The following is a 110,590-nucleotide window of genomic DNA, read 5'->3' on the forward strand; positions in this document are numbered from 1 at the left end:
AGCAACGACGAATTGCTGGGGAAGAGCCTAGACTTGGTTGACGAACGAAGAGAACGAGCAATGGTCCAGCTAGCCTGTTACCAACAAAAACTCAAGCAAAGATACGACGCCAATGTGAAGCTCAGACCACTAGCATTGGGGGACTTGGTGCTGAGGAAAGTCGTAGGGGCTGTCAAAACCCTTCTTGGGGGAAGCTGGGACCAAACTGGAAAGGGCCCTACCGAATTGCCTCAATAGCAGGGATAAGCGCATACTATTTAGAAGATTTGGATGAAAAACCTGTACCTCACCCATGGAATGTAAATAATCTGAAAAGATATTATTATTATTAATGAAAAGTTTCTTTTGATCCAGATTTTAAGCTTCTCCTGATTATGTAGCTCCCATTTCGATGGCCATTCTAAGTGAAACTAACTACTGCAAAAAAGATCCTATGTGTTAGACAGAGTCAAGGCCTTGCATGGTCCTCGGACTCAAGTCTATGGGGAAACTAGCCACTGCAAAAAAGATCCTAAGTGTTAGACAGAACCAAGGCCTTGCATGGTCCTCGGACTCAAGCCTATGGGGAAACTAACCACTGTAAAAAAGATCCTAAGTGTTAGACAAAACCAAGGCCTTGCATGGTCTTCGGACTCAAGCCTATGGGGAAACTAACTACTGCAAAAAGGGTCTTAAGTGTTAGACAGAACCATAAGTGTTAGACAGAACCGAGGCCTTGCTTGGTCCTCGGACTCAAGCCTATGGGGAAACTAACTACTTCAAAAAGATTCTAAGTGTCAGACATAATCGAGGCCTTGATTGAGCCTCAAACTCAAGCTTACGGAAAAATAACTACCCCACAGGGGACCTATGTTAGGAAGGACCAAAACCCTACCTAGACCTTGGGACATAAAGGGTCTGCCCAAGCATACACGCCCCCCCGTTATTATAATTACTGCCGTGATTGGCCGAGACACAATTAGAGTTAAAATTATGCAAGTAAAAAAAAAAAAAGAGCGGATAGCATGCAAGCGAATAAACAGCCAGAACAGATAAAAAGGGAAATTAAACTCGCATTGCAATAAGTCCTTAAAAGTTGCATGACAAGAGTTGCATTACATTGTAAAAAAAAAAAAGACAAAGCAAATGGCAAAGGCAGAGTAGACTGGGACGACAAGGGATCTATTCCTTCTGCTCAATCTCACCCCCAGTGGATGGCTAGTTAGCGACAGCCTCAGGGTCTTCTAAGCTCTGGCCTAAAGGGATAGCCTGCAGAGGCACGGCAAGTATGGTTGCCTCCTCGGTGGTGGGGACCTAGGCGTCAGAAGGGACATTCATCACCTCTTGGGGCGCCTTCTCGTTGGGGCCTTCCCCTGATTCAGCAACCGAAGCCCCCTCACCCGGGGTAGCCCCTACCTCCTCAACAACCTCCTTAGCCTTGGTGCCATCAAGAGTGGCCTCGCGGATGGCAGAGGAGGTAGTATACGCTCTCCGGCTTCCACAGGCCGGACGAGGCCTCCACCCTGACTTGTTTGAGGGCCTTAGCCCAGACCTGGGAACAATAGCGCCGGCATACCCCAGGAACTTAAGTTTTGTAGGCGGCTTCTATCTTAGCTACCCCCTCAGCATAAACTGTCGCCTCGGCATCCTCCTTAGCAGCCAGGGCCTCTTCCCTACCAAAATCCGCCTCGACCTTAGCCCTTAGGGCCTCACCTTTGGTCCACTCCGCCGCCTTTTGGGCTCCCTCGGCAGCAGCCTCCTTCACTTTTAGATCCTCGATCAGCTCCTTTGCGATCTTCAGCTGCTCCTCCGCCTCGCCCAGACGCCTTGTCTGCTCTCTGGCCTGGTTCTCGGCACCAGCGAGAGCTGACACCGCGCTGTCTCGAGCCCTGGTCATCGCCTTCAACTCCTCCCTGGCTGTGGCGAGGTCAGCCTCGGAGGTTTTGAGGGTCCGGGTGGCCTGTAAGCGCTTCTCACGCTCCATGTCCAGGGCCTTCTCCTGGTCGTTGGCCGCTGCCTCCAACCTAAAGGTAGCCTGGACAGCCTGCCAGAATAACCAATGCATAATAAGCCAAACTAAAAAAAAAAAAGTTGAAATCAGGAAAATCATAAGTCCTGGGGTTCTTACCATTCCCAGGTACCGCTTAAGGCTGAGGAAGACCTGCTTGCTCCTCAAGGAATCCAACTTAGCCATATCCGCAAGGAGCAGCAGGCATCTCTTTAGCGCATCGGCCACATGCGCACCCTCGCCCTCCTTAAAGTCCCTGAGGGTGGTGTCATCCCTCAGAGGCTCCCCATGGAGCATTGGGGTGGGGAGCCAGGCTGAGCCTCGGGTGGGGTGATGACCTGCCTATCCTGGCTCTTGCTGCCTATCCTTATCTGCTTGGAGGGCCGCAGAGTATTGTCCTCATCCTGCAAGGACATTGACTTATCCCCTATAAGCCTTTTGCCCTTGCCCTTCTTCTTCTTGGGATAGGCACGCACGGACCCAGAGGGTAGACTCGTCTGAGGCGGAGGAGGAGGAAGCCTAGACTGGGCAGAAACCGACCTGGTCTGGGTAGGTTGAGTCTTGGAAGGAGGAGGGGGAAGCTTTTGCTAGGACTTCCCCGGTTGGCCTTCGATCAAATCTAAAAGACTGGTGTGGGGTTTCCTCTTGTAACCCATCGTTAGCCGAGGAGAGGTTTCTGACGCTAAAAGGTCCGCTTCGATCAGACGAGGATCGCCCAAGTCCTTATGAGGATCCTCGGACTGATCTACTTGATCAAAAATATCAAACTCTTTCTTGGCGGGGCCAAAATCAGCTTCTTCCTCTTCCCTCTCTAGATCCTCCTCTGTGGCCTAGGCGAATCTATGGGAGGAAGAAGGGCTGGCCAATATGATGACTTCTGGGACGGAGGGCTCCTCGAGGAACAGAAACTCGTCCTCGGTTACAGTGATTTTCTACAGCCGAGGGTCGTTTACTCTGATCACGTGCTTCGGAGCCACGAATGATTTTTGAACAGGAGTGTACCCCAAGATTTTGTAGGCGGCCTTAACTTAATGGTCGTCTTCATTCACAAAAACTGCCGCCTTTAGCACTTTCTGCAAATCCTCCCTGTTGACCAGGTTGAAGTGGCGCTCGAAGGTGTGCGGGTCTGCAGGAAGAAGACACATTCATGTTAGTAACCAAACAGAGCAAATTACACTAACAAAAAAAAAAAGAAAAAAAAAAAAGAGAACTTCAACCCCCTCCTATTCCCACTGCCCCACCTGGTATCCCCTCCGTCGTTGGGCAGTGAAGGCCATCGTGCCACTCTCCGGATACAATGAGGAAATCCTCGTTCAACCCCTTGCTAGACTCAGGGAGGCACTAGATAAGTCGTATCCTATCATCTCTTGTCTTCATGTAATATGACTTGCCCTTTAGGAGCTGAAGGTTGTAACACCAGTTTACGTCGTAGTGGGTCAACCTCAGCCCCATCTTCTCATTCATGGCGTCCACACAGCCTAAAATCCTGAAAACATTGATTGCGCACTAGGTGGGGGCTAGCCGGAAGTGTGTAAGGTAGCCCCTCATCACCGGTCCCATGGGGATTCTTATACCCCCTTCGAGGAAGGCGATAATGGGAATCACCACCTCACCCTTCTCCCTTCGAAGGAGCCACTCTCCATCCTTACAATACCTCAAGCCTACGTTGCTAGGTATCCCATAGTCGGCGACGAATTTATCCATCGCTTCCTCAGTGTAGACATACTTCTTAAATCTACCCATCCCAAGTAATGCCTAAAAGAACTAAGGAAGAGCAAATGAAAGAAAAGGAGTAGAGAGGAAGAGAGCTCAGAGAGAGATAGAGCGACTTACAGGAATGAGGAGAAGCTCCTCGGACAGGCTTTTTATGCTGGAGATGTAAGTGAGAGTTTGGCTGGACTCAGGATAGACGCGCGAGAACTCTTGATTGCAAATGAAAAAGAGGAAAAAACAATTTGAATGGGTATTTATACCCCAAATCGAGGAACCGTACAGGTTTTTCCGCCCATAAATGCGAGACGAACCTCCACCATTAGATTGGCATTGCCTCGTTGAACGTAGGGAGTACAGAGCTGCCTGAATTTAATGAAGGACACGTTACGCACACCGAAGCGTCAGCAACGCGCCTTGTGCAGATGAAAAGAGCCCAGTACTGACGGGGGACAAGACTCGACTGGACACGAAGCAGGCCCGAGTATGTCAAAATCCTTCTTCCTGCCCGAGGATACAGGCGGCAAGATTTTGAGGGGCTATTGTGGGGCCAGAAAGTCAGGCAGCCTCGGCCCACTTCAAACTAGGTCCAAAAGCCTATGCCGAGGATACATGTAGTGTCCGAGGATAAAAGTAAGAAGTCCAGTCCCCAAGGAACTGGTCTGAGGACGACTCCGTCCTCGGACATCCGAGACCATTGAAGTACATAAGCACCACACCATCAAGGGGGGTCTTCTTGAATATCCGAGGAGGAAAGAGCAAGTGTCACGCGTCAACAATAGGAGCACGGCGGAGGAGCAAGTCCAAGACGAGCTGTCACATCCACATTAAATGCCCATAACTAACGTCCTGGCCGCATTAATGAGGAGGGAATTACAGAACAATGTTGCCTTGGTTGCCGCAACCCACAGAAAGCATGGGGAGGAGGCTGATGGGATATGTACTCAAGTAGTGGCCTGGTTGCTCAACAAATATAGGGCTGGGACCAATGGGGAAAAAAGTATATAATGTAAGGGACTCTTCTTGGAAGAGGGGAGGAAGGAGAAAAAAAGGAGGGGAGCAACTATAACCAATCAGGAAGGAAGTCATAAGAACTGCAAGTTCCCAAGAGAAAGGCCGAAGAGCATCATTGTTCGCGTTCATCTGAGAACTATCACGCATGGTCGTTGCACCCATACTAGGGCTTAGTTCTTGACCTCGCTCTCTACAAATTAATTGCAGGGTAGCTGGGCTTGGGTCCACTCCCATAACGCATTAGGAGGCCCGAACCTGGTCCCTACAATAGTCTTTCTATATATATATATAGAAACAAAAATAAGAATAGATAACGATTATAATTTAAATTTTATTATGGTTTTGTTCATCTTCAAATTACGATGTAACATTAAAAAGAATTAAGAAAATATCTTTAATATATAATTTATGAGAATATAAATTCAATGTTTCAATGTTAAAATTAAGCTAGTGTGCTTCCATGCCATACAACAATTTTTTTTTTTTTTTTTATTTTATTTTATAAGAAACAAAACTTTTGTTAGTTATGTGGACTGTGTAGGCCTATAGGGTACACCCCGGCTCAGGTTTTATTTTATTTTATTTTTTATAGGTAGAGTAAGTACAGTTTTTTTCATGAAAAAAGAAAAGAAAAGAAAAGAAAAAGCAAGTGCATCTTGATTTGTTATATTTTATATATGATATTTTTGGTAAATATTATATTTTTCCATCTTTTATTGATTGAGTAAGTGCAGTTTTTTTTTTCTTCATAAAAATGGAAAAAAAAAAAAAAAAAAAAAAAAGCAAGTGCAGTTCAATTTGTTATATTTTTTATCCGATACTTTGGTTAAACTTCTATCAAAGACAATATTCCTCTTCCGTATAATAATATATAGGGTATGTTTAGTATGCTGTAATAGCTCCTGTAATAGAATAGTTATTCATGTGTAATAGCAATTCAGTCATTTGGTTACATCTTTATTACATAGATTAGTTATTACATTGGAATAACTATTCTTTAAATTAAAGAATGTCTATTTCTCTTTAAAATAGATGTAATAGTTATTCTTTTGTGCATATAATAGGTTTTAAAATTAATATATTTTCAAAAATATAAAATTTCCTCATACATCATTTTTTACAAGCTTTCCATATGTAACAACTAAACTTATGAATAGTAATAATTATTCTATTACAATGTCTTCTATTCTTAGTAATAAAAATTATTATTCTCAATATAATCTACATTTAGTGTACCAAAGTACTCATAGATTTCGTTTTATTTCTCGTCTTTTACCGTTCCGAAACCTATAACATTTTAGTAATTTACTTTTTTTACTATTCTCTACATGTCTCTTTTCTTCTCGCTCTCTCGCAGCTTTGTATGCAAATAGTTTCTATTTCTGGAATACAAAGTTGGGCTAATAATTTGGTTTGAACTTTGAAGTAAAGGGTCTGATAAGCTATTATCTGGGAAAATGACGAGGAGGAGAATTCAGATTAAGAAGATTGACAACTCGACGGCTAGGCAGGTGACATTCTCGAAGAGGAGGAGAGGACTTTTTAAGAAAGCTTTTGAGCTCTCTACTCTCTGCGATGCTGAAATTGGTCTCATGGTCTTTTCTGCTACAGGAAAGCTCTTTGAATACGCCAGCTCAAGGTTTCAACCTCTCTTTCTCTTGCACTTCTTTCTACTTATAGAAAAACCCTTTTTATTTTCTCATTTTTTTTTTACTAGAGAAAAACCCTTTTTCTATCTATAGAAAAATATGTCATTATTCGTTCCTTGATCGTTTTGTTCATGCATTCACTATGATTTTATGATTTCTAAAGTGTTTGTGAGAGAGAGTGAGGACCCAACTGCTCAAAATAAAGATCCTTTACTGAACAAACCAAATAAGTGATTTAAAAAATATTACTATGTAACATTAAATAAAGAGAAAATAATTTAAATAAGTGCTATGTAGCATCAAATCAAGAAATGAAAAAGTACTGCAAAATCTTATGGTTTCTGTTTAAAGAAAAAAAAAAACAGTTTTTTTTTTTTTTTTTTGGGGTCAACCAAATAAACAGTTTTCAATTCTTACCTTGAAGGGTTTAACGAATATATGTAGCTGCTACTTGTTTTGAAGTTCTATAAGCGAGATATTTTGTCTTTGAATGTTGCTAATTATTGCCTATTAATTAGCTTATAATCTAATTTTTTTATTTTCCCTGAATTTTAGAGTTGCACTTGCTTATTGTATAGCTTCAATTAGCTGCTTCAACTCTGCCTTTAATTTTTTTTCCTCCAAAAAAAAAAAAAACTCTTCCTTTAAGAAGAGTATGAAAACTCTTAAATAATTGTATTTCTCTTTATTCACACTTTTTCTAAATTGACGGATGCATGAGGTATATATACTCCATGTCCAACCATAACTTTCCTTATGTTTATTATATAACTCCAAAATAAACTCTCTATACATTCATTATGTAAACTTGCCTCATTATTTTATGTATCTCTAACTATTCAACTAACTCATTTCATAAATAAAATAGATTTTCATAACATAAATCAAGTTTAACTTTCAACACCTCCTTTTAAACTTAATTTTGAACACCACAAATTAGGCTTGCATCTTGTAGAAGGTGTCATAGTTTAGTGGTTTGGTGAAGATATCTACACCCTAATCATGTGACTTCACAAACTCAAGTAGAATTTCCTTTCTAGCAATACATCCTCAAATAAAACGATACTAGATATCAATGTGCTTGCTTTGGTCATGAAAGACTATGTTCTTTACAAGAGCCAGTGTTTACTTATTGTCCACACATATCTTCATATCTTTTTCTTGCAACATTTGCAACTCTTTCAACAAATTTCTAAGTCACATTGCATGACAAACACTAGAGGTAATAGCAACATACAGTCACAATTGGTTGCTTTTTGGATGTCCATGCGAATGCAATATCATCCATATAGAATACAAACCCATTATCACTCTTTCTATCACCGGTGTCCCTGGCCCAATCACTATCACTATAGCCAACAAGTTTAAACTCTTTAGAGGGTAAATATTGTTGAGTTACACGTGTGAGTGGATTCTCACATTAAATAAAGATAAGAAGAATGAGTGGTTAATATAACATAATTGAACACATACCCATTGGGCTTAGGTTTTTTAGGTTAAAATGTGTCTCTATATGTTATATTAATTACTCAAGAAAACTCCCCAAGGTGTTTATCTCCCCAACAAGTGGCATCAAAGCCCATGGTGGTGTTGGGCAAAGATGGCAAGGTTATAGAGGTTCCTTTCGCAATTGGAGCAGGAACGGGGTGTGTGTACTTAAAGCCCTTTCGCAAATGGAGCATGGCAGGTCCCTTTCGCAGTTAGAGCGGGGACGGTATATTACACCAAGTAAGCCCATAAAGCCCACACAAACGATCTTGGCAAAGGCCCAACAAAGGAGTATTATTGCCAATGGTGGTAGACAATGATGAGGTGCAAGGTTCCCATGGACATGAACATACGGGGTTTCCATAGATGTGCGTGCAGGGTTGACATGTGGTTTCCATGGATGGCGTATGAGAGACCCATAAATGATGCACTGATGAAGTGAAAAGCCCATTAGGCAAGGGGGAGCGAGTAGGACTAATTCATGACCCACAGAGAAGTCTTGAAGCCCACAGAGTGGCAAAGACTCACATGTGAGAGGGAGATTGTTGGGTTACACGTGTGAGTAAAGTCTCACATTGAATAAAGATAAGAAGAATGAGTGGTTAATATAACATAATTGAGCACATACCTATTGGGCTTAGGTCTTTTGGGTTAAAATGTGTCTCTATATGTTATATTAATTACTAAAGGAAGCTCCCCAAGGTGTTTATCTCCCCAACAAATAAAATAATCCAAAATCAAGCGTACCTTTTATATGGCGAAGAATTCTTTTGGCCGTTATCAAATGAGTCATGGTTGGTACTTCTATGTTGCGACTAAGAAGTCCAATGCCAAAGAGAATGTTCGGTCTTGTGCATGTTAGGTACCCCAGACTTCCAACCAAACTTATGAAGAATGTTTGCTTTACCCTCTCTCTATTGCCATTCTTTGACAACTTCACTCCACATTTCACAGAGTACTAACTAGTTTGTAATTTGACATCTAAAATTTCTTGCGGATCTCCTGTTAAGAATCTCATATTTGTTCTAAAATCCTAATACTTCTTATAGATCCATCCCTTCAATTAGTATTTAGTCCCAAGATAGGATTGAGTTAGTTAGTTAGTTAGTTACACATGTTAAGATTAGAATAGAGTTAGTTAGATCTCTTGGCATATGAAACAGTACAATCATATGGGTTAATTAGTGAGAGCACATGCTATATTAATAAGCCATGTGTGGCCAACAAGATAAGAGCTTGGGTTTTATAAATACTTGCATGTAACCTTAATTTGTAACATTTTCAAGAATAAACCAATTTCTTGCTTAGTGCATTTTATTTCTCTCTTAGTATTTCTTTATGAAGGGAGACTACCTCGAATTAACTAAACTTGCCAACATTTCGTATCCATTTCCATACACTTCCCACTCATCCCCCTTAAGAACCATTGGGTCCCTAACAAATGGTATTAGAGCTGTTATCTTGAAATGAATGAATTTGTTGCTACTCATCAAGCTTTCATTGATTTTACATTCAAAGGTGGAGATCCTTTTTGGCAGCTTCTCAAGCTCTATGAATTCTTTGCTCTAGAAAATACGGTACCACATCTCATGTTTTTCATTGCCTCTTATTACATGTAAGGAGAGGCGTGGGAATATTTTCAAGATGTACAGGCATCGGGATTATGCACAAATTGGATGGATTTCATATGCACTACAAGACTGGTTTTGAACACCAATCCTTCGTGTATAAATGGAGATTATTGCCCAAGAATCCAAGATGCAAAATCCTGTGAATTTCATGCCGGAGGACTAAGAACCAATTCTTAATGCACCAATAGAGGTTGCCACTCAAGAGTTCACCATTCAAGAACCGAAAATCCAAGTGTCAATGATTCAAGAATCAAAGATGCAAAAGCCAACAATTCCAATGGTTCAAGAATCAAATGAGGGCTCGAGGATCCAAGAAGATTCCAAGGTCCAAAGACCCAATAAGATCTTGAAGATCGAAGAACCATTGAAGACTCAAGAATTTAAGCGGATTTTGAAAGTACACGAGACCACTAGTCAAAGAGAAGTGTATGAATATGGTGATAAAGATGTCACTAAGATACTAGTCCTTTGGAAAATTTCCTTTGATGATGATGCCAACCATAACAACACCTTGTGGGCTGTTTTGAAAGGGAGGGGAATGTTAGGAATCTCATATTTGATGTAATATCTTAATATTTCTTGAAGTTCCATCCATTCAATTAAAAGTTAGTCCCAAGATAGTATAGAGTTAGTTAGTTACACATGTTGGGAATAGGATAGAGTTAGTTAGAACTATTAGCACATGCAACACTATTATCACATAGTTGGTGAGAGCCCATGCTTAATTAGTAAGCAAAAGGATAATGTCATGGCTTATGATAAAGCCATGTATGAAAATGGATGTGAATTGTAAGCACTTAACTCTACCTTATTGCATTTCCTTTCTCTCTTAATATTTCTCCATGCCTTTAAGTCAATTCACCTACAATTCACATCCATTTTCAAACACTTCCCACCCATCCCCTTTAGGAACCAACAAGTTCCTAACATCTCCTTAGCATATCCTTCTTAGGAAATGAATATCTCATCTTCCATTTGCTTCATCCCAATGCCTAGATAACAAGCCATAAGCCAAATATTTGTCATTTTGAACTCCTTAATCATTGCTTTCTTGAAGTCCTCCAACTTACTTGGATTGTTTTTTATAAAAATCAAATCATTTACATGCAAATAAACAATCAAGATACCTCCCTTTTTTATACACCTTACAATATAGTGCATGTTCATGTGTGCATTTAATGAATCTTTCTCTTGAGAATATTTGTCAATTAGGTTGTTCCAAGCTCTAGGTGCCTATTTCAAGCTATATAGAGATTTCGTAAACTACAAAGTTTTGTTTTCCTACCCTTTGACAACATAGCCTATAAACTGCTCAATATAAACTTATTCTTCAATATAAACATTCAAAAAAGAAGTTTTTACATCTATTTGATAAATTCTCCATTTATTTTGAGATGCTAAAGAAATTAGCAAACGTATAGTTTCCAAATTAGCAACTGGGGCGAATACTTCATCATAATCAATACCTTCTTAGCTATAGCCTTTCACCACCAGTCTTGCTTTGTATCTCTCCACCTCTCATTTTTGCATTATTCTTCCTCTTTTACATCCATTTTACGCCAATTGCCTTCTTTCCACATGGAAGAGTTGCTAGCTCTCATGTATCATTCTTCTTTATTACCTTGATCTCTTCATCGATAGAATTTATCCATTTCTTATCTTGCATAACTTCTTTAATTCTTGTAGTTTCACAATCAACAAACAGATAAATGAGCGTTAGATAATCTATATTCTTCATTGAATCATAGAGATCATGTAGACTTCTTATTCTTCTTGGTCACTTCTTTGTAGTGACGATTTCGAGGATGGACTTTCATAAATGGGAGATTTTGGTGATGGAGGTGGAGCGTCAGGCTCTTCTTGAACTTTATTCAAATGCTCTTCCTCCTCAAGCAAAGGACATAAATTATGCTTCTCTTCTTCTTGGGTGCTCCCATTTCTCATACTTGTTCATCAAATTCCACATCTTGACTCATAGTTAATTTTCCAGTGCTTGGATTTTTAAGCTTATAACCTTTAGAGCATGGATCATAACCAATGAAGAAATAATTTTTGCTCTTGTTATCTAGCTTGGACCTCTCCTAATCTAGTACATGTGGATATGCTATGCTCCCAAACACACGAAGTTGAGAAACGATAGGACAAATAGATTGCATAATCAATAGCTTCAGTCTAACATTCTTTAGGCATTCTCTTGCTCTTCAATATGTTTTTAGTCATCAATTCTTGGAATATGACTAGATAATTTGATAATAATTTGGTTCATGGTGTGGCTATTAACACACATCTATCAAGTGCCATCCACCTTTGGCATGAGTAAGGTCGGTACTACACAAAGAGTCATGTTTTCTATAATATATCCCTTCTTCAAAATCTCCACAGGGACCATAACTTGCTTATTCAATTCTTCATGCTCCCTTAGATTTATTAGATAGTGCACTTTGTTAGGTAGGCTATAGAGTACACTAAGAAGCTTCCTTTGTTTCTTTAGCCACCAACATGTACACCACTCTAGTACTTTATCTTATATTACAATTGGAAAAAATAAGAAAATTACTACCCTACTGTTTGAAAGATTTAGGAGTTCTTTCCTTCTTAATTGGCAAAAGGACAAATTCAAATTTTCTAATTTTAAAGGTATATGTATTTCTATGGCCATCTTGGATAGCATGCCCATTATATTGCCAAGGCTACACCAAAGGAGGTAGTGACTAACATCCTTGGAAACAATATCACACCAAATTTCATCTTTACAATTATTTCCCATTTCAAAAGAAACAAGATATCTTTTAGTTACCTTTACCTCTTTACCTTTCTTAAACCATACTATTCGTTAAGGCTTTACATGGGGTTCAATCTTCAACTTAATCTTGTCCACCATTTCTTGTGAAACGATGTTCTCAAAAACTTTTCCATCAATGTTAATGGAATATACCCTTACATTGGACTTGCATTTGCACTTGAAGATGCTATAACTAGGTCAACCCTCGTTTGAGCCATTTTTTGGAATGACAAGTATTCGATGGATCACTCACCTTCTTCAATTCAATCTCCCAACTTTGCATAACCTCAATATCATTATATACGGGTTAACCAACATTACAACAAACTCTTTGCCATTATCTTCGTCCCTAAGTGACATACACATCTACCCTTTTCTATGGACGTTAGTTAGCTAGATGACCAATTTGGCCATACATAAAAACAAAAAGATTGTCGGCCATGCTTATTAATAATTACCATAATTGTCAAATTTTTATATTATAGAAAAAAATAAAAGAAAGGAAAAAAAAAACATATTTTGTTAAAGTTTTTTAAAAATCTATTATATATATAAAACCAAAGTTTGACTTTTAATTGACTTTGTAATATCATGCCATAAGTTTTTGAGGCCGTACTATTTTACATGTTATTATTTTAATATATATTTTTAATTAAATTTAAATTATATTTTGTAATCATATTCTCTTTAAGACAAAGTTTGGCTGCAAATTTAGTTGCAACCTTAGGCTTTAACTTCTTCTAAGAAGCTAACATGCATGTGTGCAATGCACATGACAAGTATTGGTTGGGTTAATTGTGGTTAAGTGAGTCATGCGCAAACAAAAATGTTAGTATCTTAGAGGAAGTTGAAGCATAAGGATGCAACTAAGTTTGTAACCAAATTTTGTCATTCTTTTTAAATGATAGAATATTTAGTTCCAATACGATTATAATTATAATAAATATCTAATGCTAGAATATAGTTCTATACACAAACAAAATCATAATAATTGCCTGTTAATAACAATCATAATTTTCAAATTTCATATTTACACTATAAATAGAAAATAAAAGAGAGGAAAAAATATCATATTTTGATGTGCATTTTAGAAGAATTTAACTTTTGGTTGACCTCATAAAATTTTATCAATAAGTTTTTGAGTCCTTACAATTTTGATGTCATTATTGTAATTTATATTTTTAATTGATTTTAAATTCTATTCTACATTAAAATCCTTCATTAGAATCTTGCCACATTATATTTTCTTTAAATGATAGAATAAATTGTTCCATATACAAACATGATCATAACAAATTCCTATTAATAATTATCTAGGTTATTAAATTTCATATTTGGAAAAAAAAAATTAAAAAAGATTATATTTTTTTAAAAGATGGTAAGGGAAGATTTGCATTTATTACCTAAAACACGTACTAAAATCCAAAGTCACTAAACGTTGTTTACTGGTATATGGGCAACCCAAAAATTTTCCTCTCAAAAAGAAAAAAAGAAAAAAAGTTACCTACAATTTTAAGAGCCTATAACAATAGCATTAGATATGCCTAAACATCATACTTGAAAGGATGTCCTAATGAAAGTATCTCTATTTTTTTAAATTCATTTTAATTTTATTTAGGCTTTAATTATTATTTTTGAGAGTCTTTTAGGGTTTAATGATAAAATAAAATAACTATTTTTAGCTTGAAATCAAATCAAATTTTTTGTGCCACATAAATTTCAAGTCATCTTATATGAAATCATACAGGTGTGCTCCATCACGCTCTAATGTGTGCATTAGCTGTTGTGAAACGTGCAACATTAGGGTGTAAAAAACTTTAGTTTGTTAGGTTCTCAAAAAAAAAAAAAAAAAAACAAAAAAACAAAAAACAAAAAACAAAAAATAATTTGTTAGTTTTGCTCATTCAAATTGGGGGAAATAGAATTTCCATTGCTTAATACCCATAAAGAAGGAAAATATAATACATTTAGAAAATATCAAGAAATGTGAGAAGAGATCAATAGATTTTGATTTTAGGGGGGAAAAGAAGGAAGAGAGAATATAAAAAATTATATGGAATAGAAAATTAGAAAATTTGGTTCAGGGACAAAGGCAAGCTTTGATGTGGGGGCAATCCCCCCCCCCCCAAAAAAAATATATATATATATATATATTAGTATATACTCGGGTATTAATTTTAGTAACTTTGTTCTATAAAATTACACTTTGCCCCTCTTTAATAATATCATTAATTCTTTTAAAAGTAATGCTATAGCTACAAATTTTTCTACAACATTTTACAAATTGTTGAGGTAGAAAATTCTTATTGGCTCGCACCTAGCCCATTGCTTACACCACTTTTTGACTTATTAATAACCACTCACTACATCAGCAATTTGTAAACAAGTTTGTAGCTCTAGCATTCCTTAGAAAAAGTCAATAGATCTAAAATCTAAATCAAAATATACAAGCCCAAAAAATTAGCACAATAAAAAAAATTGTCAATAGTAAATCTAAAACAAAATAAGCCCAATTAACCAATTTTATCCAACACAAAAAACCCGGCCTTTTAAAAAATTTTAAATAAAATTATTTTGTCCTTACCTAGTAGCAACATCAAAGTCACACACCAAGAAAAAAAAATCCATCAAACGGCTAAGTAATAGTAGAGCCAAAGGTCAAAGCCGCCGCACATAGCCAATAATAGGCCCGCCCCCCTAACTCTAAGTCCTGGTTCCATCCTGATTTGGTTCACAATCTTAAAGTTTCCCCTTCATTCATTAAATCTTATGAAAAATTTGGATATTTCTTTGAATGTTTATTGAAACAATAGTTTTGGGTATGGATTGTTCATATAGAGAAATTTCATCACTGATGCAATTTTTTTGGTAAACAATGAGCAGGAAGGACTTTGTTTATCCTGTGTTGTTCGGTATTTTCAGATAAGTTGTCTACAAAAATTTTCTTAGGTAGAAGGTTTGCTGCAAAGAGATATAAGAAAAGCCAAAAGCCAATTTTCAATTCAAAATAATACTCTCTTTTAATTTCATACATGATCTAGGACTTAAACAGGATTTACTTGGAAAAACTATCCATGCATAATAAATTACTTACATTTCAAGGAAAAATATACAAAGTAAAGGTTTGACCAAATATTTTAAAAAACAGTTAGCAAGACCTATTCACTAGACTTTATATGGTTTGTATATATTTTTGCTAAAACATTGAAGCACTTTGAAAGGACTATCAACTCTAGGCAAAGGTTCCCAAGATATCCAATTAGAAAGCATTCTTCTAAAGATGAATCTACACCAAATCACCTTTCTTAAAAGTTGCTGGTTTTCTATCTTTGTTGGCTTACTTTTTTGGTACTTTTGAATTTTTTTGAGAAATCAGTCTTGAACATTTTCATGCAACTTCTTTATATATTTTACTCTGTCCTCAATGTCTCCACCAAAATTATGAGTAGCAATTTTATATACTTAACTCCTTCCTCAATATCTCCACTACAATGATTAGTAGTAAGCAATAATATCATGTCAATAGCATTAATAGGATTCTTGTTTCGAAGGGTAATAGGATTTTGATTATACACAACTTTAAATGGACTATAATTGGCAGTTAGGCTGGCAAACCGATTGTAAGCAATTCAACTTGAGTTAGATGGATAACTCTCAGAAAATCACTTAAACTTTGATTAGCAACCTATGCTTGATCAATTTGAGGATGACAAGTTGAACTATGTTGAAGGTTAGTTGCGAACATTAACTAAAGGTTGTGCCCAATGGATTTTGAACTTATATTTCTTGATCTAATGACATAGTCTTTAAAATACAATGAAGTCTTACAATCTCATAGGGTAAAAATCAGTCACATGATAAGCATCTAGACTCTTGTTTATCCTTTTCGTCTTTGGAAAACCCACAACAATATTCATAGAGACATCTTCCCAGAGTGCCTTAGGAATTGGAAATGACATGTACAACCCAGTATTTTGGCAATTGCTCTTGGGAAAGAGAGAAGTCACCTTCTTTTCAATGAGTTCCAACTCTTTTCAATTTCAATTGTCCATGCCTGAACCTTAGTTTAATCCCCATTAAAATGATGCCATTCTTCTGTGTCACCTTTAATATTTTTCATGTTATTGCAAGCTTGTTAGGAATAACCTTTTCCTCCTTGGAGGATAGTGTGGTTAAAGCTCTCTCTCCCCCAAGGTTAAATCCTTCATAATCTAACCATGCCAAACCCTCCCTCAAAGATTGCAATTTGAGACTTCAAAAAGAAATTTCTAGGATAGGGATGAAGCATGCATTTATAAGGAGAGTACATAACCAAATTCTTTCAAATGAGGCTGCACAAGCAGTGGACAAGTCAGGATCTCATAGAAAATATATGATCACGAGCATGGTATTTCTGCTTGAAATCTCAATGGGGTACTGTATTTGTGTATGTTCAAAACCAGACCTATGTAGGACATCATAGAGAAAGATATAGAGTACTCTAGTTTAACCTGTTCAGATATAGTACTTCAATTGAACTGAAATTACCATTCAGTGATACAAAACCACAAACTGGAAAATTGGAGATCTACCCCCTAGTATCACATCAAAGGTGACACAGAATTCTACCATTCTAACAGGCATTACAGATAGGAAAATGGTAACATGAAGAGAGGACAAAAGTGTTCTCTCTTTTATTTTAAAAAAGAAAAAAGAAATACATTTACATGTTCCTAAATATAAGTGACCTTACCATCTAAGCAAGGCTAGTTACACAATTCTTAATGATGGATTACAGACAGACAGGATAACCACTTACGCTTCAATTGATGATAATTCCATGACTGGAATGATAAAATTGATCAAATGTTGGAATAACCTAGCTCTGAAAATATTTGATGGGCAAGACTAGCAATAGCGAGCCAACAAGTAGAAAGAATAAGATTAGGAAGACATACTCTTGCGAAATGATGTAATGAGTGACTTGACATTGAATAAGAATCTCTAATTACTAATTAAACCACAGTGAAAATAAGTAGCATAACTTAGTCAAGTTACTAGATTTCTTTCAAATTTAATAAGTACTATGTTAGTTTCAGTATTGATCTTATGGTCACATTAATCAGGGTCATGATAATAACATGGTCTTTTCCATCATAATTGTGCTCTTTACAGTGCATTAGTGGGACTTATCCACTTGTCTTTGATTGTGGTTGTTAAGAATTGCAATTAACCAGATGAAGCATTTTCAAAAGGAATTTCAATGTAGTTAATGATAAAATTTTCAGCAACATTAATTTAAATAACAAGAAGTGCATACCTAGATGTCTAGGATTTTGTAGGGCTTCGTGATGAACTGTCATGGAAAACTAATATGACGAGTTTTGTGAAGTCTTACTTTGAATTTTAGAGTATCTTTTCAATCTTTAAAATTTCCAAAACTAAAATAGTATTTACTCTATGATATTTATCCTGCAAGCAGTAATTATGTAACATTTTAATGCAATAGCTTGAACCAAATCCAAAAGTCTAAGTCATTTAATTTGATGCCTGCAAAAATTAGAAATTTACTAAATATGTAAGAATTTTATATGACGTAGAACACAGTAGGAAAATAAGAATAAGAGAATAAACAAGACAAATACTAGACTTCACCACCTAGAATTTTCCTGTAAGCCCTAGACATCACCATTCACCACCAAACAAAGAGAAAGCAATCATTCTCAAATTTTCTAATTATTCTTATTCAAATTGCATTACCTTTCACGATTACAAATGTACTAGTTTAATAGGGTTTAGGTATTACACCAATATGAAAAATGCCTAATCAAATCCGATAAATCCCTCCACATTTAAACCAAATTCAAAATTTAAAGTCAAAGACAAAATTATTTTCACATTCAAAAATAATTTTGGTGCCTCAACGTGCATCTCCTTTGCATAACCAAATTTTGGTGCCTCAACGTTACCATCTCTCATGTGTAAAGCTTTACCCTCAAGCTTGTTGGGTAGTTTTTGAGTGGATGCCATTGTTTTGTCTTGTTAGGCATTAATCTTAGTGATTACTTGCTCCCCCAATTTTTACAAAACAGGTGAAACTTTTTGAATTTCCTTTCTTGCAGTAGCTAAAAGTGGGCTGAGAAGATTCAAGGAAATTTCTTTATATATGTCCAGAGACATAATTGTTTCCATGGTTGAAAATACAACAAGTGAATGGATGGACCCAATTATTTTAAAGAAAATTTGAAACATCTCAACAATTAATGCATCACATTCAAGGTCCAGCATCACCAAGCATGACCGAACCTTTGCAACAGAGTCAAGAATTGAAACCTCCTTCGTATAGTAACAATTGGGCACATGAGACAAATAGAAAAATCTTCAAATGTTGCTACAATCAGCTGAAATATTTCCTTCATTTGCTCATCATCATATAGGGCATTCGTTGTTGTTATCCTTGTAATCTCAATAATGCAAGATGCAACTGAAAAATTCATTACTGACTAATGCCTTTGTGGAGGAACGAATCTCTCCCTTAAAAGGTATTGTCCACTTTGGGAATGGGCCAAGGAGGCCAATGCCACCTGCACGGATTTGCTCAACCCACATCGAGGAGAGACACCTCCCACCTGCAACTTATAAGCATGAGCTCACAAGTGGGGTGTACCCATCAAGTAGTACTACTTGATGGGTAAGGCCTAGCATCTGCACTTGCTAGTGCTGCTTGATGACACTCCTTTATTTATGCCCAGAGCTTAAGGATGAAGGGGGAAGGTGGGGGTTTCCACTTAAACCCCAAAAGGCGCCTTTTTATGGAGGAATAAATCTCTCCCTTAGAAGGTATTGTCCGCTTTAGGAATGGGTCAAGGAGGCCGATGCCTCCCGCACGGATTTGCTCAATCTCACATCAGGAAGAGATGCCTCACACCCGTAGCTTATAAGCATGAGTTCACAAATTTGATATGCAAGATCCACATTTACTAACAAATTTTTGACTGTATCAATAAGTGTGAGGAGGTTATCAATCGAGGAATAAGAGTTAAGGAGGCTTTTCCCAATTCCCATCCTCCTTAAGCTGCTCCTCAAAGTCTCTATCAAAGGAAGTCATTGTTAGCCACAAAATACGAAGACTAAAACTCTAGTTGTTGCTAAGAACTTGAAATGCATGGGTTGTATTTTGGCTTTAATGGCCTAATCTCACATCTTCTTTTGAAAATTGGGCTAATGGGTGTAGTTTTTTTTTTTTTTTTTTTTAACCACGCTAGCCTGAATACCTCAAGCAACCCCCCCCCCCCCCGGATCACTTCTCACCTGGTTAGGAGTGTTATTGTTTGAGGACACCCTGCCCTCGGCTGCCCAGTAATGCCTTTGAGAACATCACCGCCGAGCGAGCTTTCGAAGGTGGAAATGAGTTCCAATGCCACTCCCACCTTTCCCGATAGAGCATCCACTTTGAAGTGATGGAATTGGACCTCCATTCGCACTAGTGAGGGGAAGTAATCATGGCACCTCCACTTATCCAAGCCTACAAATAGGGGAAGAGAATGAGGAATAGAGGGTTGGCAATTCTAGAGAGAATAGGGAGAGAAGAGGGCAACTAGTCTAAGAAAGATAGTGATCCTGTGAGGTAAAGAAAGGGATTTGTGGAAACAGGAGTGTCCCTGGGCTTCCGAGCATAGGGCCACCCACAATAGGAAACCCAAAAGCTCACAAAACAAATAGATTATGAACCCAAGTAGAGGCTAAGCCCGATAGCTAGGTATCGATGTGCTTGCATCGGTTATGAAAGACTAGGTTCTTTACAAGAGCCAGTGCTAACTTATTGTGCACAAATATTTTCGTAGCTCTTTCTTGTAACATTTGGAACTATTTCAACAAATTTCTGAGCCACATTGCATGACAAACACTAGAGGTAATAGCAACATTCAGTCACAATTGGTTGCATCTTGGATGTCCATGCGAAAGCAATATGACACATATAGAATACAAACCCACTATCACTCTTTCTATCATCGGTGTCCCCAGCCCAATCACTATCGCTATAGCCAATAAGTTTAAACTCTTTTGAGGGTGAATACAGTAGTCCAAAATCTAGTGTACCTTTTATATGGCAAAGAATTCTCTTGGCTGTTATCAAATGAATCACATGTTGCGACTAAGAAGTCCAACGCCAAAGAGAATGTTTGGTCTTGTGCATATTAGGTACCCTAGGCTTCCAGCCAAACTCTTGAAGAATGTTTGATTTACCCTCTCTCTATCGTCATATGCTTTGACAACTTCACTCCATATTCCACAGAGTACTAACTAGTTTGTAATTTGACACCTAAAATTTCTTGAGGATCTCCTGTTAGGAATCTCATATTTGTTCTTATATCATAATACTTCTTATAGATCCATCCTTTCAATTAGTATTTAGTCCTAAGATAGGATTGAGTTAGTTAGTTAGTTACGCATGTTAAGATTAAAATAGAGTTAGTTAGATATATCTTGGCATATGTAACACTATAATAATATGGGTTAATTAGTGAGAGCACGTGCTATATTAATAAGCCATGTGTGGCCAACAAGATAAACCATCGGGTTCCTAACAAATGGTATTAGAGCCGTTGATCTTGAAATGAACGAATCTGTTGCAACTCATCAAGCTTTCATGGATTTTACATTCAAAGGTGGAGATCATTTCTGGCGACTTCTCAAGCTCTCTGAATTCTTTGCTCTTGAAAACACGCCACCACATCTCATGTTTTTCATTGCCTCTTATTACATGTAAGGAGAGGCATGGGAGTATTTTCAAGATGTATAGGCATCGGATAATGCACAAATTGGGTGGATTTCATATGCAGTACAAGACCAGTTTTGAACACCAATCCTTGATGTATCAATGGAGATTATCACCCAAGATTCCAAGATGCAAAATCCTGTGAATTTCATGCCGGAGGACTAAGAACCAATTCTTAATGCACCAATAGAGGTTGCCACTCAAGAGTTCACCATTCAAGAACTGAAAATCCAAGTGTTAGTGATTCAAGAATCAAATATGCAAAAGCCAACAATTCCAATGGTTCAAGAATCAAATGAGGGCTCGAGGATCCAAGAACATTCCAAGGTCCAAAGAACCAATAAGATCTTGAAGATCAAAGAACCATTGAAGGCTCAAGAACTTAAGCGGATTTTGAAAGTACATGAGATCACTAGTCAAAGAGAGGTGTATGAATATGGTGATCAAGATGTCACTAAGATACTGGTCCTTAAGAAAATTTCCTTTGATGATGATGCCAACCATAACAACACCTTGTGGGCTGTTTTGAAAGGGAGGGGAATGTTAGGAATCTCAAATCTGTTGTAATATCCTAATATTTCTTGAAGTTCCATACGTTCAATTAAAAGTTAGTCCCAAGATAGTATTGAGTAAGTTAGTTACTTTGTTACACATATTGGGATTAGGATAGAGTTAGTTAGAGCTATTGGCACATGTAACGCTATAATCACACAGTTGGTGAGAGCACATGCTTAATTAGTAAGCAAAAGGATAAAGCCATGGGTTATGATAAAGCCATGTATGAAAATGGATGTGAATTGTAAGCACTTAACTCTTCCTTATTGCATTTTCTTTCTTTCTTAATATTTCTCTATGCCTTTAAGTCAATTCACCTACAATTCACATCCATTTTCAAACACGTCCCACCCATCCCCTTTAGGAACCAACAATTTTCTAACATTTCCTTAGAATATCCTACTTGGGAAATGAATATCTCGTCTTCCATTTGCTTCATCCCAATGCCTAGATAATAGGACATAAGCCAAATATTTGTGATTTCGAACTCCTTAGTCATTGCTTTCTCGAAGCCCTCAAACTTAATTGGATTGTTTCGTATATAAATCAAATCATTTACATACAAACAAACAATCAAGATACCTCCATTTTTTATGCACCTTACAATATACTGCATGTTCATGTGTGCATTTAGAGTCTTTCTCCTGAGAATATTTGTCAATTAGGCTGTTCCAAGCTCTAGGTGCCTGTTTCAAGCTATATAGAGATTTCTTAAACTACAAAGTTTTGTTTTCCTACCCTTTGACAACATAGCCTATAGGTTGCTCAATATAAACTTATTCTTCAATATAAACATTCAAAAAAGAAGATTTTACATTCATTTGATAAATTCTCCATTTATTTGAGCTGCTAAAGAAATTAGCAAACGTATAGTTTCCAAATGAGCAACGGTTCAATACCTTCTTAGTTATAGCCTTTCACCACCAGTCTTGCTTTGTATTTCTACACCTCTCATTTTTGCATTATTCTTCATCTTTTACATCCATTTTACACCAATTGCCTTCTTTCCATGCGGAAGAGTTGCTAGCTCTCATGCATCATTCTTCTTTATTACCTTGATCTCTTCATCCATAGAATTTATCCATTTCTTATCTTGCATAACTTCTTTAATTCTTGTAGGTTTAAAATCAGTAAACAGATAAAAGAGCATTAGATCATCTATATACTCCATTGAATCATAGAGATCATGTAGACTTCTCATTCTTCTTGGTCACTTCTTTCTAGTGATGATTACGAGGCTGGACTTTCATAAATGGGAGATTTTGGTGATGGAGGTGGAGTGTTAGACTCTTCTTGAACTTTATTAAAATGCTCTTCCTCCTCAAGTAAAGGAAAGAAATCATACTTCTCTTCTTCTTGGGTGCTCCCATTTCTCATACCTTCTTCATCAAATTCCGCATCTTGACTAATAGTTAATTTTCCAGTGCTCGGATTTTTAAGCTTAAACCTTTAGAGCTTAGATCATAGCCAATGAAGACATAATTTTCGCTCTTGTTATCTAGCTTGGACCTCTCCTAATCTAGTACATGTGGATATGCTATGCTCCTAAACACAAGAAGTTGAGAAATGATTGGACAAATAGACTACAAAATCAATAGCTTCAGTCTAACGTTCTTTAGGCATTCTCTTGCTCTTCAATATGTTTTTATTCATCAATTCTTGGAATATGACTAGATAATTTGATAATAATTTGGTTCATGGTGTGGCTATTAACACACATCTATCAAGTGCCATCCTCCTTTGGCATGAGTAAGGTCGGTACTACACAAGGAGTCATGTTTTCTCTAATATAACCCTTTTTCAAAATCTCCATGAGGACCATAACCTGCCTATTCAATTCTTCATGCTCCTTTAGAGTTATTAGATAGTGCACTTTGTTAGGTAGGCTATAGAGTACACTAAGAAGCTTCCTTTGTTTCTTTAGCCACCAACATGTACACCACTCTAGTACTTTACGATCAGTTGAGTAACCTTAGATGTAAAACTCTTGGAGACTTTAGGTGGTACGAAGATGTGTTTACTACCAAAGTCATGCACAGAAGTGATTGTAACTCTCCATTTTGGAAAGAGAAGTTCATCAATGGTTTACCCACCCTTTTTGGAGAAAAGGTTAAAGAAACCCTGTGCAACCCCTTAGGTGTCATAGATTATGATAACCTAACTTATGGAGACATCTCTAGCACCATTTGAAGTGAAGGAATGAAGATGTGCAGAGATCTCAAAATCCAAAGCAAAGCCAACAAAGGCAAAGCCAAGTACAAAGTAGGAAACTTTTGTACACAGTATGGCTTACCTTCCATCCTTCCCAAAAGAAAATCCAAATACAGAGGCAAGGAATCCTCTGAACATTTTCACAGGAAGAAAACCAAGTCCAAGTATTATAGAAAGCAGAAGTACAATAAAGATGATTTCTATAAGAAAGGAAAATCCAAATCCACAGGAAAATTCATACCCAAAGCATCAGGAAAATGCTTTAACTGTGGAAAGAAAGGTCATTTTAGAAAAGAGTGTAAAGCTAAGGCCAAAACCCTTATCAATACCCTCGTTAGTGACCAAGCAGGAAAAGATGAAATCTTTAAGCTCCTAGAACTCAACCACTCAGATAGTGAGATTTCTAGCAGTGAAATCCATCAGATCTACCAGTCATCCTCTGAACCTTCTAGAGTTTCTTCTAGCACCTCTAGTAGCTCAGATGAACCCATACCTTGCATGGATAGTTGTTGCAGGAACAAAACTATCAATGTTCTTTCTAAGCAAGAAGAACTCCTATTAGATCTCATAGAACAGATCGAAGACCCAGTTACCAAAGCTCACAAACTTACAGAATTCAAAAGAACCTTAGTTAAGGAAACTAGTAAACCTGAAACTAAGCTTCAAGAACCCAAAGTTGATTTGGAACAAATCTACAAAAGATTTACCAAATCCAAGAAGGAAGTTACTGTCAACGACCTTCAAAGAGAAATCAAGGAAACTAAGTCTGAGGTGAGAACCCTCAAGCAAGAACTAACTATCCTCAGAGTTGACCACAATTTCCTTGACCAAAGATTGAAAAATCTGGAAGTCACTTCTCATCATGGCAATGAGGAAGGAACCTCATACCAGAACCTTTCTGACGAAGAAGTTGACGAAATAGTTAACCCAACTGCAGAAATGGTTCAAAATCAAGATCCTGTCCCACCTAATGACAAGTTCTTGGTAACCATCAGTCGGATTAATTTCCAAAAGTGGCACTCCAAAGTAAGGATTGTCATAAGCGAAGATTTTGAATTTGAGGTTATGGCCTTGATGGATTCAGGTACTGATCTCAACTGCATTCAGGAAGGAATCATTCCCTCAAAATACTTCAGGAAAACTAAAGAAAGGTTAACTTCTGCAAGTGGAGGTAAAATGCAGATTGAATTCAAAATACCAAAAGCCCATGTGTGTCAGGACAACACATGTTTCAAAACCACATTTGTCCTAGTGAAGAACATGACAGACAGAGTGATATTAGGAAATCCCTTTATGTGTCTGTTGTACCCTTTCACCACGGATAGTGAAGGAATCACTACCCATCCTTTTGGCCAACCAGTTAAGTTTAAGTTTCTTAGAAGCCCTGAACCTAGAGATATTAGTACTCTCCAGGAAGTTGCTGTATCTAAGACCCTTAACCTTATTAACTCCAAAACATCTCTTTCTCATAAAGCCAATGAAATTGGTCCATCCAAATCTATCAATTCATTCATTATTAATAAATCTTTACAAAAAAGCATTTGCTCCATAACATTGCATGCAAATATTTTCAAAACCATGCAAATTCATGTTATTCTTCCTTGGCAAGAAAAAGAGCAAAAATCTTATTCCACTACAATGTGGCATAAGTTGACTTCTTCAACAGAGAAGAGGAACAAGGGGAAAGCACCGGCGTCGGGCTATCCTCAAGACAAAAGGACTCCCGCAGTGGGAACTTCTCCTTTTGTAATGCATGAAGGTGCATCCTCTAAGGGAAACAGCAGAGGATCAACATCTCTTCAGGATTATATCCCAGCAGAGGTGACATACTCCAGTGGTAACCTTGCTATTACTTTACAGGAAGTTGTATCAGAAGGCCTGCAATGGAAAAAGGGAGCATTCCAGGCCCTACCACCTTCCACCAAATGCATCCTTGACAATCTTCAGTATGCATGGAGCCTAAACAAATACAGTCGGTTCCAAACAGCTCTTCAAGCCCTGGAAATCCATCTAGTTAATCTTGAAATTGGAAACGAGATCTTAACTAGTTAACTCTTTGGCAAAGAGGATATCCATTCAATGGAGAAAATGACTATTATGGGCACTGATTATGCAAAGTTTAGCCTTAAGGCTCAAGCTAGCCTAAGAAGTGCTGTTGCTGAATTACCCCCAGAAATACAAAATCAAATTCTGGGTTGCCCAATCATGTTCGGATCATTTGACCAATGGTGTGAACACTTCAGAATCCTGGTCACCACCCGCTTCCCGATGGTTGGTGAATCTGACGATGATCCTGAAGCCGCAGTTGACCGAGCATTGACACAATCTGCTTGGGAAGAATATTTTGGGAGCAGCCAGAGGGTTTATGAAAACACACACCCTTTTCCTGGTCTCATAATCAATTATGAAGATGGATACGATGATGATGAAGTGGACAGAAACTCCAGCTGGCTCTCACGAATGTTTGAGTATGGTTTTATTAGATTGCTTAAACTAACTCACCAAGGTCAGATTATTCAGCTGCCACAAATCATTCAACAAGTTGTCACCAAAGTCAGGAGTCCCTTTGCTTCAATCCGATGCTGGAGCACTCTCCCACAATGGAACGGTAGCAACTGGATGGATGTCATGCCATCAAAACACTTGGTGCTTATTAATGGTTATACCCACCAAGGACCTTGGTATGAGGGAAACACTTATCTTGATTCTTGACTACAGTAACCCCCATAGCCTTGCTGAATGTTGGAGGACCCATTTCAGCAATGTAATCCCCATTGTTGCTGAAGAATTGTGGAAGAATTACCATTTTGTTGGAAGTACAGGAAGGATTTCTGTCTTCACCACCAGGACCTACTCCACTGCAGCCATGGGTCTCCGCTAGATTAACTACAATTTTAATCCCAGCGATTTCGTTACCCGACCATCAGAACATGAAGATCTAAATTGGTGTGGAGTTTGTAATAAATTCGCCACCTTCCATGAGCATGATGATCATGATAGCCCTCCTTCATGGTACGGCTATGATACTGATTAATGAAAAAGGATTGCAGGACCAAAGGATGATAGGATTCCCTCCTTCGGCCCAGTTGCTTATTCTTAGAATTTAGATTCTCCAAATAGCACCAGTCACTATTTGGAACAGTTCCAAAACCGGTTACTATGCAAGATTCTGCACAGCTATAGTACCCGGACAAACTACTATTCATCAAACAGTAAAGGTGAACAGTAATCCTGAAAAGCAAGGGGACAAAGTACTGTTCATGTACAGTGACTGTTACTGTTCACGCTATAGTACCCCGACAGAAATTCACGGTTTCACTGTTCACTTTCGGCTGAAATGATTTTTCACCTGAGTTAAAGTAATTTACCCTCCGGATTTTCAGCAGTCTTCAGCAGTATCCGATGCTCCCTTCCTCTATATAAGGCAGCCTCCTCTCCAGTTTGAAGCAGGTCCGAAAAGAGGTCCAAATTTGAAAGTTCAATTTTAGGTCCAAACACTTCATCCTCCCCTCTCATTACAACCCCTAAGCTTGTAATCAGATGGCAGTTTTATGTTGTAATCCAATCTCCTAATTTCACGGTTTCACTGTTGTAATCAGATGGCAAGAACCCATCTCTTGTAACTTCCCCCCTTATGGTATCAGAGCCAAGTTTTGGCCGATCGTGTTGTAAGTTACAGTTTATTTTGAATTAATCAAGTTGGCCGGTTATACCGCTATAGTTATCCATTATTTTGTCCATTTATTATCATTATTTTGAATTATATATATGTTATCTCCTAACTGTTTTACATTTTACATCTATCTTCTGATAACTCTTCAGTTACTATTCATCATCTCTTCCAGATCTATTGTTACTGTTACCCTTTTTGTTGGAAGGCTAAGCCTCCTATCTATCTGCTTTTATTCATTGATTACTTGTTCATGTTGATCAATTATTTCCCAGTTATCTGCTTCTTCTTGTTTCTGTTTTTATCCATCCAATTTGTTGCAGATGTGTACTGTTGAGACTTGTAAGACCGTGATCTGTGCCGTTGTCAACCCAGTAAGTCCAGTAAATCCCAGGCTGAGTGTGTGTCCCGCATCAAACAATAAGTCCCGACGGGTAGGGCGTGAGCGAAAGGGAGTTATCTCAGAGTAAGGATCGTGGCAGTAAGAGGTTGAGTTGCACGTGATTAGGCTACTGTCTTTGTGTTCACCCTGTTTCAGATCTAAGGATAGATCCAGAAGTTTGAGGTTAAAGGTAATTAGGTTGTGATTGTTTAACCAGGCTTTTAATCATGAGTATGAGAAGATTGTTTAGAAGTAACTCTTCTGCCAGCATTAGGTCACCCAGTACATCCCTCCCAGAGATTCCCCAGTCAGATGGTGTAATCAATTCTGAAAATTATGAGTTGTCAGATCTATATGGATATAATTTTATCCACATAGGTTTAGTCCAGGTCGGAGTTAAACCTTTAATCAGAGAAGGATTGAATGCTTCCATCCTTATGGCCCTTAGAGATACTCGTCATATAAGGTTTAATGATAGCCTCTTAGGAACCATTGAAACCAGTCTTAGTAATGGCCCCGTCCATTTTGACTGCTTTCCAAATTTCTCAATGGCTCTTGAAGACCCACATGTTATGAAAACCCTTACCCTCAATATCAAGACCCATGGTACCCTGGTGTTACCCGGAGTCAGACAGTTGGCCTTGATATACAGAGTGTATTATAAGTGCATGTTAACGAACTTCAATGTTCAAGCACTTGACAAAAGAGTAGAAGGAGAAACTACCCTGATCCAGACCACAGACACCAGATCTAACATTCAGGTACCCAAAACCCTGAAATGGTCACAGGTTACTTTCCCTACAGATTGGATGATTGAAAATGAGAACTTCACTCATCAGATTCAACATCCTGCACGGAACCCTGATCTAGACTTTGTCCAGCAACTAGCCGATGGCTCAATTAGATTAAGTTTCGATCGATCTAGATTCAGACCCCCAGTAGGTTCACCTTCATACTCCCTTTCAGGATATGATGAACTTAGGTTTAGATCACCAGCAGATCTACACCAAAGCCTCCCGCAGTTCCCTATCGCTCTTAGAGATAGACCTGCATCCCAGTGTAGTACATCTAGACCTCTAGCACCCTTCCCTAAGTCTAGAAGAGACTTAGATCTAGAGCTCCAAGGTGTCCAGACCAAATCTCAGGTTAGCACACACTGCTACACAGCCCGACAAGACTCAGTTGTTGATGAGGAAGAAAAGAAGAGTCAAAAACCCCCATCACCAACAGGTAGTGATATGGTAAATCCCTACCAACAGGAACCCCAAGATCCTTTCCAGCAAGAACCTGGAATTGATTATCAGCTTATGGTTATCAGGAAAGAATTCACTCTTGATATGGATGCCCTAGGCAAGGAGTTTGAGTCAGAAGAAAACAGACTCAAAAGAGAAGCCTATAGAGCCAACCATACCCTTGAACAAAAGAAAGAAATTCTCCAAAATTGGACAACATTCATGAAAGAGATATCTAGTAATGTCCCTTTCTTTGAATACTTTGAGAACCATTTTGAGTGGCACAAAAAGTCTTGTGTTCTCTCCAAAACCAATTGGACAAAAACCCCTAGCAAAGATGCTAGTGGTAACACCAAACCCCTAGAAGTTGTTAAATCTCACCATCCACCACAGGAAGCCATAGTCTTCAACCACCGTGGAACAGATCTAGTTGCCTCTCCCTTCAAAACCCCTACCACTCAAGAAGAAACGGTAGTGAAGAAGGTCATAGAGCAAAATAACTACACCAACCAGTGTTTAGGTGTTATAGGAAAACAGCTTGATAGGATAGAAGACAAGGTAGACAGCAAGGTTATCCCCCAGCCAGGACAAGTCTCTCTTGTTTAGGAATACCATCAGATAATTCCTTCAAGATTGTCCAGACCGATGCCTCTAACATTGGTTATGGTGGTATTCTCCTTCAGCGTACTAGTCCCACTTCCTCTGAACAGATTGTTTGTTTCCATTTAGGAATTTGGACTCCCACACAGCTTAATTATAGTACTATTAAAAAAGAAATTCTATCTATAGTACTATGCATTTCAAAATTTCAAAGTGATCTTTTGAATCAAAAGTTTTTAATAAGAATTGATTGCAAATCTGCAAAACATGTTTTAGAAAAAGATGTCCAAAACATTGCATCAAAACATCGTGCTCGGAAGATCTCATTCCGCTGATCATCGTATTCCACCCTTGGTGTGAGCAACAACCTCTAAATCACCAATGATCGCCCTAATGGCATGCCTTCCTCATCCTCTTGGACCTCATTAGGATCATAGGCATAAGAATCTGCATCATTATATACCTCTTCACCCTCTTGTTCACCTTCTATCTCGCTCTCTTCTACCACCACCAAATTCACTACGGCTCGCTTAGGGCAAGTACTAGATTGATGTCCTGGTTCTCCACACATATAGCACTTATTCCCAGTTGGCCTAGCATAGGGGTTGGCATTCACTATCGGCTGGGCTGCGAAACCTGCTACTGCCACTGTGGATTAGTTGACACCACTATTCTCCCTAACCACGGGTTGTGATCGCGGTGCCAACATGGGCTGTTTACCTTTGTTGGCAGTGGAACTAGAGGACTTCGAACTGCGGTTGGAAAACTTCAAACCTGCCCTAAGTTGTTGATATCCTATTTTCTTGGATAAGGTTACAACCTCATTCAAAGTATATAGGGTTTGTAAGGATACCTGATCTCGGATGGAAACTCGTACCCGTGTACAAATCTGGATATTTGTTGATCTTTAGTTTCCTCCAAATCATTGTAATTCGTCAACCTATCAAACTCCTCCATGTAGTCATTAACTGTCTGAGTACCCTGCCTGTAATCCTGGTACTGTCTGAACAACTCCTCCTGGTAATCTGGTGTAAGAACCTATCTGCCATTAATCTTTTTATTCTCCTTCATGATCGTATTGGAAGCTTTCGTTCACATGTACAGTTTAATTGAACACGATTCCACTAGGCAGATGCTTCTCCCTTCAATTTGTAGGCCATCAAACACACCTGTTTGTCATCTGCTGTACCCATATAATTGAAAAACTTTTCCACCTCATTGACCCAATCCAGATACACTTCAATGGAGACATTACCATTAAAGGATGGTAACTCTACTTTCATTCGATAGTCCCTCTGCTCCTGATAATATCGGCCATTATCCCTTACTGGAACATGATGATTTTCAGGGACTCTCTCTGCATACTCCTCGTCTTCAATGTCTTCTTCGTTGTAGTCTTGCTACCTGTTCTGGTTTGGACCACGATGGGGAGGGCCACGCATTTGGTTATCATGTCGCTCTCCATCGTCATGATTAGGGTTTCAGTTAAGCAAGGTGGCAAGCACTTCTTGAATCTGGTCTAGAGTCTACTAGGTTGAATCACGAAATTGTTGATTTTCATCACAAAAATCAAGGAACTCAGCCCTAGTGAGGACTGGGTTGTTGACATTGCCACCACCGTCATTGTTATGGTGGTCACCGTCTCGCCGGTTAGCCATCTGATCAAGATAAGTTAAGGCTCTGATACCAACTGATGTCACGAAAGCCTGAAGAAAAGCACACACGATGCTCTCTTGATGGAATAGAAGTTAAACTGTTAGTTCCTGGTAGTAAACCTCAAATCGACGAGGGGTTTTCCCTGAATCCACAAGGAGATAAAACTGGAATCCACCAAAAACGTTTGTGTTTATTGATAATTGTCTCCTTTGCCGTTGACGGTTACAAAACCTATAAATATTGAGAAAAAAAATGTTTAAAACCCTAATTCGCACTAATTAAGCGATTAGGTGCAAAATTACCGAATTTTACCAAAAATGGCAAAATTGAGTTAAATGCAGAATCATAAACTACTGACCTTAAGAGTCGTCCTAAAACAGACGGGACCTTATTCTGACTTTTAAATTAAAAGATATTAATGAAAAACAAATATTACTATAAATAGCAAAAACACTGTTTTCGGGGTCTTAATGAAGGAATTTGCCTAAATTTTGGCGACAATCATGACATGAATTTGGATCAGAACGCTGTTTCCCTTCAACCTGCCAAATTTCATGCAATTCCGACACTGTTACCCTTGATGGCCCCTACTAGCACCTTCCTTTGATCTTGCGTTGCAACTTCCTGTACCCCTGTTGCTCCAAGAAGGCATGTGCTGTCTTTTCTACATCAATAGGCAACCCACAAATTTTCCTCTCAAAAAGAAAAAAAGAAGAAAAAGTTACCTACAATTTTAAGAGCCTATAACAATAGCATTAGATATGCCTAAACATCATACTTGAAAGGATGTCCTAATGAAAGTATCTCTATTTTTTTAATTTCATTTTAATTTTATTTAGGCTTTAATTATTATTTTTGAGAGTCTTTTAGGGTTTAATGATAAAATAAAATAACTATTTTTAGCTTGAAATCATTTCAAATTTTTTGTGCCACATAAATTTCAAGTCATCTTATATGAAATCATACAGGGGTGCTCCATCACGGTCTAATGTGTGCATTAGCTGTTATGAAACGTGCAACATTAGGGAGTAAAAAACTTTAGTTTGTTAGGTTCTCAAAAAACAAAAAATAATTTGTTAGTATTACTCATTCAAATTGGGGGAAATAGAATTAACTTTATACTCCACTTTAGAATTTCCATTGCTTAATACCCATAAAGAAGGAAGAAAATAATACATTTAGAAAATATCAAGAAATGTAAGAGATCAATAGATTTTGATTTTAGGGGGGAAAAGAAGGAAGAAAGAATATAAAAAAAATTTATATGGAATAGAAAATTAGAAGATTTGGTTCAAGGACAGAGGCAAGCTTTGATGTGGGAGCAACTGCCCCCACCCCCCCCCCCCCAAATTTTTTTTAAAAAATATTAGTAAGGGTACTAATTTTAGTAATTTTGTTCTATAAAATTACACTTTGCCCCTCTATAATAATATTATTAATTCTTTTAGGAGTAATGTTATAGCTACAAACTTTTCTACAACATTTTTACAAACTGTTGAAGTAAAAAATTCTTATTGATTCGCACTTAGCCCACGGCTTACACTACTTTTTGACTTATCAATAACCACTCACTACATCAGCAATTTGTAAACAAGTTTGTAGCTCTAGCATTCCTCCTCGTAAAAAGTTAATAGATCTAAAATCTAAATCTAAATATACAAGCCCCAAAAATTAGCACAATAACAAAAATTATCAATAGTAAATCTAAAACAAAATAAGCCCAATTAACCAATTTTACCCAACACAAAAAACCCGGCCTTTTAAGAAATTTTAAATAAAATTATTTTGTCATTACCTAGTAGCAACATCAAAGTCACACACACCCCCAAAAAAAAAAAAAAAAAAATCCATCAAATGGCTAAGTAATAGTAGAGCTAGAGGTCGAAGCCGCTGCACATAGCCAACAATAGGCCCGCCCCCCCTAACTCTTAAGTCCTGGTTCCATCCTGATTTGGTTCACAATCTTAAAGTTTCCCCTTCATTCATTAAATCTTTTGAAAATTTTGGATATTTCTTTGAATGTTTACTGAAACAATAGTTTTGGGTATTGATTAGAAAGGTCATTTTAGAAAAGAGTGTAAAGCTAAGGCCAAAACCCTTATCAATACCCTCGTTAGTGACCAAGCAGGAAAAGATGATATCTTTAAGCTCCTAGAACTCAACCACTCGGATAGTGAGATTTCTAGCAGTGAAATTCATCAGATCTACCAGTCATCCTCTGAACCTTCTAGAGTTTCTTCTAGCACCTCTAGTAGCTCAGCTGAACCCATACCTTGCATGGATAGTTGTTGCAGGAACAAAACTATTAATGTTCTTTCTAAGCAAGAAGAGCTCCTCTTAGATCTCATAGAACAGATCGAAGACCCAGTTACCAAAGCTCACAAGCTTACAGAATTCAAAAGAACCTTAGTTAAGGAAACCAGTAAACCTGAAACTAAGCTTCAAGAACCCAAAGTTGATTTGGAACAAATCTACAAAAGATTTACCAAATCCAAGAAGGAAGTTACTGTCAACGACCTTCAAAGAGAAATCAAGGAAACTAAGTCTGAGGTTAGAACCCTCAAGCAAGAACTAACCATCCTCAGAATTGACCACAATTTCCTTGACCAAAGATTGAAAAATCTGGAAGTCACTTCTCATCATGGCAATGAGGAAGGAACCTCATAAAATTTTCTTAGGTAGAATGTTTGCTGCGAAGGGATATAAGAAAAGCCAAAGGCCAATTTTCAATTCAAAATAATACTCTCTTTTAATTTCATACATGATCTAGGACTTAAACAGGATTTACTTGGAAAAACTCTCCATGCATAAGAAATTACTTACATTTCAAGGAAAAATATACAAAGTAAAGGTTTGACCAAATATTTTAAAAAACAACTAACAAGACCTATTCGCTAGACTTTATATGGTTTGTATATATTTTTGCTTAAACATTGAAGTACTTTGAAAGGACTATCAAGTCTAGGCAAAAGTTCCCAAGATATCCAACTAGAAAGCATTCTTCTAAAGATGAATCTACACCAAATCACCTTCCTTAAAAGTTGCTGGTTTTCTATCTTTGTTGGCTTACTTTTTTGGTACTTTTGAATTTGTTTGAGAAATCAGTTTTGAACATTTTCATGCAACTTCTTTATATATTTCACTTTGTCCTCAATGTCTCCACTAAAATTATGAGTAGCAATTTTCTATACTTAACTCTTTCCTCAATATCTCCACTGCAATGATTAGTAGTAAGCAATAATATCATGTCAATAGCATTAATAGGATTTTGACTATACACAACTTTAAATGGACTATAATTGGTAGTTTGGCTGGCAAACCGATTGTAAGCAATTCAGCTTGAGTTAGATGGATAACTCTCAGAAAATCACTTAAACTTTGATTAGCAACCTATGCTTGATCAATTTGAGGATGACAAGTTGAACTATGTTGAAGGTTAGTTGCGAACATTAACTAAAGGTTGTGCCCAATGGATTTTGAACTTATATTTCTTGATCTAATGACATAGTCATTAAAATACAATGAAGTTTTACAATCTCTCAAGGGTAAAAATCAGTCACATGATAAGCGTCTAGACTCTTGTTATAATCCTTTTTGTCTTTGGAAAACCCACAATAATATTCATAGAGACATCTTCTCAGAGTGCCTTAGGAATTGGAAATGACATTACAACCCAGTAATTTGGCAATTGCTCTTGGGAAAGAGAGAAGTCCCTTACTTTTCAATGAGTTCCAACTCTTCTCAATTTCAAATGTCCATGCCTTAACCTTTGTTTAATCCCCATTAAAATGATGCCATTCTTCTGTGTCACCTTTAATATTTTTCATGCTATTGCAAGCTTGTTAGGAATAACCTTTTCCTCCTTGGAGGATAGTGTGGTTAAAGCTCTCTCCCCTCCAATGTTGAGCCCTTCATAAGCTAACCATGCCAAACCCTCCCTCAAAGATTGCAATTTGAGACTTCAAAAAGAAATTTCTAGGATATGGATGAAGCATGTATTTATAAGGAGAGTACATAACCAAATTCTTTGAAATGAGGCTGCACAAGTAGTGGACAAGTCAGGGTCTCATAGAAAATATATGATCACAAGCATGGTATTTCTACTTGAAATCTCAATGGGGTACTGTTGTTGTGTATGTTCAAAACTAGACCTATGTATGACATCATAGAGAAAGATATAGAGTACTCTAGTTTAACCTGTTCAAATACGGTACTTAAAATGAACTGAAATTACCATTCAGTGATACAAAACCACAAACTGGCAAATTGGAGATCTAACCCCTAGTATTACATCAAAGATGACAAAGAATTCTACCATTCTAATAGGCATTGCAGATAGGAAAATGGTAACATGAAGACAGGACATAAGTGTTCTCTCTTTTATTTTAAAAGAGAAAAAAAGAATTACATTTACATGTTCCTAAATATAAGAGACTTTACCATCTAAGCAAGGCTAGTTACACAATTCTTAATGAAGGATTACAGACAGACAGGATAACCACTTACGCTTCAATTGATGATAATTCCATGACTGGAATGATGAAATTGATCAAATGTTGGAATAACCTAGCTGTGAAGATATCTGATGGGAAGACTAGCAATAGCATGCCAACAAGAAGAAAGAATAAGATTAGGAAGACATACTCTTCCAAAATGATGTCAAGAGTGACTTGACTTTGAATAAGAATCTCTAATTACTAATTAAACCACAGTGAAAATAAGTAGCATAACTTAGTCAAGTAACTAGATTTCTTTCAAATTTGATAAGTACTATGTTAGTTTCAGTATTGATCTTATAGTCACATTAATCAAGATCATGATAATAACATGGTCTTTTCCATCATAATTGTGCTCTTTGCAGTGCATTAGTGGGACTTATCCACTTGTCTTTGATTGTTGTTGTTAAGAATTGCAATTAACCAGATAAAGCATTTTCAAAAGGAATTTCAATGTAGTTAATGATAAAATTTTCAGCAACATTAATTTAAATAACAATAAGTGCGTACCTAGATGTCTAGGATTTCGTAGGGCTTCATGATGAACTGTCATGGAAAACTAATATGACAAGTTTTGTGAAGTCTTACTTTGAATTTTAGAGTATCTTTTCAATCTTTAAAGTTTCCAAAACTAAAACAGTATTTACTCTATGATATTTATCCTGCAAGCAGTAATTATGTAACATTTTAATGCAATAGCTTGAACCAAATCCAAAAGTCTAAGTCATTTAATTTGATGCCTGCAAAAATTAGAAATTTACTAAATATGTAAGAATTTTATATGATGTAGAACACAGTAGGAAAATAAGAATAAGAGAATAAACAAGACAAATACTAGACTTCACCACCTAGAATTTTCCTATAAGCCCTAGACATCACCATTCACCACCAAACAAAGAGAAAGCAATCATTCTCAAATTTTCAAATTATTCTTATTCAAATTGTACTACCTTCCACGATTACAAATGTACTAGTTTAATAGGGTTTAGGTATTACACCAATATGAAAAATGCCTAATCAAATTCCTTAAAACCCTAAACAATTAAACCAAATTCAAAATTTAAAGTCAAAGACAAAATTATTTTCGCATTCAAAAATAATTTTGATGCCTCAACGTGTATCTCCTTTGTATAACCAAATTTTGGTGCCTCAACGTTACTATCTCTCGTGTAAAGCTTTACCCTCAAGCTTGTTGGGTAGTTTTTGAGTGGTTGCCATTGTTTTGTCTTGTTAGGCATTAATCTTAGTGATTACTTGCTCCCCTAATTTTTACAAAACAGGTGAAACTTTTTGAATTTCCTTTCTTACACTAGCTAAAAGTGGGCTGAGAAGTTTCAAGGAAATTTCTTTATATATATGTCCAAAGACATAATTGCTTCGATGGCCGAAAATACAACAAGTGAATAGATGGACCCAATTATTTTAAAGAAAATTTGAAACATCTCAACAACCAATGCATCACACTCAAGGTCCAGCATCACCAAGCATGACTGGACCTTTGCAACAAAGTCAAGAATTGAAACCTCCTTCATATAGTAACAATTGGGCACATGAAACAAATAGACAAATCTTCAAATGTTGCTACAATCAGCTGAAATATTTCCTTCATTTGCTCATCATCATATAAGGCATCTGGTGTTGTTATTCTCATAATCTCAATAATGCAAGATGCAACTGAAAAGTTCAATAGTGACCAATGCCTTCATTGAGGGTTAAAGTGCATCTTGCATCGATTTGATGGTGCAAGATCCACATTTGCCAACAAATTTTTGACTTTATCAATAAGTGTGAGGAGGTTATCAATGGAGGAATAAGAGTTAAGGAGGCTTTTCCCAATTCCCGTTCTCCTTAAGTTGCTCCTCAAAGTCTCTATAAAAGGAAGTCATTTTTAGCCACAAAATACAAAGACTAAAACTTTAGTCGTTGCTAAGAACTTGATATGCATGGGTTAGCTTTTGGGTTTAATGGGCTAATCTCACATTTTCTTCCTTTGAAAATTGGGCTAATGGGTGTAGGGTTTTCTCTCTCTCTCTCTCTCTCTCTCTTCTTTTTGGACTGATTTGAATTGGTTGGGGGGGATCAAACATTCTTACACCAAGTTGATGTAGAATAAAATAGGAAAAAAAATGATAAAAGGAGAATAAAAGGTTATACAGGACAAATATTAGCCTCCACCTTCTAAAATTTGCTTGCAAGCCCTAGGCATCACCACCTAAGGGTATTTGGCATCAATACCAAACAAACAGAAAGTCATCACTATCAAATCATCAAATTATTCTAATTCAAATTTTATTGCCTTTCACAATTACGAGAGCACTAGTTTAATGGGGTTTATTATCTCAAAAAAATAAAAAGTTTAATAGGGTTTAGGGATTACACCAATATAGAAAAATGCCTAGTCAAATCACTTAAAACCCTCAACGTTAAAACTCATTTTAAAATTTAAAGTCAAAAACAGAATAAATTTTACATTCAAAAATAAAATCTTAGATAATCTCCCTACATCATAATGTAACCCTTGTGTCAATCAATATAAATAATTTAGGGGTTCATATAGATGTTCACCTTATATAGTTTGACCAAATTAGGGGTTTGCACATAGTTTGTTTCAATCAATATAAATATCACTTGTGCTTCACATTTTAATTGGGAACACAATTGGCTTGCAAATAATGGCAAATATGCAACATGCCAGTATGAGATAAATAATTAATTCTTCAGTCACCAGCTCAAGTTTTATTTCCTCAGATAAGAGTCAAAAATACATACTAGTAGTTTATAAGTTCAGCCGCACTTTCAATTATTAAAATGAGAGAGAGACAAAAGAATTGAATGTGTTATCCTTTTGTTGTCTGAAGTATTCAGCAAGTAAATGAAGGCATAATCTACCTCCAGAGAATCTTGGCAAAATGGACCAACTGTCTCTTGAGCTACAGGTTTGATGTTTTAAAGTTTTATAGTTAGGTAAATAAGTGAGGTGGAAAGTCATTAGAAACAGATTACGTCTACTTTGAGATAATAATTCTTGAATCCATAAGAGGTTCCTTTAATTCACAAGGAGAAATTTGAAGTCCCCCAAAAGGAATGGAGAAAAAACTTTTAGAAATTTATATTAATGAAATTTTGAATTACCTTGGAGGCTACTATGCATATAAATAAGAAAAGAAATCATAGAGAGGCTAGTAGACCATAAAACACCCTAATTTGTGTTACTAAAGGCATTCTATTCCTCTTTCTGTGAGTAGTCCTTAGCCACTAACTGTGCTTTGAATTTTTCACCTTCATTTTGGATAATGCTTCTTTCTTGAGGTATACCCACTTGAAACCAATAGCCTTCTTTCCCTTGGAAAATTTCACTAATTCCCATGTCTTATTCTTCAGTAGTGACCCATCTCTTCTTCATCCCTATAAGACATTGGATCTCCACTGATGGTTATGAGAGCAAAGTTAACCATATCTTCAAAGCCATATTTCTGTGGTGCTTTGTGAACCTCTTCTCTCTACCTTTAGCAATTGAATGAGACTCTTACTGTTGTTGTTGTGGATCAATATCATTATCATTACCCCTATCATCGGGTGAACTATTCTCGTCAAACTCCACCTCAACAGTTAATTCCTCCTGTGAACTGTCATCACTTGTCTTTGCTTCATTCTGTCTCAACATAAAGGCTTTATCAAATATGACATCTCTGCTGATCACCATTTTCTTTAAGATTGGACCCCAAAGGCTATAGCCTTTAACACCTTTTTCAAGAGCAAGAAATATTCATTTTCTCGACTTCGAATCTAATTTAGAACGCTCTCCACTCTGCACATGCACATAAGTTGGACAACTAAAGATTTCTAGACTCGAATAATCAACTGGTCAACCTGACCAAACCTCTTTTGGAATCTTGATCAATGGCTGATGATGGAGATCTATTAAAAAATGAAGTTTACTGTGTTAACTGTCTCTGCTAAGAACACCTTTGGCAACCGTATTCAATCTCATGCATTGATGTAGGACACAATCAAGAATTAAAATTTTATAATTATTTAATTTTAGTATTGTTAAGTAATTTTTATTATTTTAGGTTTAGGTTATTTATTTCCTTGTTTTAGGTATTTTTAATGTTGTTTAGTCAAATTAGGGTTTTATATACTTTCGTAGCCGCCTTAGGGTTTCTTTTTACTATTTAAACGCATTGTAGCCTCCAAAGGCAAGGCAGTTTTCAGATTTACAAAAATACAGACTTTTTGTCAAATTCTTTCTCTGGTGGATTACAGTTTATCACTTTGTAAATTCAAGGAACCCCTCGTAGATTCGAGATTTACTACCCAGAAGGTAGCAATTTAGTTTCCAAGAAGAGAGCATCGTGTGTGCTTTCTTTAGGCTTCTGGGACATCAAGCATCTGGCTCTTTCTACTAAAGTTCTGTTCCTTTAACTGTGAAGTGACAAGTAATACCTTCTAATTCACAAAATCTTTTGAATTCTTTATCTCTATACTCTAGTCCATTATCTATTCTAAAGTATTTTCTTTTCTTGCCAATTTGATTTTCAACTTATGCTTTCCACTTTTTAAATATGCCAAACACATCAAACTTATGCTTCATAAAATAAATTCATACTCTTCTAGAGTAGTCATCAATGAAATTGACAAAGTACTAAGCATCGCTATGAGAAGAAACTAAAACTGGACTCCAAACATCTAAATGAACATAGTCAAGAACACCTTTACTTGTATGAGAGCGTGTTTTGAAACTGACTCTATGCTGCTTTCATACACACAATACTCGCAGAAGTCTAGCTTGCATGTCTTCACCCCGATTACTAAAATTTCTCATGTGCAGCTCTAACATGCCACATTCACCAATATGGCCAAGTCGCATATGCCATGATTTTGTGTCGTTAGTGTTGGACTATATCGAAGTGGTGACTGCAACTCTTCATAAAACTGTGTTCCTAATCAATCTGTAAAGCGTGCTTACTTTCTATCCCTTCATCACTATCAAAGCACCTTTGGTAATTTTTATGATTCCACCCTTTGATGAGTATAAATACCCCAAATCATGCAATACTCCTAAAGAAATCAAATTCTTCCTAAGATCTGGAAAATGTCTGACAATACTAAGAACTCTTACAACTCCATCAAATATCTTGATCTTCATGGTACCAATCCCAATAATCAGGCATGTAGCATCATTACCCATTTGGACCATACCACCATTGTAAGGCTTATACATGTCAAACCAATCTTTCTTTGGAGTCATATGATATGAGCATGCTGAGTTTAAAACCCAAGATTCCCATAGAAGATTATTACTTGCATGAGACGGAAAGTAAATCTGCACCAACCTCACTTTTATCTGATGTTTCTTCAACAACACTAGCTGATTCTAGAGGCTTCTTTCCATTCATCTTCTCCTCTAAATGCTCTTTCAACTCTTAACATTGATTCTTGTTGTGCCCTTTCTTGTGACAATAAAAACACTCTACATCTTTCTTTGTACGTGATCTAGATTAAGATCTGTTCCCATTGGATTTTGACTCACTTCTACACCAATAACTCGACTCTAACCTTACAATAAGTCCATTAGCCTGAGAACCATCGTCATCTTGCTTCATCTTTACATGTGACAAGAGAGCACTAGTCACCTCATCAAGTACTACAGTTTCTTTCCCATACATCAACATAGTCACTAGATGAGTGATGCTAATAAGAGTAACGCTTTATCTTCATCCTTATAATGCACCCCAAAACTTAACAATTGGGTGTTGAACATGTTAAATGTGTTGAAATACTTCAACAAATCTGAACCTTCCTTCATATGCAAACTGTAAAGTTGCTTCTTCACGTACAACTTGTTCGTCAGATTCTTTCTCATGTAAAGACCTTTTTCACGGTAACACATCACATTTCAAAAATCTTCATGAACGGCAGTTGTTTATATTAGCTTGAGAATGGTACCTCCTACGCCATGTTGAGCAAGGAAATTGAGGAGAAGACACATGACTGAGGTATTATAGCTACATCACTATCATCTTGTTACTGTAGAAGCATGTACATATCACAATAAATTAATGTTGAGAAATGTTCACACCTAACACAGGAAGATTAGGGGAGAAGAACTCCCTGGGATGGATATAGAAGAATTACAGAAACTAGAGGAAGAGCTTGAAGTAGGCCCGAGCCGTGTTATAGAAACAAAGGCTTGTCTCTCTTTTTTATCTCTGTTTGCCGGCATTATAATGGAGTGTTGAAATTTATGCACTTTCTCTTAATATAAGAAACTTTTGTCTTGCAGGGTGAAAGTTTTCTGGAAGAGATCACTGCCCTTCAGCAAAAGGTCATGTTCCAAACTTTAAATCTTTGCAGGACATTTCATACAATTATTATAATGTTTGCAAGACATTTCCGGAACAGATCAGTGCCCTTGAGCTAAAGTTCATATGGCTTCAATGTATAACAGTTTCTTACTTTAGTGATGATCCGCTCCATAATAATATCATGGTAAAATATTGAAATATTAGGTGGAAAGAAGAAACTAAGAGAAGTTGAAAGAACACAAGGTATTAAGGTGGTTTTGTCTTAGATGCCTATGTGAACAGTAGAAAATTTTAAACAACTACATATTTATTATTGAATTTTGTGTATAATAGTGTACTTTTTTAAGGGATTATGTAGTAGACTAACTTTGTGTTAACCCTAGGATTGCAGTAATATAGTTTAATACCGTGTACAATTAGGACTACTATAATGTAATAAGCTTAAACCCTAAATCCATATCTTCAGCAAATGTCAGCTGTAAAACTTTGTCATAATGTGAATGCAAGTTGGTGCAAGTTCATAAAAATAGTGGTTTTTGCTTGCACTGGCTAGCTCAATGGGTAGAGAAAGGAAAAGTTCACATGGCTAACAACAAGTAACAAGCACCATTGAATATTTAGTTGAAACCATTGTTAACATAAATTCAAAACTGAATGTTATATTGTTTATCCCATCACCTGACCTATACCAATTCATAACGCATCTATTTATTATATAAGAAGTTAAGTAAATATACCATATTAATTAAATCATATTTTGTATTTAAGGCTAAGAAGTCTTAGTAATGGGTCTCTGTTCATCTTATTCTTTTAATGCAGGGAGCCCAACTGATGGAAGAAATCCAACGATTAAAACAGGTAATAGGTCTTTTTTTTTTTTAAGAAAAAATTCTTCCTGCTCTCTTCCTATCTCAGTTACAAAAAATGTCTCTTCAATAGATGGAGAATCTGTTTAGCACTCAAAAACATGTACTTAAACAAGGTTAGTTATCTGAGTTAATTACCAATATTTGCAGCTCATTTGATCCTCAAGACAATACAGTTCATACATATCTCTCAAGTTGGGGTAAGTTTGTGAAATTCTTAAAATTTCGAGTTTTCTGGATGAAGTATGAAATAATATTCAAGATTCAATCAAAGGATATTTACAGCGAACCTCAATATTTTTGGGCCTTATAGCATATAGTTGTAGTTTCAATAGAGGAACTTGACCAAATAGATAAATTTGTCCTGAGGTTTAGTTATTTCTCTGGATTTAGCATTACAATATGTACTATATTCTAATTTTCAGTTCTATATGGGCTTATTTAGTACTGAAAGATAAATTTGTTGGTGAAATTAATGGTTGCAACCACAGGTTGATGTCACTTTCAACTCATCAATGAGCAATTTTTCTGGTTGTGTAGCAACTTAACTATCATCATTGACTGCATGCCTAGAAATGCATGCTGCTATTACAGAGAAACTCTTTGCGTTAGTGCATCTTTCTCTGTCTTGCAGGCTACCTTTTCCTAAATAAATTTGAAGTATAGTGAAGATCAAGAAGCATACATGGATTCTCTTTTCTCTAATACAAAAGAAAAAAGACCATGATTAAGTAAATACAAATCCTAGCTCAGAGCTGTAATTAACTTTCTGTAAGACCAATTTGTGTTCACCAGCTGATTCTAAGAGAGTCTGCTTGTGTATATGGTAGATTTTGGATGCTTAGTCATTTTAATGGATGAATCAAGGGTCAATTTGTTACAATGGTAAATGAAGTAGAGGGTGTAGGAAAAGGTTGAATGTAGGGTTGAGACTGATGGCAAGTCATACTATTGATAAATTGTTTCACAATTTTGCAATAGGTTTTGTTTATCTTTGCGTGATTACTAGTATTACATATTTTCTGCAACATTTCTTTATAAAAAATGGTGCTTTTGAGTACACTTTGGTTTAAGCCTTCAGGTCTAAAAATGTTTTCAAGTCAATCTTGCTTGCAATAAGGCTTCTATTAGCTTCCTATGATTTTGCATTCCACATTCTTGCACCAACTTGAGAAGAGTGATACCATAATTCATAATATTAGTTTGCACCCACTATTTTCATTTTTGTTTTTTTTTTTTTTTTTCCTCTTCTTCATTTTTTGTTTTGAATTTTGAATTTTTCTAGGTTGGATTGTTCTATCTCCTAGTCTTCCTTGGCAACTCAAGATTAGCACTTCACAGGTTTTATCCATATTTAATTAGATCTTGTCATGGTTCTCTCTCTCTCTCTCTTCATATTATATATATATATATATATATAAAATTAAAAAAAAAAAAAAAACGTTTAACATGTTAGGGCTAGTGCGAAAAAAAAATTAAAATGTCATTCTTCTCTTTCTTTTTCTTTTTTTCTCGTTTTGTTTTAGGGGTGCTAATGTGAATATCTCGAAGTAGAACTCCTCAAGTAATTGATTATCTACCTGATGTGTGTATTACTCTTCAAGTAGTAGGCTAATAAATTGTGATTGACTCTTTTTAGTCATTTTTCTCACTTTACCCAAAATAATAGCCAAAATGTGAATCATGAATAGTACATGAGGTCACTTATAACACTAGTAGGTTTACACTTGGAAATCTCACCAAACATATTTATTTTTGGTATAACAAGAAAACATGAACATGTTAAACATTTTAAAACTAATAATTACACTTACCGCTTCTATCTTTGTATAATTTGATTTATTAATCATATATAGTACATGCGGTCACATCCTTTGATTTATTTATTTTTTCAATCCCAATTCTCGAATTGTTAAATTGATATATATATATATATATATATATCTAAATCAAGTATTCTATTATATTACAATTTGAAATAATTAAACTCATGAATCAAAAAACAAATAAAACTACTTCAAACATCTAGTATCTTAGGTCGAGAGATATGTAATGTGGTATCCTATTTACTGTTACCAAACAAAAATAATCTTAACTTCAAATTAGTTGAGTGTGACCTTTTATTCTAAATGTTAACAATTATTGGAACTTGATGTAGACCACACTTGAATAAAATAAAAAATTTCCCAAGTTGATAGGTACCGTAAATAGCTTTTTGTGCTTCACAACATCTTTTTGTTTTTGTTTTGGCAGCTTTATGTCCTTTTTTTGCAACTTTATAGGCTGTGAAGCCAATTTCATAGAGAGAAAAAAAATATTAAAATAGATTGTGGAACTAGCTTTATATATATATTTTTTCTTTCAGTTATCCAATTTTTTATTAAATAGGATTTACATTAGCTTAACCTTAACAAGCACTACATAATTTGTGGAGCCAGCTTTATAGAGTGGAAAAAAGTATTAAAATAGATTGTGGGGCTAGTTTTATATTTTTTTTTCCTTCAGTTATCCAATTTTTTATTAAATGGGATTTACATTACTCTAACCTTAACAAGAACTACGTGGTGCTTGTTAACATATGCCTTTATAAAATCATCTAGTAGAACTCATGAATCAAAAAATAGATAAAACTACATCAATCATCTAGTCTCTTAGCATGAGTGATATGTATAGTGGTTTACCGATACCAAAATAAAAAAAAATAAAAATCTTAACTTCAAATTAGTTAAGTGTGATCCTTTATACTAATGGTTAATAATTATTGGAACTTGATGTAGACCACACTTGAATAAAATAAAAAAATTTCTAATATAAATGGCTTGTGTTGTTAACAAGTGGCGTACGGCATTTTATACTTTACAACATCTTTTTGTCCTTTTTATTCAGCTTTATGTCATTTTTATTTTTGCAGCTTTATAGGTTGTGGAGCTAGCTTCATAGAGAGAAAAAATGTTAAAATAGATTGTGGAGTCAGTTTTATGGTTTTTTTTTTTTTTTTTCCTTTCAATAAATTCAATTTTTTTATTAAATAGGATCTGCATTAGTCTAACTTTAACAAACAGTGCACGTGGTTATTAATATTTACCAATATAAAATCATCTACTAGAACAAGTGACAAGAGTGCTTAGCCAGTTTATCCCAGGCATATGGAACAATATATGTCGAGCATATCACTTGAGCTAAGACTAGACCATTTTGGTTCCTTCTTCTCAATTAAATTATCTTATTCAGGAAAAATAAAATAAAATAAAAAATCCATTTTTGTATCTAAAACATTTTTGTATTTAAGTCATGGGCCCGCTTCTGCAAAAAATTAAAAAAAGAGTCGTGGCCTCAAAAATCTTGTCCCTTTTTTGCTTGTTGAAAAAGTTTAGATGTTGACCTCTCCATTGGTCCCTATTTTTTATTGCTGGAAGTCTGCAATTAAATCTGGTAGGATTTTAAAGCTTGTTTGGCAGTGTTTGAGTATTATTTTTTAAAATGATATAAAATTGTGATTTAAAAAATGTTGTCAAAATATGTATTTAAAGTACTCACTAGTTTCATCACACGCATGCGTGTAATGAAGCTTTTTTTTAGCCAAAAAAAAAAACTCTTTGTTTTTATTTATATATATAATTTTTATTTTGAAAATCTAATTTATAAGCAGATAAAATAATTTTAAAATTAACAAGAAAGTAGTCCTATTTTTTAGGCAATGTTTTAGCGGGAGTTAGAGTTTCATTTTTATCAAATTGTCCTTTAATTTTGTCTTTACTTAAACATAGGGGTGTAAGGACATTTTTTAACTAAAAAAAATAAGAATTCCAAACAAGGGAAGCCCCTTAAATAATAGTATAGATAATGCAAAAAGTGTGTTTGATACTATATTTCTAATAATGTCATTTCAAAAGTGAAAAAACATAATTGTGTGTTTGGTATGTGTCTGTGCATTTAAAAAAAAAAAAAGTAATTACATGTAGTCTAATCAGTGGGACTTATAGTTTTTAAAATATTTACAAAAGTACTATTGAACAATGTTATTTCAATACTAAAAACTGAAAAGAGAATTTTTCTAAATTCAGTGTTTAAACACCCTAAAATGAGAAACGTAACTCAATCACTCCTAAAATAACACTCCTACCAAACATGTATTTTTTTTTTTTTTTGGCCCATAGTTTTGTGTTTACTAATTTGATTCCAATATTATATATTATACCTGTTTCAACATTTTCAATATTTTTTCACTCTTTCAATCTAAATATGTATCATTTTTACTCTCTCAGTGTTTTCTCCATTATTATTATTATTATTATTTTATAAACATTTTTCTCCATTATATTATATTATTTATAATGAAGAAATAAATTGACACCTTCCAAAACATATGGTTACAAAGTAAATTCTACCAAACAAGAATAAATTAGAACTTTCTCTTTTCCTACTTCTCTCATTGTAAGTTTAGATGATATAAATGAAATTTCCATCTTTGTAAGTTTAGATGATATAAATGAAATTTCCATTTTTATATATTTAGTAGTATTGTTGGTTTTCTTTTTACATTTTTTGGGCCTAAAACTTAAGTAATTTTTTTTTTTTTAACATATCAAAGAATATTATCAAACATTTAAATCTCCTCATTTTTACAAAATGTGCCATTAAGTTATAAAACCTTTTGCCAAGAGCATTGTAGCTCAATTGACAAATACTCTTCTTCCAATTATTGAATTATAAAAATAAAACGGTAAAACCATTTGTCTAAACCTATTATGGTTAAATAATTAGCAACAATACATTTAAAAAAAAAAAAAAAAAGGAACAATACATTTTAACTTTTCATTAATAATTGTTCCTCAAAAAAAAAAAAAAAATAGTAATGATTCAAGGATATTGAAAAAAGAGTGAGCAAATTTCATTTTAACCCAATCACATTTATTAGGGCCCTAAAAACACTTAATTTTGCCTAATTGCCCTTTTAAAAGGATAATTACAACAATAATTGAGAAATCATTTATATTTGATAATTGAATTAATCAATTATGTGCAACCTTGCAATTATTTTTAGTTCAATCAATTAGGATTATTACATGTCTCCAATTTTAAATTGAATACTCATGGTACCAATTAAAATCAATTGTTCACAATCACACCTAATCGGACTCAACCTTGTGTATACATTTTAATAGTTAAAACTTGATTTCTTAATATCTTTTAATCCAATGGTTTCAATTGAAGCCTGTGAGCTGTAATTTTGATTATTAAGATTTCAAGATTTTTTTTTATATGAAGCGAATGAAATTACGATCAAAAGTTACGATTTTACCTTCTAGATGTAAAATTACTCTTTTGTCTCCAGATGAGGTTAAATATAGGTTATAAAATTAGGTGTCTACAAAAGTGTAAGAATAAAAGCCTTTTTTTTTTTTCTCTCATTATTACTTGAGATAATTGTTAGCATAACCATGTTCACTATAATTTATAAATGTCCAACCCTAATAAAATTGTGATTCTATTTAAATAAATATGAATAACCTTATAATTTCTTAAATAAACTATATACTTAAAAAATAACAATTTTGATTTATAGATATCTAAAATATTTAACTAAGATTTAGGATGTTAGAAGTCAAGCTACTTTGCCATTTCATATATATATATATATATATATATGAGTTCGGTTCAAGTTATATCTGGTGTAATTCTAAGCAATGTTACACTACCTAATAACTTGTTTTAGAATTCATATTTTGAGAATCTCACATGGTAAATAACATCCGATTGACATGAAAATTGACATGCATGTTCAGCACACATGGAGCATGCAATTCAATGGTGGGATTCTTAAAATATGAACTTAATAACAAGTTTTTGGGTAGTGTAACACTATTTAGAGTTACACCAAGTGTAACTTGAACCCAACTTATATATATATATATATATAAGATTTTTTTTGGATACAATTTTTAAGGGTTAATATATATATATATATATATTCAAGATTTTTAGAAAATTTTGGGTTACCCTCCCCTCCCCCACCCCGGTCTCTTTGATCCTTTGCCACTATATCCACCAATGATATTGTCCAAATACAATTTAATTTTACAATCTTTCAATTTTTACATTTTACCCATAAGATGACTAAAATGAAATCAATAGAATTCCATTAAAATTAGAGTTTTAGATTTTATTTTAAAAATTTTAGGGGTGAAAATGCAGTAATTGAGAAGTTTGTGGGACTAAGTTGTAATACATGAAAACAAAAAGGGAATAAATAATTTGTTCACAAAATGCAAATTGGTTGCATTTTAGTCCAAATTATAGGATTTTAAATATAAAAATAAAAAGTTTATGACCTAAGTTATAATAAGGCCAAACCATAGATATAGTTTTTCAATTTCTTTTGAACTCTTTAGTCTCATGCCTTTGTAAAGCAATATCATGAAAATGATAGTCACTCTACATTCAATTTTTAAAAAGAATGTGGAATAAGTGTAACATTGGATTAATTGTTATTATTATTATTTTTGAAACAAAGTTGAATAATTAAATTAACACAAGCATTGGTTAAAGGATGAAACTAAAAGCTACAAATTATTTAGAAACAATATTAATTTGTTCTTAACTTTATTTAGCCTCTTCTTCATATAAAAAAAAAATTAAAAAAAAAAAAAACTTTCCTTTTTGTGTCTAGTTTTAAATAACCTTTTATTGAACTTTATTTTAGTCTCTCTAGTTTTCAAATTCAACCACACACCATCTATCTAGATATATATATATATATATGTTTGGTTCAAATTACATGTGGTGTAACTCTAACCAATATTACACCACCCAAGAACTTATTAATGAATTTATATTTTGAAAATTCCATCGTTGGATTACATGTTCTATATTTTTTAACATGTATGCCAATTTTCATACTAATTAGATGTTGTTTACTATTTGATCAAAAAGCTCAACTTTTATGCATTATTTTAAACTATAAAAACCTGAGTTTATATAATTGATAGATAACATGATTATTGATTTTTGATCGCCTTGAATTTTGCAAGCATAAAGAATATACAAAGGTCATGTAATTCAACGGTTGATTTGTCAAAATTCACATATAATTAAAAAATATCGATTGGTATAACATTGCTTAGAGTTACACCATTTGTAATTTAAACCCAACCCTAGATAAGACTATAATTTATTTTGAATTATTTAAATATAGACTATAATTTTTTTTTGACATAAAACTTGTAGTAAAACTTGTATATACAAAACATGTATATACAGAAATCTCAAGCATTATTGAACTACAATGAATTCCCTATCTTGTTTTTCCTTTGCTGTCAACGCTGTAAAATAAAAACTCATTCACACGAGAAAGAGAGAGAGAAAATTGTTTTGGGAATAGGGATAGGTATGGAATGTCATAAATAAGGAATAATAAATGAGATTCTAATCAAAATATTAGTATTAATAATCGTTTTTTTTTTTTTTTTTTTTTTTTAGGTATGGAATGTCATAAATAAGGAATAATAAATGAGATTCTAATCAAAATATTAGTACTAATAAGCGTTTTTTTTTTTTTTTTTTTTTTTTAGGTATGGAATGTCATAAATAAGGAATAATAAATGAGATTCTAATCAAAATATTAGTACTAATAAGCGTTTTTTTTTTTTTTTTTTTTTTTTAGGTATGGAATGTCATAAATAAGGAATAATAAATGAGATTCTAATCAAAATATTAGTACTAATAAGCGTTTTTTTTTTTTTTTTTTTTTTTTAGGTATGGAATGTCATAAATAAGGAATAATAAATGAGATTCTAATCAAAATATTAGTACTAATAAGCGTTTTTTTTTTTTTTTTTATTGTTGTATTTACTTAAATCCAAAGGTTTAGAAAATGTGTAACTCTAAAACTACACCAAGTGTAGCTTTAATCTATCTCATGTATATATAATTCAAATTTAAATGCTCCTCTATAAAAGAATTGGGTAATATACTAATATTACTTAGAGCATTCGTATCAAAAGAGGTAAATTTTTAGCATTTAACATCTTAGAGCATTAGCAGTGGGCCTGCCATATGCCAAATGTAAGATACATTTGGCATTTAAGCCCAAAAATTGCTCAGCAACTGGAAGGCTAAACTTGAGTAATGTCAAATTTTTTTGGCATAGAGCTATAGTACCATCTTACATTTAAGATCATACTGTAGCTGAATGGTATAATTTTTTTTTTTTTAATACTCTTTGGACTTTTTAACCCGAGAATTTCTCTCTCCTCTCTCATTATTTCTCCTCTTTTCTCTATCTTCCTTCTCTCTTTATCATTTGCTCTCTGCTCTCTTTAGACCCAAGACCCCATGGGTTTTAACAACGGTGGAATCGGATTGCTTCGATGTCTCAGCGCGAGGGCTCCGATGGGTTTGAATCGGAGCTCCGATAGTGATTCCAATGAGCTCCGATCGGTTTGACGACGGTGGGTCGGTAGGCTGGGGTGAGGGCTCCGATGGGTTTGAATCGGCGTGAGGGCTCCGGTGGGCCTGAATGGGTTTGGATCGGCGTGAGGGCTCTGGTTGTGGGTTTTTTATTTTATTTTTTTTTATTTTTGGGTTTGAAACTCTTGGATTGTGTTCAGGTTTTGTTTGGTGTGAAGATGAAAGAAAATAAGAGAAGGTTCTGGATAGCTGGATTGGTGTGTGTGGTGATTAGTGTGGCCTGAATGGGTTTGGATTGGAGTGAGGGCTCTGGTGGGTGGTTTTTTTTTTTTTTTTTTTTGTTCGGGTTTGAAACTCTTGGATTGTGTTCAGTTTTTGTTTGGTGTGAAGATGAAAGAAAATAAGAGAAGATTCTGGATAGGTGGATCGATGTGTCTGGTGATTGGTGTGTGTGGTGATGGGATTGTGTTTTGTTTTTGTTTTGGGTTTTTGTTTTTGTTTGAGTGTGTGGCTCTATGTGTGTGTGGTGATAGGTTTGGATAGGTGGTCAGTGTATCATTGGTCGGTGTGTGTGTGTGGCTTTGTGTGTTGAAACTGGTGCTAAAGGTTGAGGGAGAAAGAGAGGAAAATGAATAGAAAAAGAGAAATAGTAAAAAGAAAAGAATAAAATATAATTTTTTTTTAAAGAATGGGAATTTTTTTTTTTGGATGTTAGATGTATTGTAAAATAGTCTGGTATAATTGATAAAGTAGTGTTTTAGAATGGTAAAATGGAATAAAATAGCATTTTCGGATACTGCTCTTAAAACACTATTTTATTTATTGGCAGAAAGCACATTTTAGTCAATATATTTTCAGGCTATTCCCATTTTAGTCCCTATATTTTATTTTTACCGCTTCTAGTTCCTATCCTAAAAACGCTTCCCGTTTTGCTCTTTGTCGTTACATCAGAAACGAGAAAAGCTAACGTGACAAACGGTAAGAATAAATAATACTATATTAATGTCCACGTGTCCTAAATTAATAATAATAAGGGTCCGGTTAATGTATGTCCTAAGGGCATACATTAACAAATTCGTTTTTGGAAAAATCTTATCGGGAATTGAAAAAACTGTCAAAACTTTTTCAATTCTCGATAAAATTTTTTCAAAAATGATATACTATTGTGTGCCCTCAGGACACGTGTTAGTAAAATCCTAATAATAAATGTTTTTTGGTATTAAGAAATGCCATATCAGCATTTAAATTAAAAAAAAAACTAATTTATTAATTTTAACTAAATAAAAACAGAATTAAAAACTAAAAATTATATGAATTGAGATCAGTGTAGCTTGAATAAGAACACAAATCTAGAAATTAAAAAAAAAAAAAAAAAAAAAAGTAAATTCCCAAATCTGAACCAAATTGAATGGAATCCCTAACCCTAACCCGAGTCCCCTGTGTCGGATCACCTGGTCACAATTCTTCTCGGATCATCCATTTCTTCTTTGCCGGGGGTTGAGCTTTCTCTGTCTAAAAAACTACTTACCAACCCCAGAAAGACCAATCAGGAAATCGAATGTCATAGTCCTCCCCAGTGGTACAATACCGAAAAAGCGGCAACGGCATCGATTCATGCTCAGCCTGGTGGATTCTAGGCTTATCCATGCAATCAAACATTATATCCACATCAGGTACCATTCCAGGATACCTCTTGAGAAGCTGCAACAACCCATATAGTAAACATGGCTCGGCTTTGCACACGCGTAGTACAAATCCACGAACAGCTTTCCACCAACGATCACGACCCGGAAAGCCGCGTATATCTGGGCCTCCGCCAAATGGGCCTTGGAGATTCCAGTCCGAGCCCAGGGCTCGAGGTCCTGATGGATCCACTGGAAAAATTCTGGGCATTTCTCGCTGGATTTTGAGGAATGAAAACGGCGGCGTTTGGGGACTGTGTTATTGCTAGAGTGACAAGCAATGCAAGATCTTGAAGGCTCGGATTTGGCGGCTATCTTCACTGAAGGTCTTGGGTTCGAAAAGGTGCCACGGCGTTGGGTTTAAGTTTGGCCCGCGACGGTTTTGGTTTGGGAAATGAAGCCGTCTACCTGTTCGATGAAATGCCGGAAAGAAAAACACAATCAGCAAATAAAACACAAAACGTAGAGCACCTGCTTGATGAAATGCCACATCTGGTTTTTTTTTTTTTTTTTTTTTTAATTTCTGTGCTTGTTTTCTTGGATCGGGTTTGTGATCTTGTTCACTTATATCTCAATTCATATTATTTTTAGTTTTTAATTCTGTTTTTATTTTTTTTTTATTTAGTTAAAATTAATTTTTTTTAATTTAGATGCTAATGTGACATTTTTTAATGTTAAAAAATATTTTTTATTATTAATTTAGGCCACATGAACATTAATTTAGTATTATTTGTTTTAGTCATTTGTCACGTCAGCTTTTTCCGTTTCTGATGTAACGTTAAAAACCAAAACAGAAAGCGTTTTTTAAAATAGGAACTACAACTGATAAAAATAAAATGTAAAGACTAAAATAAAAATAACCTAAAAATATAGAAACTAAAATATAATTTTTGTCTTATTTATTTTAATACGTCATTTTACAGTATATCTAAAATAAGAAGTTTTATTTTTTTTTACAACTTCATTTAAATATTATTATTTTTATTCTCTCACTGTGTTTCTTTCTCTCTCTTCGTATTTGTCTCTCCCTTTCCCTGAACAAAGCCACCACTTTCTTCTCTATCCTAGCAAACCTATAGCCATAGCCACACCCACACTCACGGCTAGCCACTGCCCACCACCACCCCCCCCCCCCCCTAAAAAAAAAAAAAAAAAAATCACTATCCAGCAGCCACCACGAGATACAACAACTGCCACTGCCACCACCTCCCACAACCACAGTTCCCAACCACCAAAATCACAAACCCAAACCCACAATCTCATCACCACCAACAAGCAAAAAAATAAAAATAACCCACCAAATCACAAACCCAAACCTACAACCTCATCACCACCAACAATCAGAAAAAGAAAAACAATCCACCAAAATCACAAACCCGTAATCCTTTCACAATCACCGCCGAAAAACCCAGCCACATCTGCCGGAAACCATCAACACCCGCTGGAAACCACCGCAACTCTATTTAAAAACCCACCAAAACCCAATGCGAGACCCACGAGCTGAGCCACCCATGAACCACGAAGTCGACCCACAAAAAAAAAAAAATGAAAAAAGAAAAAGAAGAAGAAGAAGAAAGCAAAGAAGAGAGGACGAAGTGACAGAAATGGGAGATAGAAATGGTGAAGATTGAAGCCACTGAATGGAAAAAGAAAAAGAAAAAGAAAGAGGAGTGACAGAGGTATGATGAAAGAAAGAGAAAAAGAAAGAAAAAGAAATATTATTTTAATGAAAAGAGGAGATGGAGATATAAAATATTATTATTATTATTATTATTTATAACTTTGAAGCTACACTAGGGTGTGACACTCTATTGTAACTTGGATGTTAAATATTACGTCAATAGCAGTAGACTTATTTTATGGTGTGAGCTGTTAAAAAATAACTTTTTTAGCATTTAACAGTTTTGCTGTGAATGCTCTTAAACCACTAGTATTATTTTATAACTTAAGCCGCCTAAAACTCATTTCATCCGGGTTTGCAAACTTAAAAAATTTGTAATCTATGAAAAGTAAGGTTGCATATATGGATTCTTATTGTTCATAGATTGTAAAAAAAAAAAAAAAAATTATTTTAATATGTGGTTGTGTGTGAAAAGAGAAAGTGAGTGGGGGAAAAAGAGAGAGAGTAATATTTTTTTAATTATTTTATTAGGTAGTTTATGATGTGAGCTGTTAAAAAAATAACTTTTTTAGTATTTGACAGTTTTGTTGTGAATGCTCTTAAATAATATATAAAGAAACAAAAATAAGAATAGATAAAAATTATAATTTAACTTTTATTATGGTTTTGTTCATCTTCAAATTACTATGAAACATTAAAAAGGATTAAGAAAATATCTTTAATAGATAATTTATGAATAATAAATTCAATGTTAAAATTAAGCTAGTGTATTTCCATGCCATGCAACAATTTTTTTTTTTCTTTTTGGGGTGAGAAACGACAGTTTTGTTAATTATGTGGGCTGTATAGGCCTGTAGTATACACCTGCTCAGATTTTATTTTATTTTTCCATCTTTTAGAGCATCTGTATTAGATGTGGCAAAAGTTATGTCATTTTGTTACATTAAAACCCTACTTTATTATTTTACCACGTCATTTTACAACATCTCATTTATCAGATGTTTTATCCTCCAATTCTATACATTAAAATAATATTTCCTACACACTAAAATAATATATTAAATTCCTTCCCATCATCATCGTCATCATCGACCACCGCCGCAGCAACAACAACAACTACTACTACTACAACAATGCGGCCACAATCACCGATTCACCCACCTATCAACGGCACAGCCACCTATCCAACCCAGTCACAGCCTCGCCGAACTAGCCACGGCCACTGCTCTGCCGAATTAGCCACAGTCAGCACTCATTGCACATCCCAAAAAGTCCACCCGCTACACAAACCAAAACCCATAGACGACATAAATCGAAACCCACAAAAGCCCTACAAACCGAAACGCAAGCCACCACACACAGCACAAACCGAAACCCACCCATCGCACAAACCGAAACCCACCCATCGCACAAACCGAAACCCAAATCAAACCAATAACCCAAATCATCAAACCAACAACAATCAAAACAACCAACCACCAAAAGAGAGAGAGAGAGAGAGAGAGAGAGAGAGAGAGATCGGCGAGATCAGAGAGCGATGACGATGGCCCTTCTTGTCTTGGACGTTGGCGATGACGAAGGCTTGTGCGCCGTGAGCGACGATGGCTCGTGCGTCGTGAGCGGTGAATGACGATGGCTCGGCCCATGCCGCTTGCGCCTCCAGTGATAATGGCCGAGAACAGAGGGACCGGTGGCTGAGAAGAGAGGGAACTGTGAGAGAGAACAGAGGTGAGGGAGGAGAAAAGATTAAGGTGAAGAGAGAGGAGAGAGAAAAGAGAATAAAAAATAATAAAACTTATACCATTTTGAGTCCGTACTGTTGCAAATTTGCAACGGTACTGTTCACATGTGGCAAATTTTATGAAATTTGACACATCTGATAAAAGGGCTTTTTGGTATTTGGTGTGGTAAATGTGTCAAATATTTAGCATTTGGCACATTTACCACATCTGATAGTGATGCTCTAATAGGTAAAGTACAGTTTTTTTCATGAAAAATGAAAAGAAAAGAAAAGGCAAGCGCAGCATGATTTGTTATATTTTATATATAATATTTTTGGTAAGTATTATATTTTCTATCTTTTATTGGTTGAGTAAGTGCATTTTTTTCATAAAAGAGGAAAAAAGCAGGTGCAGATCGATTTGTTAAACTTCTATCAAGACAATATTCCTCTTTCGTACAATAATACATAGATTTCATTTTATATTTCTCTATGGTCTTTATCATTCGAAACCATAATATTTATTATGTGAAACTGAAAACTGGAAACATAATAGTAAAATAATTTTTAAATATATAAATAATATTATGGGACTTCTGTACTTATAAGATCTTATAAACAATACACGTGCATTTTTTTTTTCCTTTTCAGTACAATCCAAACCAACCCTTTTTTATCTTTTTATTCTCAACATAATTTTCTTCTCTCTCTCTCTTGCAGCTTTGTATGCAAGTAGTTTCTATTTCTGGAATACAAGGTTGGGCTAATAATTTGGTTCGAACTTTGAAGTAAAGGGTCTGATAAGCTATTATCTGGGAAAATGACACGGAGGAAAATTCCGATTAAGAAGATTGACAACTCGACGGCAAGGCAGGTGACATTCTCAAAGAGGAGGAGAGGACTTTTTAAGAAAGCTTTTGAGCTCTCTACTCTCTGCGATGCTGAAATTGGTCTCATGGTCTTTTCTGCTACAGGAAAGCTCTTTGAATTCGCCAGCTCAAGGTTTCAATCTCTTTCTCACACTTCTTTCTACTTATAGAAAAACCCTATTTATTCTCTCATCTTTATGACTAGAGAGAAAAACCCTTTTTTCTATCTACAGAAAAATATGTCATTGTCTATTACTCGATCGTTTTGTTCATGCATTCACTATGATTTTATGATTTCTAAGGTGTTTGTGTTAGAGAGTGAGAGACCCAACTGCTCAAAATAAAGATACTTTACTGAACAAACCAAATAAGTGATTTAAAAAAATATTACTATGTAGCATTTAAAAAGAAAAAAATAATTTAAAAAATAGTACTATGTAGCATCTAATCAAGAAATGAAAAAGTACTGCAAAATCTTATAGTTTCTGCTAAAGAAAAGGGATAGGAAAAAGAAAGACAAATAAACACTTTTCTGTTTTTGGTAAACCAACTAAACAATTTGCAATTCTTACCTTGAAGGGTTTAACGTCTTGTTTTGAAGTTCTATAATAAGCGGGTTATTTTGTCTTTGAATTTTACTAATTAATGCCTATTAATTAGCTTATAATCTAATGTTTTATTTACCCTGAGTTTTAGAGTTGCACTTGCTTATTGCAAAACTTCAATTAGCCGCTTCAACTCTGCCTTTAATGTTTGTTTTCTCCCACCCCCTCTTCCTTTAATGCCTGATGGTCTTCATACTTTTGCACTTCTACCTGATTAAATCCACTTTTGTTATCCTGACTAATCTATTCACAGCATTACTGTAAGAATTTCTTCATAAAACATGATGCGAATCTCTATGAATTATATGACTCTAACTTAGGAGCAACGTTAGAGATTATAATTTTTTTGTTTAGAATAACATATATCAATTGAAACACTTTTGGTTATGTATACATAAAATCTAATGCTAAAGATTCCAACACAAAAGTGAGCTCTGATCTCGCTAAATAAATTCTCTTCCTATCTTTTATAGTAATATCACAAATGCATGTTAAATCCACTTAGTTGTAGTGTTCTTCCACTAGCAAATAACACCATTAGGCTTACATTTCAGGTGTATGATGAAAGTTCAAAGAGTGCGCAATATACAAACTGAAATTGTCTAGTCTGGATTGAGAAAAATGATAGAAATTACTTTACTATACATATAAGAATTACAAGAACCATGACAACAACAAAAATAACTGAGCCTTACTTTAAAGTTTAGAATCGGTTATGGATCCTCAAAAGTAACTAAGCCTTATTCTCAAAATTTAAGGATCAGTTATGGATTCGCAATAAACTAGTTAGGGTTGTTGGAAAAACATTGGTGGGTCTTTCGCCACCTGCACTCTCAAACACTCATGCACCACTCAAAGAAAGTGATTCACACTCACAAAACACACACACACACACACACACACACACACAGAGAGAGAGAGAGAGAGAGAGAGAGAGAGAGAGAGAGAGAGAGAGAGAGAGAGAGAGAGTAAAAAAACTCTTACATAATTGTATCTCTTTTTTCACACTTTTTAAAAATTGACGGATGCACGGGGTATATATACTCCATGTCCAACCATAACCTTCCTTGTGTTTATTATATAACTCCCAAAAAAAAAAAAAAAATTCTATATACACTCATTACACAAACTTGCCTTATTATTTTATGTATCTTTAACTCTTCAACTAACTCATTTTCATAAATAAAATAGATTTTCATAGCAAAAATTATGTTTAACTTTCAACACCTCTTAAACTTAATTTTTGACCCCACAAATTAGGCTCTCATCTTGTAGAAGGTGTCATAGTTTAGTGGCTTGGTGAAGATATTTGCACCCTAATCATGTGACTTCACAAACTCAAGTGGATTCCTTTCTAGCAATACATCCTCAAATAAAATGATACTAGGTATCCATGTGCTTGCTTTGGTCATGAAAGACTAGGTTCTTTACTAGAGCTATTGTTAACTTATTGTCCACAAATATCTTCGTAGCTTTTGCATGCAACATTTGCAACTCCTTCAACAAATTTCTATGCCAAATTGCGTGACAAACACTAGAGGTGGTAGCAACATATAGTCACAATTGGTTGCTTCCTGGATGTCCATGCAAGTGCAATATCATCCATATAGAATACAAAACCACTATCACTCTTTCTATCATCAATGTCCCCAGCCTAATCATTATTGCTGTAGCCAATAAGTTTAAACTCTTTAGAGGGTGAATACAATAGTCCAAAATCTAGTGTACCTTTTATATAGCGAAGAATTCTCTTGGTTGTCTTCAAATGAGTCATAGTTGGTACTTCTATGTTGCAACTAAGAAATCCAGCGCCAAAGAGAATGTTTGGTCTTGTGCATATTAGCTACCTCAGACTTCCAACCAGACTCTTGAAGAATGTTTGATTTACCCTCCCTCTATTGTCATGCTTTAATAGCTTCACTCCACATTCCACAAGAGCACTAACTAGTTTGTAATTTGACATCTAAAATTTCTTAAGGATCTCATGTTAGGAATCACATATTTGTTCTAATATCCTAATACTTCTTATAGCTCCATCTCTTCAATTAGTACTTAGTCCCAAGATAGGATTGAGTTAGTTAGTTAATTACACATGTTGGGATTAGAATAGAGTTTGTTAGAGGTCTTGGCATATGTAACCCTATAATCATATGGGTTAATTGGTGAGAGCACATGCTATATTAATAAGCCAATAGGATTAAGCCATGTGTGGCCAACAAGATAAGAGCTTGTTACCTTAATATGAAACGTTTAAAAAAAAAAAAAAAAACTAATTTCTTGCTTAGTGCATTTCCTTTCACTCTTAATATTTCTTTATGGAGAGAGACTACCTTGAATTAATTAAACTCACTTGCATTTCCTATCCATTTCCATACACTTCCCACCCATCTCCCTTAGGAACCATAAGGGTCCTAACAAATGATATCAGAGCCGTTGATCTTGAAATGACCAAATTTGTTGCAACTCATCAAGCTTTCATTGAGTTTACATTCAAAGGTGGAGATCCCTTTTGGCGGCTTCTCAAGCTCTATGAATTCTTTGCTCTAGAAAACACGCCACCACATCTCATATTTTTCATTGCCTCTTATTACATGTAAGGAGAGGTGTGGGAATATTTCAAGATGTGCAGGCATCGGGATTATGTACAAATTGGGTGGATTTCATATGTGCTACAAGACAGGTTTTGAACACCAATCCTTGATGCATCAAAGGAGATTATCACCCAAGAATCCAAGATGCAAAAGCCTGTGAATTTCATGCTAGAGGACTCAAAACCAATTCTTAATGCACCAATAAAGGTTTCCACTCAAGAGTTCACGATTCAAGAATCAGAAATCCAAGTGTCAATGATTCAATAATCAAAGATGCAAGAGCCAACAATTCCAATGAGGGCTCGAGGATTCAAGAACATTGCAAGGTCTAAAGAAACAATAAGACCTTGAAGATCGAAGAACCATTGAAGGCTCAAGAAGTTGAGCGGATTTTGAAAGTACATGAGACCACTAGTCAAAGAGAAGTGTATGAATATGGTGATCAAGATGTCACTAAGATACTGGTCCATTGGAAGATTTACTTTGATGATGATGCCAAACATAACAACACCTTATGGGTTGTTTTGAAAGGGAGGGGAATGTTAGGAATCTCATATCTGTTGTAATATCCTAATACTTCTTGAAGTTCCATCCATTCAATTAAAAGTTAGTCCCAAGATAGGATAGAGTTAGTTAGTTACACATTGATGCAGCTACCCTCTATCCTTAGGCCAGCCAACCAACCCCCCCCCCCCCAACACCATTAGGACTGAAAACTAGCCACCCTCTACAAGCCAAACAGCCAACCAACCCCCCCTCTACCATTAGGACTGACAACCAGCCAGCCAACCTTTCTGACCTCTTAGGACAGCCAGCAGCCCCTTATTTTGACTTCTCATATCTGCCATGTATCCTCTTTAATTAGCTACTTTATTTCCTAATAGTTAAAGATTATAAATAGGCTTGCTATGTAAGAGTAGAATCAGTTTTTGATGTGAATATAATTTAGTTTCAGACCTTGATAGAAACTTGTTTCTCCAATTTCTCTGTAATTCTAGCTTTAATTCTTAATTTTAATGCAATTCTAGTTCAAGTTCTCAATTAATTGATCTTGATTCCCATCATTTGGTATCAGAGCACAGATTTGGTCCTCTTTTCCCTACCACTTTGATCATTTGAGCCCTAGATTTCCTTATGTCCTTTTTTTTTTCTCCCTCCATTCAAGATCCTAGAAATTAGATCTAGGTTCGTTGTGACAATCAAATCTGTGGTTGTTGCAAATATCACAGATTTGATCACTTGTGCTGTTACTTCTATTTACAATTTTTTCAAAGATTGTGAAGCTTCTAATGGCCCAAAGAATGAGAGGAAGGAGAGGTGGAATAAGGGGGAATCAAATGGATGTTGGGGAAGGAGTTGAAGCCAACCCTCCAGTGGGGAGGAATGTTGGACGGAATCAAAACATAGAGAGAGAAGACATGATTGCTGAATTAAGGAGACAAGTTGCGACACTTACGGAGGTGGTGCAGCATATGCAGCCTCCTCATGAGACTACTAATGAGTCCGATGACTCTCATTCTCATTTTGAGAACCCTTTTGGAGCTCCTCCAAGGGGTAGGCCTTATGTGGAAAGAAATGAGCCAAGGCTTGACTACAACTTCAAGGTTGAAATTCCAGAATTTCAAGAGAGTCTCAAACTGGAAGAGTTTGTAGATTGGCTTAACACCGTTGAAAGGGTGTTTGATTATTATGAAGTTACAGATGAAAATAAAGTGAAGCTAGTTGCTATTCACCTTAAAGGGAGAGCTTTTGCTTGGTGGGAACAATTGCAAATTTCTCGCTAAAGAAGTGGTAAAGTCAAGATCAAGAGTTGGGAGAAGATGAAGAAAAAGATCTGTGAGCAATTTCTTCCTTTCAACTACACCCAATCACTCTACAAAGACCTATACAACCTTAAGCAAGAGGGAAGCGTAGAGGAGTATACGGAGATGTTTCACCAACTTGTAGCAAGGGTAGATTTGAAAGTGAAGAACAAATGGTTGCAAGGTACTTGAGAGGACTGAAGCCATCCATCCAAGATGTCCTTAGTCTTCAGTCATTGTGGAACGTGTCGAAAGCCTACATGGCTTTACTGGTAGAGAAGCAACAAACTGGGCCAACTTTAAGGTCTGGAGAGTGGGGTTCCAAGTCTGGGCAGGGGATTTCTAGCCAATATAAGGTTGGGAATTCAAGTACAAATGAGAGAGGAGAAAATTCTGGGGTTGAACAGCAACCAGCAGGTTCTAAATCTGCTATTACAGCCCCAAAACAGTCCCAAACAGCCATTGTTGGTGGGGGTAGACAACAACAAGTGGGTACTTTCAAATGTTTCAAGTGTGGAGAGTCGGGGCATCGATCTTCAGATTGTAGGAAGAAGGCTCTTATATTGGAGGAAGTAAAAGAGCTTGAACGTGAAGATAGAGAACCCATCTTTGATCAACCTTCAAATGAGGTTGGTGGTGATTTTGAAGGAGAAGGGGGTGACACTTGTGATGAGAAAGACTCTTCTTGCTCCTAAATTCAATTCCGAAGAAGATTGGTTGAGAACTAATATTTTTTATACAACTTGCAGCATTGGAGGAAGAGTTTGTAGTATGATCATCGATGGAGGAAGTTGTGAAAATGTGGTCTCTCAAGAGGTGGTTGATAAGTTGAGGCTTGCCACTCAAGATCACCCACATCCCTACAAACTTTCTTGGTTCAAGAAGGGTAATAAGGTGAAAGTAACAAAGCGTTGCTTGGTGCCATTTTCTATCCGGAAGAAATATTTTGACGAAGTTTGGTGTGATGTTGTACCAATGGATGCGTGCCATATCCTTCTTGGAAGACCTTGGCAATATGATCGCCAAACGATGCATGATGGGAAGAACACCTATACCTTAAGCAAAGACAATCAGCAATTTACTTTGATGCCAATGAAGGAAAAGGTGACTTCTAAATCCTCTACAACCTCTTTACTCACTTCTAAAAGGTTCATTCAAGAAAGTTAAGATAGTGGCTACATTTTGGCATTAATTCCAGTCAACACAATGGCTGGAACTGATGTTCCTAGTGCTGTCATTGAGTTATTACAGCAATATGGTGATGTTTTTCCCCATGAGTTACCTCTTGACTTACCTCTTGGCTCTTGAAGGATGTGTGTGGATAGTAGAGCTATCAACAAGATCACAATCAAGTATTGTTTTCCAATTCCTAGATTGGATGACATGATAGATTGCTTGGCGGGTGTAAAGGTATTTTCCAAGATTGATTTGCGAAATGGGTATCATCAAATTAGAATTTGCCCAGGAGATGAATGGAAGATGGCCTTCAAGACACATAATGGATTATTTGAATGGCATGTTATGCCATTTGGTTTGATAAACGCACCTAGCACTTTCATGTAGGTGATGACACAAATGTTGTAGCTACTATTGGGGGTTTGTGTTCTGGTATATTTTGATGATATTTTGGTGTATAGCCGTTGTTTGGAGGATCACTTGGTGCATTTACAGTTTGTGCATGACATTTTGAGGAGAGAAAAGTTTTATTGTAACATGAAAAAGTGTAGCTTTGGGATGGATAAAGTGGTGTTCTTGGGGTATGTTGTGTCTTCCAAAGGAGTGTTCATGGATGAAAACAAGGTTAAGGCAATTGTTGATTGGCCTACACCTTCTAGTGTGCATGAGGTGAGGAGTTACCATGGTCTTGCTACCTTTTATAGAAGGTTTATTAGTAATTTTAGCACCATTGCAGCACCTATTACCAATTGTGTCAAACAAAAGTCTTTCGTTTGGATTGATGAAGCCCAAGAAAGCTTCCAACTTTTGAAAAGGAAGTTAACCGAGGCTCCTATCCTTGCCTTGCCCAATTTTGACAGGATATTTGAGCTTAATTGTGATGCATCAGAAGTGGGAACTAGGGTGTCCTTAGCCAAGAAGGGCAGCCCATAGCATTCTTTAGTGAGAAGTTGAATGAAGCAAAACTTAGGTATTCTACCTATGACAAGGAATTCTATGCTATTGTTCAAGCCATCAAGCATTGGAGTTACTATTTGGCCTACAAGAAGTTTATTCTACACACCGATCATGAGGCTTTGAAATATCTCAATAGCCAATCTAATGTGAAAAACAGGCATGCTAAGTGGGTAAGCTTTTTGCAGCAATTCACTTTCTCATTGAAACATCAGTCGGGAATTCTCAACAAAGTGGCTGATGGGTTGAGTAGGAGGACTAATTTCTTGGTGGAAATGGAAACTAAGGTCGCTAGTTTTGAAGTTTTCAAAGAGAATTACCAAAATGACCCACATTTTGGTGATCTATACCAACAATTGTAGCAGGGACAGCATCCTACTAAGTCTGACTTTTGGTTGAAGGATGGATTTCTTTTCAAAGGGCTAAAATTATGTTTGCCTAAATGTTCTCTAAGGGAGTTGATGATTGTTGAACAACATAATTTGGGGTATTTTGGCAAATCAAAGACCTTGGAATTCCTTAAACAAAACTACTTTTGGCTAGGAATGACTAAAGATGTTGAGTAGCATGTTCAAAGGTGCTAAGTTTGTCAAAAAGGAAAGGGTACAATTACTAATGCAGGTCTATATTTACCCCTTCCAATGCCTAATAAACCATGATAATATATTAGTATGGATTTTGTTCTTGGCCTTCCACCTACACAACGAAAGAGTGATTCAATCATGGTGGTAGTGGATCGTTTCTCCAAGATGGCTCACTTCATCCCACGCAAGAAGACTTCGGATGCTTCCAATGTGGCTGCTTTATTTTTCAAAGAAGTCTACAAGTTTCATGGTGTACCCCTATCTATTGTTTCCGACAAGGATGCTAAATTTCTTGCTCACGAGACAAATAGAAAAATTTTCAAATGTTGCTACAATCAGCTGAAATATTTCCTTCATTTGCTCATCATCATATGGGGCATCCGGTGTTGTTATCCTCGTAATCTTAGTAATGCAAGATGCAACTGAAAAGTTCATTAGTGACCAATGCCTTCTTTGAGGGTAAAAGGGCATCTTGCATTGATTTGAGTGGTGCTTGATCCACATTTGCTAACAAAATTTTGACTTTATCAATAAGAGTGAGGAGGTTATCAATGGAGGAATAAGAGTTAAGGAGGATTTTCACATCCTCCTTAAGCTGCTGCTCAAAGTCTCTATCAAAGGAAGTCATTTTTAGCTACAAAATATGAAGATTGAAACTTGTTGCTAATAGCTAAAGAACTTGATGGGTGGAGTTTTTCTTTTTCTTTTTGTACTGATTTGAATTGAGTGGAGGAGATCAAATGTTCTGATTCCAAGTTGATGTAGAATAACATAGGAAAATAAGGATAAAAGAAGAATAAAAGGATAAACAAGAAAAAATTTATGCTCCACCTCCTAAAATCGGCTTGCAAGCCCTAGGCATCACCACCTAAGGGTATTTGGCATCACTACCAAACAAAGAGAAAGTCATCATTCTCAAATCATCAAATTATTCTAATTCAAATTGTATTGCCTTTCACAATTACAAGAGCACTAGTTTAATAGGGTCTAGGGATTACGCCAATATAGAAAAATGCCTAGTCAAATCACCTAAAACCCTCAACAATAAAGCTCATTTTAAAATTTGAAGTAAAAAAAAAATTACATTCAAAAAAAAAAAAAATCCTAGATAATTTCAATGCTTCTTGCATCATAATGTACCCCTTGTGTCAATCAATATAAATAATTTAGGGGTTCGTATAGATGCTCACCTTTATAGTTTGACCAAATTAGAAGTTTGCACATGGTTTGTATCAATCAATATAAATATCACTTGTGCTTCACATTTTAATTGGAAAAAAAAAAATACAGTTGGCCTACAGACAATGGCAGATATGCCAACATGAGATAATAATTAGTTCTTCGGTCACCAACTCAAGTTTATTTCCTTAGATATGAGTCAAAAATACATAGTAGTAGTTTATAAGTTCATCCGCACTTTCATTTTATTAAAATGAGAGAGAGATAAAAGAATTGAATGTGCTATCCTTATGTTGTATGAAGTATGCCGCAGGTAATTGAAAGGCATAATCTACATCCAGAGAATCTTGGCAAAATGGACCAACTGTCTCTTAAGCTACAGGTATGATGTTTTAAAGTTTTTTAGTTGGTAAATAAGTGAGGTGGAAACTCATAAGAAACAGATTACGTCTGTTTTGAGATAATAACTCTTGAATCCATAAGAGGTTCCTTTAATTCCCAAGGAAAATTGAAGTCCCCCAAAAGGAATGGAGAAAAAACTTTTTAAAATTTATAACAATGAAATTTTGAAATACCTTGGAGGCTACCATGCATATAAATAGGAAAAGAAATCATAGGGAGGCTAGTAGACCATAAAACACCCTAATTCGTGTTAAGCAAAAAATGAGGCTAGAAATATGAAAAGTCACCAAAAATTTCAAAATTAGAAAATTTACAAATTCAAATCCTACAAACCATAGGAGACATCCCAAAACAAATGGGATCGTGTTCTGAATTCTAAATTGAAAGTCAGAAGGAAACATGACTTTGGATTATTTCTTTATCCACTTTCTCATGAAATTTTCATGAAAACTTTGAAATTTGCGTTTTATTGAAAATTCTACCACCATAAGAAAAGCTAGGTATTTTCTTTTTTAACAACTTTGAAGACTACTTGTTGCGCCTCCAGAATGATGACTCTGACATTTACGGTAGCCCCAAAATTTCTTATTTAGGGCAGGAAATGCTTACATATTTTAGAACCATTGTTATATTAAAAGTGCTCGGTAACACATCACATTTCAAAAATCTTCATGAACGGCGTGTTGTTTAAATTAGCTTGAGAACGGTACCTCCTACGCCATGTTGAGCAAGGAAATTGAGGAGAAGACACATGAACTGAGGTATTATAGCTACAGCACTATCTTGTTACTGTAAAGACATATACATACCACAATAAATTAATGTTGAGAAATGTTCACACCTAAAACAGGAAGACTAGGGGAGAAGAGCTCCCTGGAATGGACATAGAAGAATTACAGAAACTAGAGAAAGAGCTTGAAGTAGGCCTGAGCCGTGTTATAGAAACAAAGGCTTGTCTCTCTTTTTTATCTCTGTTTGCCGGCATTATAATGGAGTGTTGAAATTTATGTACTTTATCTTAATATAAGAAACTTTTGTCTTGCAGGGTGAAAGATTTCTGGAAGAGATCACTGCCCTACAGCAAAAGGTCATGTTCCAAACTTTAATCTTTGCAGGACATTTCATACAATTATTATAATGTTTGCAAGACATTTCCGGAAAAGATCAGTGCCCTTGAGCTAAAGTTCATATGGTTTCAATGTATAACAGTTTCGTACTTTAGTGATGATCCGCTCCATAATGATTACATGGTAAAATCTTGAAATATTAGGTGGAAAGAAGAAACTAAGAGAAGTTGAAAGGACACAAGGAATTAAGGTGGTTTTGTCTTAGAGTCCTACGTGAACAGTAGAATGTTTTAAACAACTACATAGTTATTATTGAATTTTGTGTATAATAGTGTACTTATTTAAGGGAATATGTAGTAGACTAACTCTGTGTTAACCCTAGGATTGCAGTAATATAGTTAGTACTGTGTACAATTAGGACTACTATAATGTTATATGCTTAAACCCTAAATCCATCTTGTGATAATGTTAATGCAAGTTGGTGCAAGTTCATAAAAATAGTGGTCATTGTGTGCACTGGCTAGCTCAATGGGTAGAGAAAGGAAAAGTTCACATGGTAACCAGAAGTAACAACCACCATTGAATATTTAGTTGAAACCATTGTCAACATAAATTCAGACCTGAATGTTATATTGTTTATCCTATCACCTGACCTATACCAATTCATAATGCATCGATTTCTTATATATGAAGTTAGGTAAACATACCTTATTGATTAAATTATATTTTGTATTTAAGGCTAAGAATTCTTAGTAATGGCTCTCCGTTCATCTTATTCTTTTAATGCAGGGAGCCCAACTGATGGAAGAAAACCAAAGACTAAAACAGGTAATAGGTATTTTTTTTTTTTTTTTTTTTTTTTTATAGAAAAAGTTCTTCCTCCTCTCTTCCTATCTCAGTTATAAAAAATGTCTCTTCCACAGATGGAGAATTTGTTTAGCACTCAAACACATGTACTTGAACAAGGTCAGTCATCTGAGTCAATCACCAATATTTGCAGCTCATCTAATCCTCAAGACAATGACAGTTCAAACATATCTCTCAAGTTGGGGTAAGTTTGTGAAATTCTTAAAATTTTTTAGTTTTATGTATGAAGTATGAAATAATATTCAGGATTCAATCAAAGGATATTTGAATCAAACCTCAATATTTAGGGGCCATATAGCATATAGTTGTAGTTTCAATAGAGGAACTTGACCAAACTGATAAGTTTGTCCTTAGGTTTAGTTATTTCTCTGGATTTAGCATTACAATATGTACTATATTCTAATTTACAGTTCTATATGGGCTTATATGGTACTAAAAGATAAATTTGTTGGTGAAATTAATGGTTGCAACCACAGGTTGATGTCACTTTCAACTCATCAATGAGCAATTCTTCTGTTTGTGTAGCAACTTAATTTGCATCATTGACTGCATGCCTAGAAATGCATGTTGCTACTATAGAGAAACTGTTTGCCTTAATGCATTGTTCTATGTCTTGCAGGCTACCTTTTCCTAAATGAATTTGAAGTGTAGTGAAGATCAAGAAGCAATACATGGATTCTCTTTTCTCAAATACAAAAGAAAGAAGGCCATGTTTGAGTAAATACAAATCCTAGCTCAGAGCTTTAATTAACTTTCTGTAAGACCAATTTGTTTCCACCAGCTGATTCTAAGAGAGTTTGCTTGTGTATACGATAGATTTTGGATGCTTAGTCATTTTTATGGATGAATAAAGGGTTAATTTGTTACAATGGAAAATGAAGTAGAGGATGTTGGAAAAGGTTGAGTGTAGGGTTGAGATTGATGGCAAGTCATACTATTGATAAATTGATTCACAATTCTGCAATAGCTTTTGTTTATCTTTGCGTGATTGCCAGTATTACATATTTTCGGCAACATTTCTTTATTAAGAATGGTGCTTTTGAGTACACTTTGGTTTAAGCCTTAAGGTCTAAAAATGTTTTCAATTCAATCTTGCTTGCAATAAGACTTCTGTAAGCTTCCTATGATTTTGCAATCTAGATTCTTGCACCAACTTGAGAAGAGTGATATCATAATTCATAATATTAATTTTCTCCTAGTGTTTTTTTTTTTTCTTTTTTTCTTCATCTTTTTTTCTTTTTAATTTTGAATTTTGAATTTTTCTAGGTTGGATTGTTCTAGTTCCTAGTCTTCCTTGGCAACTCAAGATTAGCACTTCACAGGTTTCGTCAATATATAACTAGATCTTGTCTTGGTTCTCTCTCTCTCTCTCTCTCTCTCTCTCTCTCTCTATATATATATATATATATATATAGTAAATAAAATAGAGCAAGATTTTAAATTATGTGTTTTTTTGGGTCAAAATTACATCAGTATATAATTTGGTATTCACCAATCACCATGAAGTAAACTCATCCCCAAAAAAAAAAAAAAAACGTTTAACATGTGAGGGCTAATTAAGATGAATAAAAATCAAATGTCATTCTTCTTTTCTTTTCTTTTTTCTTCTTTTTTTGTTTGTTTGTTTGTTATTTTGGGGTGCTAATGCGAATATCTAAAAGTAGAACTCCTCAAGTAATTGATTATCTCCTTGATGCATGTATGACTCTTCAAGTAATTGATGATCTCAAGTAATTCTAGTTGGTTTACAATTGGAAATCTCACCAAACAGGAATAAAGTAGAACTTTCTCTTTTTTTACTTCTCTCTTTGTAATATTAGATGATATAAATGAAATATCCATTTTTGTATATTTAGTAGTATTGTTGGTTTTCTTTTTTACATTTTTTGGGTCTAAAACTTAAGTAATTTTTTTTAAACATATCAAAGAATATTATCAAACATTTAAATCTCCTTATTTCTACAAGATGTGCCATTAAATTATAAAACCTTTTGCCAAGAGCATTGTAGCTCAATTGGCAAACAATCTTCTTCCAATTATCAAATTATAAAAAATAAAATAAAATAGTAAAACCATTTGTCTAAACCTATTATGGTTAAATAATTAGCAATAATACATTTTTTTAAAATAAGGAACAATAAATTTTAACTTTTCATTAGTAATTGTTCCTCAAAAAAAAAATCATTAGTAATGATTCAAGGATATTGACAAAAGAGTGAGCAAATTTCATTTTAACTTATCACATTTATTAGGGCCCTAAAAACACTCAATTTTGCCTAATTGCCCTTTTTAAAGGATAATTACAACAATAATTGAGAAATCATTATTATTTGATAATCAAATTAATCAAGTGTGTGCAACCTTGCAACTATTTTTAGTTCAATCGATTAGGATTTTGACGTGTCTCCGATTTTAAATTGAATACTCATGGTACCAATTAAAATCAGTTGTTCATAATCATACCTAATCGGACTCAACCTTGTGTATACATTTTAGTAGTTAAAACTTGATTTCATGATATCTTTTAATCCAATGGTTTCGATCGAAGCTTGTGAGCCGTAGCTTTGATTATAAAGATTAGTTTTGATTATTAAGATTTCAAGATTTGTTTTATATGAAGTGAATGAAATTATGGTTAAAAGTTACAATTTTACCTTCGAGATGTAAAATTACCCTTTTGTCTCCAGATGAGGTTAAATACAAGCTATAAAATTAGGTGTCTGCAAAAGTGTAAGAACAAAACCCTTGTTTGTTTTCTCATTATTACTTGAGATAATTGTTCTCATAACCATGTTCACTATAATTTATAAATGTCCAACCCTGATGAAATTGTGATTCTATTTAAATAAATATAAATAACCTTATAATTTCTTAAATAAATTATATACTTAAAAAATATTAATTTTATTTATAGATATCTAAAAGTTTTAACTAAGATTTAGGATGTTAGAAGTCTACTTTGCCATTACATACATATATATATAAGATTTTTTTGGATAAAATTTTTAAGGATTAAAAAAAAAAAAAAAAATTCAAGATGTTTTAAAAATTTTGGGTTACCCTCCCCTCCCCCACCCTGGCCCCTTTGATCCTTTGCCACTATATCCACCTATGATGTTGTCCAATTACAATTTAATTTTACAATCTTTCAATTATTACATTTTACCCATTAGATGACTAAAATGAAATCAATAGAATTCCATTCAAATTTGAGTTTTAGATTTTATTTTAAAAAATTTACGGGTGAAAATGAAGTAATTGAAAAGTTTGTGAGACTAGGTTGTAATACACACAAACCAAAAGGGAATAAATAATTTAATCACAAAATGCGAATTGGTTTCATTTTATTCCAAATTATAGGGTGTTAAATATAACAATAAAAAGTTTATGACCTAAGTTATAATAAGGCCAAACCATAGATAAATAAACGGTAGCTCTCCAATTTCTTTTGAACTCTTTAGTTTATGCCTTTGTAAAGCAGTATCAAGAAAATGAAAGTCACTCTACATTCAATTTTTAAAAGGAATGTGGAACAAGTATAACATTGGATTAATTGTTATTATTGTTTTTTTAGAAACAACATTGAATAATTAAGTAAACACAAGCATTGGTTCAAGGATGATTTTTTTTTGGAGAAGCAGTTCAAGGATGAAACTAAAAGCTACAAATTATTTAGAAACAATGTTAATTTGTTCTTAACTTTATTTAGCCTCCTCTTTGTGTCTAGCTTTAAATAACCTTGTATTGAACTTTATTTTAGTCCCTCTAGTTTTCAAATTCAATCGCACACCACCTATCTAGAGTTTTTTATATATATATATATATATATGAAATGGGTTCAAATTACATATTTTTTTAACTATTAGATTTAAGTAGATCCTATTATTTAAAAAAGACACTCATTAATGTTTATATTTTGATGAGGAACTCATTTAATATAATTTATTTATGACATTCTATTTCTCTCTCTTTCTCTTTCTCCTCCATAACATATTATTAAATAAACTAATTAAATTTTAAGTGAAACTCTATTACCTAGATTTCAATAAGATTAAATTACTACAAAAAAAAATTATTGTTTATTTTGCGTTATGTAAATATAGACTATAATTTTTTTAATTAGTTTTGACTTTTGACATAAAACTTGTAGTAAAACTTGTATATACGGAACATGTATATGCAGAAATCCCAAGCATTATTGGATTACAATGAATTCCTTGTCTTGTTTTTCCCTTGCTATCAACATAGTAAGATAAAAACTCATTCACATGATCACCATGACCACTTTATGCACTAGTGCAGTGCTACCTATAATTGGGATGATCATTTTGGTGTCCATTAATTTAGTGCTCTTCTATATATCATGTGGTGGAGAGAGAGAGAATTATTTTGGAAATAGAGATAGGTAATGGAATGCCATAAATAACAAATAATAAATGAGATCCTAATCAAAATATTAACATTAATGAGTGTTTTTTTTATATATATATTTATTGTTGGATCTACTTAAATCCAATAGTTTAGAAAATATGTAATTCACCACCACACGTCTTTGGTGTGGTGGTCACTCCACAAGTATAAGTGCTTGTGAGGTGTGAGAGATAAGAGCCGAGGTTCAACTCTTTAAAAGGGAGCTTCATATGCATATACACTTATATTATGCTAGAGTAGAAATTTTATCTTGTATATATATATAAAAAAAAAAAAAAGGTGTAACTCTTTAAAATTATACCAGGTGTAAGTTACACATGTTATAATTCTAAATAATGTTATACCACCCAATAACTTGTTACAAAATTTATATTTTGAAAATCCCACTTTTGAATTACATATTGTATATGTTTTTAACATTCATGCTAATTTTCATATCAATCGGATATCATTTACCATTCGATCCATAAACTTAATTTTTATGCATTATTTTAAACTACAAAAATTTAAATTTAAACATTTGATTGATGATATGTCTACTGATCTTTGATCACCTTAAAATTTTGTAAGTATAGAGAATATACAAAGGTAATGTAATCCACCGGTCAATTCATTAAAATTCGCATCCAATTAAAAAATATTGATTGGTGTAACATTGTTTAGAGTTATACTAGGTGTAACTTGAAGCGATGTTACACCACTCAATATTTTTTATTGGATGTGAATTTTGATGAATTAACCGTTGAACTACATTATCTTTGTATATTCTCCACACTTGCGAAATTTCAAAGTGATCAAAGATTAATAATCACGTCTCTATCAATTGTATAAATTCAAGTTTTAATAGTTTAAAATAATGTATAAAAGACGAGTTTATGAATTGAATGACAAATAATATCCGATTGGTATGAAAATTGGCATGCATGTTTAGAACATATAGAAAATGTAATCTGACAATGGAATTTTCAAAATATAAATTCCTTAACAAGTTATTGAACGGTGTAACATTACTTAAAATTACACTAACTGTAATTTGAACCCAACTCTATGTGTGTGTGTGTGTGTGTGAGAGAGAGAGAGAGAGAGAGAGAGAGAGAGAGATTTGAATTTAAATTCTCCTCTATGAAAGAATTGGGTAATATTAGTTACTCATTAGGCTCTTGAAGACTTGACCTAACTTTTTAAAAGACTAAATACAAATTGCATCATTTAAACTTAACTAGTTTTCAATTTTGTTCTTATAGTTTTAATTTTTTTTATAATTCAGTCATTTAAATTATATATGTTTTCAATGTAATTCTTCCGAAAAATGACGTAATTTTTCTGTCAATCAAGCGGAGATAGATGGAAAAACTAGATTCTTTTTTTTTTTTTTTTTTTTGATGACAGGAAAAATTAGATTCAAATGTAAATAAAGGAACTTTTTTTGTTTTTTTTTTTTCAAAAGAGTAAATAAAGAAACTTAAATAATATATATAGTCTTTCTAAATATATATATATATATAGAAACAAAAATAAGAATAGATAACAATTATAATTTAACTTTTATTATGGTCTTGTTCATCTTCAAATTACGATGTAACATTAAAAAGAATTAAGAAAATATCTTTAATATATAATTTTTGAGAATGTAAATTCAAGTTAAAATTAAGCTAGTGTGCTTCCATGCCATACAACAGTTTTTTTATTTATTTATTTATTTTTTTTTTTTTAAGAAACAAAACTTTTATTAGTTATGCGGACTGTGTAGGCCTGTAGGGTACACCCCTGCTCAGATTTTATTTTATTTTATTTTTTATAGGTAGAGTAAGTACAGTTTTTTTCATGAAAAAAGAAAAGAAAAGAAAAAGCAAGTGCAGCTTGATTTGTTATATTTTATATATAATGTTTTTGGTAAATATTATATTTTTCCATCTTTTATTGGTTGAGTAAGTGCGGTTTTTTTTTCATAAAAAGGAAAAAAAGAAAAAAAAGCAAGTGCAGTTCGATTTGTTATATTTTTGATCTGATACTTAGGTTAAACTTCTATCAAAGACAATATTCCTCTTCCGTACAATAATACATAGATTTCATTTTATTTCTCTATAGTCTTTACCATTCCGAAACCATAACATTTTAGGGCCATTTAATAGAGGAGTTTAAATAATGTTGTTTGGGTGTTTTTGATTTACGTATAGATGAAAAAGTGTGTTAAAATGTGTGTTAGAAAATGTGTGTAATGTTTTTTTCCATTCTCTACATATCTCTTTTCTTCTCTCTCTCACATCTTTGTATGCAAATAATTTCTATTTCTGGAATACAAAGTTGGGCTAATAATTTGGTTTGAACTTTGAAGAAAGCTTTTGAGCTCTCTACTCTCTGCGATGCTGAAATTGGTCTCATGGTCTTTTCTGCGACAGGAAAGCTCTTTGAATGCGCCAGCTCAAGGTTTCAATCTCTCTTCCTCTCTTGCACTTCTTTCTACTTATAGAAAAACCCTTTTTATTTTCTCTTGTTTTTTACTAGAGAAAAACCCTTTTTCTATCTATAGAAAAACATGTCATTGTCCATTCCTCGATCGTTTTGTTCATGCATTCACTATGATTTTATGATTTCTAAGGTGTTCGTGAGAGAGAGTGAGAGACCCAACTGCTCAAAATAAAGATCCTTTACTGAACAAACCAAATAAGTGATTTAAAAAATATTACTATGTAGCATTAAAAAAGAAAAAAATAATTTAAAAAATTGTACTATGTAGCATCAAATCAAGAAATGAAAATGTACTGCAAAATCTTATGGTTTCTGTCTAAAGAAAAGGGAAAGGAAAAAGAAAAAAACAGTTTTTTTTTGGGTAAACCAAATAAACAGTTTTCAATTCTTACCTTGAAGGGTTTAACGAAAATATGTAGCTGCTACTTGTTTTGAAGTTCTATAGGCGGGATATTTCTAAAATTCAGGGAAAAAAAAAAAAAACTCTTCCTTTAAGGAGAGTAATAAAACTCTTAAATAATTGTACTTCTCTTTATTCACACTTTTTCTAAATTGACGGATGCATGAGGTATATATACTGCATGTCCAACCATAACTTTCCTTATGTTTATTATATAACTCCAAAAAAAAACTCTCTATACATTTATCACGTAAACTTGCCTCATTATTTTGTGTATCTATAACTATTCAACTAACTCATTTCATGAATAAAATAGATTTTCATAACATAATTCAAGTTTAACTTTCAACACCTCCATTTAAACTTAATTTTTGATCACCACAAATTAGGCTTGCATCTTGTAGAATGTGTCATAGTTTAGTGGCTTGGTGAAGATATCTGCATCCTAATCATGTGACTTCACAAACTTAAGTAGAATTTCCTTTCTAGCAATACATCCTCAAATAAAATTGTACAGGGCTGGGCCTCTGGTCCCACAGGCCTTAAGCCGAAGCCTCATTGTATGTTATGTGACCTTGTCCCCATTTTTGGACTTTTAGTCTCGATCTAGACATCTCAGGGCCCAATTTGAGCCCAAGAACTGGAATGGGACCACGCTAGCCTGAATACCTCAAGCAAACACCCCCCCCCCCGGGATCACTTCTCACCTGGTCGGTTAGGGGACACCCTGCCCTCAGTTGCCCGGTAGTGCCTTTGAGAACATTGTTGCCGAGTGGGCTTTTGAAGGTGGGAATCAGTTCCAATGCCACACCCACCTTTCCCGACAAAGCATCCACTTTAAAGTGATGGAATTGGTCCTCCATTCGCACTAGTGAGGGGAAGTAATCATGACACCTCCACTTATCCAAGCCTATAAATAGGGGAAGAGAATGAGGAATAGGGGCTTGGCAATTCTGGAAAGAAGAGGGCAACTATTCTAAGAAAGAAGATAGTGATCCTATGAGGTAAAGAGAGGGATTTGTGGAAACAGAAGTGTCCCTGGGCTTCGAGCATAGGACCACCCACAGTAGAAAACCCAAAAGTCCACAAACAAATAGATTGTGAGCATAAGTAGAGATTAAGCCCAATAGCCATATTTTGGGTACACACAATTGGTGCCGTTTGTGGGAATCTCTTACGAAGCTGTGGTTCTTTGGGGCAGGAACCGGAAAATGTCTAGAGGTCAATCGGGGGGTTTTGCTAAAAGTGGCTCAGGGAGGTCTTCTCGGGGCTCCACCTAGTAGGAAAGAAGGTAGAAGGGATGTGAAGATAGGCAATATGAAGAGGCAGGGCAGTCCGACCTTGGAGAAGGGTCATTTCAAACGTATCAGACAATGTCCGATTCCTCAGGGCGTGATCACTTCAACAGAAGGGATGAAGAGCTTGACCAAAGGGACGAGGAACTTGAACATCTTCGTAGGTTGGTGAGGGATTTGGAGTTGCAAGCGACAAGTAGGCGACAGAGAAGGGACCACGGGGAGTGAAGGGAAAGGTCAACTAGTGTCGGGGATCATCATGGAACAGGGTCCCATCAATCCGGTTCTCATTAGCACCGGAATCGCTCACACCCCCCCCCCCGGGATCACTTCTCACCTGGTCGGTTAGGGGACACCCTGCCCTCAGTTGCCCGGTAGTGCCTTTGAGAACATTGTTGCCGAGTGGGCTTTTGAAGGTGGGAATCAGTTCCAATGCCACACCCACCTTTCCCAACAAAGCATCCACTTTAAAGTGATGGAATTGGTCCTCCATTCGCACTAGTGAGGGGAAGTAATCATGACACCTCCACTTATCCAAGCCTATAAATAGGGGAAGAGAATGAGGAATAGGGGCTTGGCAATTCTGGAAAGAAGAGGGCAACTATTCTAAGAAAGAAGATAGTGATCCTATGAGGTAAAGAGAGGGATTTGTGGAAACAGAAGTGTCCCTGGGCTTCGAGCATAGGACCACCCACAGTAGAAAACCCAAAAGTCCACAAACAAATAGATTGTGAGCATAAGTAGAGATTAAGCCCAATAGCCATATTTTGGGTACACACAATTGGTGCCGTTTGTGGGAATCTCTTACGAAGCTGTGGTTCTTTGGGGCAGGAACCGGAAAATGTCTAGAGGTCAATCGGGGGGTTTTGCTAAAAGTGGCTCAGGGAGGTCTTCTCGGGGCTCCACCTAGTAGGAAAGAAGGTAGAAGGGATGTGAAGATAGGCAATATGAAGAGGCAGGGCAGTCCGACCTTGGAGAAGGGTCATTTCAAACGTATCAGACAATGTCCGATTCCTCAGGGCGTGATCACTTCAACAGAAGGGATGAAGAGCTTGACCAAAGGGACGAGGAACTTGAACATCTTCGTAGGTTGGTGAGGGATTTGGAGTTGCAAGCGACAAGTAGGCGACAGAGAAGGGACCACGGGGAGTGAAGGGAAAGGTCAACTAGTGTCGGGGATCATCATGGAACAGGGTCCCATCAATCCGGTTCTCATTAGCACCGGAATCGCTCACGGGAATATGTAAACTGGGATTCAATTTCCCTAGAGGAGAGGTAACCTTGGAATGCAGCCATGGACGCTATGAGCCGCGCATTATGCTTAGCTGCCCAATCACTATTTTCGAGGGACATTGAAAGGGCACCCATGCCGAGCAGATTTACACGACTGCCGTTCAATTCTACGATGTAAAGACGAACCCGATAGACCATGTAAGCCATTATATTCAAATGATGTCTTTGCATACTCATAACAATTCACTGATGTGTAAAGTGTTTCCCTCGAGCCTCAACCCTACCACTTTGAGATAGTTCAATGGATTAAGGAAGGGCTCGATTCAGATTTTTTTTGAATTGATTCAAGAGTTTGGTGTATGGTTTATGACTTGCAGCCGAGTTCTGTAGCCCATGGATGCGTTGTTATCAATGAAAATGGGGGCTGGGGAAACCCTCTACAGCTACGCTAACCGGTACTGGGAATTGTACAATGAGATTGGCAGAGGTAATGAAAAAATTGTGGCAAGTACTTTTTTGATAGGGTTGCCCGAGGATTCCAGACTATGGGAATCATTGACGAGGAGGCCTCACGAGGATATGAGGCAGTTGATGAGACGTATCGAAGAATATAAATGTTTGGAAGATGATCGGTTATAGAGCAAGGGCAAGGCCCTAGTCATAAATCATCCTCGGCATATCGGTTTACAATCCAGGCTCTGGAAGGATTTGAGGATTCAAGAGTCGGGGCCATAAATGGGAGAGGTGAATGTAGCCTTTAAGGAATTGGTGCACAGGATTGTGGATCATATCAAGAATGAACCATATTTTCGGTGGCTGAACAAGATGGGGGGAGACCTGTCTAGGAGGAATCAAAACTTCTATCGTAATTACCATAAAAATAAGGGGCATACCACTGAGTAGTGTAGGGTGTTAAAAGATCATCTAGAATAGTTGGTGAAGGCGGGGTACTTAAAAGAATTTGTGACGAACCCAAGGGGCTAAGAAGCCGAGCAGGGCGCATGGCCATGAGGGAATCCTCCCCCACCCCCATTGGGAGTGATAAAAGTCATCCACGCAACTCTAAGAGGCCCTCAAGTTTCCAGCAGAAGGGGGGTACTAGCTGTGGTACTGGCGGAAAGTTGTACGGGTGATCAACCTGATTAACCCTCTGAGAAGAAGTTAAGGTATGCTTGGGAGCCCATCGCCTTTAATGACAATGATCTAGAGGGCACGATTTAACCACACGATGATGCTTTGGTGGTTACGGCCGAGATAAATGGTTTCATAGCAAAGAAGGGTAATGATAGATCAGGGGAGTGGAGCTGAGGTAATGTATCCTGACCTGTATAGGGGGCTTGGCTTGAAGAAGGAATATTTGTTCAAGTATGATACGTCGCTGATGCGGTTTGATGGCCGAATGGTGATCCCAGAAGGGCAGATCTCACTTCCTATGAATATGGAAGGCAAAGAGGCGATGGTAACATTCATAGTGGTCGCTTTGTTTTCCCCTTATACGGCGATCTTAGAAAGGCCATGGATTCAGACAATGGGGGCAATACCATCCACCATGCATGTGAAGGTCAAATTCTACACGAAGCGGGGCATTGCCATAGTGAGGGGAATCCAGGAAGTGGCCAGGCAGTGCTTGGTAGCTGCAGTTGGCCAGGGAATCAAACAAAAGGAATCAACCGAGGAGGCTTCCTCGTAGCAATTACAGAAACCCCTAGTGGGAGCGGGGGCTAGCTGTGCCGAGGACTTGGTGAGAGTAAAAATATTTCCGAATGATGATAAGAGTTTTCTAATAGGAGCATGTATGGAGAACAAAGAGAGGGTTGAGACACTACTATTCTTAGGAATGGCAATGGGTCGGGTTCGGGCTAGGTTTTTTCATACCTGGACCTGACCCGCGGCTCAAACCAAGCCCATTTATTAAACGGATTTTTTTCTTGGGGCCCAGATCCGCCCCGCCGAGTCCCGCAAGCCCCGTTTAGGGCAACAAAATTTGGGCCTAATCTGCGGCCCAAATCATGGCCCAACAGGGAAAAAAAAAATTTGAAGCCCAAATTCAATTCCACTTCCACTCCCAGCCACTCTAGCATTTTTTGTAGTTACAGAGATACCATAGGAAGAATGCTAATCAACTCCAGTGATAGGTGAAGAAGGTGGATCTATCGGATGGTCAAATTTAAAAGCCAGCCTGAAATTGCAAATGCCATAAAGACTATAATGTGATTCTACTCCTGGATTTCAAAGAAAAAAAAATCATTATAGGAACTAATTAGGGAATAGAAATTACATGAGAAAATTTCCAGAAGGGACAAGTATTAAAAAACAGTATGAAACTTCCTATCATTTTTTCAAAATCATACTAGATTTTGGCTCCATTTAGTGGGGAGAGAAATTTGAAACTACTTCCCAGTTTTCAAATTCTTTCACAAAAGTACAGCCCAGACGAATAAACTTACAGATCTCAGAGGATGGCCCTTGTCGCTAAGAGCACATGGGGGCGACTTCACATTTAAGTAATAACTGCACTCAGGTTGGCCAGGTCATTCTGGATAGTCTTCGAATTGAATCTGCTGCTGCACCTGATGTGAAAAGAGATTGGTTGGGGGTGAGTGAGAGGGAGTGACCGAGTGAGAGTGGGAGAGGAGAAAGTGAGTAGGGGCAGCTGGGCTGAGTGATTGTGTTGTGTGAAATGGGATTAGGGTTTTTTTTTTTTTTTTTTTTACTTATATATACATGGGGGTATTTTAGTATTTTTAACACACATATAAACGGGTCAGGTCGGGTCGGGTCTGGGTTCGGGTCGAGTTTTTGCAAAAACCCAGACCCGACTCAGACCAGCTTCGGGGTTTTTTTTTTTTTTTTTTTAAACCCATACCCTACCCTATAATTTATCAGGTCGGGTAAAATCCGACCCATTAGGGTCGGGCGGGACTAGATATCCGCGGGTCGGATATAAATTGCCATCCCTAGCTATTCCTTATGCAGAATGTGGACGTGTTCACTTGAAGCCTGTATGAGGTGCCTGGGGTGGATCCCTAATTCGTAGTTCACAAGCTCAACTTGGACCCCTTATATCCCCCAAGAAGCAAAAATCGAGGAGATCGGCTAAGGAGCACGTCGAAGTAATTAGGCAAGAAGTTTAGAGATTAAAAAGAGCAAGGGCAATAAAGGAGATTTTTTTCAGAGTGGCTTGCGAATATCGTGGTGGTAAAAAAGAAAAATGGCAAATGAAGGATTTGTGTTGACTTCACTGACCTCAACCGAGCATGTCTGAAGGACCCGTTTCCTATGCCGAAGATTGATTAGCTAGTAGATGCCACATATGGACACCCAAGGATGAGCTTTCTGGATGCTTTTTAGGGTTATCATCAAATCGTCCTAGCTGCCGAGGATCAGGAGAAAACAACATTTATTTCACCTGACGCTAACTATCAAGCCACTGAGTAATCCGAAGGAAGTCCAAGTCCTGACCGGCATGTTAGTTGCCCTTAACCGGTTCATTTCCAAGTCTGCCAATTGTTGCCGACCATTTTATCAACTCTTGAAGAAGTGGAAGGGATTCCAGTGGAATAAGGAGTGTAAAAAGACTTTTCAGGAATTAAAGGAATATTTAATGCGAGCACCTATGTTGACGGCCACAGAGCCCGGGGATGATTTATTCATGTACCTCTCAATGTCGGAACACGCTGTGAGTGCTATGCTCCTGAGAGATCGAGGAGTGCAACAACCTATGTACTATATAAGCAAGACCCTAGTCAACACTGAGACAAGTTACCTACCCTAGAGAAGTTGGTGTTAGCACTAGTGCACATTACGAGGAAGCTGCCGCATTATTTTTAAGCTCACACTGTCTATGTGTTGATCAAGTATCCCTTATAGTCACTGTTGAAGAGATTTGTGGACTGTCGGTGAAAGGCCAAGTTCTTGTTGATTTTGTTGAGGAATTTTTCCTAAGAAAAGAGATGGAGGTAATTTGTCATGTGGACTGTTGCCCGTGGAAGATATTTGTGGATGGTACTTCGAGTGCAATGGGGGGTAGGGGTCGAGATCCTTATCATCACTCCAGAAGGGATAAGGTTGGAACATTCTTTCAAGTTGGAATTTAGGGCCTCCAACAACAAAGCTGAGTATGAAGCCTTACTCGCTGGATTGAGAGTTGTTCTAGATACAACGGCGCAGGAAGTTGTGGTCTACTTGGATTCCAAGTTGGTGCTTAGCCAGGTGCAGAGCANTAAGAAAATGAGGCACAAACCATAAAGCACAACTATAATAGATAAAAAAAAATAGTAACTGGTTAACTTAAGTCACTTGAAGGATACAAAAATGACAAATGAATATGTTCACCTTTTTGTCATCTATATACTACTCAAATGCCTTTAAACACTTCTTTTACTTGAGCAATCATCTAAATAAAAAAAATATAAAAAATTGAGCTGCTTCACAATTAATATCTGAACCCAACAGCCTATAATCAGCTATACTCAACTAAGCTGGACAACAACAGGGCTGGTAACCTACTAGTTTTATGCATTGATAGAACAGACTATCATGCTCCTGTCAAAAGAACCAGAATTTAAAGCTCAACTTCAATTTAGTTAAAGAAAGACACACTGCAGGATTTGTGATGGGCCCAAAAAGTTACAAATCCAATGTCTCAGCAGTCATGAAAAACATCTATTAAAACTAGCTTGGGCACTGATTGCAGTACAAATTTGACCAGAAAGATAGGGGACATTGCAAGGACCATAATTTAGTTGATTAGGATTATAGGATAAAAATATTGTATTAAGAAGTTTGACATACAAGAAATTGTTACATGATATTTAGCAGGAAACCAAAAAATAATTGCCAGATTAAAGTCATGAAAAAGTTACTCAAATTATGAAGTACCTGATACCCATTCCAATCAGAGTTTTGGGGCGGAACTCCTGGCGTAGGTGAAAGCACCACTGGCACAAAGGGAGAGTTTTCATTCATTGCTCTTGGCGGAGACCAGGATGTCACAGATGATTGGGAAGCACCTAATGAAACAGATCCGCCATTACCAAATCCTGAAGAGGGGTCACCTCCTGCCACAGCTGTAGGGTCGGGATGATTAAACTTGCAGTTTGCTCCATACTTGCAGGAGCCAGTACGCATATAGTAGGGGCACTCTTTCTCTCCCTGTGATGAATTATAATGACATTGATAGGGATATTGACTAAAGATAATTTTCAGCTTTTTTTCTTTTAATAAGTTTTGGCCCCAAGGGAAGCGGAAATTCGAACTAGTGACCTCCACTCTAAGTCCTCAGCCGATTGTGCTACCTCTTAGGGCTTATAATAGCTTGAGAGATGATTTAAAATAACATATAAAAGGGATGTACAAAGATTAATCAAGAATTCATAATATAGACAGAAGTAATACCGGTCGGATTGGCAAGCCCAGAAAGTTAAGCTCTAGAAATGTGCTTCCCGTCGTTTTGCCTCTTGTGTGATTGTATCTACAAGCCTTTCCAAACTTACATCCCCCTGACCTCAAGTAATACTGAAACAAGCTCAAGAGAAGAATTATAAGACAACAAAACCTGTTATTAGTACACTATGCAGATAGCACATAGTTAGTCATATCATAAACAAAGAGAGAAAATGTGTGTCTCATACTCTTTCACAAAGGAATAAGTACTTTCCTGAAAACAACACATCAAATTAAAATGTGGCTAAATAGTCACTTAAGATTTATTATCTAACAAAATTATCTTCCATGTAATACATATATATATATATATATTTTTTTTTTTTTGTTAAGTCATCTTCCATGTAATATATAAACAGCTAACTTGAACAACATTGCACATTAAAAGAGATTGTGTGTGGGCTATTAAATGACCCAGACCCATATTCAAACGGATGACAGATCTTCCATACAGAAACTACAATCACAATTTTCCTTCTTCTTTTTCACTTTTAATAAGTAAAGAATATTTATTTCTCAGTATTACAATCCCCATATAATTATCGCTAGGGAAAAAAAACTGCAATTCCACAGGAGACTAAGAGTCCATTTGGCAACCGCTTATTTTGTTGAAACTGAAAACTTTTTGCTGAAAGTATGTAGAAAAAAAAAAAAAAACTAAAAGCTGACTTTTGGAGCAACGGGACCCACTTTAGGAGCAAAAATAAGCTAACTTTTTCTCATATCCCAAACGCAACCTAAAAGAACTTGGAAATTCTCAAGAACTTGGCCTTTAATTATCAATGACCCAGACCCAGACTAAATTATCAATAACCTTTAATTATCAAGAACTTGGAAATTCTCTACCTGTTACTACCTCTAAGCTTTAGATCAAACGGGTGGGTGATGTAGGTATAGATTTTACGTTCAGATTTCTACAAGGGAATGACTTACTATAATTTGATACATATCACAAAGTTACAGATAAACTAATATCCTAATTCTTGACATACATCAGCATCATACAGATAAACTATTATCTTAATTCTTGACATACATCAACAACATTATAACAATCCAAAATCATCAAAATCAAGGATAAACAAATAAAATTCGAAGCAGCCCGATTAGTTTTTCCAAAGTAAAAATTCAAACTGAAGTACCCACCCCTCCCTTGTAGATGCCTTAAGTTTTTACTCACTATGGTAGGACCCTATTGACCTATTGGCAATGCCAAATTAATTGAATCAGTAATATTCTAACTATCTAGGGTCAAATGCAAAGAATCATATATACAATAGTAAAAATCCATCAATGAAGTCTATCTAGGGAATAAAATTAGTACACAAATATTTGAAACAATTTTAAAAATAAGTCATGGAAGATATGACGCATATTAAAAAATTCCTGTTAAAATCAACTCGTAAAGATGTTTGTGAGAACCATAATAACAATAATAAGAACCTTGCATTCCAACTGGCCCGGCCTCTCAGCGAGTTCTTCTTTTTCCTTCACCTTGTCCTTAATAGCCTTCAAATTGATAAAATAAAAAATACCCAAAAACAAAAAATCAGCACTATATAAAAATAGAAAAAGAAAAGTGCCACTTGAAAGTTAAAACCCTAATATACCCACTACCATTAATTTTGACAAATATTCCATCCATTCAAAAAAAAAAGGTCATTCTACAAATTCCCTCCTTTAAATTTCAATAAAGAAGAAAATGCAATCCTATAAAAAAAAAATCAGAAACAAAACTAATTTCCCTCAAAACTAACTCAACCCTAAAAAGCACTATCATACAAAAATCCAACCCACCAGAATCCCCAATATCACAACAACAACAAATTAGCAACCAAAAAATATATCACAACCACCCCCCACTTCCTGTCCACTGCAATACCATTCTCCTCTCAAACATAAATAGAACTCCCCATCGCCAAACCAGTACACAGTCCTCCTCACAAAATGATTGTCATCATCATAACTCAACACACCATCTAACACTTGCCCACAAACAAACACAAAGTTCCACAAATCCACAACACAAATCCACCTTACCCTTTTGCAAAAACAACAATTTAGACAAATAAACACAATCATAGAAATATATACATTCCTGTATGTGTGTGTGTGAAGTATTGCAGAGTGTAGTAAAGTAATGTTATTATTATATAAGATTATAAGTACACATCCTCTCACCAAAAAAAAAAAAAAAAATCATCATCATCATCATCATAACTCAACACACCATTGAACACATCCCCCACAAACACAAAGTTCCACACATTGCTAAAACAACACCATAGACCAATAAACACACATATACACATACATGCCTAAATGGGTCGTACCCAGTGCACAAAGCTCTTGCTTTTTACAGGGTTTGGGAGAGTTCATGGTAGGCAGCCTTATTCTCAATTCGCACACACATATATACATACATAAAAACACATATAGTATCCGCATAGAGTTTTACAACATATACCTGGTTTTTCCTTTTAACAGGATGATTGAACCTGCAATTGGATCCAAACTTACAAGTCCCAGTCTTCAAATAAAATGAGCAATCTTCAGCCTCGGGTCTCACCGGAAACTGGTACTGAAACTTCTTTCCACTACCATTTCTCTCACCCTTCTTCTCCCCCTCATCACCACTACCACTACCACCACTACCACCACCACCACCGCCGCCACTTTCCAGTATCACTTTATCAATCCCAATCACAACCTCATCCTCATTCTCATTCTCATTTCCATAGCTCCATTCACTCCCACCACCCCTCTTCTCTTCTTCCTCTTCCTCTTCTTCATTCAAATCACTCTTCTCTCTCTCCACCTCTTTCAACCCAAAGCTCCCATCTTTCTCCTCCTCCTCCTCATCTTCGCTCTTCTTCTTCGACTCCGGTTCCTCCTTCAAATCCAACCTCTCAAGCTTCTCATTGAGCTCCTGCTCCTCCACTTTTGGATCCGGCAGTGTTTGGTTGTCCAGATCGGGATTAGGGTTAGGGGATTGTGAAGAATCAAACCCTAATTCCAGACCTTTGGTATTGGTATTGGAATTGGGTACTGATATTGATTCAGAAGATCCCATCATACCTCCACATTTCAAAACCCTAATTTAACAAAAAAATTTGGGGAAAAAAGTGAGTGACTGAGAAAAAAAAGGGGGTTTTTTCTTTTTTTTTTTTTTGGTATGAAAAGGTGTTACTTTTGGTGTGTATATAAATGTATACGTTAAGGTACTACAAAGGTCTTTAGGAAAACGTATATGGCTGCTCTCTATTGTTATTACAAATTTACAAATTTTTTTTTTTGGGTTGTGTGTGTGTGTTTTCCCTTTTTTAAAAAGTGTGTGTGTTTGTTGGGGGTTAGTAATTAATTAATTATGGTCTTTTTTTTTTTTTTTTTACTTTTTTCTTTTTTGAGGGGAAGTTATGGTCTTCATAGTCAGATTTTGTTAGCAAAAAGAAATGACAATAAAAAATAAAAATAAAAAAGGTTTCAGATTAGGCTTTTGTCAGATATAGTAAATGATAGAGGATAAGTGGGATTTTAAGTCAAGAATTTAGTTAACGAGTGCTTTTAAGGCATTTGTTAGTGAATTATTTTATAAAAATTTTAATATTACCTTAATGAAATGTATAAAATTGTCAAAAAAAATTAATTTTTCTTTTCTTTTTTAATAAAAAAATTCTAAAAAAATTCTTAAACTAATGTCTTTATAAGTTATTATAATGTTAGTTAACTTTTTCCTTAATTTAATAATCATTGAATATGAATTTAATTTAATGGAAAAGAAAGAAAGTAATGTTATTGGCACAAACTATTTTTACAATCAGTTAATATGTTCAGCTTTTATTAGTTTTCATCTAGGCTTACCATTAACATTATTTTTTTATTTATCAATAATCATTCACCATATTAACAATTTGTAAATTTTTTTTTTGTAACAAAGTTTATATCTTTATCGTTACTCAAAGAAGAATGTGTTCAATTTTTGAGGCGTTTTTAAGTGGTGAAATAAGAGTTTTCTGTTGGCCAATTAGAGTTCATGGTTTTTTTCTTCTTTAGAAAGAGAGTTGATGGTTTTGATTTGAAACATTAGATGCAAATATGAAATCATTAAAACTTGTGGCAATAAATTTAAAATTTTGATAATAATAACTTTGGAGGGTTAGGCATTAAAAACTGAAGATAATGTAACAACAACAACCTGCGGATTGCAACGTTATTCCATGTGTGAGGTGTCATAGTCTCTGAGTGTAAAATGAGGCCCACCTCAGGCTCTCATCAAATGCCGCTCCACTTTCTCTAGCTTTATTGAAAAAATTGCTGTCTTTAGCCTTTGATGTATAAATTTGGCCTTCTTTAATGTTCAAATTCTTCTAAACCGTTAGCTCTTCGTGGACTGGTGGATTGATTTGCTTTTTGCCAAGTCTATTTGCTGTTAACCTATGTACGCTTAAATGTGAGGCCAAATAATAAATAAATAAATAAAGAGCACTGATTATTCATCCTGATGTATACGGAGTATGCGTTGTGTCATTTGAATTACATCCTGATGTATACGGAGTATGCATTGTGTCATTTGAATTCGTGTTCTTAAAATATAAGGCCTATTTGTTACCATTGTTTAAACAACAATTTTCAATGTTTAAACAACATCATATGTATTTTCAGACATGTATTTCCAAAATATACAAACGTTACTAGAAATCTCTTACTAAACAAATCCATAATTACACCATTTCAAAATTATAACTGAAATTCTATTTTCAAAACAAGATTCCCAAGGCCGTGTATGAATGTATGCAACTAGCTGTGTGCAACAAAAGTTAACTAAATAAATTAGATTTTTTAAGGAAGTTTACTTGTAGCTTATGACAAAGTTTTGATTAATAGTCCTGATATGGATTATAAAAAAGTTAATTGATGATTGATTCAAGCATATATTTAAAAAATAAATAAATAAAAATGTCATCACTATACAAACATTATCGAGAACCTAACAAAGAATAACAATAAGGAATATGCATATAAGTCATGTAATATGTCGAGGGCCTAAGAAACTAGTTGCAGTACTTGAACATTCATGGAAGCACAAACTATGCAACATATAGACGAGAACTGTTGTGCCATTTGGTTCACAAACAACTGTCATACTCACCAATGGTTGTGCATGGCAATGCTCAACCAGCCAGCAACGTACTTGAACATCTGAGATATCATGTAAGTTTACCCCTCCATGTTTCTATACTTGAGCCTGGTACCAAGTCTGTGTTGGTGGTAAGGTGAATAAATGAAAACATAAAATCAGACCATTAGAATTAGTTCTATTTTTCAACACATTGATTATGTAGTTATGGTTACCAGGGTTAGAATGTGACAGACATTGACTGGAGAAGAATGTTGAGCATCCAAGCAATTGCTCTGGTTGCAGCAAATAACTGGGTCCAATGAAGACCCCAGGCAAACAGAATTGTTACAGTTGCTCTGAATGGCAATTACAGGGAAATCCTAACCCTATCTTTAAACCTATCCCTAACCCTGTCAATTGAACAACATATTTGCTAGCAATGGTAAATTACATCCCTGTTCCATTGAATTACTACCTTCCCTTCTTTGCTGAATGACCTGTCTTCCGCTTGTGACGACTGAAATCTGACACAAATCGGAATGTCTGCCCACAGCCTGGCTCACCACACACATAAGGACGAGCACCTGTGTGAACCCTAATATGTTCAGTTCGAGCCCATGCCCACTTGAATGTCATCTTGCAGCCCTTCCAAGGACACCTAAGAGGCCGTTCATCCAAGTGTACTCGACGATGCTGCACCAGATATTTATGGGAGAAGAACTTCTTTCCACAGCCCTTGACTGGACAGACATTTCTCTTATGCAAGACAAGCTCATGTTTTGAGCCAAAACTCATGGAACACCCCTCAATGTCACACAGGAATTCTACTTCCCCATCCCCTATTTTTGGATCATTGTGTCCAGCTGGAGCCTTCACAGCTGAAGCATTCTTTCTAACTTTTATCCTGCTAGCTTGCTTCTTTGCTTTTGGTTTAGCTTCAGACTCTTTCACGGTCTTTTTGGTTCTTTTCCTGAGGCGTGTGCTTGGTCCACCTTCTTGGTCCTCTTCAACTAATAAGCCAATATGACTAGAATTCCGTTCACTCTGATTATTTCGAAGTCGAGGAGTCTGTTGTTTCATTAGCTGAGGACTCTCTTTTTTGATTGGCCGATGGGTCACCTGTTTTGTAGACCAAGAGGTCCCTTTTTTCACACGGCGGGGGGGCCCTTTCTTCATAGGCTGACTGATTTCTACTCTCATTGGCTTGTTTCGAAGAATCCTCCTATGCTGCTGATGAGAATCATCGTCCAGTGGAACATCCGAAACTGCATCTTCTCTCTCAATGCTTGTGGCTTGCTTGATATTAGGAAGCCTCCTGTGCTGCTTGTGTGAATTAACCCCAAGTGAATCATCCAAAACTGCATCTTCTCTCTCGATACATTTGGCTTGATTCCTTCTATTATACCTCTTGATCTGCTGATGAGAATTACCCTCAAGAGAATCATCAGAAAATGCTTCTCTCCCAATCTTGCTTTTAACAATCCTCCTATTATGCTGATGAAAATTATGCCCTAGTGAACTATCTGAGACTGCATCTTCTTTGTCAAAACATTTTGATTGCTTGCCCCTATGAATCCTCCTATGCTGCTGATGAGAATCATCCATCAGTGAATCATCAGAAACTGCATCTTCTCTCTCATCAAAAAAGGCTTCCTTGCTTTTAGAGGTCCTTTGCAGCTCATGAGAATAATTATCCAATGAATCATCTGAAACTGCTTCATCTCTCTCTACAGATTTGGCCAGCTTGCCTCTAGGGGTCCTACCCTGCTGATGAGAATTATCTTCCACTGAATAATCAAAAAATGCATCTCCTCTATCAATAAATTTAGCCTTTTTGGCAGACCCACTTTCTACTGTCATCTTTCTCTTCCTACCATATTTTCTGGCAACCATGGTGGTTTCACTTTTATGGGTACTTTCTGATTTTATCTCAAATTTCTCATCTGGCATTGTCCAAGTTTGGAAGCTCATGTCTTCTTCTTCTTCATCATCAGAATCCCCTTTGGCCAAGAAGGGATGAACCTGATGTGACATCCAGACTTTCCCACACCATTTCCCTGCCACCACTTTTCTCTGTCTGCCAGATCTCCTCCTATAGACTTTAGCTTTTTTGGGAGAGCTAGCCGGAGAACAACGGCCAAATGCATTATATATAACAGAATTGTAAGGCATCTGCTTACTATAAAGAGGAGAGCGGCTGAGGTTGGCACTATAAAAGAGATTGATACCCAGCTTTACAGCCCAATCTCCATTCCCAGGAATTGCTTCCTGACTATCCAGAGCTGACCGGATCCTATCCTCGTCCTCTTTGGTGGCATCCCTGAATGTGATATTGTTCCAGGGATAATCAATTCCCATTTCTTCTGCCAGCGACTTTGCATCATCCACTATCTTGGGATAGTCTGCAGGTGATATTACAAATAAATGTGGATGATTAGAGGACAGATGATAATTAAGATCTATACATGGGAAAAACTACAAACAATAATCTTTTCAAAGATGCAAGACATCTAGATAATAAACCATTTCATTGAAAGTAGCAAATAAATTCCACCAATGAAGCTTAAAATGCCAGTTCACAGAAGATGACATAAAATCATGAAATATGTAAATTTTACCACATGGTAAAAGACTCTTGACTATGCAAATTAGGTTACTATATCATTACAGATATCCTTTCAATCTGAGAACATCTTGCCACTTGGATAAAACAAAAGTCAGCAGATCACTGCGTGAAATTATATAGTTCACCATACTAAAACTTCTCAGACTCCCTATATTCTTACTTGATCTCAAGCCCTCAACCCCATAATAAAACTAATCTTTCATCTCTCTCTCCCTCCTGTATCTTTGGCCTTCTTCTTTTTTTAATATAAGTTTCACAGCTTTGGCTTTTCAATGAAACTAATGGGGAAAATGTCCATGTTGTAAATGAAGGATTGTTAGAGCATGCACCTGGATGACAAAGGAGCAATATATGCACTCCTCCTATTCGACGAAGTTGCTTTTCTACTTCTTTGGCATGCTCGAGACAGAAGACATGCATTCTAGAAGAGTCTTCATCAGATCTGGGAGCAAATGGCATATTTTTATTCTCTCTCGGTACATTTTCCTTGCCAAACTTTGTTTGATCAACATCATGGACATCCAGAGAACAATCAGAAGAAACATGTGATACTGTAATTGGATCACTAAATGTATCCATCAATCCATCTGATCTTCTGGAAGCAGGATCATCTGTTCTAAACTCAGCAGAGCAGTCAGAAGTTTGATTACTTCCATCCTCAACACCATGTCTTGATAAAGAGGGACTGCGAACCCCAGTTGCACCTTGGGGGCAGTCCTGCATAGAGGGCAAACCAGAATTATCACACTGGTATATACTTTCTGACGAACTATTTGTCAACTTTTTTTGCTCTGCACATGCAGGAAAATCTGGTTCACCCTGATCATCCTCAGAGTCAGACGAATTTCCATAAGTCATAGCTAATAGGCCAAGAGCGGACGGCTCTCTCTGTGTCTCAGTATTTGAAACCACTTCATACCTTTGATCTTCCATCTGACGTTGGCCATCATGAGATTGAACAGGGACATCAAACAAACCATCCGGGATACTTTTCTCCTTCCATCCTGCACGCACAAGCAAAAATACATAAATCTACCAAATACAACCTTCTTTGAGGCAATCTAAAACAACATAATTCCACTTTAAGAGACTCTATTAAAACAGACCAATTTATGAAAATAGAAAGCCTGCGCAAAATACAATGTCAGAATTATATGCAGGCTAAAGGTAAAACTTAGCCGATAATTGTATTTCATTACGTGAGCTTTGGCCCCAAGAGGAGGGGAAAAGGAGATTCAAACCAGTAATCACTACTTCATGAGTTATGGTCCCCATCAGATTGTGTTACCCCTTGGGGTTAGCCACTAGGATAATTGTGCTGAACATTAGATATGAATAATATGATTATAACAAAGAATCCCTGCAACATAATAAGTAGTTGTGCTCAAAGTAAGAATATACTTTCATTAAAACTAGGTAAATGAAAAGTTAGTTGTTTCAGTAACTGTTACACAGCCCAGGGGAAAAACTTTAATTACAATAAGCAATATCAGGTGCTTTGTCTACACTAATCCTTTTATATGAGAGATTTGAATTCCTTTAACATGTCTTCCCAACTTCTATTAGTTCAAAGGAGAAATTTGGATTAGAGCAGTTTCAAATCACAGATCTACTACAGAAAATGCAAGGAAGGAAAGGTGGATAACTGCTACAATCAACAGAGGAATAAACATTAAGCATTACCAAACAAAAAAGTAACCCACCAAACCCCCCCCCCCCCAAAAAAAAAAAAGTGGAAAAAAGAAGAAAGATTTAGGAGTGGCATTGATGTTTTTAGGAGAGAAGCAGCAATTATCAAAATAAACTAAAAAAAAAAAAAAATTAAGGTCCATGCACCTAGAAGTGAGTATAATAGGCTGGCTATAACCACACTGATAAATAAAATAAAATAATGAAGGAACTAAAACCCTGGACATCTCACCAGAAAGGCACATGATGGACATAGATGTCATGTCTAGTACACAATTAAGTGTAGCAAATGACAGAAAACAAAGCAGATTTGTACTTGACCACAATGAAAGCTCGTATAATGATGGCTGGTTTGCAAAGTATGTTTTACTAGTAAAAACTACCTGGATGAGTATTCTGATCAGAAGTAATTGCATCTCCATTAGCAATAGCGAACCCATTACCAGTTATTCCAGAACCAACAGTCCAATCATTAAGGAAGCTACAATCAGCGGTCATAAGGTATCTAGAAGCTGCATCTCTTGGTTGAACGATAGCAACGCAAGCAAAGCTTAGAATTCCACATGTGACGCATGAAAAGAGTCTTTGATCTGACAACCCATCACCTTGAGCTGTACTTCCTCTTTCACTGTCTGTATTCAGTGTCTTAGAATTCGAGGAGCATATATTATCAAACCTCTCATAAAAAGAGCCAAACTTTCCTTTCACTGGAAGAAAATTTTTAACTTGCCCAATTCCCGGGTTCGCTTCCTTAGAACTGCATAAACCAGGGGTCAGTGTGGGGTTTACTCTTAACTGGGATCCAACACGTAATTTAGAACAAACAGATATGTCCGAAGAACTTCGTGGAAGAAGTACAATGGAAGATCCTTTTCCAAGAATGTGAAGCAGTTCATTGTTCTGTACTACGTTCTGCGCAAATAGCTCTTTAACCACTGTTTCTCCTTCTCCCTTTTTCTTATCTTTTAGGCGTGAACTTCTTGGTCCAGCATTGTTGCCCATAGGCATTCTGCATGGAGAAAATAGAAAATTAAGGGGGCCTATAAACCCAACAATTATCTCTATTCATTCAGTTCTTCTAACATTTCTAGTACCAACTAATTCATTTTGGAAATTTACTTTTTAATCTATTGTGCTTCTGACATCTTATAACACAATTTTGGAAGACTTTGTGGCACATTGGCAATTTCTCACTGGGATTTATATCTCTTGAATTTCACAGAGAAATAATAGAACAAAGACAAGAACAACCCAAAAATACCAAACACATGAAGCAATGAAAATCAGAAAGCAAAGCAGTTATAAATATTAACAAATGAAAAAAATTTAAACATGAAACAAGCAATGCATTTTACTAGAACGTTTCCACAGTGTAGTCAATGAAGACTTCAAATTCAGTTAATATCAGCAATAAGATACATATAAAGTAAATTTATTGATCAGATTGAGAATGAAGAATGCATTGGGAAAGCCTTCAGCAAGGTACAGGAAGAATGAAACAGCTAGTATTATAGTGAGAAACAAACGTAAAATGGTAATGAAACAAACCTTGAATGTAATGCCAGTGCAAGATCATAAAGTAACTGGAAATGAGACACCATGGGAGGATAATTGATAGAAGCTCTTCGAATAGCAGCATCTTTAGCAACCCTCAACCATTCAGGAGTGGCAATATTAGCTGCCTCCCACAATTAAACCCTAAATGTTCAAAATCAAAGGGATGAAATAGGTATTCTCATTTAATAACAGCAACAAGAGTCACCATTACAATTCCAACCTCAAACTACATATTAAAACTGAAAGGTTTCTCACCATGACTGAACCCTGTATGATAGGCTCTTGGGAAAGTGACAACAAATTCCCCAGCATTTTGCACTAACCTGATTTGAAGCAATTGATAGAGTAAGAGACACAGATATGAATTCATGCCATACCTAAGATAATGAATGCATATCACAAGCAGCTATAATCAAGGATGCTGTAATGGATTGCAAAGAATATTTTCAGTGTGCAATCAATGTGATTTTATTCTCTTTCAACCAATATTTCAACTTCTACCGTTTATCAGGTTGAAATTGCATGTTAGAGGAATCAGAGCAAAAGTTAATCCTAAGCTAATAACATCATTAGTTATTCAAGCCATTAAACGTGATTCATGCTTTGAATTTCATCTTAGAATGTCCATAGAAGGCCAAAACAGAACATTGAGAAGCAGAACAGGGACACAAATCACAAGCTCACCTGCAACACGGAACCCCTGCACTGATAATACTTCAGGTGACATCACTGTGGTCTTCTCCCCAGAGTTGCAAAAGTAACTGACCAAAGATAAATGAAAAATATGCTTAGTAGATTACAATGCATAGAGAAACAGACAAAGACTGGAATTTCACACACACACACACACACACACACACACACACACACACACACACACACACTCACATTAGAAACAAGTTAGGTTAATAGCTTAAAGGACAAAACAACTGTTATCAGAACAAGTTAGCTTCGAAGGTTCGAGAATCATCAAATTAACTATAATCCTTTGAATTTGTCGAAACAAGATAGTTTAATTGCTTAACTCCTTTAACCAATCTAAATAACTCGACCCCACAAGAACAGAGTAATCTCTTTGTCAATCCATATCATTTCTAAAACAGTTCTTCATCAGTTATAAACAACCAAATGCACCAATCTCCAACAAAATTACAAACACAAACACACATTATAAACTTAAAAAACAGGGGAACCCCAAATAAGCATGACTCATCAAAAAAACTCACCAAGAGGATTGATCTCTCCACCATATCCATGAACTCTAACCACCTCCTCGAACGCGACGGCAGCCTCTCTGGGCACGCCATACCACGTCTTCCCGGCACCCATGTGCAAGTAATTCAAGCTATGCAAATCATGATCCTCCACATGCCAAGCAAACCAGCTAAACATCATAGCCACGTACACCATCGGCGAAGTAACCCCTGGAATCTCCTCCTTCATGAACTTCAACAACGACCCATTAGCCCTCGACACCCCTCTCATATTCCAAGCAGTCTCTCCCAAGCTCACACCCTCACTGCTACTACTAATCTTGCTCTTCTTCGCGTTCAATGGCACGAAAGCCGAGCCGGGCATGTCGTTAGCGTACTCAACCCTGAAAGGCTTGTCCACGGTGGCTTTCCAGTAAAGGGTCTCGATTTCCAGAGCCGAAAGCGGCGTCGTTTTCTTCCCATTCCCATTTCCACCACCGCTACCGCCACCACATTTCTTCAAATACGCTTTCTCAAACGCTTTCGCTTTGGCCTCGAATTCCTGAAACGTGTACCACTCGCCGCTCTGCCAAACGGGCCTCTGCACGGGTCGGGGCTTCCTCGGGCAGAACCCGATCTGCTGCTGCCGGGTCGTGAATGTGGGGGCGGATTTCGGGTCGGAATCGGGGTTTCGGGCCAATAGAGACCGGTTCAAGTTCGAAATCGCGGTCTTCTTTGGCGATGGAGGCACTGGAGGGACGATTTTGCAGATTCCATACTTGGAAGCCTCTTTCTCGATCTTGAAAATGTAGGAAATCGGATCTTGGAACTCGGACAGTGTGGGGTGGTACTCTGGGGCTAAAGGTAGGGTTTTTAGCCATGAAAGTACAACCTCTTGAGCTGCTTCTGAAGCTGCCATTAACAAAGAAAAACACACAAAAAAAAAGAGCTCAAATTTTGTTTTTTCTGGGTATTACAAAAGATTTTTCATTTTTGGGTTTTTGAGAGAAGAAGAAGAAGAAGAGGCTATTGAGATTCTTTGTGCTTCATTTTTTGGAGCTCTGAATATAAAAAAAAGGGAAAAAGGAATTTGCTCTGTTTTTATTTTAATGTGACAGAGGAGAGAAAGAGAGAAATGGTGAAAAAACATTTGAGGGGCAGAGTAGGAGTGTGAGTAGACATGTAACATGTGAGTGGGGTTTTATTCTGGGTTTGGAGGCTCTCTCTCAATTTGACTGTCTTTTCTCATCAATTTACTTTTGCTGCCATTTTTAGAAAAATAGAAATAAAGAAAAAAAAAGTAAATAATTTTTTTAATAGCTTTTCTTTATACTTTTTAGAAAAAAATGATATCAAAATTTTTTTAAAATAATTTATTAATCATTGTACTATAGATACACATTGACATGACTCAATTATCATTAAATGAATGACAAAATTTTCACCATTATCAAGAAAGTCAATTATTAATGGTAGATAATATAATGGTATTATTGGTGCGTCCATACGTGAACCAATTAAAATCTGTCAAATCAATCCTTGTTAATTTTTGTAACCGATTATTTTAGATTACCATATATGTTAGGGTGAAAATCTTAAAATTGAGTTGATAATATTGAAAAACAATAAAAATAACTCATAAGAAAAATATCTAAGTATGCTTGGTGCACGTTTAGCGGTGGTTCAAAAAGTTTTACTTTTTGTTTTTTGTCATAATTCTTTTTGTAAATAATTTAACCTTTTGCTTTTTTGAAATACACTAATATTTAAATTTTTGTAACATATTTAATATAAAAATTACTAAAAAAATAATTTCTTTTAATAAATATTATGTAAATAAATTATCGAAAATAAGAAATTTCCAAACATACATTTTATATATATATATATATATCATAAAATCTAAATGTATATCATTGTTTTGTGATTATTATTATTATTTAGAAGTATGATTTTTTGGTAGCAATATATATGAGATTTTAGCTAAATCGAAGCCATAGGTTTATATGGATTTTGGGAAAGAATAGGGGCTTTCTTATAATTTGGATGACAGAGGAGTACTAAATTTGGTGAGTCGGTGGTGAAATAAAAGTGTATTGCAGTTCTGCCCTTTTGGATTTACCAAATTAATTGCCATTTGGTATTTTTATTACACAATGGCTTGGTTGTACTTTTATATTTGACCTAGCAATGGTCAAAGGGAGTCCACAGTGGACCAATCAAAAAATGACATGTCATTAGCTATGCACTTTATATGTACTGACATGCCTTAGTATCATTAGCTAGATCTGTGATTAGAGTAGGCCATATCCAAAATTAGTAGTAAATTTTCTGCATGTAAAAACAAAACCAAAAAAATATAGTACGAAATAAATAAAAATCCTGGGATTGTCACCAATCTGAATCTGATTGGTTGTACAGCATGCATTTTGTGTTACTGGCTGGGTGGGAATGACTATTATATGATTCACCACATCCTTTTGGGCCTTGTGGCAAAGATCCAAAGTTATATCATTCAGTCACTAGAGTCTACCCAACTTTTCCTTGACCAGTCATAGCATTTTCCCCAGTTGTTCTTTTTCCCTTAAAATATTTCCACCATCAAAGGGAAAACATTTTTCAAATCATAATGCATAATCTAAGATTGTTCTGCTTTCTTTGCATAACATGTTTTAAAAAAACAAAAAATGCTTTTTTTGGTTGTCAACACTTGATTAATATTTTATTTTTCTTATTTTTAATTAAAGATGACATCTTGCTTTATTCCTCTCTAAAATTATCATATACAAGGAAGGCAATACTCCATCTAAACAATGAATACCTGTAACCTACCTACTATGAGCTTACATAGCTTAGGTATATCAAGCTTTTCTACAAGGCTTATCAAACACAATTTGAAAGCTATTTTACTAAACTCTAAAGCTAAACTTCTAACTACCACCCATGTTGGGCAACTTGGTATTTCCACAAGCCATAAAGGCTTGAGGGGTTGAGAACCTAGGTTCAAGTGGTCCCTAGATGAATTTATTAACTTATCTTGTTAGTCTATATAATAATCATTATATATCATATTAAAGTTGAAGCATAATTAAAATTCAAATTGGTTTCTAATTGTTGTTTAATGTTACATAAATGTATGATAAAGATAAATAAGAATTTAAATATATCCAAACACATATTTAAAATATTAAATCCCCTATGTAGTTTAATTAAACTCAATTGATTATATGAGGCAGCACATGTTTTATGGCTATTATTCTTTTTAACATGCAACATCTTTTTATTTTTATTTTTTTCAAACAAACATCTCTTCTAGAGTTGTCCATGAATGATCAACATATACCTTGAATGAAAATTAACAGTCGCAAGATATTGAAAATTGACCATGAATGACCAACATATATATTCCTTTTTTTTTTTTTTTTGAGAAACCCAACATATATATTCCTTGAATGTAAATAATAGTAGACTAGTAGCATTTGAGTTAACCAAAAAAAAAAAAAGAAGATTAAATTAAAAATTGCACCCCTAATATTTTGGGTAATTTTGATTTTGTACCCTAATATTTAAAAATTTAGATCTATTTTTCTAATGTTAAGTTTTGAATTAGAGGATGCAAATTCAGATTAATCTTAATCTTAATCATAAAGGATGTAAAATCAAAAGAAACAAAAATATAGAGGATGTTGCTTGGGTGATAAATCTATCACTTAACAGAAAAAAAAATTATATATATATATATATCAAAATTATTATATATATATATATCAAAATTAAACCAAACTTTGTGGATGTAATTGTCATTCAACCAAAAAAAAAAAACGATTACTATTAGAGGCTCTGCCACTTTTTTAGGGTTTTTGTTTTTGATTTTTTTGATTTTGATTTTTATTTCACTATCTATCCTTCATTCCTACTCCTTCTCACGGAATGGTCTCTTTGCTCTGCACCTCTGACCGTTCAAATTTGGACTACTATATATATCTTTTATGATTTTATCTCACTCTCATATTAACTCTTTCTTTCTTTCTTTCTTTCTATCCAATTTTCTAATTCTAAATGCAGAAGACACTGCTGCCTTCCGACGAGGTATAAGTTATTTCTTTCAAAATACTTGTCTTCATTTGATGGATGAACAAAAACCTTATCTAATGCAAAGAAGTTATGCCAACCTGAGGGCTATAAATGAAAGAGGTTAATGTGGCACTGTTTCCTGGGCTCTCAGCATTAGACCAAAAAAGAACATAAATAAATAGTATATGTATTGTTAAATAAGTTAACGAAATAAAAAACACATTCCAAAAATTCTTATTTTTAAGTAAGTTTAGTTTTTTCATTTTATATATTTCAATTATAAACAATTGGTTGATTTGTTGTAAGACTCTCAAACCATAGTTTCTGTGGGAGGGGTAAGATTCGAATACAGAATAGTGCCACGTAAGTCCAACACGAGGAGATGGAAAGGCCCATCCTCTCATCATTGATAACAGCCCAAGTATTGAAACTGAGGAAGCCAACTGCCCGAGAAGCCCGAAGAGCAAACATTCCTCGGAGGACTTTAAGTGAGCCACTTGGATTAGAAAAACAAAATACCGAGGAAGGAGTTAGAGATGTGCAAGCAAAGAAAATAGGAAATATCCAGAAAAAATACCCATCACCTCTGCATTCAATGCACTATACCAACTTAGTTGGCTGCTACACCAACTTAGTTGGCTGCATTAATGGCAGGATAACCCCTGAACAGTAACCTTACAGCTTACAGCACATTCTATCACCTCCAACAAAACCCTGATGGGACAAGCATCCAAAGGAAAATCAATGGTTGTACAAGTAAAGGGCTGAGATGCACTTTAGGTAGCTATATAAAGAAAGAGAACTCCTCCATAATGGGGATGGGAAATTGAGAGAAAAATATACCATGTGCATCTATACTTTGTAACTGAGACTTAAACATTATATGAACTAGAGATCTTCAAACTAACCTGAGAAAGAATTAATGTTGAAATCTTCTTCTTTTTTATAGATAACTTCTTATTTTTCCATTAACTCGAAACTAAACCACTACAACATACAAAAGTTGACCTTGAAAACCCATTCTTTACAAATTAGTTATATTGGGCAATCTCGTATTAACTCTCTATCCATTTTGGATTGGTAATTGATTTTTGTTCACCTACAGTTTCCATTCTTCTTTGGCTTAAATGTGGTTTTCTTTTTGTCTTAATAATTGTTGTGGTCGTACGTGCATTCAGTGGTATGACTGTAATTTTCTAATCTGGTTACAAAATCATTTTAATAATTTTTAGTGCAATCTATAATACCAATAACCTATTGTTTGTATTAGGCAAATTAATTATATATTTATTTTTTGAAAAAAACAATTAATCAAATAGTCGGGTACATTGAAATACTATCCAAATGTGTTTGAAACTCAAATTGTCACCTCTAAAAACAACCAAATAATAAACCAAATTTTAATTAAACCAAAGTGATGAAAAGACAGAACTTGTGATTGGAAATTATAACACAAAACCACCAAAATTCATAAACCATTACAAATCTTCCAAAATAAAGCAAATATAGTATCATATCCTATATATATCGCCGACTTTATAGAGTTCACAAATCATATATATTTTGGTCTTTCTTTCTTGTACAAACGTTGTTGCCGTTGGGCTAGTTGTTTCAAAGGTCGGTGATAATTTTGTTTCTTCTCCTTATCCTATTCGGAATTCACAAAATTCTAAATCCTTATTCCTTATCCTAATCTAACTCTGAAACATTGTGCTTCATATAAATCCCACAAACTGCAAAACCAAAATCACTCTATCCTAGCCTAGCCTCTTCTTCTTTCTTTTGCTAATATATATCATTCTTTCACTAGTATTGCCAAGAATTGTGATTTGTGACACTTACAACTTGCACCATGGATGTTGATGAATTTCAAATAGCTAAGTTGAGGGCTGAACTGCTAGACACGACGAGAAACTGGGCTGAACACTCAACTTTTGATGGTTCATGGAGCCAGAGAATTTTCTCAGGAGGGCGGTGAATACATTTTTTTTGTAGTTTTTGGATTTATTACCAAATATAAAAGAAGATTAATGGAAAATTTCAAACGTTAGGGGGCCAGCCCCCCTTGGCCCCTTAGCTCCGCCTATGATTCATATGATCCCAGGACGTATTCAGGAAAATTGGGTCCATTGACATTACAAAGCTTAAGGTTGGAAACCTTGACAGCCAAGTTATGGACCCGGTGTTTAAGGGGTCGAAGGATGTGGTGATTGAGGAAAGATGGGGCGGTTTGTGTGGTTTGCCAAAAAGACACGAAGTAGGAGATGAAGGAAGAATGCTTAAGTGGATACACAAGTTTCATTCTGATTGTACTGTGAATTGGCTTAGGAGTAAAGCTACATGTCCCTTGTGCAGGTACCAAGTTCAATTCAAAGAGTTTGAGTTAAAAATATGAGGGTTAATAAAAGAGAGAAAAAGATTTGAGAATGAATGGGTTCTACATTTTTTTTTTTTTTTACTTTTTGTAATATACGGTTCATGTATTATAATTCGCTTTTTATAATAGACTTTTGCTTTAATTTTGTACCCCTAACCATGATTAGTCATTTATATATATATATATATTCATGTTATGAATTTTTTAATGTAATAAAAATTCAATTAGTTGATTTGTGAAATTGTGACAAGATTTAAGTTTTAGAGGATATCCAAGGGCAATGACATCAAAGAACACCAAACAACTACTAAGTGACCACCATATTATCCATTGAGAATTTCCAAGTTTTTTTTAGTTTGAATATTATTTCAATTTATTTTCTTTTATCCTTTGGTTTAATCATTTTTTTTTAATTTTCAAATTACAACTATTAATTATATCACAAATCACATTGTTATACAATTAATAAACATTTGAATATACAAATATTTTAGTTTATCTTCTATTTGGTCCATCCGGTTTAATTCGATCCACTTAAGTCTTATTCAGTCCACTTTGGTCTATTTTGGTATATTCGTCTACTTCAATCCATTTCGGTTCACTTTGGTCTATTAGGTCTATTTCAGTTCACTTTCAAAAAAAAGTATATATATATTTTTAAATATTAAATAAATTAATGAAATAAAAATTTAAATTAATAAAATTACATTCCAAAAATTTTATTTTTTTCGTTTTATATTTCAATTATAAATCTCAAATTTTAAATTTTTAGAGAAAAAAGTCAAAATTAAACCAAACTTTAATGATGTAATTGTAATTCAAGAAAAACAGAATGATTACTATCAAGTATTAATTACGAACTACAAAGTGGAAGTTGACAACCTCTCAAACATGTGGCCGTAGAAAGACTCTATTTTTGGATTTTGGACTGATGGCTAGGAAATAATTTAAGACTAGTATCAAATACTAAAGATGAAAAGATAAGCCGAAGATCAGACGGTACACAACTTTCCAACATCCTATTGAAGAGGGAGCAATTTTTTTCTCAATAAGACCGACAATCAACTCTCTCTCTCTCTCTCAGAGTTAAGCTATAAACTACTGTTGTAGTTTTGTTCTTCCTCACTCTTTGTTAATGTACGCTGTAAAGACCAAAATCAACTAATTACTAATTCTCTTCAAAGTTCCACAACTTAGGAGATTTAGGCTCACATAGTCACATATAAAGTACTAAGCTTAAAAATGTATATAAAAAAGAAAGAAAATCAAACCGAGAATCATCTTTAGTGCGTTTGTGATTTTCTGAGGCTAATGTAAGTTGAAGACATTATAATTATAATTATAATTAATCTTCTATCACTTCAGTCAAAAAAAAATTATAATTAATCCACTTCCAATTTTGATCAACTTTCCATACAAGTCTACATACCATGTGACATCTAGTTCTCTCTGAACCAAGTAAAAATCATACGTTTGGAGATTTATTCATAGACTCGTACGTTTGGTGGGAATGACTTTTAAATCATGGACATCTTTTTTTACCCTTGTGGCAAAGATCCTAAGTATATTATTGACACTAGTCACTAGTCCATTTCAGTCCAGTTTGATCCTTTCTGTCCAATTCGGTCTATTTCAGTTCAATTTGGTTCATTCGATCTATTTCAGTTTATTATATCTAATTCAGTCCATTTACATCCTCTTCGGCCTATTCAGTCTAGTTATTCCACTTCAATCCATTTAGTCCAATTCAGTCATTTGATATATTTCAATCCATTTCCATCCATTTCTAAAACACTAATAATTTGGGTTGGTTATTACAGTCTTTGTCCATAATCCACAGAAGGAATAGCAATGAAAATGTAATTTCAAATTTAGTACAATGGAAGACATCTATTTTCAAAGATTATATTAAATCACTAGGCATATAACTACATTGTGTAACACTTGGTAATCCTATATCAACAAATGAGGTTAAAAAATGTGCTCTCTCTAGCTAATCCGTTATGTACCTATTATTAGGAACAACTTTTTTTTAAACACCATATCTACTTAACTTCTTGACCTTATATTTTCAAAGAACATGTATATATTTATTTGAAATGTGTTATAATGTTGGTTCCTACGTGTCCTATTATTATCAATGTGTTACATTCATAAATAATAAAACTGATAACTCTAATTTATAGATCTTTCGATAATAACTCCTTACTCTTATGGATCTATTTCTAATTCATAAATTTCCATTAAGCTTATGAATAATAGATTTCATAATTATTAAGGTGACATATTGTGATTGATACTAATAAAAATGATGTTAATAATAAACTTATGTGAAAGTAATGCTATTCCAATCTCTATATACCATTACGAGAGTTGTGAAAAATTAATATGTACATTATTATTAGCATTATTATACATTTTTAGGTGCTTCAATCAAATGATTTTCATTTTTTCTTTACATCTTTCATCTTTCATCTTTATCAATCACACAAGTTGTCTGCGACTGGTCAACCACTTCCACATGTGAAATTGGTGTCTCTTTGTGCTTTACATTTTTATTTACTAGACTTATTGGAATAAGTAATTATAATATCAAATAAAATGTCACAGCTTTTGCCACTAGTATTTTATATGGTAGACTATAATTGATTGCATGTCATTTTCGCATAGACCAATCATTTTTTCTCATAATTTGCCATGCAGATAATTGTGTTCCTAGAATTTTTGTATTGGAATGGGCCCATTAATTTTCCACTTCAGCTGATCTATTGGTGCCGCAATATCCAGAATAATGCATTTGTGGCTTTTAAGTTTTAACGTTGGATAAGTTGGAGATACAATACCGTTAAAAAGACACCAAACTGCAAAGACAGACTCAGAGACCCCAAAAAGAGAGAAAGTCCAGAGAGAGAGAGAGAGAGAGCCAATCTCTAATGGCGTCAAACACCTTCTCTCTTTCCATAGCTGCAGTTTCTTCTTCAGCAATTTTGTTATCTAACACAAAGACCTCTTTTACTTGCCAACAACCCCATGAAAGAACCTTCTTATCATCTTCACTAATCGCTACAAGAACAAGTATCTATAAAAATACATCAAGAACCAGACCAACAAGCTTGAGAAAGAGTTCTAGGGGACTCACCTGCTCAGCTTCTTCTTCTTCTTCTTCAGCTCTTCCATCAGCTCTTCTTTTTGACTGTGATGGTGTGCTTGTGGATACTGAGAAAGACGGGCACCGTATCTCTTTCAATGACACTTTCAAAGAAGTATGCATTCTCTCTTGCTTTTTTTTGTGTTTTGTGTTTGATGGTTCATTTGTTATTGGTGTGGTATTAGATGGGAATATGAGAATTTGTTGAATTTTTCAAATGGGTTTTCTTTCTTTGATAAATTTTGGTGAATGGTTTCTTTGGTTGCTGAAAATAATGGTTGAAACAAAGAGTATAAGAGATAATTGAATTGCCAATAATGGCTGTTAGCCGCTATGAAAATATTAGGCAATGAACCGTTTACGGCGAGAAACTAGCTTTATTTTGCTCTGACTTTGATGCTATGTAATCTATGGATTAATATCCTAACACATGAATTAAATTCATGGTTCAGAGAGAACTGGGTGTCACGTGGGATGTTGATTTGTACGGGGAGTTGCTTAAGATTGGAGGTGGAAAAGAAAGGTAATGTCAGTCTCCTTAAAAAAATTTATAGCTTCTTCAACTGACATTGGCCATACAAAATCTATACAAAATTATGTCAGACACACACACAAGAAGCTCCTCGGTTTGATATTGTTTCTTTTCTATATGCATTTTTAAGTTAGTAGTATATATGTCACACAACACACAGACAATATGTTGTGGAACTTTGAAGAGAACTTGTAATGATTTGATTCTGGTCTTTGTAGGATGACAGCCTACTTTAACAAGACAGGTTGGCCAGAAAAAGCTCCAAAAAGTGAGGAAGAAAGAAAGGAGTTCATAGCTTCACTTCACAAGAGAAAGACAGAGTTATTCATGGCCCTCATTGAGAAAAAATTGCTCCCTCTTCGGCCGGGTGTTGGAAAGTTTGTTACTATCTGATCTTAAGCTTGTCTCTGTACAAATAGTTTCTTATAGTTGCCTTTGATTACAATATACACACATCTTTTGCTTGTACTGGAAACCTAAACATGAAAGTAGGTGTCATGAAATGAGTTAAGTCTAGCTAACAGTCATCAATCTTCTAAGCTAGAAACTAGTAATGACCACAGGTGCACCAGTCTAGTACTATGTGTCTTTTTGGACTAGTTATCTGATTGTAAAGTTTGTTATAAGAATAGGTACTAGCTGATGGTCCAAAGTTCAATTTGTTGGGCTTCTCGTAAGTGGTTGACTAAGTTGCATCTGTATCCCTTAAAAGTCATGATTTTGAACCTTAAACTTGATCTAGTTAGTTTCCATACATCATCAATAACTTTAATGACAATTAGTGATGTATTGCTTCTTTGATTTCTTCTTTCTGACTTATCTTAGGCATGTGATATATTCTAAATTTCTAATAACGGGTTGATTCCATTTCCATTCTGAAACTTGTATTTCCTTCAAAGTTCTCTGGAGCTGCAATATAACCTGGAAATTCTGATTTTTTATTTTGTAAAGTCAATTATAAGTTATCAATAAACCTTCTAGAATTCCATATGTTGAAGTTCTATCTTATGAATATGACTATGAATACAGTTAAAACAAAATGGTTCTGTGATATGTTAAGATTTCCTGCTGTTTGAGTTTGATGTAATTTTTCTTATCGAATTGTGTAGGCTGATTGATCAGGCTTTAGACAAAGGAGTCAAAGTTGCTGTGTGCAGCACTTCAAATGAGAAGGCGGTATGCATAATCAGGTTCATAATTGTAATTGATTGTGTGATTAGTTTTCCATGACAAAATATGGTGAAATCCAATTATTGCATGTTGCATGGTTTCTGTTGACACTGTAAAACAATTGTTATAAGTGAAATTAAGGGGTCTCATTGACATTTTTCTCTATCAAGGTTTTATATGTTTGAAAATTATGTTAGGTTATACATTGATGTTAGGATTGACAGTTCATGATCTTGCTATTTTTGCTGAGTTAATTTATTGGTGAACTGAATCATACTGATTATTGAACCATTTCTTCTTTTGACATCTGACTTATATGTGTTGGATTTAGGTATCTGCAATAGTAGCATGTTTGTTGGGACCTGAACGAGCAGGAAAAATCAAGATATTTGCAGGAGATGTGGTTCCCCGAAAAAAGCCTGATCCGGTAAACTTTTCATCCTCTTAGTATTAATATAGTAAGGTTATGTCTAGCCACCATCTAAATTTATTATCATTTGGTTTTACTTTCTCTACATTTTAAGTTGTAAATCCATCTATTATTGTGAAGTAATCACAAAGTGAGAATGGGAATTCTGTATGGCCTAAATTTGTATATCCTTCATGTCCTTAAATGCAACAACATGATCAATATTTACAGTTCCAGAAACATAAGACACTTACTCTACTTTCCATGTATACAAGATGCTCTTGTGCTATTGGATCAACTTGTGATCGTCTAATCATTTTGAGTTCATTTAGTGTGTGTGGTTGATGGGCGTCTTTGTTAGGCACTAAACTGTATCTATTCTTCCTGACAGGCCATCTACTTATTAGCAGCCAGCACTCTAGGAGTTGATCCTTCAAGGTATTTCATCCCAAGGGCCTAAGTTATATCTGATGCTAAGATAATCAATTTAGTGAGTTTCATACTTGCTGGATGGAGTCAGATCAACACCTGCATTCATCAGTACCTAAATTGATTTGCTAGGGTTGATTAAATAGTATTTAATTACTGCAAGCGTGCTACTAGTAATTTTGTACTTGACTCCTTGCTCAGCTGTCGATTGTTATTAAAACATGGTTATAATAGGCTAAAAAATTATTTTGTTGGAATGCATTTTGTTCTAATTAAGATGCTTTCATTCGTTTAGAACTCATATATTGGTTATTTTCTACAGTTGTGTTGTAGTGGAGGACAGCGCCATTGGCCTTGCAGCAGCCAAAGCTGCTGGAATGAAGTGTATCATAACAAAGAGCGGGTAACTTATAGTGTACCAATGAAAATACTGTGTTTACCATCCCCTTACTTTTTCCTAGGGCATCTTATTTACCAATAGGCATTGCATGCCATGAAATGACTAAGCTACCTTGAATGCTTTTTGCTTAATTTGGGAGTTATGTTTGGATGCTTAATTTGAATAGCAGTTCATCTTGTTCAGATGTTACCAATAGGCATTAAGATGTTTGCTTTTTGCTAAGATACTGAGCTTACCAATGGCATTAAGATACTAAGCTACCTTGTTCAGATACTAAGCTACCAATAGGCATTAAGATGTTTGCTTTTTGCCTAACTTGAATACATCTTATAGCGGGTAATTTGAATGCTTTTTGCTTAATTGGGGAGTTATGTTTGCCTAACCAAAACCAAAGGACTTTCTACATTCCACTATTCCAGGTCTCCCACGGTCCTTTCTAATTTCAGCATTCTATTAAAATTCTCTAATACTCATTTTGTTTGTATGGATAAAATTTAGATGCAAGAAAATACAATAATCATAATTGATGAGGCTATTTAATGAAGCCTCTTTCATTACGACGTTCGCATCCTTTATTATACAAATATTGACATTGTCTGTGAAGAATGAAGTGTGTGTCTACCCTTCATTGAAAAGCTCCCTGCCCAAACTTGAAAAATATCATCTTCTTTGTTGTGAAGGTGATTTTTGCTTCCCACCATTAAAACTCAGCAACCTTCTCTTTTCTACTTCACTTCCAAAAGGCTCTTAAAATTTACTGTCAGCATTAGCTTCATACCTTCTGTTAACATGTATAATCAGTATAATTATTAACCTTTGTCAATTCTTGTTCTTGGTGTAATCATTGACAACATCGTTTTATTCCTTAATCTCTGGTTGCAGCTATACAGCCGAGGAAGACTTTTTAAATGCAGATGCAGTCTTTGACTGTATTGGAGATCCTCCAGAGGAACGGTTTGACTTGGTGTTTTGTGGAAGCCTCCTTGAGAAGCAATATGTTAGCTAGATCCTATATGTGTAATTTGCTGTTAGCATTTTTTTTTTTTTTAAATGTTCAGATGTATGCTTCTTCAAATCATGTTTTAAGACAAAACATTTAGGGCACGTTTGGTACACTGTAATGATTATTACATGAAAATAGAAATAAATATTACAAGGAATACATTAAGTTGAAATATAAAAAGTATTACTATTTATTAGTTTGGTCACTATTTAGGAATAGAATCCTGAATATGCATTCACAATTTAGTAGAGTATAAAAGAAGGCGTAATTAAATCATTTTTAAGTCAAATTTCCTAAAATAAACTTATTTTAGAGTGTTCAAAATAGAGCTAATAATTAACAAAAATGAAAATTTATTTTCTTTCCTTTTGAAGATGTGGCAACTAATGGCTTTTTAGGAAATTTTTTAAAAAAGTTATTACAAAAGGTGAAGGAATAGATATTCATTACTTTTGATAAGGAATAGTTATTCTTAATTTTGAAGAATAGCTATTATAAGGAATAATTATTCATTGTAATAACAACATAATCAAACGACCGAATAGTTATGTTATAGGAATATCTATTACATTACAGTGCCTATTACAGTCTATCAAACGTGCTCCTATATCTATAAATAGCAACTGTTTGGGACTAGCGGCCAACTTTTTTCTTTTTATATTTTATGTGCAACTTTTTAAACCTCACATTTTCTTATATAATATCTATCTATAGCTTGTAATCTATATCTATATATAATATCTAAAAGCTAAAACGTTGTATTTATTGTTGTTACGCTTCTATTAAGCCACATCAAGGAAGCATTTTGGTCCATTTCAATTGTAAGATCTATTACCTTTTTCTTTTTCTTTTTTGAGGAAAGATCTATTACTAAATAACTAAATGAGTTGTTTTTGAACACACACACACACAAAACTAAATGAGTTAATTTAATTATTTTGTCCAAATCAATTATTACATAAAGTCATTTAAGCATTTTTTTTAAAATTATTATTAATAAAAACTAAGATCTTTTAAATAATATATTTTATGAATGTTTTCATTTAAAATTTTAATATAGAAAGAGCC

General features: G+C 35.3%; 4 protein-coding genes and 1 pseudogene across 5 annotated transcripts; 3 read left to right on the forward strand and 2 right to left on the reverse strand.

Moving 5' to 3' along the window:
- The first annotated feature begins 6,025 nt into the window (after positions 1-6,025).
- Positions 6,026-43,081, forward strand: LOC111999496 (MADS-box protein SVP-like; annotated as a pseudogene).
- A 14,008-nt stretch (positions 43,082-57,089) lies between these two features.
- Positions 57,090-69,500, forward strand: LOC111999342 (MADS-box protein JOINTLESS). Of its 2 annotated transcripts, XM_024031471.2 has the most exons (8): positions 57,090-57,429; positions 66,491-66,569; positions 67,286-67,350; positions 67,440-67,539; positions 67,635-67,676; positions 68,446-68,484; positions 68,580-68,707; positions 69,143-69,500. In XM_024031471.2, the coding sequence occupies exons 1-8, from the start codon at positions 57,248-57,250 to the stop codon at positions 69,159-69,161; spliced, it is 654 nt and encodes a 217-aa protein (XP_023887239.1). In that variant the 5' UTR covers positions 57,090-57,247; the 3' UTR covers positions 69,162-69,500. The 2 variants fall into 2 exon arrangements, with proteins under 2 accessions (XP_023887239.1, XP_065636326.1); XM_065780254.1 differs by lacking the exon at positions 69,143-69,500 and having other exon boundaries at positions 68,580-68,711.
- A 13,639-nt stretch (positions 69,501-83,139) lies between these two features.
- LOC112030923 (zinc finger CCCH domain-containing protein 43) lies at positions 83,140-86,999 on the reverse strand. Its single transcript, XM_065780255.1, has 4 exons — positions 86,264-86,999; positions 85,240-85,305; positions 83,749-83,868; positions 83,140-83,505 (listed from the first exon to the last, which is right to left on the reverse strand). Exons 1-4 carry the CDS (start codon positions 86,870-86,872, stop codon positions 83,155-83,157), a joined length of 1,146 nt encoding a protein of 381 aa, XP_065636327.1. The 5' UTR covers positions 86,873-86,999; the 3' UTR covers positions 83,140-83,154.
- Positions 87,000-89,074: 2,075 nt separating this feature from the next.
- Positions 89,075-97,153, reverse strand: LOC112029048 (lysine-specific demethylase REF6). The gene is given in 10 exon segments (XM_024062062.2): positions 89,075-91,317; positions 91,871-92,545; positions 93,614-94,239; positions 94,779-94,914; positions 94,917-94,928; positions 95,043-95,110; positions 95,472-95,499; positions 95,502-95,534; positions 95,537-95,548; positions 96,014-97,153. Coding segments are annotated over 10 exon segments (4,407 nt in total). The 5' UTR covers positions 96,900-97,153; the 3' UTR covers positions 89,075-89,386.
- Positions 97,154-105,281: 8,128 nt separating this feature from the next.
- On the forward strand, positions 105,282-109,692 carry LOC112031835 (CBBY-like protein). Its single transcript, XM_024064868.2, has 8 exons — positions 105,282-105,694; positions 106,032-106,102; positions 106,330-106,488; positions 107,221-107,287; positions 107,613-107,708; positions 108,082-108,128; positions 108,442-108,522; positions 109,402-109,692. Exons 1-8 carry the CDS (start codon positions 105,365-105,367, stop codon positions 109,523-109,525), a joined length of 975 nt encoding a protein of 324 aa, XP_023920636.1. The 5' UTR covers positions 105,282-105,364; the 3' UTR covers positions 109,526-109,692.
- Positions 109,693-110,590: the final 898 nt, after the last annotated feature.

Source organism: Quercus suber, unplaced genomic scaffold, assembly GCF_002906115.3.
Source record: "Quercus suber isolate HL8 unplaced genomic scaffold, Cork oak 2.0 scaffold_229, whole genome shotgun sequence".
Taxonomy (NCBI): domain Eukaryota; kingdom Viridiplantae; phylum Streptophyta; class Magnoliopsida; order Fagales; family Fagaceae; genus Quercus; species Quercus suber.

Excerpts from the sequence above, each read along its gene's own strand:
- LOC111999342 (XM_024031471.2), top strand. The coding sequence starts at position 57,248 with ATGACACGGAGGAAAATTCCGATTAAGAAGATTGACAACTCGACGGCA. Across the intron at positions 57,430-66,490 it reads TTTGAATTCGCCAGCTCAAG|TATGCCGCAGGTAATTGAAA; the intron begins GTTTCAATCTCT and ends TGTTGTATGAAG. Across the intron at positions 67,540-67,634 it reads GCCGTGTTATAGAAACAAAG|GGTGAAAGATTTCTGGAAGA; the intron begins GCTTGTCTCTCT and ends TTTGTCTTGCAG.
- LOC112030923 (XM_065780255.1), bottom strand. The coding sequence starts at position 86,872 with ATGATGGGATCTTCTGAATCAATATCAGTACCCAATTCCAATACCAAT. Across the intron at positions 85,306-86,263 it reads CTGTTAAAAGGAAAAACCAG|GCTATTAAGGACAAGGTGAA; the intron begins GTATATGTTGTA and ends ATCAATTTGAAG. Across the intron at positions 83,869-85,239 it reads CGGGCCAGTTGGAATGCAAG|TATTACTTGAGGTCAGGGGG; the intron begins GTTCTTATTATT and ends AGCTTGTTTCAG.
- LOC112031835 (XM_024064868.2), top strand. The coding sequence starts at position 105,365 with ATGGCGTCAAACACCTTCTCTCTTTCCATAGCTGCAGTTTCTTCTTCA. Across the intron at positions 105,695-106,031 it reads TCAATGACACTTTCAAAGAA|AGAGAACTGGGTGTCACGTG; the intron begins GTATGCATTCTC and ends TTCATGGTTCAG. Across the intron at positions 106,489-107,220 it reads CTTCGGCCGGGTGTTGGAAA|GCTGATTGATCAGGCTTTAG; the intron begins GTTTGTTACTAT and ends CGAATTGTGTAG.